The sequence below is a fragment of the Pinus tabuliformis genome, chromosome 3_1, assembly GCF_031772625.1.
Source record: "Pinus tabuliformis cultivar Carrire ecotype Pingquan chromosome 3_1, CPIR1, whole genome shotgun sequence".
NCBI classification, from domain to species: domain Eukaryota; kingdom Viridiplantae; phylum Streptophyta; class Pinopsida; order Pinales; family Pinaceae; genus Pinus; species Pinus tabuliformis.
Window position 1 is genome coordinate 922,532,547 of NC_142301.1, and position 144,179 is coordinate 922,676,725.

At 37.6% G+C, this 144,179-nt stretch overlaps 1 protein-coding gene across 1 annotated transcript; it reads right to left on the reverse strand.

The window, feature by feature from the left end:
* Positions 1 to 11,858: 11,858 nt before the first annotated feature.
* Positions 11,859 to 113,426, reverse strand: LOC149190757 (dihydroxy-acid dehydratase, chloroplastic-like). The gene is made up of 14 exons (XM_089412260.1): positions 112,561 to 113,426; positions 75,570 to 75,641; positions 75,061 to 75,108; positions 74,285 to 74,439; positions 73,839 to 74,033; positions 73,585 to 73,696; positions 73,357 to 73,426; positions 73,216 to 73,274; positions 72,995 to 73,118; positions 72,796 to 72,866; positions 14,200 to 14,301; positions 13,899 to 13,979; positions 12,464 to 12,622; positions 11,859 to 12,333 (listed from the first exon to the last, which is right to left on the reverse strand). The coding sequence occupies exons 1-14, from the start codon at positions 113,149 to 113,151 to the stop codon at positions 12,283 to 12,285; spliced, it is 1,890 nt and encodes a 629-aa protein (XP_089268386.1). The 5' UTR covers positions 113,152 to 113,426; the 3' UTR covers positions 11,859 to 12,282.
* Positions 113,427 to 144,179: the final 30,753 nt, after the last annotated feature.

Sequence of the window (144,179 nt, forward strand, 5' to 3'; positions counted from 1 at the left end):
TTGCACTCCTACATAATGACTCTATGATCCTATGATGACATTGATAACAATGGAGAAGCCAAAGAATGAAGAAGCCACGCTGTCCCAAACATTCCTCATGTTGTCCCAAACTTTTTATGCATAAAATTTAAAGACAATCACAAAGAAAAATTATTTTGGACACCTTGGAGGCATCCTTTGAAAATGGATCCTAGACCATCTTAAAGAGGATTTTTTCCTCTTTCTAACGAGCCTTTATTTGCCCCAAAACTCCCAATAGTTTGTGAGATATTGAATTTTTAAGTTAAGGAAATTATTCCTAACAGTGAGCCGACCTACACTCAGTCATACAAGTCGGCCTCACTTCAAATAGATGTGTCCCTTCAGTTATAAACGAAATCTCTATAAATAGACGTCTAAACACTTCATTTTGATCAGCAATTCAGGCAAGAATTCAAAGATACGAAGTACAAGAGAAGACAGAAGGCCGAGGAGAACAAGGAGACTATTGTTTAGGACGAAAAAAAGGATAATTCTGTTTGGGCATAAAATCTTGGTCGAAGCTGCCGTATTTTCCGTGGTCGAAGCTGCCGTAGTTGCCGTGGTCAAAGCTGTCGTAGTTGCCATGGTCGAAACTGCCATAGTTTCCATGGTCGAAGCTGTCGTAGTTGTCGTGGTCGAAGCTGTCGTAGTTGTCGTGGTCGAAGCTGTCGTAGTTGCCATGGTTGAAGCTATCGTAGTTGTTGCGGTTGAAGCTGTCATAGTTGACGTGGCTAACGTTGTCGTGGTCGAAGTGTTGACTTATTGGGATTGGACAAATACAGCTTGTCGAAGTCTTCTCTTGAGAAGAGAATAGGGCAGAGTTGGAGAACTTTGCGAAGCAACATATTGAAGATTTGTGGAGATCATTGAAGACCATGATGCATTGAAGCCACTATGAGGTGACCTTGAAGAAGTTTTGTTTGGGTAACATGAAGAGCAGTGGTGACACCTTCATGTGAAGAACAAGGTTGTCATTCATGATGTGACGTGGAGACTAAATGAAGGCGTAGATGAAGATTGATAGGGCTTGTTGAAGAAAACATTGGGAGGCGTGAAGTATAACCAAACATACCTTGACACAAAGTGAAGCTATAGGGTTGAAGCCCTTGGGGTTGGTGCCTCAAAATTGACAAGGTTGGTGCCTTGGAAAGTCCAATTTAGTGCTTGGAAAATATAGGATTGGTGTCCTTGGAGTTGGTGCTCCTAAGCTCAAGGTTGGTGCCTTGGATAAGATAGGGTTGGAGCCCTAGAGGATTGGAGTCCTCAAGAAACCAGGTCGGAGCCTGAACCAAATATAGGGCTGGAGCCCTTGAGGTTGGTGCCTCAAAATTGACAAGGTTGGAGCCTTGGAAGTCCAAGTCGATGCTTGGAAAATACAGGTTGGAGCCTAGGAGATTGAAGATCATTGTCTTCACCTAGGGTTGGAGCCCTACATATATTGTACTTGATTTATTGAAGAAATTAATAAAAGTAACAATTGAAAAGAAATATTGATTCACCCCCCTCTCAGTATTTCCAACATAAACACTACAGTGGCATTTCCCATACTCTGTAGTTCTGTTTATAACTCTTATATTCTTGTGGTTCATATGGCTCACTTTCGTTCATTTATATAGCTCATGGATCGTTCTCTATTGCACTGACTAGTTCAATGTGACTATGATCTATATGATCATAAGTCATGACAATGATTTGCATTATATGTTATCTCTGTGACATCAAATTTGGTATACATATGATACCCCTATAGTGACTAATTCAACAAGGACATGATCTCTCTGTGGTGATAGATATCTTTCCTACTTGACGGAAATGTATAAATGACAAGACATACTAGAGATAATATAATGATGCTTGACAATTAGGGCGGTGGCCCTTGTGCCTATGTCTTATGATGTCCATATTACCTATGATAGTTATCAGATTGTATTATGAAGATGACAGTTGGAATGCGACTATGATGACTATGATATGATGATAGTTGCTTTGTAATCATAGTGATATGATGTGATCAGTTGCCATGAGATACTGATAACAGTTATACCATGGAAACCCGAAGCGACTGAGATATGACAGCCATTGTAAACGTCATCATATCTCCCTATCTCGCATAATGAGTCTATGATAGCAGTGACTGGAAGTTAAGTACCAGTGTTCTCAGTGTTGTGTTGAAGGCCTTAGTTTCCTTCATGTATATGTTGTTGATATATATAATGTTGGCCTTGGTGTCATAATGTATTGTACTATGTATCTCTTTGTTGAACATTTGATGACAATCTAATAGAAGAAGAATTTGGAAAGGGTTTTCCCCCTTGTGGGGTTTTACCTAGTCTCTAACCAAAATCATGGTGTCTCCATTGTGTATACTTTTCTTTTATTGATCCATATTGTTTTACTGCATTATTGATGTTAATGTTCTTTCTATATTGTTTTTAATAATGTTATGGTGTAAATGCAATATGAAAACGTTTGATAATGTGAAAAATGCAACAATCTTTAGCATAGAACTCTAGCCCTAAGAAAAATTAACAACATCTAGCGAAAGAAGGTTGCAAATACTTACATTGAGGGTTGCAAACATTACCACAGATAACCTGCAACAAATATCACAATTTGGCCACAGACATTACCACAGGAAAGGTTGCATGCCATAGGAGATAGGCCACATCAGGCCGTAGAGATTACCATAATTAGGTTGCATGACTTGCCATATTTAGGTCGCATATAACACAGAGAGGTCGCAAACGCCTGACTTGCCATATTTAGGTCACATATAACATATAGAGAGGTCGCAGATGCTACAAATATTAGGCCACAAATTCCACGGGATTAGGCCATAGATGCATAAGGATTAGACCATAGATGCATAGGTGAATAGGCCACATATGCATAGGTGACTAGGTCGCAGATGTCACAGAAATTAGGCCATGTATGAATGCCTCATTAGGTCACAGATAGATGCCCCTCTAAGCCGCAAGAGATTCCCTAATTAAACCACGGATGGATATCTCATATGTCTTAATTTCATGTGAAAAATGGATAGGCGTTTATTTATAATTGTTTCCACATATTAATAGTCATGTCTCTTAGGCAGGTTGAGTTGACTATTTTAAGGGTTGACTTGAGCATAATAAAAATAATAATTTCCTTTAAGCAAAATTCAAATTCTCTTACCCAAGTAAATTTGTCACATCAAATAATAAGGAGAGGAGTGACATCAACATCAATAATAATATTTCTTTCTTCGATTTGAATTCTCCTTGGGGCTAGATGGGCTTCCCTTTGGGGTAGATGGGTTCCTATGGGGTAATTCATCTCATAGTTGCACCAATGTTCAATAGAAACTATGGATGGAAAAAATGTGCACTTTAGAATTACAACGAGAGGAAGTAATTAAATGGAAGGAATTTGTACATAGATTGCAACACAATACTACTAGGCTCAAGAATGAAGAGGAAGAGATTATATTGTAAAAATAACTTCATAGGAAGATACACGACATAGGTAGAATATAAGGTTGATCTTTGGGAAGGTGAACAAAATTGGAGTATGATTCCATATGGAAAATTAAAGCACCATTCAAAACAAGAGTATTTTTTTTTGTTTGCATCATCAAACAGGATTTCGACTTGGGACGATTGTAAAAAAAATGTCTTAGCAAGGCCAAGAAAATGTATCCTTCATTAAAAAATATTAAGAAACAATTAATCGTTTATTAATGCATTGTCCCGTTAATAAAGAAGATTGGGAGGATGTTATGAAATTGCTAGATAAGAAAGGGCGTTGGGTAAAGGACTCTATGGTTGTATGCATGGAAAGCTAGCTAAGCTCTTCTTGGTATTGTTGCATGGGCCCTTTACGGGCCCTCAAGTTGACCAAGACTGAAATGACATTCCAAAATAAAGAGATTATTCCTATTCAACGATTTTATCAAATTGACCATGCAAATGGAGGGATGTGGAAACTCAATAAAGAGAAGGCTCCAAGAATTCTAAAAAATTAATACGTAGATGAATCTTATGCTCAGGGATTTTCAATGATGCATGTCACGAGACCCCTAGAACCTATGGAGTTGGAATTGTCTTACACCTAAAGGAAAATCAAGTATCTCTTTCAAAGTTTCTGTGGGGTAGAATTAAAAAAATAAGATCGAGATGTTTGCACTTTAATTTTTTTATTTTTTTTCTAAGTCAGGCTATGCTATTATATTACAAAAAGTCAAAAATTACAGCAGTTTTACAACAGGGCCGTGGCCCTGCGTCTCTAGAGAGATTGGCATTTTCTCATATTTGGACATATCCAGAGTGGAACAGGTACAAAAATTGGATTGTATGACGAACATTACTAACATTGCGACCCTTGACTTTGCATATTTCCGACACAGAGAACATATGGACCAGCATAAAGACGAACAGACACAGAGAACAGAAAAGACGAACAGACACAGAGAGAAGCTTTCCTTGCCAGGCAGCGAAGAGCGAACTGTTGGCGGAGTTATTCATCGTCTGTGGTGTATGGCTCATCCTCCACTTTGCATTTGAATTTCTGAGATTCTTCCGAGTCGGAGAGCAGAGTCCTCTGAGCCGGTTCACTGGGGCCTGCGCAGGCAGCCTGAGTAGCTGGGGGGATGCTTTCTCTTGTAGGGCGCTGCATATCAACCACTGGCACCTGCATATCTACTATGGGTGCCGTCCTTTGAACCTGAGGAGGGTTACCATGCGTGTCTTCCAACTGTCCTCTGAAATTGCTACAATGTTCAACAGAAACAGAAACGATGAGAGTAGTATTCGCCATAGTGCAAGGAATTCTGTATCTGACTGTAGGATGCTCTGTATGGCCGCAGTCCATTATTTCTCCCCGCCCATGCACATTGCCACGGCCTGCTGGTCTGCCTTGGCTCCGGTTCTGGTCGGAGGTTGCTTCCACTGAGGAGGAGGGCGAGATGGCGGGCCGGTGAGTTGAGGCACGACCCCGTGAACTTCCTCGGCGGCTACTCATTCTGAGCCGTTCACGCTGCATTGTCCAATTTACGACCAAGCAGGAATTCCTCTGAGAAATCCGCCACAGAACCAGAGAATGTTCCTTCTCTGCCAGCGTTTGCCCCGACACTTCGAGGGAATACCGGAAAGCGGCAGGGGTATCGAGCTTATGAAGCGCCATCACTCCAAGTTGCAGGTAAACAATGAAAGCAGACAAGACTTGCATCAAACCTCGCTTGAGTTCACCTTCCGGCGTCTTAATGAAACCAACGGCCAGGTACTGCTTGGCTCGTCCGGGCTGACACCTGCCCATGTGACGAGCCACTGGTCTTCTACGCGTGAAGAGCACCCACATCTGGGAGTTTGCACTTTAATTATTAATGACAATAGATTTTGTAAAATTTATATTTCAACTTCAAGACCCAGTTGACTATAAACTAGTTGTTGATAGGGAAACAATGAAAACAACATGGAAAACTTACTTCTGATCTCAATAATAGAAAGAATTAGAGTTAAAAGTAACTTTCTCATAAATTTCTTTTCAATAAAGTAAATGAATTATCAAAACAAGTTGTAACTATTTAATCATGGATTTTTGTGTAGACTGATAACAAAGGACTACATTATGCATCTACATTCTAGAAGTATATTTATGACTAACCTCCATATTTCAAAAAGCTCAGTTCAAAATCATGAACAAGGAGATAAATATCTTATTTAAAATTAGATGTTTTATGTTCAAACCCATATACTACTTTTTAATTTTTTTTATCAAAGATGCCTAAATGGCAAGGGGTAGTAGACCAGTGTATTAAATAGGACATAATATTTCTCAGCAAATGAAAGGCAAAGTTTCCCCAAAGTATTGAAAAAGTATGTCTTGACATATATTTCGATTTTTAGTCTAAATAATAAATTTACGGTTTTTATAAAAAAATATCATTATTAGTTTTTAATTCAAATATATGTTATTATATATTATATCATCATATAGCTTATAATAGTTGCTATTCCTTATTTAATATTATACAAGTATGTAAGATCAAGGAGTGAGTTCAATCCATCATCACCATTGTTGTTGAATATTTGTTTAGTTTTGTGTTAATTTGAATCTAGGTTTGGCACATTGGACTATATTAATGGCTTTACTAAGGATGACATCCACATTGTGAGGAAGCATCTCTTGACTTCCCTTATAAGGTGTTAAATATTATAGAATTTATTAATAAAATAATTTATTAATAGCTTCTTATTAGAAGATTGGACTTTCCGATTTAATGAGATTTATTAGAAAATAAATGTAATATAAAATTGGGGTATTTCAATAATAGATAATATTAATACAATTGTCATATCATAAATACATTATAGTATTTCAAAGTGACTTTACACAATTTACAAAAAATTTCTTGTGAGATGTTTTATAAATAGATACATTATGTTTAATCATGGTTAATTGTTATTCAATTTGAGGGTGACGCTTGAATATGAGTTGTCTAATTTGTTTTTTATTTTGCCTTAACTCATAGGGTTAACATGCCCTAGATTAACATCATCATCTTAAATCTCATTGGTTGAAACTAAGTGTCTTTTTCAGTTTAAAAAAATAATAATAATTATCGAAATCCATTCTTGAGCTCAAATCCCTCTTAATGACAACAAGATATAACAAACATCCATAGGAATAATATCACACAACACATTTTCTTTGTGACCTCCAACATGGAAGTCAATGTCACATGCATACTAAATTTGTAGTACTGCCCAACCTTTCCCTTGGTTTTGAAAATGCTCTTTTTCTACTCGAATTCTTTGGCAACTTCCTTCTCTAGTTATAACAACATTCTCCTCATCATCTAGGTGACAGTTCAATATATGAGTCATCTAATTTGTTCCCAATTTTCCCTATCAACCCATAGGGATGACATCCCATGAGTTAACATCATCACCTTAATTCTTATTGGTTGAAATTAGGCATCTTTTTTAGTTTAAAAAAAATCATTGAAATTCACTCTTGTTCTAAAATTTCCCTTAATGGCAACAAGATATGACAAACATCTATAGGAATAACATCACACCACATTTCGTTTGTGACCTCCAATATCAAAGGCAATGTCATGTTGTTCATGCATAGTGACTATGCCCTTTCTACAAGGATATTTTGTATGCATTTGGGTGAAGCACGCAATTTAAATTCAACTTTTGCATTATTGTAGATACTAAAATTTTAGTACCACCCTTGTCAATAATTAAGGTGCAACATTTACCTCCTATCTTTCACAACGGTCTCCTCATCATCCAAGTGGCACTTCAATATATGAGTCTTCTAGTTTGCTTCTCTCTCCTTACTCAGAATGAACTAAAATGACCTTTGCCTATGTTATTCATTCCTCTACTTCAACAATGTGTTTCCTCATCTTCTCCCCTCATTATTCAAATCAAAGCATTCATTGGCTCTATGTCCATAAAATTCACATTTGAAACGGATTACATCAAATCCTTTCACTGACCCTCTACCTTTTTTAGCGCCACTTTTTCTTCCAATACATTGTTTTACAACGCTGGCACCTACTTCATCTTCACCTCTACTCTTTCGATTGTCCTTCACCCACTCATGGCAAGGGTCAAGAGTCTCTCTTGCCTTTACCATGTGGGCATCTTACTCCACCCTCCATCCCTACCTTTCACTAACTTAAACACAAAGGACTTTAAACCATGACCTTGAGGTTCACTACATAACTTGTACCAAAAAGCTACAAAATTTGAGACGAATCAACCTCTCTTGCCATTACCATGTGGGCATCTTACTCCACCCTCCACCCCTACCTTTCACTAACTTAAACACATATAGGACTTTAGACTAAGTCCTTGAGGCGAACTACATATCTTGTACCAAAATGCTACAAAATTTCAAACGAAACAACCTCCAAACATGTGAAGAACTTTGACAGAGTTTATTCTGATTAAAGTTCCACCATTAGCGACAAAACTAGCATTAATAGAAAACTAACCAATTGAGTTCTATTTACAAATAAAAACTTGTGCAGGACAGCGTTTGTGGCCAAGGATACCCATGCATCACATTACAAGAGTGCAACCATATTCATTACCTGTCTGGGATAATCCACACCCAATTACTCATCTAGAGAATACCACTTCAAGACATTGATATTGAGATACTCAAAAACTCATGATCATAATGTAAGTAGGTTTTTAAAAAATAAATGTGTTCTCAGCGTCACCTCTTCTTTGAACCCCCACATCCTCTCCTAGTATAATTTCAATAATCAAGTGTGTTTTAAAAGCTTATCAAGTTTCTCCTTATTAAGTTCATAATTTTTTGGCATTTCAATTAATAGTTTCCATCACTATAGAAACCAATAAAGATGGTTGATTACCTTTTTCTACTCACAAAAATCAATGTTTCTATGGCAATCTCTCTTTTGGAGTGGTGGGCTTCAGAGTTAAGAATGTGTTTCCTTGTCAAAGATCAAAGGTTCAAAACCAAATGGCAATAGAGTAAATACACCTTCGTAGACTAAACAATCAAATCATTGCAAGGAGAGGGTCCCTTGCCCCACAAACAAGAGGGTCTCATACATTAATATGGTATCTAGCTAGACAATGACCTTAAACATAGACTTATTATTATTATTATTGACTTGACTAACCAATATATAGAGCTTTTACTAAAGTGTACATGTTGCATACAAGTGAAAACATAACCTCAAGGTATAAAATATGGGCATTTGTTGATTAAGCTTGTAATTGTGTGGGCAAAGACACCTTAACAATGGACACCCTTAGTCATCCTTTGAAAGACATGTTGACACAATAAAATAAGAAACATAGATATGTTTATTTAATGACACAAACAAACTAATGCAATCACAACTCCTACCATATGACTATATACATTAATTACAATAATTTAAATCTTGTGTGTCCAACTGTATTTGTCCTTCCTTCACTTTATTATCATCAAACCATTCTATCCTTTCTCTCACTTTATAAACATCAAACCATCATATCTTACACTTCTATTCATCGGGCCATTCTATGCAATTGAAATAACGCTTTAACCATTTTCTCTTTGCCCTAATTTACCAAATGCTAATTAAAATGTACTATTACGAACCTCCCCTCTAATTCCTTTTTAAATCCGTTTCTTACGTTTATCCTCTTTCTTTCTAGTAATACAAAAAGGTTGCATTTATATTTTGAAGAATTTGTCATCAAACATGCCATTCGATTTGAATTTGACTAGAAACTCTTACATTAGTTGGTATAGACCTATGGTTGGTCTTACTAGGTTGACTCCTTGATGTAACTACATGGGTTGGTCCTTGGTCCTTACACATACCCTTTCTTCATAGTAATATGAAGAGCCTATTCAATTCAAATGTCATCAAACATGCCATTCGATTCAAATTTGACTAGAAACTCTTACATTAGTTGATATAGACATTAACTTTGATAATTTTTGCAATTGCGGTAAAAGTCCACCTTGGACAACTCAAATGACCAAGATAATGATTTCATTAGATTCCTCTTTTTGAGATGACCAAAATCGACCTAAATATCACCCAATTTGGTTACGCAGAAGTTGAGTTATGAATTATTTTATTCATCCATGTATTATGGAATGGGTTGGCCCTAACCAAATGAGTAACTGCTTGGGTCAGTCTTAACTCCAAGTGACCCATCAGGAAATCCTACAAATAGAAAAGGCCTCAAGATCATTTGGACAAATCTTATCTTTTATTTTGTCTTGTCTTTCATAGGTTCAACAAAAGGAGTTCACTCAAGGGTCCGAAATCATAGGCGAACGGTTCGCTCTGGGTTAGGGTCTTCTGGATCTTGGTCATTACCACAAAACAGGGCATTCTAGTCCCTGGTCATTGTCACACAAGCCTATGAGAGCGACTATGGACCCTTGGACGCTTGCATAGAGGCTTATGGGAGCGACTCTGGGTTCAGAGGCAAATCGGAAGGCTCTAGTCCCCAACCGCTTGCACCAGGAAACCTTGGGAGCGACTCTGTCATCTCGGTCACTCGCACAACTCGGCAAGGGAGCAACTTTGGGTCTTTGCAGTTCAATTGTAGAGTCGCACGCATAGAGACCTCCTTGGAGAGACTCTACAGTCATAGTCACTCACATATTGTATTCGTGAAAGCGACCCAAAAGTTTCAGTTGCTCACAGACAGTGTTGATGAGGGCGACCCAGTTCAGATCTAGGGTTTTAACATCTTGGCATCAATGAGTATGTAGATCTAGGTTTCTTTCCACTGTTATACAGATCTGTAGATCTGATTTGTTAGTTTCCCCTAAAAACATATGTATTGGGCTCATTGACAATGACAACAATACTCAGCAGTGTTCAGCACAATGACAGCAATATACAACAGTGACATTAGTTTGTGACAACACATTATAGCCATCAATATGAGGGTTATGATTCCTATCATGATTAGATCTGTTTTATGGATATCATTATTGTTTTACTGCATAGATAAAGTTATGGGTCATTGTACTCTCTTTTGTTGCATCATTTGATGACGATCTAAGAAGAAGAAGATTTGCAAGGGTTTACCCCATAGTGGGTTTTGCCCTGGTCTCAAACCAATCTTGGTGTCTCTATGCGTGCGCATGCTTTCTTCTAGTGTCCCTTTTATATTCCATTGCGTTGATGATGATGGTGATGTTGTTTCTTCCTATGTAATTGCATATATTGATGTATAATGCCGTAGATCAGAATAATGTAATGATGAAATGAGGTGAACTTAATGTATTAATGATGAAATGCAACTATCCTGCAAAGAACAATGTCACCAAGAAAATTTAACAAACTTTAGGGTTGCTCTTACTAGGTTGACTCCTTGATGTAACTACATGGGTTGGTCCTTAGTCCTTACACATATCCTTTCTTCATAGTAATATAAAGAGAATAGTCAATTCAAATTTGACTAGAAAACCCTTCATAGTTGATATAGACCTTAACATTAAGATTGATCTTACCAGGTTGGTTCCTTGATGTAACTACAAGGGTTGGTCCTTGGTACTTTTAAACTTTCTCATGTTACTGCACAACATGAAGTTCGGGTGTGAAATAGATTTGACCTTGATATGTTAGATGAGTTTATGGCATAACAATATTGATGTTGATACTTACAACATTTTCGTACTTAAAATTAATATATTCAGAACGTTGGTATAAAATGTTCAAAAGAATCAAGCAGATAAGAAACAAAAGTTGGCACAGAAGATTTTCACAACAGAACGTCTATATTTCTTATTGAACAAACTCTTACACTGGAAATAAGGAAATATATGTATGACACAACGAAAGTTCTTCAAGGGGTTTATCATTTATTATTGGCCCTATTCTAGTATCACATAGACAAGGAACTATCACTATACAATTACAAAGAGATCCCACCTGAAGATGCATGACAAAGCAGAAACAGGCAATATGGTTGCTCGACTAATCATATCACCTGAGGTGAACCTTAATTAATTAATAGCAATACTGGTTGAATCAACATAATCTTAGATATAGATATCGCCCTGGCATAAATCCTGCCAGAGGAAATGCCATAACTCAGCAAATGCCTGAAATGTTCAAAGTGAGATCCAATAGCTGCCTGTGTTTTCGCATGGAAAAGCTTCTGTCTTCCCCACCTGCTCAAGGGGGCTAGGAAACAGAATTTCCTCAAAAGCCTGAATCATCGTCCAGCTACAATTGGTAGAATCTACTCATAAACTTATCCGATTTACAGATGCATCAATATGTTTCTTATGCATTATATGAATCTGTATATGAATCTTCCAAAAATTAAAAAGATTGAAGGATGGAATAAAAAGGGAAAATAATGGGTATTGGTTCATTTTCCTCACATGTTAAAATTCGTCTTCCAAATACTGCAAAATAAATAGCATTATAGAGTTCACTATTTGATGATCTACTAGAAAGTGGTTCGTATTGCTCTTGCTCTATGAAGTAATTAGGATATACATGGATTTCAAAATTGATAAAGGACAAACATTACCCTTGACAAGAAAAGCTCAGCAACTTCTGGGTTGCATTATAAGAACTCAAGTTGAATTAGATACTTGGAAAATTCCCCTTAAGCACTGTATCCCTCAATAAATGTCTTAACAATAATGACACCTCCAGAACAACTTCAGTGGAGAAAATTTAGCCATAAAAATAGAAGTTCATTCTGCATGAGACACACCTTAATACCTGAAACTTGTTGAACATTTAAATCACCTAACATTTTATTCGTCCGTCACACAGCCCTCAAAGGCCGACTTTACATTCTTGATATACTGCAAATATAATAAGAGGATCTCGAATGAGAATAAACCATGCAAGCAAATAAAAGAAACCATCAAAGCAAGGAAAAAAGGGGCAGGTGGAAATCTAACCAAAAAGCATGTCCATAAAATGGGAAAATACCTTGAACAATGTTCCTTTATTAACTCTGTATGGTGGAGGAGACCACTTTGCCTGCCTCTCGGCAAATTCTTTTTCCGTTAAGGCCACATCTATTCTCCTTTTACTCACATCAATAGTGATTGTATCTCCATTTTGGATCAAAGCAATAGGGCCTCCAACCTAAAGTTGTAAGGACAGATAATGGAAAAAACAATTACTGAATAATTTATTGTACTTGTAAGACTCGATAAGATGTAAACAAATTTAAAGCGAAGTAACACAGAAATGAGGGAACATGGGTAAAACAAGTATAGCCTATCTTAATTCAACCCTCCATATACTCATATAAGGCCAGGAGATAACTCCACAATGTGAATTGTATTTTGCATTAAGATTGCTCATGGATATATACACGGAGGGAGAGACTCTTGGGCTTCACCTCCCAATGTCTCTTCATATACCTATTCTCCTTATTTATTATTTACACTATTTTACATATATTCACCCAATTCCAATGATTAGGTGTCAACGGACTGAATATATATGGATTCATCACCCTGAAAAACCACTGATGCACTCAAAATGTGGACTTCACAAACTTATGAATCCAACAAATCACTACCGAATTCTGGGAAAATTCCACTGGAAAATATGCCCGGAAAAGCTCCAAAATGTATAACAGGTAGACTATGGCTCTTAGAATTGCTTGGAGTTTTTGCATGTTTCCCCTTGTAAAGGCTCATACATGCACAATCTTATGCATATCTGACACTTCTATTGATGTTTATTTTCCTTATACACTCTCTTCAAAGTTTGTACTATTGTAGTTGAGGAATAGAGATCTTTCCAATAAATGCTAAATACAAAATATCATCCATCACCAGAATATTTATCATGCTCTTCCATTCTGTCTAAAAAAGTGCTTTAATAATACTAAATATATCAACTTGCATAAAATTCATGAGGAATTTCATTCTATTTTTTGGTCATTTCACTTGTAGATGACTAAGACAGGGAGGCATTCAATAATAGCTTTGAATATGTTCAGGATAGAGATTATTTTTCTTTTTTTTCCCAAGGAAAACCTTGCTGGATCACTTCCTCCAAATATCTGGATGGAGGGCAGCTCAACTGCCAGCCACAATAGTGGCTGGTAATCCAGGACTCAGACAGGCTAGAACTGGAGACATTATGACAAACTCCACCTTGTAACAGTCCATTCAAACAGATTGAGCTAAACACAGAGAATGGCTGGGTACGTCCCATGCTGTATCGGGTAATTCAGGTGCACAATTGGGTGACCAACACAGGGACATGCCAAATACGGTACCCCTACAGGACTGTACTCATGTAACACTGCTTAAAAGCTAAAGATTGATCAAAAAACAAACATAAAGCTCAATTTTGGACAGAAGTATAAAGGTATTGTTTTAGACAAAATTATCCAAAGGCATACCTGTGCCTCAGGGCATACATGACCAACAACAAATCCATGTGAGCCACCAGAAAACCTTCCATCTGTTAACAAAGCAACTTCCTGTTCCATAAACAGGCAAGTTAGCAGCCAACTGATACCTAAGAATACAGAAGCATTGATCAAAACAACTATTCTCTTAGCAATCATGTGGGTACCAGATCCAACATACGCTTAAGCCACACAAAAACGAATTCAAGCACCTGAAAGTCTGATAAAAGAACAATACCATTAACTTTATTGCTAAATAAACATAATCACCAATAATGGCTCACTGAATTACCTTGCCAAGACCGGCACCCATAATGGCACTAGTAGGAGTTAGCATCTCTGGCATTCCAGGCCCACCCTTTGGGCCCTCTCCCCTTATAACAACAACTGAACCCTGAAGTGACAAATAATTGCAACATTCAGTGACCTTGCAAGAACTTCTAACAAGCTAACATAAGAAAGTTCAAATTTTTTAAACTTATACATCACATAAATGATACCAAGCTAGGGTTTCAATAGAATGTTCTAAAAAAAGTTCAATTTTTTTTAATTTAGGCACCACATAAATGATACACTCATCAGTATCACTGTAAGCATAGAAACAGTCAGGGAGCTCAACTCTCTACATATTTAGAAGTAAAAAGGCACATGTTATGTAGAAATTGACCACATGCTGCATCACGGCCTGGAGATTGAGATCCCACATGGCTGCCTCCAACTCAAATGTAAATGTGTCAAGAAGCATTGCGTAGTGGTGGCAAGGGGGGGCATGGTTAATGCTGGCTTTATCAAACATATTCCTAAAGGGGTCAAAACGAATTTTGTGCAAAGTTGGCATCCAATTACTCTTCTTAATGTCTTACAAAATTCTAGCCAAAGCCCTAGCCAGGAGGATAGGTTTTTGGCCACCCAAATAATATGCAAGGAGTAAAACTGGATTGGTTAAAGGCAGATTTATTCTTGATAATATTTTAACTGTTTGCAAGGAGTGAATAGGAACAAAATTCTAGATAGAGAGTGCTTTTGATAAAACGAATGAATGAATTGAATGAGACTTCATTCTTAACATGCTGGAATCATTGGAGTTTGGCTCTTTTTATCAAAGATAGGTGGTGTTCTTTTTCCGTGGGCATCAGCTAGAATTAGCACGAACAGCTAGTTGGCTGCCCCCTTGCTCCCTATCTTCATGTGATTGCCACCGATCCCCCAATAATTTGTTGGATGTGGCTAGAATGAAAGGGGTAATTAGGGGTATGTAATTAGTAATTACCTAGAGGTAATCATCTTGTTACAGTTCGTTTTGTAGATAATTTGACATTAACCGTGAATTGACTCAACAATCTATGGAGGGTACCATTTTATGCTTGGACACTTTTGCAGAAGCAGCTGGAGTAGTTGTTAGAGAGGAAAAAAATGAGGTATTTCATGTTGGTCAGGATAATCCTTCTCTTTGGTTGAACCAGAAGTGGAAGTTTATTAAACTTGGAGAGATCTTCTGGTACATTGGTATCAATTTTGGTCTGCAGATTTCTCTTGCCAATCTGCAGCATTGGATCACAGACAAGTTTGAGAAGAAACTCCAAGCATGGAGTGACCTTGTGACTTCCTAATCCTGCAGGAAAAGTTTCTGACAGGATTCTAGCATCAGGGCACATTTATTATTCATCATGCATGTTCCATTCGCAGGCAGCTTACAAATGGTTCTAATGCATTCTTAGAAGCTTTATTTCAGGCAAGCAGGGGGAAGAAAAGGGCTCACATTCGTGGCATGGGATATATGCACATTACCAGGAGGACAAGAGGGTTGGGGGCTTCCTGACATACAAGCAGAAGAAGTAGTTCTTGTTGGTAAATGGACTGTGCACACAGTGGAGCAGGAGGCTTCTTGGCAAGTTTTAGTTCTGCGCTACATTCAACAAGATCAACACATCCAAGGTATTAAAGATCCTTTCTAGTTTTGTCACATGATTGAGAATGTTCAAGCTTTCATAATATCAGATTTGAGTATGAGATTCTAGCTTGCAATTTGAGGGTTCTTAAGATACCTAGGATTTGGAGTCGCAGCCAATTTAGACGTTCCCTTCTCCCAATGGTCAGGTTTGGCATTTCTGCTGGGTTGGCTCACAAATGATTAGCAAGGAAAGGTCTCTTTTTGTGGCAGGATATGTGGAACCAAGATCAACAACAATGGAAAATCTAGCATGCTCTTAACTGGACCCAAGAGTTTGGTAGTTCATATAATTTTATTTTAGAGGGCTTTTGTCACATGATTCATGAAAAGTGCCCTTAAAATGTAGTGGCATGGGTCAAGTCATTTCTAGAGGGATTGAAGATGGAAGTGTTGAGAAATCTAGGGCATCATATGGATTAGAATCTTTAGGTAGATTTCTCTTAGACTTTGACATTTTCTTGTGATTGCTCTTTTCTTCTTATTAGTTCTTCTTTCAATTTATTATGTTTCATTCATCAAGACAAATGCCAAACAATGAAGATCACAACAAGGGACACAAGATGTAGGCACTCAGCGAGGGCAAAACCCCTACCTAGGGGAAAACCTAGTCCAACTCTTCCACTAGTATATTCAAATCAATATGAGACAATCCAAGACCCTTTAGACCTAGACAAAGACCTCCTCCAATCACCAAGTCAGCCCTTCCTTCCAGTAGATGATCCATGCCAAAGTCTCCAAGTGTCAGCTTCTCATATGCAACTTCAATCTAGAATTTCGGCCCCCAGCTTCAGAATTCAGACCTGCAGTAAGTTCAGAAATTTTGGTCCCAGCGTCAACCCAAAAATTTCGCACGTGTGAGAGAGAGATGCCCAAGAACTCGATTTCAGTCTTTCCAACTTCTTTCTTCCTTCTCCTGCAACTTCGCTCTTCTTTTTTGCCTCTTCTCTTGTAGATCTAACTTGTTGAGTGTGTACTTCAAAATGAGTTTATATATAGCCTTTCTGCGGGTCGAATATCCTAATCCAGGCCGACCTCATGAGGAAAAGGTCGACTTGGTGTGGAGGTGACAAATGACTCTTTTGACTCAAAAATAATTCTTTTTACATGATACAAAAGCCAAAGAAGGGTCTAATAAAAATGGCAATGACTCTATTGACTCAAGACAAGACCTAGAAGCCTTCAATGGAGGCTTTGACCTAAGAACCATTGACCCGAGCATGAAACCCATGCCTTAATAAGTCAATTTCTTTAACAATAAAATTTTCTTTTGACAAATACAATTATGAAGACCGACACTAGATACATTCTTCAACAGGAAGAATGGGAAGGCCTTCCTCTGTGTGATCCGGGACATTTATGTTATGTTGCAACAAACCCTTGATGTTGTTGGAGAATCTAATAGGGCAAGTATTTAAACAAATCTCCTTATCCTTAATAATTGCTTATGAACTTTAGTTAGCTTCTTATTCTTCTTTATTAGATTCTTTCATCAAATAATTATCAAGAGCATAAACAATAGAGACAATATACATCAGAAATAGGGTCCAAGCCAAGGCAAAACCCATCCAAGGGGAAAACCCAGTAAGAATCTCCTCTTCTTATAGAACCAAGACACCCCTCCAAACGATCTCGTTCAAGACAAGACAAGGTCCACCAAAGTCAATGAAAGTCAACTCCTTCAAGATTTGCTTCAATCAAAGTTTCAGCCCTCAAATCAGGTCTGCAACTTCAGCCTACAATTTTAGGCCCTGCAACAACTGCAAAAACCCTAGACTCTTCGCACGTGTGAGAGAAAATGATTGCAAAATTCAGATTTTTGTTCTCTTCTTGAGATGCTTCCTTCTCTTAGACCTTCGCTTCCTTTTTCTTCTTCTTTCTTGCTTGTGATCAAACTGCAGAAGTGTGTCCAAGTGAATCGAGCTCCCTTCCTTTATATACTCTTTTCATGTGGTCGAATAGGCCTCTTCTAGGCCGACTTGTTCTTGATTGGGCCAACTTGGCCTTGGAGGTCTTTTTGACTTTCTTAGATTCAAAAATAAATTATTTACATGTTACAACTTGCCCAATAGGGTCTTATACAAAAGATAATGACTCTCTTGACTCAATATAAATATTTTCTTGACTTGACAAACCCTAGGAGCATGAAATGCATGCTTGACCTAGATGACTATTTAAATGGAGCATTAAACCCATGCTAGAAAATAATATTTTTCTTTCTTCTTTTTCTTGTAACATAAGATATACATAATGACATGAGTACAGTGACAATTATGAACACTGAAACTAGTTACATTTTCCAACAGATGTTGCCCTTTGCTTGAACAAAAGGATTAGGGGTGAAGGATCATGTGGCACACTAGTTGAGGAGGTGTCAGTGCATCTGGAAATCAGATTTTTATTTTAAGCACAAAATTTGGGGGTGGCTTCTACTCTAACAAGAGTTCACCATCAAGAATAAGCTCCATAAAGCAGATGTGACAAAGGTTGCTTGTGCTTTGTGTGGCAAGAAATAAATAGTTCCATGTTTTATGGAGATGTTAGGTTGTGAAAATGTTATAGATGTGGTTCCAAGTTGAGTTTCATTTCTTTGTTTGGGTGAACCTTGGATGGTTTGGGACAGCTGCAAAGCCTCTTTGTATTCAATGTATTGATTGCTATCAGCTTTATGAGAAAGCATCATTTTAAATTTACTTTTTCTGATGACCCATCATCATTTAGCCTAGGAGATTGAGGAGCTTTAAGCATTAGTTGGCTCTGCATGTGAGAGTCAAACTCAATATTTTTTGTCATGATGTTGAGTCTTGCATTTTTGGCCTTTTCATAGTGGACTTTTCCTGGGACCCCTATTGTTCGTGTGACGTAATTTTTTGTTTCATGATGTGCTGATTTGAACTTTTAAGTAATATGTGCAATATTTCAAAAAATGGTGTAGAAATAAAGCTATCACTGATCAAGATTAGAGTCTTGTGACCAGTATTAAAGCATGGACATCACTACAAATCAACAATATCCTACTGTGACATGAACATAGGAAGACAATGCCAGTCAAAAACGGGTCAAAGCACATGATAAAAAAAGACTAGAAGCCTTGTGACCAATATCAAAGTAAAGCATGGCTATCACTACAAATCAACAATATCCTACTGTGCCATGAACAAAGAAAGATGATGCCACAATCATGATAAGAACTAAGTACATGATAAAGAAGCCCCAAAGAGTATATATCATACATGCAAATATGATTGTCGGTTGGCTAAAGGAAACTCTCATGTGGGGCTGGAACTAAGGACTTTTTGTCTAAGATCAATTTTGTTTTTTTGAAAAAAGAACAAGAAACTACAGACAACCATTTCTTCTCAGGATACAGACCCCAGCAATACCCAATTTTCAGATGCAAATATGTATCAGGTGCAGCCAGACATCAACAACAATCTGCGCTGAAATTAAATTACCATGCAGGTACAACCCTAACATGCTATATAGGTTTGTCTTTCTTTTGAAACTTTAGGGCATCCTAAATACTAAAGAAAGCTCCATTATTAAATAACAAACAAGAATGAATTTTAATATTATCTAACAATTTAATTAGGAACCATGAGATCTTGACTCTCCCATTGATAGAGTGGGGTTAAACGCAGCAGCCTTACCTAATCAGTACACAGTGGGATGAATCCAAACTAATCCACAGTGAAAAGAATCTAAATTTTTAACCACAGCATATGATAAGTGTATGACTGTATTGACAATACAATAAATCTAACCCTCACAAACAAATGTCACTGGTATATCATACAAAGGAGTAGATTCACTTTTACTTTCACATCTTTTCTACTCTGCCTACAGTCACCTAGATGAATAGACCATAACAATGAATTTTGGCACTTCCAGCAAATCTATTTTATTGAATTAAAAGCAATAAGTAACTACATAGTATCTATGTCTCGAAACATCTTCATCTTCTTTCCTCTATGAAGGTCAAAAAATGAAAGCAGAAAGAAAAATATGCATATCATATAGCCCAAGCACAAGGCTTCTTTGGAGATTATGCTCAAAATTGTCCAGTATGTGCACGAAGTGGGAACGTTCTTTGGAATCGAAGCGTCGAAAGCGTCATTTTCCAAAAATCTAGGAAGTGAAGCGTTTGGTGTATATATATATATATATATATGCATTTATATTCAAAAAAAAACATCCAAAATACCAAATTATTTGTAGAATATATGAAAACATGCATATTTGTACATAAAACAAGAGAGATATGGCATCCATTGTACATCAATGATTAATTATTCGAGCATCAACCATCTCAAATCTAGATTCCTCTTCTCTTGTCTAGCCTTTGCCTCTACTTCGATTTTCTAGGGATATCAGTCAACATTGCCCAATTTTGATCAAACGGCGTAATCCAAGCCTTATAATGTAGTAGAGAAAGCTTAACATGTTTGATCAATGATTTTGACTTGAGTGAAGGGTACATTTTTGTTAAGGCCATGACAAAGGAGTTCAACAATCAACACCACCAACGCTGGGATACATATAGGACTTGGTGCTCTTGATTAAATGCCAATCACATACCCTCATACCAGTGTTATCGGAACTGAACCGGTTCCGGAAAAACCGGTCGGTCTGACCAGTTTGGAGGCAAAACCGGTCCAAACCAGCCCTCCGAACTGGAAATGACCGGTTCAGTACCAAACCGGCCTGTTTCGGTATAAAACCGGTCCGGACTGGTTCCAAACCGTTTATGCCAGCTCGTGGGCCCCACATCCGTGCATCCAAGCAGGCCAAAAAATTGATTTTTTTCATTTTTTTTGTTTTTTTTAAATTATTTTTCCTAAATTCTAAACCTATTCTAGCGCCCCCCCCCCCCCCCCCCCCCCTAAAGCTATTTAAACACCCCACCCCCTCTATTCTACTCACACTATTCATTCGAGTCTCTTGCATTTCTTGAGCTAAGTTCGGTGAGGAGAATTCGAAGAGTTTTTTGCAAGGTTGTTCTAAGGGAGATTTTTTGCAGATTTGAAGAGTTGATTGGAGTCTTGGAGAGCTATTGGGTTGGAATATTTTTGAGCTACTTCATAGATTTATTTTTTCCCAGAGGAACCATTTGGAGCAAAAGTGGTTGAATGACATGGTTTTTGTTCAGTACAACCTTAGGTTGAGGCGCAATCCATTGTTGAATAAAACCCCTGAAACAAGCAACATTGTCTTGGGTGACTTTGATCCAACATTAGAATGGGTTGTGGAGAGTCAACCAGCAACATTTGACAATGAAGACCTTTCTTGGTTGGACTTGGACCCACCTCCACAGGATGCAGAGGCAGATATATCAGAAGCACCAGTAGCAGCTTCAGGACCAGGGGAATCAAGCCGTAATCCCATTGCAGATGAAGATGAGGAGGATGATGATTGATGATTTGATCATTGATTTTCTATAGTTGTAGCTTGTAGCAATGTAGGATGTAGTATAATACTATGATCTAGCATGTTATTTTGGACTATAAAGGCCTTTTAGAGCCTGCTTCTTGATGTTTATAACATTTTTGCTTTAGCGATGTTTTGCACTAAGTGCTATTTTGGTTATATGCACTATTACTTGCTATATAAGTGAGAACTTTTGCATATTTGTGTATAAATGGTTTGGATTCATATGGATGTACATGAATATATCTGTTTTTTCTTTAAAATATGAATATTTTATGTATTTTGGGTAAACTGGTTTTCTTCCGGTTTTTTTCCAGTTCCGACCAGTTCCCGGTCACAAAGGTTTTTCGGTTCGATGACCGGTTCGGTTCCGATAACATTGTCTCATACAAGATCTAATCTAATGAAATGCCACAATCCCATTGATCCTAAAACCATGAAAATTGTTAAACCTACTGAATTTTGAATGAGATATAAAATTTTATTTTCTCCATATGAAGTTAAAGGAGGTTGGAACCACTCTCAAACATACTGAGACATTTCATGGTAATATTAAAAATTTAAGTAAAAGGATGAAAATGAAAGATAATTTTCATCATTTTCCTTTAATAATTTAACATTACCATTAGGGAGCATCTAGGAAGCCTGTAAGGAGCATCAAGCCTATTTTCCATAACTCACCTAAACCCAAGTCAAGTCAAAAAAATAAATAAACAAGTCCGCAGAATTGCCTGCATCTCTCTCGGATCCGAGATCACGATCTGTGGTGGAACCACACGGGATCCGTGTCGGAACCGCATGGGATCCATGTCGGAACCACGTTGGATTCATGTCAGAACCACGAATTGGGCCGATGAAACCGTAGTGGTTCTGTTTTTCCAAGAACTGCGGAAATTTGGCAAAAATACGGTTCCAATTTTCAGAACCGCAGTTCTGCGGTAGACTCGGTGGCAGATCCGTCCGGGACGCGAATCCGCCTCCTGATCCGAGGGGGGACGGATCTTGCAACATTGATGTCAATCATAGTTTAACTCAAATTGACTCCTTTAAAAAGTGGTCATGTTGTTGTCGCCTTCCACACACACCTAAGTTAGTGAGAAAAGCCCTTAACCCCACAAGGTGTGGTTGGTGGCAAAATCAAGAGATGGGGTTGTCACCTATTCCCAAATCTCTCTGTTTAAGCTCTCTCCTAGGTAAGCTAAGGAGGCTGGTCTCTAAATGAAAAGCTCAGCTAAAAGGTAATGTGAGGTTTCTAGGAGATGTCAACATTAATTTGGATTACTTGAGATTATGAGCAAATATAATGAGCAATATGAAACGAAATAACTATCAACACATAAATCAAAGAAAAACATAGAAGACCAACACTTTCAATATTGCTTCAAAATAAATAACACTTGCTCTAAAAATGAAATGTTTCAAAGTGAAACACAAGTAACCCTGTCAATCAAATAGATGTTAGAAAAAGATGATATCACTTGCAAGATTTAAAATTGCTCTCAAAGAAATGCTTTCAAAGTATAACCATTCACAATTCTAAAGCATGTAAAGAAGCAATATAAAATAACTTGCAAATGAAACAAGCTAAAACTTCACTTGCAAAATGAAAGATATGGTACTTGCCTAATGAGATATTACAAAATAATCAATTCAAGGCATTTTCATCATGACAAGCATATAAATAAATTGCAAGTAAAATAGCTTGAAAAGTAAAGTGAATTAATATGAAATGCACTTAACTAAGGTTAGATGCAATTATCTTGGTTAATTTTAAGCTAAATGCCTACTCTAAGTGAGAGATCTTCCTTTTGAACTCTTGTCAAAGGGTAAAAATTGGGGTGACTGTAAGAAAGAGGGGTTGAGGACACGATGGTGTCATTAACGATACCCTTCCCTTCAGTCTTACGAGCCAACATGTGCCTTCATTCCTACAAGGGGACAAGCCACCTTCATAACTGCAGGGTCACACACTCTTTACCTTACTTCGTACCAGTTGGAAGAATTTTCCAAGAAAATATTTTCCCTATGATGTCTATCAACCAAGCTTATGCTTGGAGGTTAATTGAATTAAAATGCAAACTATGCTAAAAATGCCTAAATGTAATGCAAGTAAGTTTTCCCAAGAGATATTTGCAATGATTCAAAATAATGGAAATGAAATAATGCTCCAAGTAAATTTCAAATGTCACTTTAATTGGAAAAGGAAATTAGCTTGAAAGTGAATTAAACTGATGCAAGTGTATTCATGCTTCGCAAAAGGAAATATCCTCAAGTAATGAAAGTGCTCACAATGATACAACTTGAAAAATTTCTCTCCTTGTACAAGACATATAAACATAAGCTTCATAAATAAATGGAATTGTAAATTGCTCCAAGTAAATGCCACAAACCATAAACTTATAGCAATTGAAAACGAGATAAAGGTTAAAAAATGAAATGTTTGCTTGTAAAGTATGCTTGGAAAATAAGTGGTAAAGCAAAATAGCAAATGAGCCTACATTGAGGCAATTGTATCCCAAAAAAAACAAATTGTTAAGCAACTAAATTAAACTTGTCACATAACTCCAAATACTTGCATGTAAGAAGTGAGTTGCTCTAAAGCAAGATACCAACTTGTACTTCAAAGCAAAATGAAATGCAAAGCATCAAATGAACTTGTAGTAAGATCTAACTGAGATATCAAAATATGATGGTGAGGTTGTGTTAATTTTAAGGCATGCAAAAGGAGCTAAAAGGAAAGTTAGAGAAAATGAAATGCAAAATTAATCCACCCACACAAAATCCTCCTTCTAAATAAGGAGAAAGGATGCCTTGGGAAAAAACCCAAGCTCCCACAAGAAAAAAGAGATCTTTTATTATGATATTACAATGGATTTAAATCCTCTTAGAGGATTGCCCAAAAGGTGAAGGGAAGTTTTACAAGATTTAGAGCTAGAAATAGCTATAATATCCCTCCAAACATTAGCAACCTCAAAGGCCAAAGAAGTATTTCTAAAATCTGAAAATTACAATCTCACATGTTGAAGAATGTAACTAGGTTCGGTCTTCATAATTGTATTTGAGTAATAATGAAATGAATTTATCAAAAGAAAGAAAAAGATTTTTTTATTATTATCATTATGATTTATTAAAGCATGGGTTTCATTCTTGGGTCATCATTTTATAGGTCAAAGTCCCCATTAGGGACTTCTAGGTTTTATATTGAGTCATTAGAGTCATTGCCCATTTTATGAGACCCTTCTTGGGCTTTTGAATCATGTAAAAAGAATTTTATTTAGTCAAATAAGTCATTTGTCACCTCCACACCAAGTCGGCCCTCATCTGATCAAGTCAGCCTACATTAGGGTAATTCAACCCACATAAGAGCCAATGAATAAGGGCATTTCGATTCGTTTGGAGAATCATCCATCACAAGTTCGATATACAAGCAGAAGAATATGAAATTGCAGGAGAAGGACAAGGATTGCAAAATCGAAGTTTCTGGGTCATCTCTCTCTCACACGTGTGAATTTACTGGGCTACTGTTGGAAGGTCAAAGTGTTGCATCAAGGTCGAGTTTCTGTTGTTGCATCAAGGTCGAAATTTTTGTTGTCTCTAGGTCGAAGTTTTGTTGTTGCTTCTAGGTCAAAGTGCTGTTGCTTCAAGATCGAAGTTCTACTGCATCAAGGTCAAAGATTTGTTGTTGCATCTAGGTCGAAGTTGTTGCTAGAAGGTTATCATCTGCAGAAGAAGGGAAAGGCTAACTTGGTGATTGGAGGAAGTCTGTGTCTAGGTCAAGGAGTCTTAGATCATCTCATGAAACTATTGAAGGAAGAGTTGTTGACTGGGTTTTCCCCTAGATAGGGGTTTTTCCCTGGCTAGGTTTTTGATCAGACAGACAAACTTCTTAGGAATTGTTCGGAGAATTTCTCTGTGAAAGAGGTCTGATTCTTCAGTTTTTCTCTTCTGAGTATAGGAGACTACTATAAATTCTGATAAAGATTTGACTGATTGTTCATCAGACAAGAAGAGTTGGCGATTATCATCACACATCTATAGATTAACGCGGAGAAATGTCAGTGGCTTCCACACACTGGTCCAACTCTCCATGTTCATTTGGCTCAAGTTCTCCTTCCCGTCTGTACTAGGAAAGTGTTGGCGAACGTCCGTGAGAAGTCCTTGGATGTAATGCAATGAGAGTGGTTATGGATAGTCAGGAATGATTTCCCATCCAATGTATTCATTGCCCATGACACATTGGAAGTGTTGTCTCATCTCTGCTCAGAGAGAAGTGTTGGGAGTTATATTAGTGGCAGCGAAAGGTTGTCGGGTCTGAGGGATGGTTGCATTCCGTGGATTCTTTTCAATCCACGTCTTCACAGTGTTCTGATCGTAGAGGAACCTGGTGGGAGCTATATTCACCGTATCGTAAACCATGGAGAAACTCACACTGCATAGATATTCATCTTTCTCAATTTCCATGTTCTTTATTTGGATGTGATCTGGATAATATATCGGTATGGACATACTAATTTGTATGCTTATTGCTCTTTGGACTGCTTTGGTCATCCTCTCTTCAACTTCCCTATAAAGAGACGTTTCAGTTGATTTTTTATCAACCTCTTCACAAAGTAGTGGTTAGTGACCTAACCCCTTGCATTGGATGCATGAAACTTTTAAAAACTTAGGGTTTGGATAGTCTAGAACTTGTGCACACTTGTCTATTTCATATGGAATGCTACAAAATGGGCAATAAATTAAATTCTCAATTTTGGCTTCAGCTAAAGCGTCTTGGGCCTGGCGATATTCATATCTTTCAACAACATCATTTGGAATAACTTTCCTAATCTCTGAAAAATAAATTGATTCCTTGCAGTGACCAATACTGATGCAAGATAAAGAGCCATGTGCCCTCAGACCTCCATAAAGGATTTCATTAACCTGCTTCTCTATACATTCAAAACAAATCCGATGCCCATCCCCACACTGTACCATATTTTCAGATTGATATTCTCAATAGCAACAACTACATTCTATCCAAAATACACCTCGAGAATTCAATGTACACAGTGATCAATAAGGTTCTGCAACAATTTGATATAATGGCAGATCAGGGAATAAATGAAACAAAGCCAATGTTGCAACTCCACTCTGTGCATCATCAACAGATTCCAAATCATCTTCATCGACATCATTTTCATCTGGATCATCATCTTGATCTACATAATCTTCATCGACATCATTTTCATCCGGATCATCATCCTGATCTATATCATTATCATCCACATCAAGATCAACTTCATTTGAATTTTCAACATTATAATCTTCTCCATCTATATGAGCTTCATCGAAATCATTATCTAGATCATTTTCCTTGTTATCAATTTCCTTTCGACATGCTTTAACTTCTGCACATGATTTTTCTAATCGTTGAAATGCTTCTTGAATTTTAGTAAACCATTCAACACATTTAGGACACGAACGTAATGGCACATTATGCAGTGAACAACGCTCAAAGACTTGCATCATTATATTGTGCGCCATGGCTCTGACACCACTGAAGCATAAAAATTGATAGCCTGTAGACTTGAATGTTAAAAATACACAAGAGGCATTTAATAATAATTTATTATATATATAAAATGTACAAGTGATGAATGTTTACAATGAGGACCCGCCTATATATACCTAAGTAGGTATCCTTTCATGACTGAGCATGTCTTTTAGACATGCCTTTTCACTTAGTTTAATGACTATTTAACCTGATTAAATTTGATTATTTAATATTTATATTTATTTTATTTATTTACTTGTTATGAATTATATTCATAACATAATATCTAGAGTAAGCTCTTAGGAATGAAACCCTAGGTGTATGTTTCTCTGTCTTATCAAAACCCTAGCCCAGTCAAGTTTGTTATATGTCTAACTTTATTTGATATTTGAGAATGTATATTGGGGTGTTGCTCAAAGAAGTAAAGCAGGATCCGATTGTAGAATGGTGATGCATGTGAAATAGGAAAGGAAGTTGAATGGTTGAGGAAACTTCTATCAAGATTCATTTGGGAAGCCTCTAAGTCCTACTGGGATAAATTGTGAAGCAGCATTAGGATGTTTGAAGACCCTGAAGGTTTGTGTTTACTTATGTGTATTTGAAAGGTTCTTACTAATTGGGGTTGTGTTTGTACAGGTAAATCTCTCAAAGTTTTGGAAGCATATTTTACATGCTTGATCTAATTGATCGAGAGAGATTTGTTACTGATTTGAATAATCTGGAGCATTGAGGCATTGTGTATGCCTGGGAGGACATCTGGTCAGCCTGTGTGTTGATGTCTAGTTCCCGAAGTAGGGAGTGTGGCATTGGTCATAGAGCTCTGACCTTGCATCACGCACCTAATTCCCTAGTTTGATGGTTAGCAAGTAAGCATGATGGTACCTAGAGAGGCTGAAAGCTTTAGTCCATCTTAGTCCCACCCGGATAGATTGCCCTGGTCAAGTTTTTAGTCCGTGGCACAGTATGTGTCTAAACCCTTTGTGGTTCATGTGTTTTGAGATGTTCCATGTACTTGTATATATATGTATAATTATGAATACCTCCCTAGTTAAGAGGGAGTGTTGAAGAATGTAACTAGGTTCGGTCTTCATAATTGTATTTGAGTCATAATGAAATGTATTTATCAAAAGAAAGAAAAAGAATTTTTTATTATTATCATTATGACTTATTAAAGCATGGGTTTCATGCTTGGGTCATCATTTTATAGGTCAAAGTCCCCATTGAAGACTTCTAGGTTTTATATTGAGTCATTAGAGTCATTGTCCATTTTATGAGACCTTTCTTGGGCTTTTGAATCATGTAAAAAAAATAAAAATTATTGAGTCAAATAAGTCATTTGTCACTTCCACACCAAGTCGGCCCTTACCTGATCAAGTCGGCCTACATTAGGGTAATTCGACCCACAGAAGAGGCTATAAATAAGGGCAGTTCGATTCATTTGGAGAATCATCCATCACAAGTTCGATATGCAAGCAGAAGAATACAAAATTGCAGGAGAAGGAGAAGGATTGCAAAATCGAAGTTTCTGGGTCATCTCTCTCTCTCAAATGTGAATTTACTAGGCTACTGCTGGAAGGTCAAAGTGTTGCATCAAGGTCGAGTTTATGTTGCTACATCAAGGTCGAAATTTCTACTCTCGAGGTTGAAGTTTTGTTGTTGCTTCTAGGTTGAAGTGTTGTTGCTTCAAGATCGAAGTTCTACTTTATCAAGGTCGAAGATCTGTTGCTGCATCTAGGTCAAAGTTGTTGCTGCAAGGTTATCATCTGCAGAAGAAGGGAAAGGTTGACTTGGTGATTAGAGGAAGTTTGAGTCTAGGAAAAGGAGTCTTGGATCATCTCGTGAAACTATTGAAGGAAGAGTTGTTAACAGGGTTTTCCCCTAGATAGGCATTTTGCCCTGGTTGTCCGCCTACATCTAGTGTCTTTGACCTTCATGTTATGGTTTTGGTAATTGCTTGATGAACCAAGTTAAAAGAAGAACATAAGAATATCACAAGTAATTATCAACATAAAAAAAATATTTCTACCTTTTTGATTTTCCAACTCCACCAAGGCCCACGGCCTAGCCTTCTTTGTAGCTGTTTCTAGTGTCCACAGCCTCCTTAGAATGGATATTGAATACTTGAGAGGTCCTACAAAAGAGTTAGTTAGAGTCTCAATGGTCTTTCTTTAAGGCACTTGTGTCAAAACTCCAACTATGGGCTGCAAAACTAAGACAAGATTAGAGTAAAAAGAGCATGTAAGTATGATACAAAATAATATACAAAACCAAATCAAGTTATGGGAGTGAACCCCATCACTTGCATAGTTCGGGAAGTGCTCTTAAATAGCTAAATATTTTAAAGAGATTTAAAGCAAAATATTTTAAAGAGATTTAAATTATGAAGTATTTACTTATATACAAGTTATGTTAAAGAAAATCACTTCGTAAGATGAACTATGGAATTCAAAGAACCAATGAGAGATCCTTAGAGAATATGTCAAGAGTGGATTGGTCTCTCCAAAGACTTCTCCTCATACTTGATATTTGATCCAACAAGATTTTTTTGTACAAAACTTCAATCAAACATTAGTCCCATATAGATATAGCAAATAAGCAATGATAAGAAAACTCTAGAAATTTATTGGAAAATAACTAGAGATTTTCTACACCTAGAGCATACTTCTAAATCAATTGCCAATGCAAGATAGTTTTACATTAACAAATCTACAAGAGCATATGGAAATAAAATCGATCAAAGCATGAGCCAAGGAAATTATACCAATAATGAGTCAATCATCATACTCCAATGGAACAACAACTCATGAATGAACCCCAAAGTCTTTTATTGCAATTGAGAACAAGTGTACATAAGAGCAGAGCTTCCCCAAGCACAATAGCTCGTAACAATGGATTAAAATGAGAGCACAAAGCTCTATTATATAGAGAAATGGGAGCAAATCCCAACATAGCAACCAAGTGACAAATGGCCATGGAGAAGATCCCAAGGGAGGAAATTGAACTCCAAGTGTGAGGTCTCCAAGAAATTGAATTCCATAGGTGGCATCAAGATCTTCTCAAGCAAAATTGAATTCTCCAAGTGTGCATACAAGCAAATCCAAGTGTGAACCAATCAAGGAGTTAACTCATGTCAAACTCCATGATCAAACCATGTGATGACACCTCATCCTCAAGAAATGTGTTGATCCTCCTCTAGCAATTGCATGGGCCTCTTGAGCAAACTCGTGTTTCATGATGGAATGACAAGTGTAGATGGGTGGGAACCCATGTGGGGACAAATTTCCACAAAAATCTCTACCAAATATTCTCCCAAATGAGCATTAACTCCACAAATTCGAATTTTCCAAGTAAGCAGCTTCCTCATTTATTGCTAGAAATTCGATTTCCTTGAGTGGGCCATGTATTTATGATGCAAGATGCCAAATCATCCTCCACTTGTCCTTTGACTTGATAATTTCCATGTCATTTTGTCACATGGAGCTATTTATTTTTCTCCATTTAATTTATTTCTAGTTTAATTTATTGCCAGATTTCCCACTAAACTTAGGAAAAGTGGGTTTTTAGGGTCTAGAACTTATTTTTTACCCCTCAAAGTGTGTCATAGTAAGAAAGTTGAGGGTGAGAGGTGTAATTTTGAGCACACATTCCCCATACAACTTCTCTATACACCACTTATTACATTCTACATTCAGATTTTATTCAACTTTCTGCCCTGCGAAAATTTAAAAAGTTTTAAAATGACCCCTAAACCTAACCAAATTTCACAAAAAATTACAAGTGATCTAGTACGTTAATTTTAGGTATGTTCTATGCTTGGAGCAATTTATTTCAATTTTCACAGTAAGCTCAATATCTTTTCCAAGTTAGCAATCACATCAACATTAAAGTAAACTACAGACAGAACATAAACATAAACCGCAGAAGACAAGCCAAGACAAGAGGACACAAGATGTGGCGCTAGCCAGGGACAAACCCCAATGTGGGGAAACCCTTAATCAATTATTCTTATATGTTCTTCAATAGTTCAGCATAAAGAGAGAGAGATAGTACGTTTACAACAGAAGTCAACACTTTGACTTATTTATATAAGAGCATAGATCATCTCTAAGAAGATGATACATGAGATCAGTTGAAGACATGTTGCTTCAACTGATTCTCCAAGGTGACTCCTTCACCTATCGATGTGCTTTATTTTGTCATCATGTTGCACCTCACCATGCTGCACCATGTTGCACCCATCATCACTATGCTGCATCTCATCATGCTTCATTAATCATGACTGTACCCATCCCTGTACTGTATTATGTGCCATTGTTGCACCATATTGCCATACTGACCTATGTGTTGGCTGCATCTTGCTTGCTTGTTGTCCCTAGCTTGCTTGTGGTCCTTTGCATGCTCGTTGTTGCATGCTAGTTGTCCCTTGCATGCTAGCTGTAACATTGCATGCTTGGTGTATTTGCTGCTAAGTACCATACAACTATCCCAATGTTAGTTAGTTGTCCCTTGCATGCTGCTCTCCTTCGGAGACAGATGCTTCAACTGTTCCGGCAATTTCCGTTGTTCCCCGCAGTTTCAGCAGTTCTGGCAATTCCGGCTAGTTCCGACAGTTCCGACTTCTGCCCTCTGCGCAGCATTCCCAGCTGTTCCGACAGTTCTGGCAATTCCAGCTATTCTCGGCAATTCTAGCGATTCTCGGCAATTCCAGCAGTTCCGGCAATTCCAGCTATTCCCGGCAATTCCAGCAGTTCCAGCAATTCCAGCTATCCCTGGCAGTTCCGGTAGTTCCCAGCAGTTCCAGCTTCTGCCCTCTGCGTCAGCCCAACAGTTCCAGCAATTTTGGCTATTCCCGGCAGTTCCCCGCAGTTCCGGCTATTCCAACTATTCCCCGCAGTTCCGGCAATTCCGACTATTCCCGGCAGTTCTGGTAATTCCAACTTTTCCCGACAGTTCCGGCAGTTCCAGCTTTTTTCGACAGTTCCGGCAGTTCCCGACAGTTCCGGCTTCTACCCTCTGGATTAGGGCAGCGTTATCCCTTAGGATCTCTCCTCCTACTAAAACCCAAAGACAAGTAGAGAGGAAGAGATCCCAAGTGTGTTGAAATGACTTGAAGGCCACCTCTATTTATACTAAAACATTGAGCACAAGTGGGATTTATTTGGTTGTTAGCCGACCTTGACGAATTGTCCCATAACACAAATAAATTCATATCTCCATGAATATTTATCGGAATCAAATGATCTTTAGATCAATCCTACACCTCTCGATGAGAGGGATCCAAGAAAAATATCAGCTTCCATTAATAAAATGACCCACATGGAGTTTGGCCCTAGTTGCCAATTTTAACAAAGTTGAGGGTGAGAGGTGTAATTTTGAGCACACATACCCCATACAACTTCTCTATACACCACTTATTACATTATACATTCAAATTTTATTCAACTTTCTACCTTGCGGAAAATTTAAAAAAATTTAAAATGACCCTTAAACCTAACCAAATTTCACAAAAAATTACAAGTGATCTAGTATGGTGATATACAATGACTCTAAACACTAGGACCCACCCAAGGCCTCGCCTTCAAGCCGTACTCTAGCTTTGGGGTTATGGTTGGAGGAGAAAACTCAATTAATTATTTAGACCCCATAAAGAAATAATAATTAACCACGTGAAAAAAACCTCCCAGAGTAAACTCACTTGATGACAAGGTCCCAAGTTACCTAGGCATGTTACATGACTCAACTCATCATACTCGCATCACTTTACATCATTCCCGCAGGGTTTGTGGAATCTGAGTACAACAGAAGAAGAAGAGAAGAAGAAAAAGAGTTGAAAAACTCTGGTGATATGATGATCTCTGATGGTAACATGAAACCTCTGATACATCCTTGGGCATGGAGTCTTCATAAATCTTTGTGTACACTTCAATGGTCAATAGGTCTAATACTTGGGGCACATACTTTGACAAAGACATTGTAGTGGAGCTTGGAAAAACGAAAATCATAACAGAATCAAGGTCATGAATCAACATACATCAGGTCTTCCATGACTTGGTTAGTCTTCAAAGAAAATTTGTTGTCTTTCTAATATGTAACCACTAGGCCTGAGGCTAAGGCAATTCTCCCACATGGACCTTGGTCCTTAATTAATTGTTGTGGAAATAAAATGTTTCTCTATGTTTGCTATTATGATGATGATGATTGTTACCATCCACTAAGACCAACTTTGGTCTATTGTATCTAAAGAAAAATGGTAAGGAATTAATTGGTTTACTATGTTACCATCCACTAAGACCAACTTTGGTCTATTAGATCTAAAGAAAAATGGTAAAGAATTAATTGGTTGACTTTAGAATTTCATTTCTATGCTCAAAATTATTGGAAAGAAATGTTCCTAAATCTATGTAGTTTTCATGACTTAACAAGTTAGGGAAGTTAGTATTGTTACAAATATTTTGAAATTGAGATTTAATGTGGGCATATGCGGTACATTCTAAGAGAAATTGTTTTTCATCCTCCACCTTAGTATCACAAAGATGACAAATTCTTCATCTCACAACATTTTAGGAATGGTCCAATGCCATATTTCATCTTTATGATAGCTATAATAGAAAGATACTTCTAATCTTCTAGAATAGGGTTAAGACCTCTGCATGGCATCTTAATTTCCTCTTATTCTCTAATTCTTTATCGCACTAGAATTTATCCTTGAATTTAGTTGTGATAATATTTATAATGGTATCAAATTTGGCACTGTAACCTCCAAACGTTTTAGGAATGGTCCAATGCCATATTTCATTATGGAGCTCGTGAAAGTTCATTCTTATTTCAGCAATGATGATTTTCTTCTTTATGCAAGCTATAATAGAAATATGCTTATAATCTTCTAGAATAAGGTTATCAACCTCTTTATAGCATCTTAATATCCTCTTATCCTCTAATTCTTTATTGCACTAGAATTTATTCTTGAATTTAATTGTGATAGTATTTTTGGAAGTTTAACCTCCTCTATTCTTCAAAGATTGAGGCAAGAATTAACATTTTTATGCCAACTCCTCTTGAGCTCACAAGTAGCCTTCTATGGAGTTTGAAGCAATCCACAAAAGCCTCTTCTCTTTCATGTTAATCATCTTATGCTTGTACAATAGCTACCTAGTCATAGCCACACACTCACTGGAGGAAAGACTAGCTTCTATGAGGAGGATAGGATTGGGCATTCACTATGCATTAATTCTAATTATGTAATATTTGTGAGCTATAATTTAAAAGAAAACATAGTGTTAAAGAAATCAACCAAAAGTATGGTAGTGATGCAAAGATTTTACCCTACAAACCCATTTGGAAAACCAACAAGAAATGGCCTCTCTTTGAAAGCTTTTAATGCTCTTAAATCATTATAGATAGGAGTTATACACTCTTCGACATTTTGTGTATTCTTACTCCTTGGTTGTGTTTTACAAATTGCAATTTCGCTCGAAGAAAATCTTCCCTCACCATGGATAGGCCCATATACACCTCTATGTCCTATCCATTTAGAAACAGACTTCTCATACTAAGTCTTCACTCTTTCTGCTTCTTTGCCATTAACTTCCTAAGCTATAACTCTCAATGCCCAACTCACCTCCCTTCTTCATCCTCCAATATGCCTCTCTAGTGCATCCTTCTATTGGCTTGTTTCTCCTCAAGACCCTATTACCACAAAATCTAGCAGGCCTAGTGCAGAGCCACACCAGGCAACCTAAGTCTTATGGCAACAAAGATCAGCCACCATTGTCACCTCAGTGGCCTCTCTCCAACTATTTAGTGGTGGATTTTATCCCCACAAGGGAGGCCTCCCTAACAATATCACCCAACAAAGTCTTCAAATATAACAGCTCGATGGTGCTAAATGTCTAATGGATATGGAGGAAGGCATTGACAAGGCCTTTAAGGCCATGATAAGAGATACAAGTAATCAAGCATACTTTCCACCAACCCTAATGGACTAGAAGAGGGCCATTATAAACTAGGGTTTTTAACTATTTATGATATGTAGGTTTACAGCATGCAAAAGCATATAACAACCAAGAATTAGCCTCTAAGGGCTAGATTCAATAAATTATCAAAGGCTCTCATGGGGTAAGCCAGGGAAGAAGAAACTTTTGTAGTTTTTAATGGTTTAATATGGAGAAAGTAGCAATAGAAGCCTAGACGTCAATCCTAATTTGGGGACAAAAATGCAATTAATGATAGATTTTGTCTTTTCAATTTATTAAATGCAATTTTTATGAATGCAATAATAACATACAAATACAAAATTACCACAACATGAAAACTAACCCAAACCCTAACCCTAGCTACGAAGAAATTAGAAAAAGTAGAAATTTAAGATTACGACAACTAGACTAATGCCTTCTCTCAATTGGGTAATGAAGTCAATTAGGACAAGGTCTATGATAGAAAGCTTTGGATGAAGACGGTGGAAGAATAATTTCTTCTCTTAGAAACCTTAGCAACTTCTTGATATGGGAAATTTGAAGTCAAAGGATGCATGAGCTAAGTTCATTTGATGGATTCTTCCAAGACAAATTTTACATACCATAAAGAATCAAGATTTCAAAAAAGATATTGCACTTTTCAATATGGCACAAATAGAAACCCTAATTTCAGAAAATAACATGCAAAATGAAAGAAAATGGTAAGAAGCTTACACAATTCCAACAAGAATTATCAATCCCAAACAATTTTCTCCATTCCAAATAATCTCCCTCCCAAGACAATTTGTTCCCTTAAATGTCCATTGCATCCAAGAGAAAAGTATAAGAGAATAATGTGAACACCTTTAGAGTGAGAAGAGTAAATGAAATGTGATGATGATAAATGATAGTGACTTACCTCTATTTATATGTCGGAAACCAAGTAACTTTTCATAATTTTACAAAAAAAGCTCTAAGACTTTGCTCGGAGAGTTCAACTAGGCCTAATAGTCACAAGCCAACCTTAAGATAGTTTAAAATTTAAGAAATACATCAAAATCTCCCACACATGTGGGAATATATGCTCTCTAGCATGACAACATCCTCCTAGAATGGACAAGCTCCATCAAGTAAATGATAAAGTGGGTCTAGGAGTGCTCCTCACTCCAAGGTACAACATCAAAGTGCATGGGCACATCTCCAAGTAACATCTCCTCCACCATGACATCATCATAAACGAGACTCATGTCACCTTCCTAGGGCATGTAGGCATGACATGGCGACCTTAGCAGCAAGTGTTGGCATCTAGGCATGGTGTGCTAAACCTCCCAAACCATCTTAATGATCTCCATCATCATCTAGGCTCTTGAACAAGGCAATGTCCATCAAACTAGATTAGGGCCGACCTAGGGATGTCCTAAGTATATCTAGCTTCTTGGCTCAACATTTCAACATCTAGAGGTGTAGCAAGGGTTATACAAACATGTTGAGGCTCCTGAAAGCCCAACGTTCATTTCAAGAGGGCAATGTTTGGGTTGCAAAGTCATAATTTCCCTCAAGATTAGGCAAGACATCCTCTGAATGGTGCTAGAGAGGTGTCAAGCCATCCCTCAAAGGATCTCTATTGCATGTGTAATAAACCACCTAAAACATACCCTCTAAATCAAATGAGATCAACATCATTATAGACAAAAACCATTTAAGTATCATAATGGACCATATTTAATGTTAAGGGCATAAAAATAGTTCACACAAACCTTGCCTTCCAATGTCTTTCTAGCTCAAGATTTGTAAGCAAGTTACCACACTTGTCTTAGGGATGATTATACCATTAGCACTATTAGATGTTTCCAGCCCCCAAGGGAAAGGACATTTCATAGGTAGACCCATCAATCCATAGGTGCATGTAATAAAGGTGGTATTGGAATGGCTAAAACTTAAAGGAAGATGGGCATAGCCATGATACCAGCTAAAGGAGGTCCAACATCTCTAAGTGCTATAATGAAAAGAGGGAGAAATCGTGGAGGCATGAGTTACCCCTTTCTTCGATCTGTTTAACTTTTTTCCACCCCTCTAATGAGCCTTTTACTTTAATGGTTCATCTTTCTTTCTTGCATAGCTTAGGAGGCCCAACTTGCTTTATACTTTTCCAATACCCCTTAAAGATGTAGCAGTTTCTCGCTCATCAAGGTTGGGACATTCAAGAGATCCTTTTTGATAGAGCATGAGATGATGTGGAACTAGGGAATGGCTAATGCGGAGGGATGAACTAATGCTAGGATTTTTCCCACATGCTACTATGTCCCAGCCATTTTTTGCATTTTTCTTTTTCTTTTATTTGTGACTTCATATGCTTTTATCTTTCTTTTAGTTGCATCAACCTCCTAGGGAAAATTTCAGCACCTTAACTCAGAGATGAGGACATAGGGTGTCAGTCCTAATGATGAATGGCAATCAACCCCAAGAATGGAAGTTGGTAATAAGGGGAAAATGGAAGGAGTCAAGTATGGATTACCTTGGGCACACTACTTCAATCAGTGCCTCCTGTTAGTGCCCCTCCTAAAGGAAAGGCCTCATGGGAGATCACGTTGGACTAGGTGCAAAGGATAACCTCCTAGGGGAAACATGGGAACAAAGGCACAATCAAGAGCGGTCAATCATCTATCTTGGTCTGTGATCCATATTAGTATGCCCCAAAACATTAAATGAAAGCACATGAGTACAAAAACGGTTAGTGTACCCTCTGATAGATGACCCACCTTCCTTAAAGAAGCATGTCAAATAAAGAAAGCATTCACTGGAGCATAGGTGTAGAGCTCTGATGTAAAGCTATATGTGGGACATCATGGGGCTACTGGTTGGCTAGTTGATCAATGGGTATAAAAATTCCTCCTATAGGTTGCCCACTTTTGGTGGGTAACATCTAGCTCCAACTTGGGGACATGCACTAATTTTAAAGCACATGATCCATGTGCTCCAATGAAGAGAGCATTAGAAACCCAACAATCCTGGTACTCACAAACCTTTTACCTGTACACTCACAACAACTTGTTCATAGCACCTGAGAAAGTGCATTTCATGAAAATCTCAAGGAGCCATTTCCTTGAACTTTGCACAACAACAAACTATAGTCACTAGGGTGAACTTAAATGCCTTAAAAGATGCTTGCTTCACACTAAAAGAATGCAATCTTTGAAGATCAATGAAGAACTAGGGCTTTGCTCTTCCAATGGAATCACAAAATAAGCAGATTTGTCATTGGGTTTGGGATAAGCTCATTCAAAATTATTGAAGCATAGACTTCGGATCATGAGGAGGACTCAACTCCTACCTGGCAACAACACCAAAAATGTTACTGCAAAATATAGCAAGCATGGAGCAAAGCCACACTAGGAATCCTAGATCTTATAGCAACAAAGAGATTAGCCACCATTGTCACCTGAGCGGCCTCTCTCCATCTATTTAGCGGCGGATGTTATCCCCACAATGAAGGCTTCCCTAACGATATCACCCAACAAGGTCTTAAACAATAAGGGCCCAAGGATGGTCTAAGGGTTATGGAGGAAGGTATTGGCAAGGCCTTAATGGTTGTGATAAGAGATACAAGTAATCAAGCACACTTTCCACCACCCCAATTGACTAGATGAAGGAATTTTATAAAGTAGGCTTTTCATGATATGCAAGTTTACAACATGCCAAAGCATATAGCAACAAAAAAATAGCCTTTGAGGGATAGATTCAACAAATTATCAAAGGTTATCAGGGAAACTGAAACTTTTGTAGTTTTTAATGGTTTAATATGGATAAAATAGTAATAAAGCCTAGACACCAATCCTAATTTGGTGACAAAAATGCAATTAATGCTAGATTTTTCCATTTAAATTTATTAAATGCAAATTTTATCAATAGAATAATGACATACAGATGCAGAATTACCATAACTTGCAAACTAAACCAAACCCTAACACTAGCTACCAAGAAATTAGGAAATGAAGTAGAAATTTAACATGATCACCACAACTAGACGAGTGTCATCTCTCAATTAGGCAATGGAGTCAATTAGGACAAGGTCTATGATAGAGGGTCGGGAATGAAGAGAGTGGAAAACTAAATTTCTTCTCTTAGAAACCCTAGTGACTTCTTGATGGGATATTTAAGGTCAAAGGATGCATGAACCAAGTTCCTTTGATAGAGTCTTGCAAGACAAATTTTACATACCATAAAGAATCAAGATTCATGAAATCTATTGCACTTTTTAATATGGCACAAATAGAAACCCTAATTTCATGAAATGTCATGCAAAATGGAAGAAAATGACAATAAACTTACACAATTGCAATGAAAATCACTTCATCAATCTCATACAAGTCTCTCCATGCAAAAATCCCCCTCCCAATTTAATTCGCTCCATTAAATGTTCATTGTGTCCAAAAGAGAACTACAAGAGAACTAGTGCGCACTCCTTTTGAGAGAGAAGAGTGAATGAAATGTGATGATGTTAAAATTGGCAACTAGGGCCAAACTCCACATGGGTCATCTTATTTATGACAATTGATATTTTTCTTGGATTCCTCTCTCTGAGAGGTGTAGGATTGATCTAAAGATCATCCGATTCCAACATGTATAAATGAAATTATGAATTTATTTTGATTATGGACAAATTGTCAAGGTCGGCCAGCAAACTTATGTAGGCTCAAAAGCCCAACAGTCACGTCTATTCATCCTCAACGTTTGCTATAAATACATGATGCCTTAGCCTCATTTGGACACACTCATCTTCACACTTGTCTCTCTCTCTTCTCATTGATTGGGTACGGATTTTTGGGCCTCTCTCTCTCCACACGTCTGAAATTTCAGGAGAGCGAAATTTCAGGGGGCTAAAATTTCAGGAGACCGAATATCTAGACAGTTTGACCAAGTGTTGACCAGTATGCATTGACCTCCTTTGACTGCATTTTTGTGAGGGCTATCTCTATTTGGGCAGGCCGCATTTCTGGGCACATAAATCGAGGCTAAACGTTGATTGTTAACCAGTGTTGACTGCAGCTAGGACTGACCGTAGGTGGGCTGTTTGACTAGACTTTGACTGAGCTGAATTTGACTGTTTTGAGGGTTGTTTTATCTTGTTGTTTAGAGAACAAAGTTGACTGAAGTTGACCGATTTGCTGAGGGTCAAATCTGCCATGTTGACCAGCGTTGACTTTTTTGATTAGGGCTCTTTCGCTGCTGTTATAAATTATCAGATTTGTAAATTGTACTCTCTCTGCTGAACTATTGAAGACTAAAAGAAGAATTAATCAAGGGTTTCCCCACATTGGGGTTTGTCCCTGGCTGGTGCCACATCTTGTGTCCTCTTGTCTTAGCTTGTCTTCTATTGTTTATGTTTATGTTCTATCTGCATTTTACTATCATGTTGATGTGATTGCGAATCTGAATATGGATACTGGGCTAATAAAGAAATTGAATCAAAATTGCTCTAAAGCATAGAACATACCATTGTTGCCTGAAGTTAACAGATGATGACAAATGAAAGTGAACTCCCTCTATTTATATGTGGAAAACCAAGTCACCTTTCATAATTTTACAACAAAAACTCTAAAACTTTGCTTGGAGCACTCATCTAGGCCTAGAGGTCACAATCTAACCTCAAGATAGCTTTAAAATATAAGAAATAAATCAAAAACTCCCACACATGTGGGAATAAATGCTCTCCAACATGACGTCTTCCTCATAGAATAAACAATCTCCATCAAGCAAGTGACAAATTCGGTCCACAAGTGCTCCTCACTCCAAGGTACATCATCAAAGTGCATGGGCACATGTCCAAGTAACATCTCCTCCACCATGACATCATCAAAGAGGCTCACGTCACCCTTCTAGGGCATGTAGGGTTGACGTGGCAACCTTAGAGGCAAGCGTTGGCATCTAGGCATGAAGCAATGTCACAAGGTTCACTAGACTTGAACCTTGAGGTTCGAAGTTCGGCAAACCTCAACAAAATATTCAAGTCCGGGTAAAGTTCGACCTAGGTTCACCTTTATCTGTTTGGTCAAGGAAAGTTTGTTGATGCCATTACCTTCCATCGGCACCTAGGCTTCTTCACGAGCACTATCAATAAAAAACCCATCTATGTTGTGGCTAATTTGAGTGCCTTTCTCCACTGGTTCAAGGAGAACACCTATTTGTTTCAATTCAATTGGGTATCAAGGTCATTTTGCATCAATTAATGAATGGGAATGTGAGAAGCTTGTCTGAACTAGAATTCATGCTCTTGTTGTCCTTGAGCTGACAATAGAGCTTGACGACACGACGCTTGAGCCTCAATCTATCCATTGATGCTCTTGATCATAGGGAGCACTTGACACAAGGATTCCATCTGTTCGATAGCCTATCCAACTCGATTGTTCGATAGCCTGCCCATCTCAGCACGACAGTTTGGTTGATCGCAAATATGGTTTTTGCTGCGAACCCGTGAAATAACGTGGTTTGGGAAAAGTGCACTTTTTAAAGCCACAGATACAATATAAATTAGATATTTTAAAACTTGTAGTATAATAGTATATCATATACTTTTTATTAGATATGGCTCAAATCCATTTTTTATGATTTATAAAGATTTTAAAAATTATAATTATTAAATTCTAGAAAAAAAAAATTAATCTAAGTTTTATAATTAAATAAATATACATGCATACATAATTTATTATTTTATGGTATATTTTATTTTAAAGAAAATATATATGTCTCTGTGTGTGTGTATAGTCAAATTTAATGGCAAACCTTATCGAAAAAGTCAAGTTTGAATGGAACTTAATCATTGTGACATAGAACTCGACCCAGAACCATGTGACAAAGGCATGAAGTACCAGCCCTCCAAATCATCTCAAAGATCTCCATTGTCATTTGGGCTCTAGAACAAGGCAACATCCATCAAACAGGATCGTGGCTAGTCTAGGGGCATCTTGGATCTATCTAGGCACATCATCAAACAAGCCAATACCTTGGCTTCCAGGCTCATCATTTCAACATCTCGAGGTTTAGCAAGGAGTATACAACCATGTTGAGGCTCCTCAAAGCCAAACGATCTTCTTAGGAGGGGAACATTGGAGCTGCAAAGTCATATTTTCTCTCAAGATTGGCAAGACATCCTTTGAATGGTGTTGGTGAGATGTCAAGCCATCCCTCAAGGGATCTCCATTTCATGTGTAATAAACCACCTGAAACATATTCTCAAGATCAAGTGAAATCAACATCATTAGGGACAAAAACCATTAAAGTATCATAGTGGACCATATTCAATGTTAGGGGCATAAAAATAATTCACACAAACCTTGCCTTCCAATGCCTTTCTAGCTCAAGATTTGTAAGCAAGTTACCATACTTGTGTTAGGGATGATTATGACATTAGCCTTATTAGGTGCTTCCAACCCCTGAGGGGAAGGACATTTCACAAGTAGACCCATCAATCCATAGGTGCATGTGATAAAGGTGGTAATCATCCCATCAATCATCCTATCTTCCCTTATTTTGTTGCTACCACGAATATTATTCTTCTCCATTTGTGTGCTTTGATGAGTTAGGATTTACCACCTATGACGAAGAAATATTTGTTTCCTTTACTATAGAAGGTTGCATATGTATCCCATAATAGGGACTACCAATCATCACTTCACATGCATAAAGAGGTTCTACAACATATTTTACTTCAGCAACATAATCAGCATTAATAACAAACTTGGCTTCACATCTTCTAGAAACTCTTATTGGAGATTTCTCTAGTAATAATTCCAATGAACATGGTTGTATTAAATCATAAAGTTTATAGACCAAGCTTATCAGTGAAGATTTCAAAAATCAAATTGCATGAGAACCAATATCAAAAGAGAGCATTTACCTTTTAGTTATTCACTTGAACTTTTAATTGGAGTAGTGTGCTTTTATCTCCACTTACCCTTGGTTGTTGCAATAACGTGTAGGCTATGGTTTCATCCACATTAGAGGCACTTTTTACCACTATTTCTTTTGTCTTGGTCATTGTCTTTTCTCCTTTCTAAGATTTGTGCCATTTTGGGTGTAGTTCCTAATGAAGCTTCCAACATCTTTATGATTGTAATCTTCGTGACTTTATTCATTGTTCCTCTTCTTGGCCCTTTTGTTGTTTCCCTTTCTTGAAGTCCAATTCAATGCAAAATTCTTTCTCGCTTGCCTCATTTGTTCTTTTCACACTCAATAGTCACAATTGCCTTTGGATATGGCTAATTAGGCCTATTGCCGCAAAATCTAGCAAACCTAGTGTAAAGCACCACTAGGGAGATCCAGACGTCAAGGCAACAAGAGATCGGCTACCACTGTCACCTTAGCAGCCTTTCTCCAACTATTTAGTAGTATTTAAACCACAGCAGAGGCTTCCCTATAAAGAGAAAGAGTTCAAAGTGATGGATGACGTCTAATGATTGGGATAGGGTATCAACAAAGTCTAGAGGGATAAGATAATCTTCACCAAAGTTCAAGCACTTTATTCTAAGAACAATTAAGTAAATTATAGGGTTGTTACAAGTTAGGGTTTTACATATTTTCAATAATAGGGTGTGCGATGGCATATAACCAGAAGAAATAGCCTTCCAATGATAAAACAAAAAAGGATCAAGACTATCAATTAGACACGTAGACTTCAGAGTTTGCAATGGAGTTTTTTATGGCTAGAATATGCAAAACAACAATAAAATGATGATGTTGGCCCTAGAAATAGGGCTTTAAGATGCAATAAATGCTAGATTTTGCTTTTAGACAATTATTTAATGTAATTCTACTTAGATAGCAATGACACATTAAACAAAATTACTTTTTAGCAATATTTAATAAAAACCCTAACCCTAACCCGAGATATTTAGAATTTAAGAGAGAAGAGAGAGAATTTAGTAAAAGTAGGGGGTTTGATCACCACCGCCTAGACTAGTGCCTTGATCTAAATAAGCAAAGGAGCCATCTACGGCAAATTCAATGACGACGACCTTGTTGAAGAGGATGAGATGGAAACCGCATCAACTTACAAACTCTAGCAGATTCCTTTTTAGGGAGATTTTAAATTTAAGAGATGCAAGGATTCAAGGAAAACACTTTTGCATTACCATAAAGGAGCAAAATTTCTAGATAAATTTAACAATTTTGACCATAGCACATATAGAAACCCTACTTCAAACAATAAAACATGCAAAATATAAAAGATATGAAATAAACTTACAAAAATTCCAAAAGAATCTCTTCAATCAAACCCAAGCAACCAACTTCAAACAAAAGAACCACCTTCAAAGCAACTCGCACCATAGAAATCACATTGCAACCAAGTAGAAGAAACAAAGAGCTAGTCTGCATTTCCAAAGATAGTGAAATGAGACTCCCCTCTATATATATGGGGCAACCAAGTCTCATTTTCATAATTTTACAAGTAAAACCCCCTAAAAGTTCACTTGAGTGTACAACAAGGTCAATAAGCCACAAGCCAACCTTAAAATAGCTCTAAAACATAACAAATGCCAAAAATAGCACACACATGTGGGAAATAAATGTACCCACCATGACATCATCCTCTGGAAATGATCAAGATCTATCAAGCAAGTGATTATTTGTCCATTTATGCTCTTCACTCCAAGCAATCCTTAAAATACAAGCTATATCTCCAAAAAGTGCCTCCTCAACCATGACATCATCCATAAAGAGGCCTACGTCACCCTTCTAGGGTTGTGGGCATTGAATTTGTAACTATGGTCGATCTTCATAATGCATATTTGGTCACTTGATGTACTTGTATTTATCATTGCAAAGCATATTTATAAATGCTAGAGTCAAAGGAAAATTGGTTCTGAGTCAAAGTCCCATTGTGACTTTTTAAAGATGAAAATCTGAATTTTTGAAATGTAAGTTTTGGCTCCACAAGTGACAAATCGACTTCCCTCCAACTCAAGTCGGCCCTGGCTCCAAAAGACACCCATTTGACCTAGACAGATCACTATATAAAGTAGCACCTCCTCCACTTGGACATTCAATCTCTCTCACACAAGATAATTTATGGGCAAGCAAGCCAAGGATAAGAAGGACGAATTCTCTCTTTCTTCTCTCTCTTGCAACTTGCAAGTATGGATTGGCTATTCTCTTTGTGGTTCGCATTCTTCTGGGGCAATAGTTGCAGGAGGCCAAAATTTCTAAGTAATTGTTGCAGGGCCGAAATTTCCAAGTAACTGGGACCACTGTTGTAGGGCCAGAATTTCTAGGTAACTAGGGCAACTGTTGTAGGGCCGAATTTCTGGGGAAAATTGGCAATTGCAAGAGGGCCGAAATTCTGGGTCAAACAAGTAGAACAAATTGTTGGATCAGATTGGGTGACTTGACTTGGAAGAGAAGACCAGGATTGACCATAGGTCTAGGTGTGTCTCTCATTGAATAAAAAGAATTTCTCTATTGAAAAAGGTTGTTGGGGTTTTCCCCTTGGTGGGTTTTCCCAGGGTAAATCTTGTCTTCTCTTGTGTATTGTGATCTCTATTGTTCTATTGTTCTTTATGGTTGAATTTTTGAAGTATAATTGTTGGATGATATATTGGAATAAGTTAAAAAATATCTACTTCAAAAGTAATTACCAGAATTTTAGAAATATTGTGGTAACCCTAATTGCACTAAGAAAATCAACAGCGGGGGTGGCATGGTATCATGCAAGGCAAGTGTTAGGGTCCAAGGAGAATGTGCAAGCGCTCCCAAGTCAAATCATCCTCATATGGGCTCCAGAATAAGCAATGTCCATCAAACAAAATCAAGGCCAACCTAGGGGTGTCTTGGGTCCATCCGAGCACATCATCAAGTAATTCAACGCCCAAGCTCTATGGCTTAGCATTTCAACAATTGGAGGTACAAGAGGGAATGTCGTACCATGTGGAATTATCTCAAAGCCCAATGCTCATCTCTAGAGGGGCAACACTGAAGCATCAATGTCATTTTTGCTCTCAAAATGGGGCAAAATGTCCTCTGGAGTGGTATTAAAGAGGGTCAAGCCCATCCCTCAAGGGATCTTTGTACACCACTTGAAACAAACCTCTCAATATCAAGTGAGATGAACAATCATTACGGGCAAAAGCCATTAAAGTGTCATAGTGGACCATATCTAATGCCAAGGGAATAAGAATACTTCACACAAAACTCACCTTCAAATGTCTAAATTCATCAAGACCTGTAAACAAGTTAACTCAATTATATTAAAGATGATTAGGTCAACATTAGGTTCATCCAACCCCCAAGGGGAGTGACATGTCAAAAGGTTAAACCATCAATCCATGGGTGTGTGTGATGATAATGGTGAGTTCTTCCAAACCCCGAGGGGAGTGATATGTCAAAGGTTAAACCATCAATCCATGTGTGTGTGTGATGATAATGGTGGGTTCTTCCAACCCCCAAGGGAAGTGATATGTCAAAGGTTAAACCATCAATCCATGGGTGTGTGTGATGATAATGGTCATGGAGTGGGAGAGGCTTCAAGACAAGTGCCATAGCCATGAGAGCAAGGGGTCCAACATCCAAAGTGTATTGAAGTAAGGAGGAAGCAATCGTGGTGGCATGAGTTGCCCCTTTCCTTGGCCTACTTTTTCCACCCCTCTAATGCGCCTTTTATTTTAATGATTTGCCTTTATTTGGTGCATAGCCTAGGAACCCAAGCTTGCTTTTATATTTTTCCAATACCCCTTTAAGATGTAGCAGTTTCTTGCTCATCAAGGCTTGGATTTTCAAGAGTTCCTTTCTTTAGATGAAGCATTAATGCTTGACGAACTAGGTGATGGCTAATAAGGCGGGTAGAGCTCATGCTAGGCTTTTGCCAACATTCTAAATAATAAATATTGTCCCAGCCATCTTTTGCATTTTATATTTTCTTGCATTGTGGATTCATATGCTCTTAACTTTATTTCAACTTGGAGGGCAAATCGTTGAGTCGTGCCTCAAGGATGTGGATAAAGGGTGCCAATCCCAATGACCAATGGCTACCAACCCAAACAATGCAGATGGATAACTAGGAGAGATGGAAAGTGGTAAGTATGGATTACCTTAGATACGCTATATCAATTAGTGCCCTTCCTAAACCCTAAGGCCTTAAAGGAGGTCCCACTGACAAGAGTCAAAGACTAACCTCCAAAGTGAAGTGCGGGAACAAGAATACAATCGAAATTAGTCAATCATCTAATTTCACCTGTGATGAATATTAATATGCCCGTAACATTAAATGAAAGCATATGATTGCAAGAATGGTTAGAGTACCTATCAACAAAAGCCCCACCTTCCTTCAATAAGAAATGCCAAATGGGAGAGAGATCTAACCAGAGCAATAGATGGAGAATCCTAGCATAGTGTTATGTGCTAACTATCATGGGGCTACTAGCTAGTTGGTTGTCAAATGAGGAGAAAAATTTTCTCCTAGGGGTTACCCACTTTTTGGTGGGTAACAAGGCCTTCAATTTATTTCACTACTACCCCAAATTCTTCCAAAGAGATACCCAACATGATGACTTGCTTCTGAATTCATACTTGTATTCTTGAAAACTTTGTCCTTGTTCTTGCCAGAGGCGTTACCACTTCATGACTTGTTCCACCACATAACCTATGGGATAGAACTGTGATTTCAACAATTCCTTGAAATTTTCTCTTTTTTCTAAACCATTCGCTTCTTGTGTAGCCTCAAGGCATCTATAAAGCTCTTCCACCATAATAGAGCATGTCTAGAAATTTTCAACCAAGCAAAAGAAATCATTTAGGTTTTTTTTATTCACTAAAGACCAAAATGGACCTCTAATTATTTCAACCAACCATTGAGTTTCTCAACAATAACTTGACCATTTTATGTTGGTATTTCAAGTTTTGCTTCAACCTTGAATGGAATATTTGAATATAAAGGAAAAGAGTAAGTATTATCAAAATCTGAAGTATACTTGAAGAATTGAAGACTCAATGCCCAAGGATATGTTAGAGGATTCAAGTACCATCAGAGTTCAAAGATCACCAGAGCTTCTAAGCTCTATCTTCTTCTTCTCATATTCTTCTATGTTGTACTTAGATTTCGCAAGCCCTACGGGGATGATGTAAAGTGAAGCTAGTGTGATGAATCGAGTCATGTAGCAGGCCTAGGTAACTTGGGATATTGTCATCAAGTGAGTTTACTCTGGGAAGTTCTTTTTACTTGGTTAATTATTAGTACTTTTTAGCACTTAATAATTAATTGAGTTTTTTCTTCCAAGCTATAACCCCAAAGTCGGAGTGCTGCTTGACGGCAAGGTCTTATATGAGTCCTAATGTCTAGAGTCATTGTATATCACCATACTAGATCACTCAAAAAAAATCGCGGAATTTGATTAGGTCTAGGGGTTAGTTTTTTAATTTTTAAAATTTCCTGTAAAGCGGAAATTTTGATAAATTATGAATGTAAATTGTAATAACTGATGTCTAGCAAAGTTGTATGGAGTATGTGTGCTCAAGAGTCAAAATCACACCTCTACTCAACTTTCTACTAAGACACACTTTGAGGGGTGAAAAATAAGTTATGGACCCTCAAAACCCATTTTTCCTAAGCCTATGGCAAAATGTGGCAATAAATTGAGCTAACAATTAAATAAATTGGCAAAAATAAATATCCACACATGCCAAATGATGTGGAAATGAGGTGGACATTCACCAAAGGTCAAAGTCAAGTTAGAAGATGATGTGCACTCCACCACAGACCAAGAATCAAGGAGAAACATGTGACAAAAAGGGAAATCGAATTTCTTGAGGGACCACGAGTTCCAAGAGACAAATCACATTTTTGTGGAGATAGCTCAAGTTTCAAGGGTGAGTCACCCACTTGGTGGGATTTGACTTGCGTTACACTAGAGAGGAGTGGAGAGTGGTCTACTACCACTCCACTCCCACATCCACTTGTCTCTCTCATACTTCGAGCTCCCTCTTCTTGGATTGTGCGGAGCCTCTTGAGGGCTTCGATTTGCATGAGGAGTTTGCATTGGGATTGCCATCATTCCACATGTCATGTGGCTCTTTTCTTGGGATCTTCTCCCACTCTCCTATTTAGAAGAGATTTGGACTCTCACATTGTATCTTTGGAACAAGCTATTGGGCTTAAAGAAACTCTGTTGGATTGTGTATTCATTTTCATGCAATAAAAGGACTTTGGGGTACTATATTGATGGTGTTCTCCTTCTCTCTTTGAGGTGATGTTATTTTGATTTATGTGCTTGGAAGTGGGGGAACTCTCTAATAGACTAACTCTCAAGCTCAAGGATTGAAGGACCCAATCTATTTGCCTCAAGGATCTCATCAAATGAATTTGAAAAGGGGAGTTTATTTTCCTCTAGCCTACTAAGATCACTAAGATTAAATTCAATATTTTTCTTGATCAATATCTTGTGCTTTCAGGGACTTTATTTGCTATCTAGAACATGATTTTAACTAAACAAGTATGGGGTTCTACTTGCATGTCTTGATCTAATTCTTGTATGCTAATTGTACATTATCATTTTGACTCTTTCATCTCTTCTTTCCACTCATTTTGGATCTGTTTTGCAAGCCTTTTTGAGCAGATTTACTAGTTCAATTTTTGTGGCAGCTTGAGGGAGTTATCATTTGAGACATTTAACTAGTTATTTGCGGGACCCTTGGACCATTTTTAAAAGAAATTTCAAGGAGGTCTTGAGCACTTGAGTCATCATCTTTTGCAGGGCCAAGTTCTTCTTTGAGGGCATATTCCTTCTCTCATTAGGTCATGGCTAGAGGAGGCCTAGCCTCTCTCCCTAGCACTAAATACAACTCTTCATGTGACTGATTTGATTGCTGCAAATTTGTATTTTGTATTTTCAGATTTGGTCAAAAACTCTCTTGTAGTTGTTACTTGAAGAGATCTAGCCCTTGGAAGTGGCATGTTGTAAAAGACTTCTCTTGTTTCTTTAAGGAGTCTTCTCAAAGAGCTTTCTCCTTTCTCTTGTAACCAATCACTAATAAAAGAATCAACTTTCTTGTGAGGGAGCTTGGAAGTTTTCCCATGGTATCACTTCTCCCCATTTGGAGGGAGGGTTCTTGCTTGTCAGTGGATTAATCTCTTAGTTTTGTTTCTTTAATTTCCTTGTTAATCTCATTTCTAAGTTCACTCATGCTTGATTAGTTTTCTAACATAGCACTCATACCCATTTATTCTCGCATAAATTTGGGATTGGTTTATGTTTGTTATTTCAATTTCCTGAGTACTTGCATTAGGAAATCTATTTCAACACATGCAAATGTTATTTTGATGCAAACAAGTATTCTTTCTTTCAATTGGCAAGCTTAAACTAGTTTGATTTATCCATCCATTTTGGTTTCACAAGTCTCTTGAGCACATTGCTTTATCATTGTCAATTTATGTGGCATCTTGGTTATTATTAGGCATTCTTGTTTCAATTTCATTGAAGCAATTTGGTATTGGTTTTATTTCTTGCAAAGCAATTTGGAACTTGTGGAGCTACATTGGGTTAATTGTTTCATTTTCATTTCCATTTGAAGATATTGGTATTGTTTACTTCAGCATTGTACATTATACTCAAGTACCAATACCTTTTTTTGGAAGCAACAACATTCACTCAAACATCTCATTTAGACACATTTTTATGTTAATTGGCATTTTTTAAAATTAACCTCCAACTTAAATTGGTTGTATAGACATTAGGGACCCTCCATCTCTATTGACTCTTCAATGTGAGATCCAGATTTCCGTGTGAGGCTGAGTTCTGGGGATAGGAGTTGAATTGAAACTTGCTTTAGGATGTTATTAATAAAATAAACCAAGAGCACCTTCACATCACAATTTTACTTTACTTGCAATACATTCTCATGCAAAGCTATCTTGAGTTTATTAAATCTCATTTGTAAGCATTATCTTTCTTTCAAGTAGCATTTTCTCTATTTTGCAAGTATTGTGGATCTTTTATTTTTTTGCAATCTTTAATTTACTTGCAATATTGTTTATCTCATGTACTTGTTATTTTAATGATGAATTGTTCATGATTATTTAATGTCATTATCTTTGGTTACTTGAGCACTACCTTTACAAGTACTATTTCTTTTATAAGTACAAGTGATGTTTACATTCTTATCTTGGTCTAACATTTGCTTTGGAGGATTGTTCATCATTGTACCTTGAATTTCATTTTGGGCAAGCACTTGTCATTTACTTTGAAGCATTGATCTATTCTTTGAATATATTATTGAATTTTGCTCATATATTTATGTGATTGTTTACATCTTGGAATTAAGTTATCTTTGATAAGCCTTCCAGTAATTTTAGTATCCTCGAACTTCACATTTACTTCACTAACCTTCTCAGGGACCACCCCCCTTAGCTTAATTAGGAGAGAGATTTAACGGAGAGAATTGGGATTAGGTGACAGCCCCATCTCTTGGTTTGCCACCAAGATCACACCTTGTGGGGTTGAGGATTTTTCCCACACTAACCTAGGATTGCAAACGGGTCAGCAACAATTCCCTTGCCCCAACTTGGTGGTTAATCATGTATCCTACTCCCGTGGGATCTCCTCTATTGGCTACTAGCTTTAAGAATGGCACCACATGGGAAACTGTGATTTTGGTTGTGTGGTCTCACTTCCTGACACCACATATCTCACTTCCCTCCACTCATTATAATAACCCCTTTTCACACTTTTCCCATTTGGGTCCACATTGTCCATTGGGTCCGCAAGAAGTTAGCCTCCCCTTGTCCACACTTTGGGTCGAGCCTGGAATGATGCCCCAGAAGTTGATGTAGCTAAAAAGAATGTTAAAAGCATAATTTGGCCACTTATAACAGTAAATGTATCATAAAATGCAAAAGATGGCCGAGACATAAAAATTTAGTGCATGGGCAAAATCCAAACATGAGCTCTACCCCCTTATCGCTATGGCCATCACCCTGGTTCCTAGGGCCCCTATGAGTGCCCCCTGCATCATTAAGGAACCCATGATTGTCCCAACCCCTAGTGGGCGATGAACTACCCAACCTTAAGGGGGTAATCACTGCTTTATCATACACATCATACTCTCATCCTCTGGAGCCTCGAACAGTTAAAGACAGAAAAATCAATAAAAGGCAAAAGGCATATGAAGAAGGGTGAAAAACCAAAGGTCGGGGTAACTCATGTACCATGATTGCTTCCTCCTACATCCATACACCCAAAGTGTGGGCTTCCCTCATTATAGATACCCTTGTACCATGGCATGTGGCCTGGAGCCTTCCCTATTGCACCACTCCATTCCACCATCATTTCACATGACACCGGTGATTTGACAGATGTACAATGGGCATGTCACTCCCTTAGAGTATTGAAACCACCTAATAGGGTCCTTTATTGACTTCTCTTGTTCAACTTGGCAACACTTGTACATTCTAAAGCCCATATGGAAGGGCATGCCACTATGAAATGTCCACTTTTGCCCCTGATTAGCAAGCTTATTTACTCAATTGCACTAATGGATTGTTGTACTGGAAGGTGAGGAGGCACATTGAATCTTACACAGGATTGTAGGTGGGTCTCCATTTGGACTTGGCCTCCCTATGCAAGGTCCAAGCCCTCCAAAGGGTCATAATGGCACATATAGGGTGAGCGTCAAGAGCCATGGCCCCCCACCACAACAGAGCATTGATTGCCACACCATAGGCTTCTTCACTACCACAATTGCTTGTTCGTGCCCCTATTATACAAGGAAGATGATGCACTTGGACCATGTTGCCCAGTCAGCCACACATTTTCACCTAACACTTGGTAGTTGATCTAGGGCCCAGCCAGGCTTTTGTCTCAATGGAGACATGAGAGAGCTTGTATCATTTTTCTGGCACACATTTATGGAGCATCGACATGATATTTAGCCAATGGAGGCCCATGAGACCATTAACAGTGCCCCAAAGCCACTTGGGAGCACCACATGATGTTTTGCTTGTAAATCAAGGGGCCACCCCCTTGATCATCATTTTGGAGCCCTTCTCTACATCATGGCACATTGGGGACTCAATTTTCGCCTTCCAACGGTCCTTTGCACCATTGTTTTAACATTTTGGCCTCGTTAGGAAGGCTTATTTTACACATTTGAGCTATTTGTTGGGCTTGTCACCAAAGTTGTTATTTTGCACATTAAAATATTATTAGGGGCTCAATTAGTCCAATTAGGCTAAATCGAACTTCTAAAGGCTCATATAAATAAAAGTGAGCCTCATTTGTATTGGATCATCACACTTGGGATTTTCAACCTCTCTATTAGAGAATTTCGGCCTGCACTTTGTGGAGTGATTTGGATGATTAAATGCATTTTGATGTATGGAAAATTTTCGCTATCTCTTTTGGAGCTTCTTGTTGGCAAGATTGTGGATGGATATATTCTTACTTCTCTTGTAAGTGCAATATAATGTTATATTTTTGTTTTAATGAATGTCTAATGCATGGAATTATTTTCTTATGGTGAAATAATGTGCCCTAATTAATGTGAATTAGTGGAATCATTGAAACTATTGGAGATTTTTGCATGTGTTACTCATTGGACAAAGAATGAATGAATGTTCCTAGGGGATAATTTGCATTTGCATCCTTGAAACTCCATAATAATTGTCATCGAAGTGTAAAAGTCTAAAGTTGTCGTGTAGTTGCATCCATAGATAGTGAAGTTGCTTCTTTAGGCCTCCTTGAAGAGCAAAGTTTGCCAAGTCGAGATCATTTTGACTCCAATCTTCCCAATGGCTAGGCACTGGTCCTAGATCCTTGGTGATCACATTAACTCAACGGAATATCATTCTTTCACCTACTTTCTTCCTCTTTTCTTCGTCCCTCTAAGGATAAGGAGATTGTCTAGGGCTTGATGTGAAATTTTGAGGAAGAATTTTGGGATTCCGTCCAGACAAATTTCTTCATTTGTGTCTCTTGTAGGCACCCTCTTGTTTTGAACGAATCCTGACAATGGAATTTCAAATAAATTGATGCCCTAGCTATCACACCAAGTGGGAACCCTTGACGTTGTTTTTGAATTGGAAATTTCTTGAACATTTTCACTTTGTAGTTCATCATCCAAAACCTTTTCTCTTAACTATGGTTGACCATTGGATGAGCCTTTACCTCAGTGTATCTCTCAACCCTAGGTCTCTTATAGTATTTCTCTAAGGGGTTTTTCATGGAAAGTCATCCTAGCTTTCCCCAAAGCTCATACTTTGATCGAATCTTTCAACTGAATGAACCATCATTGCCTCATTTTGAACCCTAGTATAGACGTATTAATCACGAGTGAGGAATAATGGAAGTCTTGACCTTAGGCACGCATCATCGAACATTCCCGAGCCCAAGGTCTAGTCATCCTTCATAGGTCTTTCTTGGAGAGCCTTTCAGCTTCTCGTGAAGCATTTGAACCATTAATTGAGCCTCTCCTTGAATGGGCCTTGGAAATCATTTTACATCTCATCATTGATCCTATCATCCTAAGTGATTTCCTCCATATTGGGACTCCTCCTGTCGGTGAAAATCCAAAAGATAAGGGGGCATAGGCTGTGGTGACAGTGGGCCTTTGTCCCAAATTATTGTTGTGCCCTCTAGATTTAGCCTATTAACTAGGCCTGCTAGTTGTGCAGCAGAAGGAACCACTATCAACTCTTCCTAGCCTATCTGAAAATTATAGATGCTACTGGCATATCCTTTGGGTCAATTTTATCACAAAATGATAACCTATGAAAGTGGTAAGATAGGTAAGATTGAGCAAAGGTACTCCATTTGCTACCAAGAATTTTGCTTGTAATTGATGAAGCAATTAAAACATGGAAATATCATTTTCATCAAAAGTTGTTACTAGTAATAAACCTTGGTTCTTTTGTCCTCCTAAGGAAAGAAAAGCATCACAAAGCGACTAGGAACCATCATGCATTATGAGTTTATATTAAGAATATCTTACATAGTTAAAACTTGAAGGCAAAAGGTGGTTGGAGATGATTTATAACAAGCCCCTTATGGTATTGCAATCTCACCCACATCTAAGGAGCTCTCAAGGAAGAAGACAAGCTTAAGAGCAAGATGGTGGTGCCAACAAAGAATAGCGTCTTTGCAACCAATTCACTTTCTTCACAATTTTGGGAGAGAAGAACATGTTTTATAGTATAAATATAGAATTCTTACTCCAAATGAAGTTAGGTTGCAAAGTAGGATCTTGCAAGAGTTTCTTGAAACCCCCCTAGCTAGCCACATTGCATGAGACAAGACATAGGAAACTCCAAAGCTTTATGTCAATTTGAAAACCACAAAGAATGGAACATATGTACTCCAGACAAGAGTACATGCAAGTGACTAAAGCAAATGGAGGTTGCAACACACCATTACATATAGAAATAGAAGGATAGACGTTAGACTGCAAACAAGCCTACTTAGACTTAAGATATAACTAATGATAGATCCATATCATTAGGTAACTAAATGAGAGTCGAGTTGCCTATTTATAGTGTCTTGTCCGTCAAATAAGCCGACTTGAGTTGCGGGTGAGCTGACATGTCCTTTGGTGTAGTTCCATTATTTCATTTAAGGTCGACTTGTTGGAGGTGCTTTTGCTTGGTCTCGGAGGGCCTTTTTACTCTTTTAATAACTCATACAAATATGTAACATGCCCAAGAAGGGTCCTTCATATATGACATTGATTCAATTTGACTTTATGACCAAGCCTAGTTACATTAAATACATAAAATCACAACTACACATGTCATTATGAAGACCGAACCTAGTTACACTTTTTCAACACTCCCTCTTAACTAGGGAGGTATTCCTAATCCATACAAGGTGCTTGGACATTCTCAAACTAAACAATTCTCATAAGAAGACTCAAATTGGTAACCCATTTGTATAGCATCATATCAACCAGCATTGTCACATAGCAAGGCCTCGACTAATAGCTCTATCTCTCCACAAAACCATAGCACAATGTTGGCAAGACCAATGATGTATAGACACCCTCATCATTGTCTCTCTCGGAACATACCCCACCCGAGTTCTCAAGACTATTCTTATCTTGGATTCCCAATCCTCAAAGAATATCGATCCTCTACGACTACTCTTATCTTGGATGCCCTAACTCATCCTCAAAGAGTATCGGATGCCAGATGTTTACCCAATCCTCCATTCTGTCTTCCCAAGTGAAGACAAGAATGATGTGTCTATCTCTCTCCTCATGGCCTTCACTAAGACTTACGGTTGTTAGTCCTGGTCTAGTGCATGACACATGAGATAGAGAACCACAATTGTCACTCCCTCTTAACCAGGGATGACCAACCCATTCCATAAAGGAATGTACCCAAGCTCCCTCTTAAATAGGGACTTGACCAAGCAACTCTCCAAGTGGAGATCATGGGACAACCAGCTGCTTGTAGAACTCCTTCCTTTGATGTCATGAATTTTTCTTCTTTGTCAAGGAGTCTACATTTTACGGGACTTCTTCATAGGGCACAGACCATCCATCACTTTCATCATGAGTTAGTCATGTCTTTATTCCTTTCATCGAAAAGTGATCCATCAATTCATATTTGGCCTTCCTTCATGCCATGTTGCCTTCTTCATGCCATGTTTCCTTAAGGATCTTTCATCCTACTACATGGACATCAGTGGTGGAAGATATCCATAGCTCTTCCATGGGCAGCCCTACATCACCCATCCAAATATTATCCAAAAATAAGAAATGAATCATTAAATTACCTTTGTGATGGCTTTTCATCATCACACATCCTGCATACATATTGACACATCTCCAAAAGATATATATATATATTGTCAAGGATCTCTTTCTTTTTCAGACTTCATCAGAGTCTTCATATCTTTCATGGAGATATCCTATTCAAATCTTTCATTCCTCGGATGTTGATTGCCTTTCTCCATAGTTGCATATTTCACGATCTCTTCCTTTCTTTCTTCACACATTTTTCATTCCCAAGAACTTCCAATCAGAGTTCCTCCAATCATTGTCAACCACCTCATATTTCATATGAGGACATATTATGTTGATTTAAATGTGTGACCCATGCCTTCCTGCTTCCTTTCAAAGGAGGAGATCCTTTCTTTTGATCATGCTCTCGAGATAGAACATTTATCCATGTTACCTACGACCATATGACATGACACTAAAATATTGAATACAAGCATACATACCTCATTTTTCTTCAGGTCATCTTAGACTTCCTTTCAGCAGTTTCCTTGATTGAAAGAACTTCAATCCCTTGATCTGCTTCACCTCTTTTGATATCATACAACCATCCCATGAATTCCACAAGTTGAAATTCCTAATGAAACACTTGCTTCCCCTCTAGATCAGTGAACCTTCCGATGAAGATTCCATCAAAGAATTTTGAGGATCTTGAGTATCCCCATCCAGCAGATGTTTCCTTTTGATGTATGATGAGCCTTGTCCCAGACGACTTTTTCCCTTTTTCCCATAAGTGCCACTTATGCTTTTAATGAGGTCACCAAGAGTTATATCCTTCCATAGTTGACTGCCATGGACTTCAATTTCAACCATCTTTCATGCTTCTCTATGATGATTTCACGAGCTCTTGCTTTCAATGCTTCTATGATGCCATGATGCATCCCATCATTTTTCTTAGTGAATCATGATAGCCATATCTTACAACAGAAAACTTGAGAACAGGAACTTGAAAAGAACTTAGGTGAGGAAGACTATCTCAGTCATAGTAGAGATCTCTTACTTCCTCTTTCTTGGATTTCTTCATTTCAGCTTCCTCCACTTCTTCGATGATATGGGATTCTTCTCTTCCTCTTTTGTTATTGTCCTTTTTGAACTTAGGACAATCTCTCTTATAATGCCATATATTCTTGACAACCATAGCATTGAATCTTAGCCATGTTCTTCTTCTTTTTCGGGGAACCAAACTTTCCAAATTTTCCTTTTCCTTTTGTCATTGTGACATATGCTCGATTTTTCTCACCTGATCCCACATCAGTCTTTGCCTTCAATCTGGTTTCTTCAATTTTGCATAGAGACCATAGACACTGGTTCCTTTGAAGGGAGAACAATGTTTAGAGACTTCCAGTTTAGGGAGTCAACCTTCAGGTGGGGAGGAGTTAGTAACTCCTTCCAGTTATGCCAAGAGACCTAGGTGATTTAAGCAAACATTAAAGGATGCTCAGGAACATGTTGAGGTTCCTAGGAGCACATTTATGGAGAGCAAGCCTCCAAAGAATTTTCTAAACTACATAGCACTGATGACTAACATCATTGTTGAGGTAACAAACTAGGAGAATTGGAGGAAAGCCATGGTGAAGGATGATGAATGGGACCAATGTTGCGAACATCACAATCGGGATTAAATCTGCGAGGGTACGAAATCGGAAAAAATCGTAAAAATCGAGAAAAAAAATCGGTAAAAATCGGCGAAAAATCGAAAAATACAAAAATATTCAATTTCTTTCAATTCTTTTAGTATCTAAAGCACCCACAACATAAAATAAATGCATTGACACATTAATAGGAAAAGAGAACTAATATATAAGATGTGTAATATCATGCCTAGTGCTATATCACACATAACAGTGAATCGTGTCCTGAATACTAAGTCCTGAGTCCCAACTCAGCCTCAAAATATCAACAAAAAATATAACAATGTATCTCATATCATGAGTCATAATGTCATATACAATGAAATAAACCAAATAACTAATATTATTGATTTCCTTTGCCCCTCTTGCGAGAAAATGTAATGGCTTTCCCTCTAGATGAAGAAGGCAGTGAAGCTGGCAGTGGACTCTGTTGTGCTCTAGAATCTGATGAACTAGGAGCTATAGGAGGTAGACCACGACCTCTACTGGTGATAGGGGTAGGTGGTGTCACCTCCTCCTCCTCCTCCTCCTCTACCCCCTCCACTACCTCCTACTCTAACCAATCAGGGGCCAACACCATGATAGGCCTCTCGGCCTCAACCCTCCATGTAGCAGTGGTGTCAATCCCATCCAATGAGATGGCCTCCACATCAGGTGTCCTCTCAAGTTACCTCTCCTACAATCATAGATAGCCATGTCAAAGCTAAATGGGACACCTGCCATCCTGTATATCTCCATTTCTTTGGAAATTTCTGCACATTCTACTAGAGATGGCACCATCTTCTGAACACAAGTGAAGAATCCATCCATGACCTCAGCATCAAATAAGAAACCACAGGAGTAAGAAAATGCGGGGTTCAGGTAGATCTCTGCAGCATGAATGAGATGATGGAGTGTATTGTTCCACCGCTCATCAATCACTTCCCAGAGGAGTTGTTGTTTCTCAAACCCCTCATCCCCCCTATCATCATAGTAGCTCCAAATGGATTCTTTGGCCCTATCCATGGCCTCATACAAGTAGCTCATTGCGGCATTATCTCCATCAACTAATTGAAGAACCTTTACCAAAGGTTCAGTAATGCTACACACCTCCTGCACTCCCACCCAAAAGCTTTCCTAGTATGAAACTAACCTGCATATGGCCTCTCCCTCTGGTTTGCGGCTATATGACAAAGCACGCCACTCCTCTGAAAGAAACATTCTCTTCACATCCCACATAGAATTCAGGAAGGATTGAAGAGATATGAAACTAGTGGCAAATTGTGTAATGGCAGGGCGCACCAACTCGTTGTTGGTGAATGTTCACATCAAATAAAGCACAGATGCATGATTGTATATAAATTTTGTAATTTTTTTTATGATTCAACAATATCCTTGACAAAAGGAATTTTTCCTATGTCCTCCAACATCAAATCAATGCAGTGTGCAACACAAGGTATCCAAAATAAGTTAGGATGCCTCTCCATAAGCATCTTTCCAGCAGCAACATAATTTGCAACATTGTCCATTATGACTTGGACAACATGTTGTGGACCCACCTCTTGAATGAACACGTCCAACAAATCACATAATAATCACGCATCTTTGATATGTGCAGATGCATCAACAGATTTCATAAACATTGTTCCCTTGAGACAAATAACCAAGAACTTAATAAGGCTTTTACCATTTTAAACGGTCCAACCATATGACATCACAGTGTATCTTGTGTGTGCCAATAATCCCCTAAACTCCTCCAATCTCTTAGTGCAGTCAACCTTTTCATTTTGAAGAATCTGCCCTCTAAAGTCATCATATGAAAGGGCTTTGTACCCTAGGCCAACAATAGCAATAGCATCAATCGCGAGCTGCAAAAATGGATTGTTCATGGCAATGCTGAAAGGAATATCACTCCAAAGAAGAAACTTGCCCAACAACTTGTCAACGTCTTCCTTCTCCCTTTTTTTATAACTAACGAGATAGATGGTTGCGCACCAGTTGTGGTTCTAGAAACAAAAAATGACGAGGTAGCTATGGGGTTGGCTGTAGTTACTAATGGTGAAGTAGAACTAGTACCACTCTCACGGTCACCTCCCAATCCTGACACTCCACCCCCTGCTATTTGACTCTTCAGAGTTGCCTTAGACAGTTTGGTTGTTTCTATTTCTTCCAATGATTTGAGGGCTCTTCGAATGATATCTGGATTTGTATTTGAGCAAGGCTCTACCTCATGGTCAGGAATTTGTGCAAGGTGGTACTTCAATTTGTATACGACCTGTCATATGATGCCCACATAACTTGCAAGTCAAATTTGATCTGTCAAACCCTCCATTAGGCTCACCAAATTCCCACAAGGGATCCAATTTCCTTGGCATTGAATCTTGAATTTTAATGTAAGATTGAAGTTCGAAATTTGAACCTAGGGTACAAGAAGAATTGCAAGTTAAACAAATGAAATTAAAATTTACATACAACATTTTGAATTTGATACCAAAAAAACCCTCAACTCAATGCAACAATAATGGAAAAAAATACACATTCAAACCCAAGCAAAAGTGACGAAAAAAACTAGGGCACAAGAAGAAATTAAACAAATCAAACTAACAATCAAGATTTTGCATTTTTTACCCAAAAAAACCTCTCCACTAAATGCAACAAAAATGACAAAAAAAACACACTCAAATCCAAACAAAAATCATGAAAAATAAATGGGTGATAGAAACCCAAGGAAAAACAAAAAAGGGGCCAAATTTGATGCCCATACCTAAAAACCACACTCTATTGAAGAAACTTGGTAAAAACTTGACTTTTTTTCTTGGGATGCTAAATTCCTTCACTTTTCTCATCTCTTGCCCTTGTAGATGAGCTCTCCTCCTCCTTAGCTCTAACTCTTGCCCGCTGTCTGCAAAATGAATCAAAAAAAAACTGAAAATTGCCTTTAAAAGCTCGTTGTTTCTGTGCCCCGGGATTTTTTCCCGATTTTTTCAACTTGAAAAAAACGTCGATGTTATTGGCCGATAAAATCGTTAGCTCGAAAAAAGCGCGATAAAATCACGATGTTCACAACACTGCATGGGACATTATGCCAAGACTGGAGGGAAAACCAATACCAAGTGGCCCTTCAAGAAGTAACTTCCTCAGTAAGTGGGAGTGTTGATGATAATAGCATCGAACAAGTACTTCCGCACAAGTCTAACTGTCTAAATGTGTGGAAGTTGTCCAAAGGACCTTTACCCTTATGAAATTACTTTATTAAAGGAATAATTAAAGTAATTTCTTTTTATAAATAAAAAAAGCAAGTTAATATAATGAGATGCAAAGGTTATTTGTGTTAGCGAATTAGATGAATTTCAACCATTGATCTCAAGTGGAGTTGAGATCTAATCTCAATCGTCAATCACCTTGGAGATTTGGTTTGTGGATTCAGACAATAACTCAAACTTTAAAAGGAAGGCTAGGTTAAGGTAGAATACACATTAGTTAGCACAAGACACAGTGAGATAGTAAGATCTTAGTGATTGGTTGGAAAAGGGCATTCATCCAAGTGTGCAAGATTGAAAGGAAGAAGAACAAGGGGCAGCAAGGGAGAAGGATCCAGCCAACAACAATATCGAAGGACGGGTTTGACTCTGCCACGCAACAACCATCGCGACTCTGCCACATGTTAATCGGCCACGTTCTTGAATAAGGCAGAGTCCCTGACCAACTGTCTGAGAGCCACCACACACAATTCACTGCCACCTCCCACGCTGTCGACATTTCCCTAGTTCAGCGTCACACACTAGTGTTACGGTCGTCAGCCCTTTCAAAATTATCCACTGCATTACATTCGTGCAACCGGTGGTAACTCTTTTTCCCTGTCTTTGCTCTGTTCCACCTGTTTTGTCTCTCAACCACTGCACCGTCATCACTGACCAAATCTTCCAACCTGTTTTTTCGCCACCATGGTGCCACCACAACTTTCTGCCTCCCTCGAATTCTGTTGTCGTCTCTTTTCCGACACATCGGCATCCACCGCTGCAAAAATCCTCTGCCACCGATCGATTGCACTTCCATCAACAACCAAACATATTTAATCCGTTGTCAAGGTTTCGTCTACCATTGCTATTGTTGCATTGCCCCACATCGTTTGCAACTACATTCCACCGCCACTGCCAACATCTCGTAACTTTACAAATCGCCACCGTCACCAAACTGTGCAAAACGCCACCCATGTATAACATTGCCACCGTTCAGCTTCTGCATTGTAAAACCACCAACCCATCAGTCGCCTTTGTCTATAATCGTGACCATAGAGTTATCAAAAGTCGTGACTTAAGGAGAGGACACATTTATGAGCTTCAAAAAAGAAATTAAGGTAACACAAAGTTTTATTTAGAAAAAGTCAATAATTAAGGTAAAACAAATTTAAAAAATATATATATATATAGGAAGAGGTCGAATTTAATAAAAATTCCAACTGAGGTATTACAAACCTTTATTTAATATATCAAAGGTGTAAAGTGAAAGGAATTAGTTGATATAAAATAAAAATAAAACTAAAAATAATAATAATAGAGGGTTATAAAGAATAATATATATATATATATATATAAAGGGCCATTTATCGTGGACGTCAAAGTATTGTTTGACGAAAAATTATTGATAACTATAAGGGTATTTTAATCACACATCACAAGTTAATTACATTAAGAGGGACCATCCAAGAGAAAAAAGTTAATATCGTTATTAGTACAAGCAACAACAAAAATTACATAAATATTTAGGCAAAACAATAGATTATTTTGGAAAAAAGTATGAAATTAATGATTTACATGATTTACAAATAAGAGTAGATCATTATGAGTATGTATCGCAATTTCATGTTGTAAAAATGCATGACATAGAGGTTGACATAATTCTTGGTCAACCTTAGTTTAGAAAATTGGGTGCATTCATGTTAAACATAAAGAAAAAGAAAAAATTGATGTTTTCTTATAAGGGAAAGATGATCACATTTCGAGACATGACACTGAAGTCAAAATCGATAATATCCTCATCAAAAAACTTTAAGGATGTTATGAAATTGATACTTCAAATGAATCAAAACTCAATATCGGAGAAGCAAAAAGAGCTTGAGGATGCCATATCCAATAAAAACAAAAAAAACTTTCATTTAAAACATCATATACAAAAACTACTTACACAAATCAAAAATTCTAAAACTAATAAGCACAGGTTAGGACAAGAAAAAGGAAGTTTGGACAAGAAATTCAACAAAATTCTGTCAGAGACAGATGAGGAAAATTTACGCTTAAAGGACCTTAACAAAAAATTATTAGAACAAATCAAGTGTTTAAAAGACGAGAAGCTTGAATGCCAAAATAAAATTGACTCAAAAAATGAGGAACTCTTATGTCTCAAAAATCATAATCAAAGTCTACTCACTCAAATTAAGAAACTTAAAAATGATAAGAAATCATTGAACAACAAATTAGAAGAATTTATCATGAAAGAAGTGTCGAAGTCTTCAATCCAAGTTGAAGAAAAAGATACGAACTCCGACCCAGTAAATATCACAACTCAAGAAGAAGAGAAACCTATAGAAGTTAAAACCAATTCAGATATTGTAGTTCAAACAATGGAAATTCCAAGTGATGATTCAGTAACCAACTCAACAACAACAATACCTGAAGTAAATGAGGAAAATTACCACACATATAATAAGGGGAAATCCAACCAACAGAACTCTTATCGACATCTGAGCCATAAGAGTAGACAACTAAGTCAGTCTATATATTTGAACCATTCAGAACGGAAAATTAATGTTCCAAGGAATACTAAAGCTTGCAAAATCCAGTCCTATGATAACGATTCATTACAAATCTCCAATGATCGGAAGATTCCACAGAAGAATAAACTAGGATGGTCAGATCCATTCTCAATCCAACAATTTTGTTTATCACTTAGAGCATCATATCGTCTAGTATCAACGAAGATGAAAGTTTAGAGGCGAGAATATACTTGAAACGGGAAAAGAGATCAAGCCCTTTAATCAGTAAGCTTTGAGGACAAAGATTTTTGAAGTGGAAGGCAATGTTATGAATAAAATATATATAAAATAATATAAATAATGTAAACAATAAATGACCGTTGGTGAAGAAGTACCTACTTAGGGTATATAAGCAAGCCCTCATACTCATTTTTAATCATCCCATCTATCTCATCAATTCTTTATATAATATTCAATATACACTTACTTGTCGTACAATGGATGTCTTTGTCTTCGAAGTATTCTTAAGATTATTGCAAGTATACGAACTATGTTCGTTACAGATATGAGACTTTATATTTCTTTCTATAGTTCTCATGGTATCTGTCAAACCAGGAGGTAACTCATCAAATGAGATTATGTATATTCATTTAGGTTGTTCATAGTTATATACATGAGGGAGTGACTGTTGAGTTTCATCTCCCAATGACTCTCCATTTTCTCTTATTATTTATTTACACTATTTACAATTGTTCACCCAATCCCTATGATTAGGTGTCAACATTCCCCCCTTAATCTGAAGGGATGTTGGTGAGTCCAAGCATCGTTCTGAATCTTTCAAGCTTTTCTCTTCCAAGCGCTTTGGTGAAGATGTCTGCAATCTGCTCATTAGTGGAACAATGGTGAAGATGGATTGTTTTGGCCTCAACATGATGTCGAATCAGATGATATTTTGTATTGATGTGCTTCGTTCGATCATGGAACTTTGGGTTCTTGACCAACTTTATTGCCGAGGTATTGTCAATCATGAGTGGAGTCGAATGTACTTGTTTTACCTGCAAATCTTCTAGAATTTTCCTGAGCCACACAATTTCTTTTGTTGCCTCAGCTACTGCCACATATTCTACCTCTGTTGTGGAATCTGTTGGAACTGATTGTTTGCGTGATCTCCAGGAGACAGCTCCTGATCCAAGACTCATAGCATAACTAGAAGTAGATACCTCAGTTTCTTTGTCTCCATCGAAGTCTGAATCAGAGTATCCAATCAAGCTAAAGTCGCCCACCTGTGTATACTTGAGTCCAAAGTCTTGAGTTCCCTTCAAGTACTTTAGAACTCTTTTTGCAGCAGACCAATGTCCCTCACAAGGCTTTTGCATAAACCTGGAGAGGATTCCAACAACAAATGAACTGTTTCGTCTGGTAGTAGTCAGGTAGTTGAGACTTCCTACAAGTTGTCTATACTTTGTTGCATCCTCAAATTCTTTTCCTTCAATGGATGTGAGTTTTAAGTTTTGTTCCATTGGAGTAGTCAAAAAATTGCATTCAACCATGCCAAACCTGTTCAACATATCTCCAATGTACTTCTTTTGAGAAAGGAATATGGACTTCGGATGTTGAGTTACTTCAATACCAAGATAGTAATGAACATAGCCCAAATCAATCATTTCAAACCCTTTCCTCAATTCCTTCTTTATGGATGCAATGTAACTCTCATTGTTCCCTGTCATCAAAAGATCATCTACATATACCACAAGATATACAACTATTTTGCCAACTTTCTTAACAAACGAAGTTGCATCATCAAGATCATAATGTTTGAAATTGAGTTTCAAAAGATGCTCAGTTAGTTTTTCATACCAGGCTCACGGTGCTTGTTTGAGGCCACACAAGGATTTCACAAATTTGCATACTTTATGTTCATGTCCTTTCACAGCAAATCCATTAGGCTGAGATATAAAAACATTCTCTTTTAGATCTCCATTCAAGAAAGCAGTTTTTACATCCATTTGATGGACTTTACAACCGTTTTGAGCTGCTAAGGCAAAGAGTGTCTGAATGGTAGCCCATTTTGCTGTGGGCGCAAAAGTCTCCTCATAATCGACCCCTTCCTTCTATGCCAAAACCTTTTCCCACAAGCCTAGCTTTGTGCTTGTCAGGTGAGCCATCAGCTTTATATTTGTTCTTGTAGACCCACTTGCAACCAATTGGTTTGGTTCCCAATGGAGGATCAACCAGCTTCCAAGTGCCATTATTTATCAAGGCAACATACTCCTTTTGCATCGCTTCTTTCCATTCATCATGAGAAACAGCTTCTTTGAAGGAAGTTGGTTCAAAATCTGTAGACAAATTCAATTCACAATCATAAGAAACATCCATATCAACAGGTGAATCAGAGTTATCTACATCACCTCCATTTTGTCGGGTTGAATTTCTAGTTCCTGCCTTTCCAACCTCATCAGGATGAACACTTTCAAATGTTTTTGTCAGCCACTTTGGGGGACCTTTCTGAGATGGTCCACGCTGCTCAATTGATTAAGTTGGGACTGAATCAAGATTGAGTCTCCCAATTCTGTCAATCACATCACTCAAAGTATCATTCGTTGTTGGAGTTTCATGCGAGGAGAGAGTGCTTCAGAAAAAGATTCCACAGGTTGATCTAGTATAGGAATCCCCCCTTCAAGATGTGGAATCTAATTATCAAATTCTTGAATTGATTTTTCATTTGTGAATCTATCCAAGCGATCAAGTTGTCGCTCAACAACAATGTCAGTTTTGCATGATTCAAGAAAGATTACATCTCTAGATACAACAAACTTTTTATTGACTTCATCATAAAGACGGTATTCTTTGGAGGTGTTTGAATACCCCAAGAAGATACACTTACGACTCCTTGCACCAAGCTTGTTTCTATGTACCTTTGGTATCAAGGCATAACATGTAGAACCAAAGACCCTGAGATGCTTTACCGAAGGAATGTGCCCATATCACATTTCGTAAGGAGTCTTGTTTCTAATAGCATTCGATGGACATCTATTCTTTACATATACAGCACATAGAATTGCATCAGCCCAAAACATCAATTTTACATTCTTGAAAAACATCATGGAGCACACCATATTTAAGATTATCCTATTCATTCCTTCAGCTACTTCGTTCTGTTGGGGATTATAAGGCAAAGTTGTTTGATGTTTGATCCCATGTTGGCGAAGATAGTTTTCAAATTTATTTGAAGTGTATTCTTTTCCATTATCAACGCGAATAGAGCCAATATGAGATTGTGCATCATTTTCAATCCATATATGAAAGTTCTTAAATGTTTGAAAAGCATTAGATTTGTTCTTCAATAAATAAACCCAACACATTCTGGTGTAATCATCAATAAATGTCATCATATATTTATTTCCATTTGCAGAAGGAACAGGCATTGGACCACATAAATGTACATGAATGAGTTCAAGTTTTCTATGTGCTCTGGAATGTGAATCATGAAAAGACTGTTCGCTATGCTTTCCTAGAATGCAAGCATCACATTACTTAAGTTTCCTAGGAATTGTAGGCAAACCAGTAACACCATTTTTCTTCAACAAGCGGAGGTTGTCATAGTTCAAGTGTCCAAATCAAGCATGCCATAATAAACTTGACGGAAATGTACCTTCTTCATAATGAGAATTGTATGAGAAATTTTGTGCACGAGCAAATGTACCTTGCAGCTTGAGAAGCCTTTCTTCTTCTATCCCCGTCATGACAAGTGAGTGATCTGATGCTTTTCTCACCTCAACCTTGCCATCAAACATATGAATGGAGTGTCCTTGCTGGCGAATGTGGACCAAGGATAGCAAGTTTCTCCTCAGCTATGGGAGATATAAAACATGATGCAGAAGAAAGTCTGGAAGACCAGGCAATTTAAGCCTGATTGTGCCAAGCCCTGATGGCTTGAGTTTTGATTTGTCTACAAAGTATACTGCTCCATCAACATTGTCAGCAAATTCTTCAAAAAATTCTCTTCTAAAGGTCATGTGGCAAGTTGCTCCTGAATCAAGCAACCAATCATTTTTCCAAGAAGTAAGTGAAGCATTTAATAAGTCTTCATTTACTCCAATATTACAGTGTGCCACAACATAGTGAGCAGATTCAGGTGCTTTACCTTTCTCTTTCTCATTAGTTTTATGGTTTACCTTTGGGTTGGTTTCTTTCCTGCTCAATTCTGTCCCAAGGCAACTTTCATGTTGATGCATCATGTGATCCATCTCTTTTGCAACGTATGCAATGCAAATCTGACTTTTCTCCTTGAGAGTGTTTGCCCCCCCTACCTCTGAAATTTCTTCTTCCTCTTCCTCTTCCACCACCTCTTCCTCTGGAAGAATCTTGAGCTAGATTCTTCTCTCTATGTACAAGACACAGTGTCTTCAGAAGACTGAGGAGTTGTCTTCTTCCCAAAAGCTTTCTCTCTTTTAGCGATTTTTTTCACAAGGGAGTAAAAGGTAATTTCTTTGAGGTTTCCATTTGCTTGCAATGACTCAAGATAATTTGAGTAAGTGGGATAAATTGCCTTGAAAAAGAGGAATGTCTAGTTCAACATTAGTGACTTTGATATCATGCATAATAGATTTTACTTCTGATGCAAGAGCAAGAGAATCATCATTTTGTAATTCAAGGCTGAACAATTTAATCCTGAGTTTAATCATGAGTTGAACAACTTCAAGTGCAGAGTGTGAGTCATAGAGTTCCTTCAATTTTTGTAAGGATTCGAAAGCATTTGAAAATGGCAAAATATGGCGACTCAACTCTTCATTTACTGATGCTGCAATTAAGGCATAAGCCTTGCTGTTCTTATTTTCCCAAATGGCGAATTCCTTGTCTGAGGTAGGTTGTTCTGGTTCTTTGTCTCCGTCTCCAACACACACTCCTTTCCACAGCTCATTAAAAATGAGAGTGTGTTTGATTTTCCGTGACCATTCTGGATAGTTCTCCTTGCCGGTGAGAACCACTCCCACAATAGATATCAATGAATGCATTTTTTTTTAAACTATGCACTGTAAAAAAATACTTTTGCTGCCAATATATAAAATATTTTCACTTTTGGTGTTAAAGAAAAAAAATTTGCACTGTAATAGCAATATTCTGAAAAAAATGCAATTCTGGTCAAAAATGCAGTATGGAGGGAGCAGCGTCTAGAGGGAGCAGCTTACTGGAGGGAGCAGCAACAGCGTGGGAGGAAGAGCAGCAAAAACTACCTCTATCAAGTTTTGTATCGATATTTGATTAGGTTCTAATAACATCTGTGGAATATAATGGCGAGCATGCCAGTGATTATTGCTGAGACAATTGCATTGACTGAGAAAAAGATGGATATGACACTAGATGAAGCAGCAAAGATGTCCAAAAAAAACCAGTCAAAAGACAAGGAAGCAACAAAGACAAGGAAGCCTGGAATGAGCAGCATACATGGAGAAGGTGTTGGAATTCAGCATTAGAAATCTAATGGTGGAGGATAGAAAAGTAGCGTATACACTGAGTCACATTCAAAATGCTGCAAGAATGCTTTTATGGGCCAGATAGCGCACCAGGACTGTTGGCGGCCTCATAAAACAATGCGCTTCGAAGTATGGGAGCTGCAAGGGGAGGTACACCAAGCGTTACACTAGTTATCACGCAGAGGGCAGAGAACTGAAGAATATGGCAAACTGCACGGCAAATTTCTGAAAAATGGCAGAAGGGAGTTACAATGGCAGACTGCAATGCCAAAAATGGAGCTGACTCTGATACCATGTTAGGCCAGGAGGTAACTCCTCAAATGAGATTATGTATATTCATTTAGGTTGTTCATAGTTATATACATGAGGGAGTGACTGCTGAGTTTTATCTCCCGATGACTCCATTTCCTCTTATTATTTATTTACACTATTTACAATTGTTCACCCAATCCCTATGATTAGGTGTCAACAGTGTCTTATGGATTTCATGAAACCCATCCAACATTTTTCATTAGAACACATTTATTTAGTTCTCAATTACACCAACACAATGTTTTATATCATCATTCCCTCTCTATACAATCTAAAACAAGCTTTCACATGTGACTTACCATTTGGACACCACATCTCCTGCTTGCTTTTGTTGGCTCACAAAATTATTGGTGATTTCTTGTTTGGTCTTATTAGGTCAAAGGATTTTGATACCACTTGTTATGTTCAAAATATAACAATAACAAAATAGCAAAGGAAACTTCTAAGTTCTCCACAAAAAATGACAACTTCCACAATTACTCAAACAAGTATATTAATAACCATAGAACCACTAGGACGTTCTAAATTACAGTCCTATTATATTCAGTAGCCTTAACGAAATGTATTAAATACCAACCTAGATCCATCATAACTCCGTATCTACCAAGCGTCAAGAGAGATCAAATCCCTTTTCACTCTAAAAGAGGTTTGCATCTCAAGAGATTTGATCCCTCTCAGTGCTTGGTAGATCTAGAGTTATGATTGATCTAGGCTGGTTTAATTTCACACTTTAAATAAGTTATATTCCACGTGAATACCATGGGTTCTCAATATGATGGGCTAATACCATGGGCCATTTTTATTTTTATTTTTATTTTATTTTTATAGGGTTATTTTTGTTTTTATTTTTTTATTTTATTTTGATAGTGTTAAAATCTTTACATTATGTTGTACTAATCTTTTAATTTAATTTTATTTCCTTTTAGTTTTATGTAATTTGACTTGGTCAAAATGTTAAACATTACATTACAACATCTCCACCATACTAGGATGGAGAGCACCTCTCGGTGCAAAGAAGCAAGAGTTTGGGCAACACCCTACTCGCCATAAGACAAGGAAGGAAGACTAAGAGAATACGCATGAAAAAACATGATGTTTAAGGCTATGTTACTGGATCCATGGGGGTCAGATGGCAGAAACATGGATCCACCGATCTGAAATGGATACGGATCCAGATCCGGCTGGATCAGTGGAAGATCCGACAGCCATATGGTTCTGGAATGTATCTGGAATTTTCAAACCATTTTGGCTAGCCCAAGTTTGGATCTCGTGGTTCTAGAGGCGGATCCGACAACAACGAACGCATGAAATAAGCATCGCTCAATTTACTGTGATGTATATGAAACTGCTATCGAACGAAAGGTCTTTGGAAAGACCCCGGCACATGTCGAACAACAACGCATACTTGGGATCTTAAGAACAGATTGGTTTCCAGGTCCCTGCTAATCGATCGAAAGTGATGGACCTTAATCTAATATCTTAAACCCAATCTTTGTGAATTTTTATTAACCTACTTTGTGCTTTTACGTTGCAGCTATCGGGGTCCCCTTAACTAAACCCCTATGCTTTTTGTGTTGAAATCGCCAGCCAGTCAATTCTATGATTTTAAGGTGGATAGATAGCATAATTTGAGTAGTTATAGTGACGCCGAGTTAAGATGTAGAAGGTAAATCTAGCCATTATGACACGCTTCTTTTTCTAAGGTTGCATGTTGAAAAATAAATTGTATGTTTTAAATTTTAGGCTTTGAATTATAATTATTTTAGAATGTAGTTTATAAACATTAGATAGTTTAAATAAGTTGAAATTATGATTAATAATATTTTAAAATATTACTAATATTAAATATAGTTATATTAACATTTTTAATATTTAAATATACTTATAATATTAAATATTAGATTTAATAAATATAGTAACAAATATTAAATATTTAAAATTATTTAATAGTTAACTTATATTTAAATATTTAATAATTATAACTTAAACTATCATATATTATGTTAAATAATTATATCTTAAAATAATATAAACTATAAATTATAAAAGCTATTCTATATTAGTTTTAATGTTTTTTATATTAAGTGTTAATGTTGTGATTTATGAATGGTTTTGATTTTGAACTTCGAATATGTTTTTTTAAATTAAAAAAAATATATATTATTATATATTTTTGTACTTGTCGTATCCTTGCCATATCCAGATTCTGACTTTTCAAAATCTTGACGGATCTGTATCCGGATCCATTTCCGTATCTTGGTGACTTAGGTTTAAGGGAAGTAAAGAAGTCCAATTTGTTGGGTATGCGATATGTTCTTTTCATGACTAGTCCCGCATGCAATTCATATGTGCCAAGCGCAACAAGGAGGTACCCCCTTTTTTGTCTGGTTTTGGCAGTTTTGAGCACATGGTTTTCCTTTTAGCAGTTTTGTGGCACATAATGGTTCAGCCTATGGTTTTGTAATTCCAGTTATAGAACTACAGTTGTATTCTAATCCAGGTTTAATGGATTGGGGGTTTATGGATGCTGCATGATATACATGTTGTATTGTAACATTGTAAAGATATAATATACTGAAAAAACTTTCTGGTTTTCCCAGGTTTGGGTTTCCAGGGTAAAATTTCTATGTTAAATGTGTGTAAGTGCCATTGCATCTGTTCTGTTTTGATTAAGCATTTGTATGCATCAATTAATTGTACAAGGTTAAAACCAAGACAATTATATGCCATGTTAGGTTCCCCATAAAACTATTCAAAGAGTAGTGTTTTAACTTAATTATCCTTTAAGCAACCTTAAAACCATAACACCTAGGAATTAAGCTTGATTTGAACCTACTTAGAACTTTTTGGACTTATTTAAGGCTCTAATATTAGAGTGTCTTCAATTTTTGGATTTTGACCAAACTAAGGCCTATTTAAGGTTATTTGAAGCTTTTATGTATATTAATCCAGAGTCCAGCATAATTAAGAATAGACAATCATTATCAAGGCTAATCTCGATCATATGTACAGGAGTACCATGCCCCATGGTGATAACTGGCACCTTTGAAATGTTATAATAGTGACTTTCCTCTTATTGGCATTACACTAAAAAAACAGACTACCAAATAGGATGAAAATAGAATACCTTGAAGCTTTGCGGATTTTCTGAAATAGCTGCTAACATGGACTCTTCTCCTTCGAACACAAGAGCAGGACCTGGAAGCCTTGTATACTTGAGAAAATGCTAAAAATAAAATCCAGGAAATTCACTATGAAACTACACTGCCATGTCTCCATACATATACTCTAGAAGTTAACGCAACAGATCCATCCAAAACTTGCACCTGAAAAATACAGGCCTTCCTTCCCTGTAATCTTCGCAACAGAACCCTCCGGTGCTAAGTTGCCATACAATATCTGAATGTGTCCAGTTGATTTAATTGGATTTTCGAATGGCCTTATTATTTTCTGCACCAGCACCCATGAAATAGACTGAAATTTGAAATTTTGATTCATCAAAAATTCAAACACAAAAAACTGCTTTCACTTATAATCTTTGTCTCACCTGACCCTCTGTTAAAGGGGGACAATTCTTTACATTTTCTCCAAGTGTCTTTCCTGTAACTGCAATCATTCGAAGTGTGTTTTTAAGCAAACACTATAATAGTGATATCAGCCTCAGCTAAAGTTAAGACGGGAATCTCACCTGTTATACAATCACCATCTATGAGTCCCAACTCTAATAGATATCGAATTACCGCCGGTGTTCCTCCAACCTGATAAAAAATGAAGCTCTAACCAGTTATAAGAAATGAAATATGAATATTTCACTGGCAGTATTGCAATGTATTATATAGCTTCCTTTGATGGAAGAATAAATTAGATATGTAATGCAAAAGAAAATGCCACATCAATATGGAAAAATCTGACATACCTTATGAAGGTCTTCCATTACATATTTCCCACTGGGCTTGAGATCTGCAAGAAAAGGTACCTCATCACTGATTTTCTGAAAATCGTCCAGTGTCAGATCTAAACCGACTGATCTGCCATTGAAGAACCAATGTAAAATAATCAGAATAAACTCCAGGGAAAAGGACACTAATAAATTCTGGATAGCTTCCACCATACAAAAATTGAATGCCGTGATTCTTTGAACTTTCAATTTAAGCACAAGGGTCTATTAACCTGGCAATGGCAATCAAATGCAAGACGGCATTGGTGGAGCCACCAAGAGCCATTGTAATCACCATTGCATTTCGTAGGGATTTCATAGTGATGATATCCCTTGGTTTCAAATCCAATTTTATCAGTTCCAAAAGATATTTGCCTGCCAAACGACATTCATCCAGCTTCAATGGGTCCTCTGCAGGTGTTGAAGAACTGTAAAAGATCCAGTTAGTCCAGAAAAAGCACATAAGACAAACATGGCATGAACTCAGGTTTCCTGGAAAATGATCAATTCACTCCATATTCTCTGATCAAAAGTAAAGTTTTGGATGCTTCAATTCTTCATTAATTCAGGTATGATACATTGTGAAATTTAAGGAAGGTGAAGTAATTCAAAAGAAAATTTGCAATGACGACTACTTCAACAGTGTTCACTGAATATCAATTAAGCCAACCAGTGATACCTGTAAGGAATTGTCATGCCCATGGTCTCAATTGCACTTGCCATGGTATTGGCTGTATACATGCCACCACATGCTCCTGCACCAGGACAAGAATTGCGCACCACATCCATCCGCTGCTCATCAGTGATTGACCCATTGACATATTCCCCATAGCACTGCCAAATAGAAAAGGAAATAATGCTGTTAAAAAAGGGAAAAGTAAAGTTATCCCAAATTTAAAAGCAACTGTTGTGACCCACGTCCCAATGTGATCAAGACCCTCGTTCTTCTTTGGATCCCATTGTGGCATTTGGTCATATGCAGTTGTAGAAGTAGATTTCAAAATAACAGTTTAACTCAGAACCACTAGAAGGCACTAAGTAGTAAAGTACTGCCCAAAAGCAGAAGCAACTTTGACTTTATCAATGACTGAATTTTGAAACAAGACCACAGCTTCAAATCTGGTATGCACCATCCCTGCATGCTATAGGAGTGACGCAGTACACAGGACAAACAAGAAGACAGCAAACAAGAGCCAAATTCATAACTATCAACTTTTTTATCACCATATGCATAGGTTCCAAGAAGCAACCAGTACATTCCTTTCACTTGGTAAACAAATCCTATCAACCCACTTTATGTATAACTAAGTTGTCAGATTTCAAAACTTACATTCCACATGAAAATAATTTATTTCAATAATGAGACTGCAAAACAAGGGTATTAAGTGCAAAAAGCTTGAATAGATCAGACATAACAAATGCCAAAATGATGTGTAACAACGTAGCAAAATATACCTGAAAGGCTGATATTATGTCATAGGTGTGACCTTGGAAATGCCCAGGCTGCAATAATATAAAGCCATAAGAATGCATATCAGATAGAAATTGCACTTAATCCTTCAGTTCTGATTCCTTTTTACGACACCGACATTATCACCATTTATTTAACTTTGGTAATCCTCAACTTAACAAAAATAATTCTGAATATTTTTGACACAAAGTTGTAAATCTTTCCAGGGTAGCAAGCAGAAGATAAATCAATAATTTTGTTGAGCTGAATTTGTTCAGCATTATTGCACATATCAAAATGAAAACAACAATGTCCACATTGGTTAAACCATTAGGCAATTTTATACATCATGATACACACACACACACACTACATTACATAAAAGGTCTTTCAAGACTTCTGTGCATTACACCTTATGCTTAAGCTTTCCTGTTCTTATAAAAGCTTTCTATACTTTCCAATAATAACAAGTAACCTTACAAGAGTGATGCAACCATTGTAAGAAACACCTAACCTTAATGGTCCCACCATAAACCATAATGCTAGGTCGATTGAGGCGTCCCATTGCCATAAGGGTACCAGGCATCTGCATAAAGAATAATGTCCGATTACAATCTCAAAAAACTGAGCTTAATGTACATCATCTTCTCCAGAACTCTGAAAGGAGAGAAAAATAATTGAGCTGTGACTATTTTTGTTTTCAAAGACATTCAGGATACTACATTTAGTACATTAGAAAATGTATTTCAAGCCAAGTAGCAGGAACCATATCCCCACTGTTTCCAGCAAACAAAGACTCTTTTTTGAAATATACTTCTAAATCTCTATTAACAACAAAATTATTACAATGCATATGAGAAAATATAATGGACTTTGAGTGTTGTGGGAGAAGGTTTTTCGCATGGAATTGGCTTAGCTACATATGAGAAAATATAATGGACTTTGAGTGTTGTGGGAGAAGGTTTTTCGCATGGAATTGGCTTAGCTAACCTGCCAGGCTACAGCTGTTGGGTCATAAATCTGGTAAGGGTGATATGGGTTTCTCACTGCCCTTAAACACCGTTAACCTGTTTCGAGCTGCAACTGGTGTGGAGAGTGGTCATGGTGCCAAAGACTGTTGATGTTTGTAGCTTGGGCAGGTACTTCTACATAGGCCTAAGTGTCTAGGCATATTGAAATCATCTAGTAGACCCTTAACCTTAGTAATTACTTTAGTTATTAAAGTAATTCATTTTTTATAAAATAAAGTCCGTTAATCTAATGAAATGCAAAATCTATTTGAATTAGTGAATTAGATGAATCTCAATCGTCAATCTCAAATGAGGTGAGATCTGTTGAGAAATTAATGCATGTCGTTATTAAGGTTTTGATTCATCTTTTCTCGATAATTACTTGTGATATGTGTTGGCTTCTTTATTTCTTTATTATGTTATCTTTCATCAAGCAATTACCAAATCAAAAATGCGTGAAGATCACAACAACACGAGACACAAGATGTAGGCACTCAGCCAGGGCAAAACCCCCCTCCTAGGGGAAAACCCAATCAAATTCTTCTTCTATAATAGAACCAAGTCAAAGTGAGACAATCCAAGCCCTTTTGACCAAGACAAAGACATCCTCCAATCACCAAGTCAGCCCTCCTTCTAAGTAGACAAACTCTACCAAAGTCAACAAGAGTCAATTCCTTCAAAACTGCTTCAATGTGAAATTTCGGCCCCCTGCAACTCAGAATTTCGGACCTACAGTCACTATAGAAATTTCGGCCCCCTGCAACTCAGAATTTCGGACCTGCAATCACTGCAGAAATTTTGGCCCCTGAAACTTGCCCAAAAACCCTAGAAATCTCGCACTTGTGAGAGAGAAGATGCCCCAAAAACTTTGACTCTTGTTCTTCTTTTCATTTCACCTTCTTGTCCTTGACTTCGCACTTCTTTTTCTCTTCCTTCACTGCAGATCAAACTGGTTGATGGATTGATGCCAAATAGGTCGAATTCTCCCTCTATTTATAATGCTTCCACAGAGTCGAATTGCCCCAAACAGGGACGACTTCATCAAGGCAGGGCCGACTTAGTGAGGAGGTAAAATATCACTGTTTTGACTCAAAATAATTTTTCTTTACATGATACAAAAGCCCAAGAAGGGTCTAATAAATATGACAATGACTCTTATGACTCAAGAAAACCCTACAATGGAAGCTTTGACCTAATAAATAAGTAAAAGGAGCATGAAACCCATGCTTCAAAATATTTTTCTTTTTCTTTTCAATTTTACAATAAATACATAATGATAAAGTACAATAGCAATTATAAATACCAACCATATTTACGTTTTCAACACTCCCTCTTAACTAGGGAGGTATTCATAATTGTACAAACAAGTACAAGGATGAACTCAAATTGACATGTTCTCAAAAGAGTATCAACATACGCAATGCTAGGGATCTAGATACCATAATTGTCAAGGTATCCTCCCAACAGGGACTAAGGTGTCAACAAGGCAACTTGCTACTATAGGTACCATCAAGCTATAGCCCTGGTATCAATCCAACGGGATATAGATACCATCTAGGCCTCCATGCCAAGACACAAGGTATCATCAAGGTCAAATCACTAAAACAAAGCTCCATATCAAGACCAAGATACCCTCCCACACAAGGATCTAGACGTCATCAAGGCCAAACTATAACTGAGAACTCAATACCAAGTAGGCCAAGATGTCCTCACAAGTACCATCATACAACACGTAGCCTAAGGTACTCATCTGTCCCTCTCAACCAAATTAGAGATATCCACCAATCCAAGCATGCTTCTAAAATATACAAACTTCTTGTTGGGGAGAGATTTTTTCAACACATCAGCTACTTCTTCATCTGTCGAAACATATTGTGGCTTCACGACCCCATCCTGTAACAAACTTCTAATATAGTGGTACTTATTATTAATATGTTTAGTCCTAGCATGGAACAAGGGGTCTTCAGACATTTTGATGCTACTTTGGTTATCACAATTTATAATTGTGGGATCCAAAGGCCCTCCAAACAAATCTGACAAAAGCTTCCTTAGCCAAACCGATTCTTTTCAAACTTCACAAGCAACAACATATTCAACCTCTACACTACTCAAAGCAATCGAAACTTGTTTACAACTCATCCAAGAAATCATCGCGGATCCCAGACTAAAACAACCACCAGAAGTGCTTCTTCCATCTATCTCACTGCCACCCCAATCAAAATCAGTGAAACTTGTCAATTGGATTTCCTTTCCATCATACTTTAGGCGGTGATGAATATGTTGATTTCTGGTAGCATCAGATGTGCTCTAAGTCTCAAATTTTGCAGGGAGGCTTAGACACATGTATTCTCCAATACCCAGAAATCGTTTTGGGAAATTCCACCTGGAGATAGTTTTATTAAAATAATTAATTATTTTTAATGGGACCCTAAGTCTAAACTTAGGAAATTAAAATAATTAAAGGGTATTAATCTAAATTGTGGGTGAAACTTCTAGAAGAAGGCGGAGATCAAGTCAATATGATCCTAGCCATTGATTAGAATCTAATCTGGGTCGTTGATTGATCAATGAGAGGATTATAAGAGAAGGCTTGATGGGCACTTGGAGAACACACAGAGAGGAGATCAGAAGTTCGATTTTCTGAAGCAGAGCAACTGCCGAAGAGATTTTCGATAGTGATCTTTTGCAGAGAGGGGCAGGGATAATATCTGGTGAGGAGTCTTTTCCTGGGCCAAAGAGGACAGAACGACGTCCAGAGAGAGGCTAACGCTGGCCCACACAGTGGCAACAAAGAGCCTAGAGTGAGATCGAATTTCCTGCTGGGGAAATCGAGTTTCAGAAGCTGGGAGCCAGGGTGTGAGACCAGGAGGCTGGAAATCGAAGTTTTTACGCAACAAAGGATCCAAAGGAGGAGTGCAGTCCCCAACAAAGGTGATGCAGAGACTGCGTAAGGATGACGCAGTTTTGCGCAGAGGCTAACGCAGAAGGGAAGCAGAGCCTCTTTCTAGCGATATCCAGGTCAGATTCTTCTAGTGACAGGGTGAGAACATCTCGCTACTTGTTTTGTCTAGTTTTTCTCTGTATCGAATAGCCAGTTGGGCATCCAACAAATTGTACTCAGAAATTATTACTGCTTAATAATAAACCCTCAGCTGCTGCACCGGTTTTCCCGCATTGGGTTTTTTCAGGGACATTTGTCCAAAAATAATTGTGTAAATGTGTTGTATCTTTTTCCTATTCAGTTTCTTGTTTCCGCTTATAATTTAAATGGTGTAGACTGCAGCGTATTAGTTTCGATATTTACTATAGAAAACAGTAAGTAACTTGATTCAGAAATTAACAAGTAGGAGAAACTTAATCAGTTGTTGCAATAGTGATTCGGGATTCCGAATTTTCACAGAATAGTCCCACACAAATACCTCAAAATTTGCTTGGAAGCTATCCAATGATCATGATGTGGCTCCAACTGAAATTGACTTAGAACACTCACTACATAACATATATCGAGTATAGTGTTCACCAAATACATCAATGAGCCAACCAACTGACGATAACATGTGGGATCAACGAGGCTAGAATCTGAACTTCTCAATTTCTTTAAGTTGGTGATCATTGGAGTTGTCATAGGCTTGGAATCCATCATACCAAACTTTTGTAGAATCTTGATGATATATTTTCTTTGACCAAGATATATTTCTTTGGGTTTCTACCAAACTTCCAAGCCCAAATAGTAATGCATAAGTCCTAGCTATTTCATTTCAAATTGTGCTGCCAACATCTTCTTACATTCTTGAATTCTATGCTACACACTTGTAAGAATTAAATTATCCACATATAACAGAATAATGACTAGTTCATTCTTTTCTACTTTGATGAAGAGGCTTGAGTTTGCAAAGCTTTTAACAAATCCAATGTTTAGAAGATATGCATCCATTCTAGCATACCAAGCTCTAGGTGCTTGTTTCAAGCCATATAGAGCTTTCTTCAATCTGCAGATGTGAGATTCCTTACTATGTATCTCAAAACCTTTCAATCGTTCAATGTACACTTCTTCATCTATGGTTCCATTCAAGAAAGTTGTTTTGACATCCATCTGGTGGATGTTCCATCCCATAGTAGCTACTAAAGAAATCAAGGATCTAATGGTATTGTACCTAGTTGTAAGGGCGAATGTTTCTTCATAGTCCACACCTTCCTTTTGAGAGAAAACTCTTGCTACAAATATTGCCTTGTATTTATCTATGCTCCCATCAACAGCATGTTTGATTGTGTAAATCCATTTGGAGGTGACAACAGATTTGTCACTGACTCACTAGGTCTAGTAACAATTTCCCAAACCCATCCTTCACGACTGATTGACATTCTTCTTGCATTGCTTTCTTCCATTCATCGTGATGAGAGGCTTGTTCAAATGTGGTTGGTTCTAAACTTCTACTTCAATTAGTTTTGTCGTATATGCTACATATATGAAGTACCTCCTTGGTCTTTTGCTTTCTTGAAAAGTACCTTTTGTTGCTCCATGTCCTTCGACATCTTCAAGTGTAGCTCTTAACCAAGCTGGACTTTTCTTCTCTTCGGGAATGATTGTAGGTTGAATGGGTTCACTTGGTCCTTCTTCTTCTTGATTTGTAAGTGATTTGTCATGTTGCTATTCTTCTTCAAAGAGTGGTATATCTTCTTCATCAGATTAAATGGGGATATCCTTGGACTTTTTGTATGCAAAGCTTTCATTAAATATGACATCCCTACTAACAATTTGTTGCTCTTCTTTGATGTAGATCCTATAAGCCTTTGATGAAAGGTTATAACCAACAAAGATACCCTTTATCCTAGTAGAACCTAACTTCTTTCTTTTATCCTTAGGGATATGAATGTAGGCAGGACATCCAAAGATTCGGAGATGATCTACATATGGCTTCTTCCCTGAAAATGCTTCTTCCAATGTCATATTTTCAAGAATTCTATGAGGACTTCTATTTTGTATATATATTGTCATCATAGTTGCTTCTCCCCATAAGAATTTTGGAAATTCATGGTCATATATCATGGTTCTTATGCATTCTTCAATGGTCCTATTATTTATCTCTGCTACTCCATTTTGTTGAGGATTATGGGGAACTATGAGCTCCCTCTTAATACTTGCTTCCTTGCAAAAGGTTGTGAGATCCTTAGATGTATACTCACCACCATTTTCGGATCTAAGGGTCTTTATCTTCATTTCTAGCAAGATCTCCACTTTTTATTTGAATTCTTTGAACTTTTCAAAGATTTCATCCTTAGATTTGAGAAGACAAATCCAAGTTTTTCTAAAGTGATCATCAATGAAGGTCACATAATATAGATGGCCTCCAAGAGTTTTATCTGCCATTGGTCCATACACATCGGAATGAATGAGGTCTAATATTTCTTTAGACCTTGTGTCACTGCTTGTAAATGGCTTCCTTGTATTCTTTCCCAAAGCACATCCCTTACATACTCCTTCATGGTCCTCCTTTAAGTTGGGGATGCCTTTCACCATTTGACTTAGGGAGGGCAATATTTTATAATGAAGGTGCCCATATCTTCTATGCCAAAGATCAGAGGAACTAATATCCATGTGAACAAGAGCTTGAGGAGAAGGTGTTAGAAGTCTATACAATCTTCCTTCATGAATCCCAATAACCCTTGGTTTTTCAATACTAGAGTCCCTTCCCCAAACAAGAACTTTTCCATCTACAAAGGTAATCTTATCTCCTTTATCTTCTAGACAAGAAATAGAAAGAATATTCTTTTTCAAACCTAAGACATAGAGAATGTTGTTGAGATGAAGCTTTCCACCATCTTCTAGTTTCAATGAAGTAGGTCCAATACCTTTGACTGCATAGCTATTGTTATCTCCAAGCTTTATTGAATTAGATGATGATTCTTTTGATAAGGTTTGAAGTTGTCCATTTTCTCTTGTCATGTGTCTTGAAGCTCCACTATCAATGATCCAAGCATTTTCATCATCAAATGTACCTGTAAGTGCAGCCAAGAATCCTCCATTTTTTACTCTCCTAGATAGATTGTAAATGATCTTGATACCAAAGCTTCTTGCAACTTTCAAGAGATCTTTAAGGGTCTTGAGTCCCATCTTCAAATAGCTTGCCATTAATGAGAGAGATCTTCCTTCCAAGAGTGCTTTCCTTCCTTCAAATGATAGCCAACAAAGTGATCTTCAAATAGTCCTTCCTTCAAATGATAGCCAACAAAGTGATCTTCCTTCACCTTAGCTTTGATACCATGTTGAGAAATCAATGCATGTAGTTATTAGGGTTTTGATTCCTCTTTTCTTGATAATTACTTGTGATATGTGTTGGCTTCTTTACTTATTTATTATGTTATCTTTCATCAAGCAATTACCAAATCAAAAATGCATGAAGATCACAAGAAAAAGAGACACAAGATGTAGGCACTCAACCAGGGCAAAACCCCTCTCCTAGGGGAAAACCCAGTCAAACTCTTCTTCTATAATAGAACCAAGTCAAAGTGAGACAATCCAAGACCTTTTGACCAAGACAAAGACCTCCTCCAATCACCAAGTCAGCCCTCCTTCCAAGTAGACAAACTCTACCAAAGTCAACAAGAGTTAATTCCTTCAAAACCGCTTCAATCTGAAATTTCAGCCACCTGCAACTCAGAATTTCAGACCTGCAGTCACTACCGAAATTTCAGCCCCCTGCAACTCAGAATTTCGGACATGCAATCACTACAGAAATTTTGGCCCTTGTAACTTGCCCAGAAACCCTATAAATCTTGCAAGTGTAAGAGAGAAGATGCCCCAAAAACGTTGACTCTTGTTCTTCCTTTTTTGACCTTCTTGTCCTTGACTTTGCACTTTTTTTTCTCTTCCTTCACTGCAAATTGAACTTGTTGATGGATTGATGCCAAATAGGTCAAATTCTCCTTCTATTTATACTGCTTCCATAGAGTCGAATTGCCCCAAACAAGGCCGACTTGGTGAGGAGGTGAAATATGATTGGTTTGACACAAAATATTTTTTCTTTACATGATACAAAGGCCCAAGAAGGGTCTAATAAATATGACAATGACTCTTATGACTCAAGAAAACCCTAGAAGCCTACAATGGAGGCTTTGACCTAATAAATAAGTAAAAGGAGCACAAAACCATGCTTCAAAATAATTTTATTTTTCTTCTTCTTCAATTTTGCAATAAATACATAATGATAAAGTACAATAGCAATTATGAAGACCGACCATAGTTACATTTTACAAAGATCTAATCTCAACCAACAATCACTTTGGAGATTAGGATTGCGGATTCGGTAATAACTCAAACTTATAAAAGAAAGGCTAGGCTAAGGGAGAATACACAAGACACTAAGCACAAGACATTGAGAGGAGGACATCTCAATGATTGGGTGGAAAGGACTTCCATTCAAGTATGCCAGGTTTGAGGAAGAGTGCAAGGGGCAACACAGGAGACAAATCTAGATCAACCAGCAAGATCAAAGGACAGATCTATAAAGGAGTTTGATCACCTAGATCATATCCAGGTCCTTGTTGTATGTATTTTCCTCAGTGGGCCATTAACCTAGGGAAGGAGCCCTTGTAAGTTCTGAAGTTATTTGAATGAAGAATTTATTTGAAGGGCAGAAATCTTGTGTGCATGTGATTGTCAAAATGAGATTTAATTTGCTTCCATTGATTATAATTGTCAAAGTTCTAGCTGTGTTTTTTATTCAATAGATCTGATCTGCTTGGAGTAATTAACCAGGTGCTAGGATTAGCGAAAATTAACATGGCGTAAGAGCTTATACTTTGAGAAACTGACCTTTGAATCACACAGAAGCAAGATTTGTACATGTGTCACAAGGGCCAGATTCAACGGACGACCATACGAGGCAGAGACAAATTTTTGGAGGTAGCAAGGATACATAAGGATCGAGTCTGTTCATTGTGTAATGTCCCAAGGGAAATTTTTGCCCTTGGGTTATTATGTTCGAATAGGGCTTTCAATATACTAGAAAGAATTATACAACAGCGATGCACATTCATCTATTCATATAACAGTAAGTACGCACGAATAATATAAAAGACTTCCAATAGCAATATGATTCTTTACAAATCATAATAAGTTAGGGTTGATTGCCCAATGAACAGTAGGTCTACTCAACCAATAATCCATGAGTATAATTCTGATTGCGAGTCAACATTTAGTAAACCAACACTTCAACTACTTATCTAATTCTATTGTTACTATACAATTGACAACTCACTGTCTAATGTCTAGTAGCAATTAGTGTATTATTGACAACTCACTGTCCTGCGATAATATTTGTTGTTCCAAGGGTCTGACTTCATTGTTACAGAGATTCAAGCTTCCTGATCTCTTCAATGATTCACAACTTGCCTCTGTAATGGATTCACTTCCAGAATTAGGGCTAACTGCAGACAATGTATGCCTTAGTGAAGGAGGATCCAGTCTGCTGTAGGAAGCCATAGCTTTCCCTTGAATTCATCCTGGATATTTTGTTGTCTAGGCCCAAGTTAAGGAGGATCCGGCCTGTTGTAGGGAACTGCAACCCTACCCTTGAATTCATCCTGGGTATTTTGTTGATTTTTATAGTGAAATTTAAACAAGCACAAATTTTCTGCCAAATTATTACTTCCAATGATACAATTTTTCTTCTTAGCACATTCAGATCATTAAGCAATTACACTTCAGAATATTTCAACCATAAATACAGTCAGGTAGTAGAGATCTCAGTAAAATAAAGATGCACAAGAGACAAAATTTACCCTCGGAAAATCCTAAACTAGGGGAAAAACCCAGAAACCTTTTCTTAGGAGAATTGTCCATTTCAATCAATTTGTACATCTGAATTCCAAGTAAAACATAGTCAAAATAACAATACCACTTGCCAAGTCAAACCTGGTCAAAGAAGAGAGATTCAAACTTCTGATCAACAGGTCAAACTTGGTCAACAGGCCGAATTTCAGCCTTCTTCCAATCCTGGTCAACTGCAGTCAAAGGGGTTGAATTTCGGCCCTGCAACTCCTCTGACATTTTTGGTCAAACTAATACAATTGAGCAGCAGTCAATGTTAGTCAAAGCAAGCTTGGTCAACTCAGAAGCTCTGCCTAAAAATTTGGTCAACATCTAGTCAAAGATTCCCAAAATATTCGACCTTCTATCCAGTCAAAGATTTGGTCAACATCAGCTCCACAAGGTCAGGTTCAACATTGGTCAAATAGAGAAAAGACTTGGTCAAACTTCATTGGTCAACTCTCTCCCCTCCTTCACACGTGTGAATAGAAGACACTTAGAACAAGTCTGAATTGTTGTTGTGATGGATGCCAAATGAGGAGGATCACTTGTCAATATATACATGTCCAAACAAGTGGGTTTTAACCAAGGGTCAAGCCCCTTCATGAGGTGGGGCCAACCTGTCAAACTGGGGCCAACTTGAACAACATAATAATAATAATTTTTCCTTTGACTTTGTTGACAAAAATACCGATCGCAGCTACATATTTTCAACACTCACTCTTAGACAGGAAGGTATTTCTCCTTCACTTCCACAAATGTACATATGATGAATAAATTTGCTACATTCCAAAGGTTGAAAGATTGAAAGCATCAACATCCAATAGAGGAGCTAGTCACCCACTAGTCCTAGGGTCACCAACTCAACAAGTTGTCACTTGGAGACATGTCAAGAACCCCACCTGACCCAAGGTGAACCCGAGGCCCATTACCATTCCCACATGTCGTCACATGTCATGAATGGTAAATACCTGCCCGATGCTATGAGGCACAAGCTCAACCCACTAGCCAAACCCCATGGCAATATGGTCAAAAATCCATGACTGAGGGAGCAATCTAGGCCTTGATGCTTATTAAGCCAATCTCCCCAACCAAATTCCATGGCTTCCAAGTCAAACCCCATGACCAAGGGAGCAATCTAGGCTTTGATGCTTATAGGGCCAATCTCCCCAACCATAAACCATGGTTTCTCAGTCAAACCCCATGACCTAAGGGAGCAATCCAGGGCCATAGATGTTACAACATCAACACTCCCTTTCACCAAGGGAGGGATTCTCAACAACTCCAAGCCTATCCCTGAAGTAAATGAACTTCATCTGGGGCAAAGGCTTTGTGAGAATATCAACAACCTACTCATTAGTAGAGATGTGTTGGAGCCTCACTGCTCCTTTTTGAATAATGCTCCGGATGTAGTGGTACTTGATCTCGATGTGCTTCGACCTGTCATGGAAAACTAGGTTCTCAAAAAGCTTCATACAACTTTGATTGTCACAATATATCACAGTCAGTTCCAACATAAGATCAAACAATCCCGTAACTTTTGAAGCCACACCGCTTCACAACTCGCCAAACAAGCAGCAATATATTCAGCTTCAACAGTACTAAGTGCAACAAACATTTGCTTCCTACTCATCCAAGATATCATAGTGGAGCCCAAACTAAAACAACATCTTGAAGTGCTCTTTCTAGCTTCAGTACTTAGAGACAAATCCGAGTAAATGAATCCATGCAACTATAGTTTCCCATTCGATACATATCTCAATCCATAACTAATAGTGCCACAGAAATATCTCAATATATGTTTCATTGCAATCCAATGTACATGCCTAGGTTCCACCAAGAACTAACTCAGAGTGTTCACTGCATAGCAAATATCAAGTTCGATGTTAACTAGAGACTTTAATGAGCCAATCAGCTGACAATACATAGAGGGATCAACCAAGTCAAAATTAGAGTCTCACAGCTTCTTCAAATTAGTCACAATGGGAGTATCTGTGGACTTGCAATCCATCATCCCAATTCTCTGAAGGATCTTAACAATATACTTTCCTTAACAAAGGAAAATTTCACCCGGCTTTTGCCACACTTCTAATCCTAAGCAATGTTTTAAAAACCGGAACTGGTGACCGGACCGGTCCACCTAATGAATTGGGTTCCGAACCGGGACGGGTCAGGTCTAATGAACCGGTTTTAAAAAAATACATTAAATAATTAATTTTTAATGAAAAAAACTATTTTTAAGATTTAAAACCATGATTCCAAGCCAATAGAGACAAAATATGCAAAGTTTGCTCATTTATATACCATGTAAAGGTGAATATATCAAAATGGCACCGAGTGCAATACATATCATCGACAAAATACATAAGCAATGAGGCTCTAAATGGCCTATAAAGTCCAAAAACAATGCTACAAGCTATGAGGCCATTGGCCTACTACAAGAGTACAAGTCTAGACTCTAGACTCTAGAGTCTACACATGATCAATCATCAAATTCATCACCACTACTAGACACATTATCATCATCATCAGCAAGAGCTACATAGACATCATTTGGATCAGAGTTTGAGGATGCCTCAGCGTCATCTGCAACCTTAGTAGCAATGCCACCAATAATAATAGAAGTGGACCTAATGGAAACACGAGTTGGTCGAGTTGCACGACTAGTGCCTTCCATTGGTTGTTTGCCTTTCCTTGATGCAGCTATTGATCTTGGTTCTAATGGCGCCACCAAACCTACTTCATCCCCCGCTAATGCCATGTCAATATCAAAATCAGCATCAAACAAGGGATCTTCAGTCTCCTCCACCCATTCTGATGTTGGATCAATATCGTCCAACACAATGGGATCTACAACAGGTGTTTTATTCATCATTTGGTTCCTCCTTAGTTGAAGGTTGTATTGCACGAAGACAAGATCATTTAACTGTTTTTGTTCAAAACGATTTCTCTTCTTCGTGGGAATGTGCTCAAAAACAGACCAATTGTGCTCACAACCTAAAGCACTGCAAGTTTTGCTGAGGACTCTAATTGCAAACTTTTGCAATTGAGGACACTGGCCGCCAAATGACTCCCACCAATGTGCTGCAAAAAAAAAGACATTAGTTAGTAACTTAGTTCATTTCATTACTTATTTACAAATTACAAGTATTTATAGATAATTTGAATTGTAAAATTGTAAACAATTTAACTTGAAAGGAAAAACAAATTGAAAACTGGAATTGCTTACCTAGTTGATCCACATGTCTTGCCATCTTTGCCAAGTTTTTGCCAAAGGTACCCACTGCCATACTAAAAAGAGTAAGCTGTCTATGTATTTCTCGCTGGTATGCATGGCTAGGGACCACGCGCTCCAAGCAATCAATCAATCTAGCTCTGACCTCCCCATCCTACAGATCTCCTAGCCGAGCTTTATAATGATACTTTGGGTTCAAAAAATACCCAGTTGCATGTATAGGACGATGGAGTTGATTATTCCATCTTTTATCAATGATCTCCCATATACGGCCATATTTAGCTAACCTGTCCTTGTAAGATGCACGTATCTGCTCCTTTGCCTAATCCATAGCCTCACAAGTGTAGCCCATGGCCAATTTTTCTCCATCCACCATCCTTAACACCTTAACAAGGGGCTCGGTAATTTTCACAAGCTCTACAAACCTTTTCCAAAAATAATTGTCAAACACTTTCTTTTTGGTGTCTTTGGGATCTTGTCTACGAACCCACCGAGATTGAGTCCAATCATCATAAGAAAACAATTTCTGTAAGGTTTTATGTTGAGCATTGAAACATTGCAACGTGAGGAAGTGAGTTGCAAATCTCTTAATTGCGGGCCTAACAAGCTCTTTGCCCCCAGTGTTTTTCCTCATTAGGTTCAATACCCATGAGTGGTTGTAAATGTATTTTGTAATGCACTTGGCATGCTCTACAGTGTTTTTTACCCACTCCACTTTGCATATGTCCTCAAGCATGAGGTCCATGCAACGTGCAGCACGTGGAGTCCAAAACATGGTCCTATATTTGGACTCAAGCATCTTTCCAGTAAGAACATAGTTTGAGGCATTATTGGTGATGACCTGTACAACATTCTGCTCCCCAACTTCCTGAATAATGTCATCCAAAAGCTCAAATAGAAGGGTTGCATCCTTCACCTTATCAAATGCATCAACTGATCTCAAAAACATGGTTCCTTAACGGCAAGAAATAAGGAAATTAATGATAGCGTGGTTCTTTCTGTCGGTCCATCCATCTGACATGATGGAACAACCTGTTTTGAGCTATGAATCTTTATACTTAGCCAAATACTCATCAATGGAAGAAATCTCAATTTGCAAAAGAGCTCCCCTCAAGTCATGCATACTAGGGCCTTTGATGCCCTTTCCTGCAGCTATAACAAAGTCCCATATAGCTTGGTAGTAAGGTGAGCGAGTAGCATTAAATGGGATATCTGCATCATACCAAGATCTAGCAATGTATTGATGAGAAGTTTCTTTGCATTGTTTTTTCCAATGTTGATCCAAAGTGGGTTGACGACTTGGCTGGGAGGAAGTGGGATTAGAAGAGGCAATGTTGGCAAGAGGATGAGAAATACCTATGGATGTTTGCTCTCTTTGTTCCTTTTGATAGTTGAACAAAAGAAGGATGAACATAGTGAAAGGGGTCATTGGTGGAAGGGATAAAAGAGGGATCTTGAATCTCATAATCATCATACCCACTCTCTTTCATGGCTTCTAATAATTCCCTCTTCCTTGCAATGTCATCTTGGACGGCCTTCTCCCTAGCCTTATCCTCATGAAACTTTTCAAGCTTGGAAAGGTATTCTGCCCTAATAGGACCTAACACTTCATTTGGTGCATCACATGGCTTTACTTGGCCTCTTACCCCAGCCAAGTGTTGTTTCAATCTGAGAATACCCCCACCTCCAATAGGTTTATGGCATAATTTGCATATCATTTTTCCATCAATCACATCATAATGAGCCCATGCACTGTCCTTGCCTTTTGGAGCCATGTTGGCTTGAAATAATTAAAATTTGCAAAGAAATCTGCCATTTAAAAAAAAATTGCAGCTAAGAAACATGGAAAACCAAAGCTAAATTTAGGAAAACAAATGCACATGTAGCCTACAAAATTTGATAGCATAGAACTAGAGATTTGATAGCATAGATGATAGAAGTTAGAAGTTAGAAGTTTAGAACACATAAAAAAAATTAATACATGGACAGCTGTCAAATGAGGAATTTTCAAGTGAAAACCCTTACCTGGAAATGCAAACTAGCTTCCTTAGCCTCCTCTTGAAGATGCCAACTCCACTGACAACTCCAAACTATCTCCAAAATAGCTCCAACTCCAACTCCAAGCCTCCAAGATGACTACTCCAACAAAAACTCAACACTCTCCAAGCTCCCAATCAAACTCACAAATACTCCAAATGAGATGTGTGAGACAAATGAGAGGGAGAAGGGCCTTTTAAAGGCTTGGAGAGGGTGTTTTTGGAGGGAAAGAACCCTTACTTTCCCTCCAAAACACCCTACAAACTTGGAAAACAGCACTGCGTGGATCCTCCGCGGTCGTGGCTGCTAACCGACCGATTTAGGACGGAAACGGACGGTTTGACCACGAACCGGCCGGTTCCGTCCTAAACTGGCCAATTAGGACCGATTTGTCCCTTTTTTGGGCGAAATGAAGGGTCAAACCAGGTTTTTCTGTCGGTTTGACCGGTTACTGATTCAAACTGGTCAGTTTTTAAAACACTGATCCTAAGTAATAATGCATTAAACCAAGATCACTTCAAATTCAAAAATCAACTCCCTCTTACATTGAACAGTGAGGTCCTCTGCTCCTATCAAAAAAAATCATCAACGTATAGTAGCAAAATCACAAGCTCATCTTTAACAATTCTAAAGTATAAGTTTGGATCAACATCACTTTTAGTAAAACCAAGACTTATCAAATATCCATCAATCTGACAGTACCAACCCTGAGGTACTTGCTTGAGTCCATACAAAGCTTTCTTCAATTTGCAAACATGAGTCTCCCTCCCATGAACCTCAAACCTTTGAGGTTGTTCTATGTACACTTCCTCCTCAATCACTCCATTGAGGAAAGCAGTTTTGACATCCATTTGATGTAATTCCCAACCTGCAATAGAAGCAATAGAAATAATCGATCTAATGGAAGTGTACCTGGCAACTAGAGCAAATGTTTCTTCATAATCCTCTCCCCCTTTCTATGAGAACCCTCTAACCACAAATCTTATTTTTTACTTGTCTATGCTAGCATCAATTGCATGCTTGACTTGTATATCTACTTGGAAGTCACTATTGACTTCCCTTCAGGTCTTGGCACGATTTCCCATACATCATTCTTCATAATAGATTGATACTCTTCTAACATAGCATCTTTCCAAACTTGCTGACTTGCTGCTTCTTCATAGTTGGATGGCTCGGACTCAATTATCTTACTCATCAATGTTGCATATCCTGAGTATTTCTTAACACGTTTGGATTTCCTAAAAATCCCACGAGGGGGCTATATGTCCCTCTATTTCTTACAATGTTGTTTCAAGCCATGTCGGCCTCTTCCTGGTTTCTGGTACAATGGCCCTTGGTGGGTCCACAGGTTCATTTGGTCCTTCAGGTTCTTCTCGTTGATCTAGAGGATGATCCACAAGTCCTAAACCCACATCCTTGGGAGCTTCTTGCTCCTCATCATCAGTATCCAAGTGTGATCCTTTGGACTTCCATAAGGCAGCATCCTCATCAAAAGTAACATCCTTGCTAATCTCAATTGTTTGTTGTCTTGGAACATAAATTTTGTAGGCCTTCGATGTCTCACTATATCCAACAAATGTTCCCTTCTTCCCAGAAGGTTCCAACTTGGTCCTCTTCTCCTTGGGCACATGAACGTAGACAAGACAACCAAAGATTCTCAAATGTCCAACTTTCGGCTTCTTACCTGTGAAGACTTCTTCAGGAGTCTTATTCCCCAATACTTGGTGAGGACTTCTATTTTAGGCATAAACAGTTGCCTTGGAGGCTGCTCCCCATAAAAACATAAGTAGAACCTGGTCATGAGTCATGGGTTTAGCAGCTTCCATAATGGTTTTGTTCTTTCTCTAAGCAATCCCATTTTGTTGAGGGTTATAGGGGACTATCAACTCCCTCTTAATTCTAACATCCTTGTAAAAAGCAATAAATTCCTTGGAGGTATATTCTCCATCATTATCAGATCTCAAAATTTTGATCCTTCTTCTTGTAAAATTTTCCACCTAAGCCTTGAATTCCTGACACTTGTCGAAGACTTCATCCTTGGTCTTCAAGAAATAAAATCATGTCTTCCGAGAGAAATCATCAATCAAAAGTTACATAGTACAGAAAACCACCCAAGGATTTTACAGACATGGGTCCACACACATCAGAATGTATAAGATCTAAAAGTCCTTTGGACCTACTATCACTGTTTGGAAATGGTCCTTTGGTATTCTTCCCAAGTGCACATCCTTTGCAAACTCCTTCATGTTCAACCTTGATTTCTAGCAAACCTGTAACAATTTCTTTCATTCTAGGCAAGGCTTTATAGTGAATGTGTGCATATCTTCGGTGCCATAATTCACAAAGATCAGTGTCATTATGTATCAATGCTTGAATTGATCGTCCCAGGAGTCTATACAAGCCTCCTTCTCGCACACCAATTACTTTGGCAAAATCTATGCTAGAGCCTTTCTTCCATACTAGAACTTGACCATCAACAAAAGCAACTCTATATCCTTTATCTTCCAAGCATGAAGTAGAGACCAAATTCTTTTTCAAACCAAGTACATATAATATATCATTTAAGAAAATGTTACCTCTTGATTCCAGCTGAAAGGATGTTGAACCAATGCCTTTGACTGCATATTTGCCATCGTCACCAAGCTCCACCTTTTGTGTAGTCTTCTTTTCCACCAACTCTATGAGGCTTTCACAATTTCCAGTCATATGCCTAGAAGCACCACTATCTACCAGCCAAACATCATTGTTATCAGCAATAGAACCTATAAGAGTAGTATAAAAGAAGAAGTTATCATCATCATTCTTTGTCTTCTTCATATGTGCTTGGTTATCATCAAGATCTATAGTTGAGGCATGTTGTTTGCCCTTCTCTTCCTATTATTGTTCCTTTTAGGACACTTGTCTTGATAGTGGCCATACTTTTGACAATGAAAACATTGAACTCTTGACATATCCTTCCTTCCTTGAGAGGGAGGAGGTCTTCTTCCTAGAGCAAGCCTTCTTCCTATATTCTTTTGAAACATTCCAAATTCCTTCTTCCTCTACCATTCCTAGATTGAGTTGCAAATGCTTGATCACCATCTTGAGGTCTTTGAATCCTCCCTCTTGAGACAAGTCTAGATTCCTCTTGAGTGCAAGAGGCCCATAATTCATCAAAACTTGGAACATCCTTTCTTCCACAAGCATTGGATGCAAATGGATCCCATGAAAAAGGCAAACCATTGAGTGTTGTAGTTATTGTAAAAATTTTATGTTTTCCCACCCCGGTTTTCAGTTTCACCTTATTTCTCCCATGTAGTTAAATGCCCATTCCCATAGCCATACATTTAACAGACTGAAAAAATAAATATTGCTGAAAACACAAATTCTGGAAATTTTTCAGAGTGCTGGAAATTGCAGAAATAAAAAATCAGCAATTAAAACAGCCATTAAAACACATTTAAACTCAGTGATTTTTGGTCAACTTGACCCTGGAAAAACCCCCTACAACTCTTGGGGAAAACCAGTTTGCGAGCTCTTCTTTATTTCTGGAAAATGCCTTTTTACAGAGAAAATTTTCAGCAAAAACAAAAATTTCCAGCAAGCAAAACTTATCTGTTTTCAGCCCAAACGACAATCTGAAAAATGCTGTAAGAGCTGTACGGACCGTACGGATGTACGGACGTACGGACCGTACGGAATGTACGGACAGCCGTACGGACTTGTACGGACAGCCTTCGGAAAAAGTGCAGAAAATTGCCTCCTCGATATTCGTGCTGAAAATTAATTTTTTCCACTATTTTGCTCACAAAAACTACCTTTTTCTGCTTGTTCTTTATGCTGTTCGGATTTGCTGAAGTGCTGCCTTGGTGTGTGTGCCAAACTGCTGCCTCTTTCTCCTCCTTGTCCAGAAATCTCCCTTGCTCTCTTGCTCTCCTTCTCCCAATCTGCTCATGAAAGAATGAATGATCTTTTTCCTCCTTTTCCTCCCTTAACCCAACCCTAAATGACTTTTGGGTGATCCCTAAATCCAATGGCTGAAATAGATTTAGATCAATGGCTGAGATTAAATGCTCATTTAAATCTCACTTTCTATTTTTTAATTCACCCCACTTTAATAAAGACCCACTTAGTCATTTATTTCCAAAGTCACTTTTCCTTTCTAATTTTTCATTGACTTTATAAAGTCACTTTAAAATTAGACTTAGTAACTTTATCACTTAAAGTCACTTTCAAATTAGATTTAACTTTATAAAAATTATAAAGTTACTTTAGGAGAAAAATTAAATTCTTTTGGACACTTTTCCCTAGGCCAAAGATCAAAGCCTTAGGGAACCACCTGTCCTCCGGTACCAAATTTCAACACTCCCTCTTACCGAGAAAGGTGTTCCTCACCACACCCATCTTGTCTCTGAAGTAGACATGCTTGCCCCGTGGTAAGGCTTTGGTAAGAATATCTGCAACCTGCTCATCAGTGGAAATATACTCAAGCTTCACAGCTCCCTTCTGAACATAGTCTCTGATGAAATGATATCTGATCCCGATATGCTTTGACCTGTCATGAAATACTGGATTCTCCGTGAGTTTAATGCAACTCTGATTATCACAGTAAATCACTGAAGGTCTCAAAGGCTGACCAAATAAGCCAAACAACATCTTGCGAAGCCAGATGGCCTCACAACTAGCTAGACTGGCTGCCATATACTCTGCTTCCGCTGAACTCAGTGCTACTGACTGCTGCTTCCGGCTGAACCATGACACTACTGCTAAACCCAACCCAAAACAACACCCTGAAGTGCTCTTCCTATCAGAAGCACAACCTGCCCAATCAGAATCAGTGTATCCTGCCAATCTCACTCCATCTCCCTGCCTGTAGTCCAGACCATAATCCACTGTCCCCTGCAATTACCGCAAAATGTGTTTTGCAGCCACCCAGTGAACCTTCCTAGGCTCACACATAAACTGACTCATCGTGTTGACTGCAAAACAGATATCTGGTCTGGTGTTGACCAAATACATCAAGGAACCAATCAGCTGCCTGTACAATGTGGGATCCACCAACTCGGAATCCGAAGCATGAAGCTTCTTCCAGTTGGTGATCATCGGTGTCGACATGGGTCTACAATCCTCCATGTGGAATCTGCTAAGGATGTCCACAATATACTTCCCCTGCCCCAGGAAGAAATGCCCCTCCTCCTGCCACACCTCCAAACCCAAAAAGTAATGCATCAAGCCGATGTCCTTCATCTCAAACTCCGCCGCAAGATCTCTCTTGCAGTGCTCTATGAGTCTCTCTGCACCTGTAATGATCAAGTCATCCACATACAGCACCAGAATGAGGGGCTCCTCACCAATCACAATAAAGTAAAGGTTCGGATCTGCCTCACTCTTTGTGAAACCCATCCCCTGCAAGTATGCATCTATCCTGGAGTACCAAGCTCTGCGAGCTTGCTTCAGGCCATAAAGGGCCTTCTTCAATCTGCACACATGGGACTCCTTCCCATGCACCTCAAAGCCCTGTGGCTGCTCAATGTACACCTCCTCCTGTATGAAGCCATTGAGAAATGCGGTCTTCACATCCATCTGGTGGATCTTCCAACCCATCTCTGCTGCTATCGATATAATGGAGCGGATCGAAGTATATCGAGCCACGGGAGCGAAGGTCTCCTCATAATCAACTCCCTCTACCTGGGAGAACCCTCTAGCCACAAACCTTGCTTTGAATTTCTCAATGCTGCCATCTGCAGCATGCTTTACCTTGTAAAGCCATCTAGAAGTAACCACGGATTTGCCCTCAGGCCTCGGCACCACCTCCCAAACATCATTCTTCATGATAGAAGAATACTCCTCCTGCATGGCCTCTCTCCAGACCTGCTGGCTAGCTGCCTCCTCATAGCTAGAAGGCTCAGAGTCAAGGATGCTGGTAACCATCGCCATATAGCTACAAAATCTCTCAGGTGGTCTACTCTCTCTGACCGGCCTCTTCGGCTCAGCAACAGATGTGGCATCTCTCAAGGTGTCTTGAAGCCACTTGGGCTTCCTCTTCCCTGAGCATGCTTCTCCCATAGGAGAATGAAACTCCTCCTCCTCATCCCCATCAGTAGCCTGAACTCCTGACTGTCTGTCTGCTGTCCTCCTGCCTGCACCTGAACCTGTAGAAGCTGAGGTACCGTGTGAATTGTCCATCAGTGGACTCCCTAGTGAACTGCTCTGCATGCTGCCCGGAGCACCACCCCTCTGGCTCGGCGAGCCACTGCTCACTGATGGACCTGACATCCTCATAGATGTACCTCCGGATCCTCCTGATCCCTGCCCACTGGATCCTTGCGACTGACTCAACTGCTGCTGAGGGTCTGGCTGATCCAGATACTCTAACTCCCGTGACCTCCTAAAGGCCCTGTCCTCCTCGAACTTCACATCCCGTCTGACAACAACTCTCCTCTGTGCAGGAATGTAAATCCGAAAGGCCTTTGAGGTCTCACTGTAGCCCACAAAGATACCCTTCTCTGCGGTGGGCTCTAGTTTGGTCCTCTCCTCCTTGGGTATATAGGAGTATGTAATGCATCCAAAGATATGAAGATGACCAAGATCAGGCTTCTTCCCAGAGAAAGCCTCCTCAGGAGTCATGTGCCCCAAGGCACGATGCGGACTCCTGTTCTGCAAGTAAACAGCTGTGTTGCAGGCCTCTGCCCACAAGAACAATGGCAACCCCTGATCATGTAACATGGCTTTAGCAGCCCCTATGATGGATCTGTTCTTCCTCTCTGCAACCCCGTTCTGCTGGGGGTTGTAAGGAACAGTGAACTCCCTCCTAATGCCTGCCTCCGCACAATAGTAAACAAACTCTCCAAGGGTGTACTCTCCTCCATTGTCCGACCTCAGGGACTTGATCTTCCGACCTGTCTGTGTCTCCACAAGAGCTCTGAACTCCTGAAACCGCTTGAAGACCTCACTCTTGGTCTTCAAGAAATAAATCCAGGTCCTCCTGGAGTGATCATCAATGAATAACACATAATACTCATATCCACTCAAGGAAACATGAGACATCCGACCGCTCACATCGGAATGAATCAAATCAAGTATCCCCGTCGCTCTGGTGTCACTGCTGGGAAAAGGGGATTTGGCAAACTTGCCCATCGCACAACCTCTGCAAGTATCATGGTGATCAGTACTGAAATCTGGCACACCTGTAGTGATCTCCCGCAATGTCCTCAAGGCTCCATGAGACATGTGCCCCATCCTGCGGTGCCAAATCTCACACAGCTCAGAACTGCTAGCTCTGCTGTCGGTACTACAGCTCAATGCCAAAGGGGGCTGGAATGCAAACTTGTACACCTTTGCATGGCGTACACCTATCACTCTAGCTGAATCAGCTGGAGAGCCCCTGGGATACATCAACACCTGTCCTTCCCTGAACAGTACCTCATATCCTCTGTCCTCCAAAGCTGAGACGGATATGAGGTTCTTCCTCATCCCTGGCACATAAAGAACCTCTGACACCTTCAAGGGAGGTTTGGACTCCCTCTGAAATGTCACTGTCCCCACCCCGACTGCTCTAACAACTCTGTCATCACCGAGTACTACCTCAATATCAGTGCCACTCTCTGAAAGCTCTGAGAAGTACTCCCGGACTCCTGTCATGTGACGTGAAGCCCCACTGTCAACATACCAGATACCTGTAGATGCTCCGCTAATCGAGGGAAAAGCATGCTCCCTCTGAACCTGTGTGGCAGGTGATCCTGAACTAGAGGACTCACATGTAGTGAACGCAAACTCCCGGTCAAAACGACCTGCAAAGTCCTCAATCTCAGCTGACGCTGCCACATCCTGGGTCTTCCCCTTCTTCTTCTTCTTCTCCGGACACACAACTGCATAGTGTCCCATCTTCTGACAATTCCAACACTTCACTTTGGAATAGTCCTTTTGTGAGTTACCCTGTTTACCTTTACCTTTGCCTTTGCCTCCACCACCGCTTGTGGAAGCCTGCTTCTTCCCTTTGCCTTTCTTGCCTCCTGCCACCAGTGCTACGTCCTCATCCTGCTCAACTGGCTTGGCTGCCCCAAGCTGTCCTTTCCTGATCTCTGTCTGAATACAATCATCCCAAAACCTCTCCCATGTGGGAAGGGTCTCACGTGCACAAACCCCATCAGCAAAGTTCAACCATGAACGGGGGAGGCCATTCACTGCAATCCGCACCAACTCAGTGGGTGGAATGGCCTCTCCAATCGCTGCCAACTCATCTCTCACATTGGTAATCTTTGTGAGATATCCAGCTGCACTATCATTCCCCATCTTAATATTCTTCAGCTTCTCCTTCAGGACCATCTTCCGGTTCTCATTGGTACTCTGGTAGAGATTGGACAATGCTGTCCACATCTCATGGGCATTGCTCTTTCCTCTCACATGAGGAATGCAATGGTCTTTGATTCCGTCTAGAATCAGCCTTTTACCCTTGTTGTTCTTTCTATTATAAGCTGCCAACTGAGTAGCATCAGTAGGCACAACAACAGAGTGTTGTGCTGTATGCACCATGATATCCCAGACTTCTGCCTCCTCAAAGATACTCTGCATTCTCTCCTTCCAAACGCTGTAATTTGTATGCCCATCCAACCTATCCTCCACCCTCAATCCCAATGACATCTTGCTGTCCTAAAACTGAAAAATAGCACTGCTGTGGTAAAGATAAACCTGCTGTTTATGAAAAATCAGCTTGCTGGAATTTTCTGAGTGAAAAAATCAGCAGCTGTATTTTTTCTCTTTTGTTGTCCCAAACTGCCCTTCAGCACTCAAGCTCTGATACCATGTAAAAATTTTCTGTTTTCCCACCCCGGTTTTCAGTTTCACCTTATTTCTCCCATGTAGTTAAATGCCCATTCCCATAGCCATACATTTAACAGACTGAAAAAATAAATATTGCTGAAAACACAAATTCTGGAAATTTTTCAGAGTGCTGGAAATTGCAGAAATAAAAAATCAGCAATTAAAACAGCCATTAAAACACATTTAAACTCAGTGATTTTTTGTCAACTTGACCCTGGAAAAACCCCCTACAACTCTTGGGGAAAACCAGTTTGAGAGCTCTTCTTTATTTCTGGAAAATGCCTTTTTACAGAGAAAATTTTCAGCAAATAAATTTCAACAAAAACAGAAATTTCCAGCAAGCAAAACTTATCTGTTTTCAGCCCAAACGACAATCTGAAAAATGCTGTAAGAGCTGTACGGACCGTACGGACGTACGGACCGTACGGAATGTACGGACAGCCGTACGGACTTGTATGGACAGCCTTCGGAAAAAGTGCAAAAAATCGCCTCCTCGATATTCGTGCTGAAAATTAATTTTTTCCACTATTTTGCTCACAAAAACTGCCTTTTTCTGCTTGTTCTTTATGCTGTTCGGATTTGCTGAAGTGCTGCCTTGGTGTGTGTGCCAAACTGCTGCCTCTTTCTCCTCCTTGTCCAGAAATCTCCCTTGCTCTCTTGCTCTCCTTCTCCCAATCTGCTCATGAAAGAATGAATGATCTTTTTCCTCCTTTTCCTCCCTTAACCCAACCCTAAATGACTTTTGGGTGATCCCTAAATCCAATGGCTGAAATAGATTTAGATCAATGGCTGAGATTAAATGCTCATTTAAATCTCACTTTCTATTTTTTAATTCACCCCACTTTAATAAAGACCCACTTAGTCATTTATTTCCAAAGTCACTTTTCTTTTCTAATTTTTCATTGACTTTATAAAGTCACTTTAAAATTAGACTTAGTAACTTTATCACTTAAAGTCACTTTCAAATTAGATTTAACTTTATAAAAATTATAAAGTTACTTTAGGAGAAAAATTAAATTCTTTTGGACACTTTTCCCTAGGCCAAAGATCAAAGCCTTAGGGAACCACCTGTCCTCCGGTACCAAATTTCAATAGTTATAAGCTCTGTATCAAAACTCGGTTCATCAATAGCTTTAAGTTAATCTCTCAATTGGGAGATCCTTATAAAATAAGAAGCCACAGTATCATCCTTTGTCATTCAAACATCACGAAGTTGATTCTTCAAACTCATTTTCTGACCAATGTTATTGATGGAGTACAATCCTACTAGAGCATCATACATAGCTTTTGGAGTTTCCAAATGTGAAATATATGGGATCAAGTGATCTCTAATGGACTCAACAATGATCCTCATGGCTATGATCTCATTCTTCTTGAATCTTGCCTTTCCTTCATTGTCTTGAGGTTCAGTCACATTGCCCTTCACATAATCCAAGACATCATTCTTTGCAAGAATAAGATCAATCCTTTTCTTCCAAGCCCTAAAATTTATAGCACCTTCCAACTTGTTCTTTGCCTTAGAGTAGGAACCCATTGTCATAGATCTGGACAATAATCAAATTGTAGAAGTAGGTCTCTTAAGAGTGATCTCAATGCCCTTTCCTTCACCAAAGCTTTGATTCCATGTTGATTTTTATAGTGCAATTAAAACAAGCACAAATTTTCTGCCAGCTAATTACTTCCAATGATACAATTTATCTTCTTAGCACATTTAGATCATTAAGCAATTACACTTCAAAAAATTTCAACCATAAATACAGTAGGGTAGTAGAGATCACAATAAAATAAAGATGCACAAGAGACACAAAATTTACCCTGGGAAAACCCCAAACTAGGGGAAAACCCAGCAACCTTTTCTTAGGAGAAATTGTCCAATTCAATCAATTTGTACATTTGAATTCCCAATCAAACATAGTCAAAATAACCATACCACTTTCCAAGTCAAATTTGGTCAAAGAAGAGAGAAATTCAAACTTCTGATCATCAAGTCAAACTTGGTCAACAAGTCGAATTTTGCCTTCTTCTGATCCTGGTCAACTGCAGTCAAAGGGGTCAAATTTCGGCCCTACAACTCTGAAATTTTCTCAAATTGATACAATTGACTTGCGGTCAACACTAGTTAAAGCAGGCTCAATCAACTCAGAAAATCTTGTTGGGAATCACGATTGTCGTTAGACCAAAACCCACAGGTGTTAGTCAACGATCGCATCACCAGAGATAAGGATCCACGAGAGGCGGTTAGTCCATGTCGTGAAACACATGGGGAGCATTGGTTTATCGAATGTCCAACAATCTCCCCCCCAACACGAGTTAGGTGTGTACCGAACTCTTGACCTACGCTCTGATACCACTTGTTGGAAATCATGATTGTCATTAGACCAAAACCCGCAAGTGTTAATCAACAATCGCATCGTCGGAGATAAGGATCCACGAGAGGTGGTTAGTCCATGTCGCGAATCACACAAGGAGCGTTGGTTTATCCAATGTCCAACAAATCTACCCAAAAATTCAATCAAATATTCAGTCAACAACAACTCCACAAGGTCAAGGTCAACATTGGTCAAACAGAGAAAAGACTTGGTCAAACTTCGTTGGTCAACTTTTGTCTCTCCTCCTTCGCACGTGTGAATAGAAGTTAGTTATAACAGGTCTGAACTGTTGTTGTGATGGATGTCAAATGAGGAGGATCACTTGTCAATATTTACATGTCCAAATAAGTGGGTTTTGAGTCTTGACCAAGGGTCAAACCCCTTCATGAGGTGGGGCCGACTTGCATAGCATAATAATAATAATAATTTTTCCTTTGACTTTGTTGACAAAAATATTGACCACAACTACATATTTTCAACATATTGCGTTGTTCTTAACAGTGCCTTCAAAGGAGCAAGCTTCTCTTAGGACGTCTATAATCTTGCAACGTTACTTCGCTACTCCAAATAACCTATGGAGTATGACCTTATATGGAGAGTCACCAAATCCTTCAAACTGATCGAATGTGCCAAATCAACAGCAAAAAAATTGCCCTAGATGATTAATAACATATGAAGAGAAATGTCTGACTAGGGTGGAATCTTTCACCACCAAAATCAGTAGAGAGAAGTGGTCTTGAAACCCTCATAGCCTCAACTCACAAAAAATAGAAGTATTCAATCCAAACATGATGATGCTCAATTGATTCTATCTTCATGGGCCTCTTTCTTCCTTAATTTGATGTGAGGGGTTACAAGTGCAACCCCCAATTTGGGCCTTTTGCTCCAACTACCCCAAAATTCACCCAATGTTGCCCCAAAAGTTAAAACATTGGATAATGGGCTTCCCCATTTATCAATGACTATAGTCTATGGGGTTGGATAGGCTAATTCGTCCTCCATTGGGCAATTAATTGAAAGAGGACATTACATGATGTCGGCACACTCTGAAGAATTTTGGTCTTACATTGTACGGAAGTAAAGTGGTAGAGTAGGCACATGATAAGTCGGAAGAAAATAACATAAAATAAAGGAAGTTAGTCGTAGGGTCCATAATAGTAGACAAGTTGTCAAAAGTGGGATAGTTGAGTGGAGAGTAGTTGTAGCTACAACAATTTCCAGAGGAGACATCCAACGTTTGAGTCGTTGAGCCGCAGCCGGCCATCATCATTCAACAACTGCAAGAGGTCAAGATCGCCATGTATAAGGAGAGTCATCGGGAAAAAGAAAAATAGAGGTTGTATGCATGGAGACATAATGGTTGATAGGTCCAACTAGCATTTAGTCGTGGGGGGCTCGTGTAGGGGACAATAGCGCAGCCCATCCCAGCGACAGGGTCAAAGTCCAGCCACGCAAGAGTGAACACAGAAGCGAGACAAGTTGTCAGCCATAGGTCAGAACACGAGGGGCAGTGTAGCTATGTCTAGATAAAGGTACACAGAGCAGATGTGGGATCGTACAATTGAGTTGCTAGGGTGCCCAATTGCACAGATAGTCATACACGATTGTATGTGTTGGGGCCCCAGAGTCACACTAAATTGTGTTGTAGTGGAAAGTCGGGGAACATCTAAGTGCGATCTTAGTTTGTTGTTATGTTAATGATCTTCTATTTAAATCTGCACGTAGAGCCATCTATCATTGTTTCAAATATCGTAAGTGTATTTTTGTGGTTTCTAGGTTTAATGTTCTAGTTTCGTTCATTCTTGGCATAAGACTCCAACAAGAAAACATAGATGAGTTGTAGCAAATAAGATCGTATGTTAATATTGTCCCTGTGAATGCATTGTTATGAAATGACTGTGTAATTCTACCTTGAATCTAACTGTTGTTTCAGAGGTTGAGTTTAAGTTCAAATATCATGCACTTTATTTTCCCCTATAAAATGTCACAAGAAAGCAAAGTAGCATGAAGAACTATTGCAACCATTGAATTAGTATCTAAATCCTTTTGAATATGTATCCATTTCTATGTTGAATGAAAATAAACTAATTAGAATCTAACTGATATTTATTATGCCTTTGAAAATATGCACATCATCTACATTCAATATTCATCATGAGTTTTTCAGAAAAGTACCAATATCATACATGAATCATATTCAAATTGAGCATTGATTTCTGTTATAATACAAATCTCTTTTGAAAATCAGGGTTAAGGGAAAAACTATCAGCCATTTACATAATTCTGTTGGGTTGAATTTCCACTAGTCATAATTTGTAACATTCATGAACCTTGGGTTTGACATGAAGAGTTGAAACTTTTGGTGAGGGTGAAAAATGGAGAACTAATCATATCAGATTTAAAGGAGCAATTAAGAATTCCTTTGAAATTTGTCATTTCTTTTAAAACCACTGTAAAACCTATCAAAGAAGTCAAGATAATCTTCAAACAACCTTGATAAATTTTGCAAAAACTAAAGTAAACCATCATATTGATGCCAGAATTCACTTCAGTTTAACAATTATATACCATCATCACAACAGATCAAGTTTACAACATAAAATGCCACGGAAATTGCATTCAAATTGTATTTATATGTAGTAAAGTTTCCAAAATGAGATGGGTACATGAACTTTCGTGAAAAGAAGAAAGACAACCGAAGATTCATTGCAGAATTCCTTCTCTAAATAACTTCAAAACCTCCCAGCAATTCCTGAAAAATTTTGATGGAGTTTCCCCACAGCCCAGAATTTATCCCTTAAAAATACAAAATGAGGCTTGTATATAGGCACTCAAGGACCAAGACCTCACCCTAAACCACTAGTGGTATTTGAAAAACCACCAAGATTCTTTACAAAACTGCTAGTTGTATTGTAACTAACTTCTTCTAGAAGTTTCTTGAAGGATTTGCCAGTTGTAGAGTGGGTCCCATTTGATTTGGCTATAATAGATCTTCATTCTCTCTCTTGGTTGTGTGTTGGGCCTTCTCTCTCTTGGTTGGGCACTCCCTAAGCTGGGCGTTACTCTGGTCGCGCTGCCAACAATGTTGATAGTGCTGACACCAGTGCCGAGGCTAGTGTTGATGCCAGTGTTGACTGTTGAAGTTGTGCCTGATGTGATGAAGGCCTTGAGTTGGAACTTGCCTCTGTTGGGACTTCTTGCGAAACTGGTGTAAATCCCTGTTGGATAGCCCATTCATACAGGTCCATCAGAGTCCTCCACTCTCTACCGTATGGGATGTCACATGACCAGGCCTCTATGATAACCCCTTCCAAGCTCGTAATGTCTTCATAATCAATTTTGCCTCGCTCTTTGAAAATATTCTTGAGCAAGAACATAACTTCATAGTGATCATTATATAATTTCATAATCTCCCTCCCGTGGAGAATGTGGTCCGTTCAGTGTTGCAGGAACCCCCCCCAAGGATCTGGAGGCAGAACCGCATCACATACAGACTCGCCACCGATCCTTCGGCGGAACCCCGAATCCGAAAATCGGATCCACGACTTCGCCTTTTTTTGGAAATTCCTGGAAAATTGGATCCATGGGGGCTCACACACTGAAGCCAAACGCAGAAATTAGGTCAGGCAGGAGATTGAATAATACTTGGATCAATTTAGATAGATCGCTACCAAGGGATACCTTGAAGTGAACAAGCAGACTATGCAGAAGTACATTGGTGGCCCTACCCAATCCACGGATCCGAAAAGGATCGAGTGCAGATCTATGGAGGTTCAAGTGTGTATCCGCCGCGGATAGCGAGTGGATCCGAGAGAAGGTGGACGGTTCACACAGTTACGCGAGGCTTTTTTTTTTCTTTAATTTCGAACTATTATGTGAGGAACTACACTTTCTGAATACTCCCAAGGTACCCCTTGATGCTTCCTAGATGCTCCCTAATGGTAATATTAAATTCTTACAGTAAAAGTAACATTCTCCTTTATATTTCATTTCCATCCTTTTACTTAAATTTTTAACATTACCATGAAATGACTTAAGATGTTTGAGAGTGGTTCCAACCTCATCAAAGTTCATATGGAGAAAATAGAATTTCATATCCCATTCAAAATTCAGCAAACTTAACAGTTTTTAGGATCAATGGGATTGTGGCATTTCATTGGATTATATCATGTATGAGGGCATGTGATTGGCATTTAATCAAGAGCACCAAGCCCTATATGTACCCCAGTGTTGGTGTTGTTGATTGTTGAACTCCTTTGTCATGGCCTTAGCAATTATGTACCCTTCACTCAAGTCAAAATCATTGATCAGGCATGTTAAGCTTTCTCTACCATATTATAAGGCTTGGATTAAGTTGTTTGATCAAAATTAGGCAATGTTGACTAATATCCCTATAGAATTGAAGTAGAGGCAAAGGCTAGACAAGAGAAGAGGAATCTAGATTCTAGATGGTTGATGTTGGAATAATTAATCATTGATGTACAATGGATGCCATATCTATCTTGATTTATGTAAAAATATGCATGTTTTCATGTCTTCTACAACTAATTTGGTATTTTGGATGTTTTTCTTAATATAAATGCAAAAAAATATAAATATATATATATATAGTAGACGCTTCTGAGACACTTCACTTCCTAGATTTTTGGGAAATGACGCTTCCGCATCCCCACTTCATGCAATGTTGGGTCCTTTCCTCCCAGATCCTTGTGGTCTTCTTTAATTCCAGCAAGGGTTTTCACGAAGGACTCTTTGGGGAGCAAGTTCCCATCATCGTCAAAGAAGGTTGGAAAATTCTTTCGATGGGGCATCTCACATTTCTTTTTAAAACCTTCTATTTCTTCCGTCAGCGCTTTCGCTTCTTCTCTGGCCATCATCACTAATTCATTTTTCCTTATTATTTGGTTGGCCCTTGTCACCCATTCAAACCTATTGAGATTCACCTTTGTCACTTCTTCCTTAGGCACTTGGTTAAGGAAGTCTATAATTACTTCAGCCTTGGAGGGAGAATATCCAATAGTATTCTCAATGTCTTCTATTTCTTTGTCTGCTCTCCTCATGGTCTCGGTCATTTTTTAAATAAATTCCAAATGATTCCAGTGGTTACCCACCATCTTTATTATTTGCCCCCATACTTTCTTCCTAATTGCCTTGAGAGAAGGCTTGTTAGAGTTCTCTTTTCTTAGAAGCTCTAGCTCAGTTTCCATTCTCCTAATGTGTTCCCTTGCCCAGAGGAGTTTTGTCTTAGCGATTTCTAACTCTCGTTTGTGATTTGGAAGTGGAAATTGTGGCTCTTCAATGATCTCTGACAACGTTAACGAGTCCACTCGCTTAGCTAAAACACGAATAGACTTTCTTAATTCAAATGCTGCCATGAGCGAGTCCTGGGTGCTGACATCACCATCATAATAGCATATTTCTTTGTTTTTTCCTTTTATATCTACAAAGCTTCCTATGGATAAAGAGGCCATTTGATAAGGCAATGTGTCGGAGATAACTAATTGATTAACGGACAGAATAAGGACAAAAGAGAGATTCCGAGAATCAAAAGCAGCAAATAAAGGGATGCCACGTGTTGCAAAATGAGAGTGACTAGTTAGTGGGAGAACCTTTTAAAACTTCGAGCTTGGGAATGACAGTGCGCACAAGAAAGGCAGGGTTAGGATTTTTGAGTTAAAGGAACTCGAATTTAGCAAATAAGGAGGTTGTTCCAACTTAAGAATGCATCTATAAGGCTAATTTCACGAATGTCCAAGTTTATGCTTGTCCAAATAAGGGATTTCTTTGCAAGACATGGCTAGGGTTTAAACTTGGCCCAAATTCTCGTAAATTCTAAAGTATAGATACCTTGGCAAGAAGAATTCATGAAAAGAAACATCTTACTAGCTTGATTTGAAGGATTTGCACTCAAACTTTACTAAATTTGGCAATTAAGTGCTACAGAAGCACAGGGGTCGAGAAGGACTACAATCGTGACAAATGTCAAAAATGGGACGCCATACTCCCTTTATACCAATTCAAGTGTGACACGTGTGAGGATTCGATTTGGCGGGAAAACGTGAACGACGTCAGGCGATCATGGAGCGAGCCACGTGGCAAGCTGACTATGTAGGGTGGGTCGACTATGCTAATGATTGGGCGAACGTCAGACTGATGTCAGTAGGAGGTGGGATCGGCCACGTGGATGGCTAACTGGGTGTGACTAGGTTTGATGAGGGGTCACACGACAAATCACTGATTAGCAGGGCGAAGCAGAGGTGGTGTGTGGAGGTGATGCTTAAATCAGCTTGTAGCCATTGGAGAGATATTGGACGTCGAGCTCTTAAATGTGGCACTGAATGGTTTTTCCAAGTCATGGGAACCATTTGCCAAGGGGATCTGCACTCGAGAGAACCTTCCCAATTGGGAGATGCTTTGAGATTACTACATCCAGGAAGAGACTCGGAAGCAATCTAAGGCCAATAAGCAAGGATATGGAGAGAAGAACCTGGCCCCGGTTAGTATGGCCAAGAAGGGAAAAGGGAAGGGTTCCAAAGGTAACAGTGAGGGCGTAACCTCTCAGCCAGGGAAGAAGAAGGACTTAAGCAAACTCAAGTGCTTCATTTGCCACAAGAGTGGGCATTATGCATCGCAGTGTCCGGAGAAGAAGAAGGGGAAAGGGAAGCCACAACAAATAGTAGCATCGACAAAGGTTCAGCTTATGAGTTTGCAGGGAAGTTCAAGAAGAACTTCTCATTTGTCTCCTGTCTATATACCAGCACCATCAAAAGGAGTGTTTGGTACTTGGATAGTGGTGCATCACATCACATGACAGAGGCATGGGAGCTATTTCACAATCTAACGAAGAGAGATTCGTATTTACATGTGGAGCTTGGTAATGATGTCGAGTATGCCATGATGAGGTTTGGAACCATTAAGTTCCAACTACAGTCAGAAGGGACGTTGGAAGCCAAGGAAATGTTATTTGTACTAGGACTAAATAAGAATTTGCTCTCAGTCTCAGTGACTGAGGACAAAGGATATGAGATCGTGTTCAAGAATGGGCAAGTGCTCATTCATTTGAAGGAGTCTAACCCAAACATAGCAGTGGCCATCGGGGTTAGTGACAGCAACTTGTACAATTTGACAAGCAAACCTATTCAGCTATTGGTACACGAGAATGACAACTTGTGTGAGCTACGGCACAAGAGGTTAGGACACTTCCACTATAGGGTGTTGTCGATTATGAAGGAGATTGTCACTAGTCTTCCATATTTTAGCATTGAGCAACAAGGCATGTGTAGAAGGTGTGCACTTAGCAAGAATGCCAAGGATACTTTTCCAAGAAGAAAGAGTAGGTTCAGAGGGATCTTGGATCACATTCACTCAGATGTTTGTGGGTCAATTTCAGTGTCATAAGTAAAGGGAGCATAGTAGTATGCCACATTCATTGATGACAATTCTTGGAAAACCTGGATCTTCTTCACGAAGACCAATGATGAGGTCTTTAGTGGGTTTCGAGAGTTCAAGCTTCAAAAGAACCAAACATGTAACAAGATCAAGGTTTCGAAGTCAGATAATGGGGGAGAGTACACCTCCGATTTCTAAAAGGAGGCGGGTGTCATGAGGGAGATGTCAGTCTCATACAACCCTCAACAAAATGGGGCTGCAAAGAGAAAGAATCAGTCCATCATCAATTCTACAAAGGTAATGATACATGACCGGGAGTTACCTATGTTCCTCTGGGTAGAGGTGTGTAACATGGCAATGTATGTGTAGAACAAGAGTCCTCATAAGATATTGGGGGACAAGCCTCCTGAGGAAGCATTCACAAGGGTGAAGACAAAGATAAGACACTTGCACATCTTTGGTTGTCTGGTATACATCCATGTTCCTATGGAGAAGAGGAGGAAGTTGGAGCCTTGAGGACAGAAGGGCATTTTTGTGGGCTATAGTGGGACCTCAAAGGCTTATAGGATCTTCATACCGGCATAGAGGAAGACAGATGTGAGTGGAGATCTTAATTTCAAGGAAAGCTTGGCATCCAGGAGGTCTCATGAGTTACCACTAGCAATGGCAGAGAATTGGTTTACCAATACAATAATGACCCACCTCTTGATATTGATCTTTCTGAATGTGAATATAATTGTTTATGAAATCACTTTCATGCACACTGCATTCGAGGCTATTTTGTCATAGGATGCCTCATAAGGCAGTTATCTAAGGATGGATCAGGGAAGTATGAGAGGCACTAGGTTGCCACTATGGCCATACCTCCAATGTGACAAAAGGCTTTTTTGTTTAAGATCAATGATTCAACCCATGTGATGGAAATCAAGCTTTGAGGCACATGGGTCAAATGCCCTAGTTGTCTTTTCTACCTAATCTCATGATTTTTTCACTGATAAAGCTACGTAGTTGTCCTACCTAGTCTAGGTTTTTCCAACCTCTCAATGAAAAAATTATATCCAATTCTAAAGCACAATTCTACCCACTTAAGGGATCCATTTGTCATGACCCCAAACAGTTCTTTAACCCTAGACCCCGAAGTTGAGTTTGCATTAAGGTGAACCTTTCAAAGGACCTTAAGGAATTCACACTCATCAAAGTTGAGGATAGTTATTTGACAACAATCCACCTAGGCTATTTTGTCATAGGATGCCTCCTAAGGCAGTTATCTAAGGATGGATTAGGGAAGTAGGAGAGGCACTAGGTTGCCACTATACCCAAAACCACAATGTGACAAAAGGATTTTTTTGTTTAAGATCAATGATTCAACCCAAATCCAATCAGTCACAAACCTTAAACGAAGAAAGAGAGTGAAGTGGAACATAAGCCAAACTATATCAATGGTCACATCAAGGAGGTCCAACGTATCCATGAAAAATAAGGTTCCAACCACCATGAGGTCCAAAGATGGAAGAGGTCGAGAGAGCCCTCTCACTTTGAGGTTCAATTCCCATGCTCGCCTAGTATATTCCTCCATTAGTTTGGCTTGTACCACCTCCTCAACTACTACTAGAGAGGGGGTGTGGGGGAATATCCCTTCCTCTAGCTACCTATGTCCATGAGTTGATATGCGATTGTGTTTCATGTTTAAAGGTAGCCTACTCAAATCTGATCTCTTCTTGCTTGTTTTTAAGATCAAGAATTTTTGCATGTAATGCATCGCTAGGGGAGTGGTGAAACACATCATGCTCATTATTTTCATTTAATTGTTTCTTCGGTGATAAATTCTCCAATTCAATTTTGGCCACCCTATTTTTGAGTTCAACAACCTTTGTTTGTAGTACAAGGTTTGATGGTTCCAGGAGTTCTAACTACATAATTAATCACTGAATAATCTTGATGTTGCCCCCATCTCCAAAATCCTATATATTTGAGTTTGGGATCCCTATGATTACCTTAGTTTTGGTGTCATCCCCAATGAAGGGGTCTTCCATCCATTCCTCTGGACTAGCTACAGACAAGGAGGAAACTACACCCCCAAATGGCATGTATTGGGGTCATCATGATGAGCTCGAGTGGGGAATCACCTAGAGGCATTGGGCAAGGCCCTATGAAGAGCAAAATCAACACCGGCCACTGAGCTTCAAAACCCTTTATCATCATGTGCATAAACCCTTGAATTTTGTGGATTGGTTGTGGACTATGGCCATCATTCTGGTCACGAACTATGGAAGAAATGGCCATCGATGGACGAGGAGAGGAGGTTGATAAAGCCCTCAAAACACAAGAATGTCAGGGAAATCATAAGCAAAGTCATGGACAGATCTAAGTCAAGGAGTGTCAAGCTAGGACATGCAGACAAATCATAAGCTCAAACATTGTTGAGTACGGCACATATAGCAACAACGGGGCACATAGTTGGACAACTGGCTGTGGATGGGAGCAAGCAAAGTTGGGTTGAGGATGAGTGGCAGTCATGGATGTGTTGGCCATGAATGGATGCAAACCAAGCAGGGTCGAACACAGGTGCTGACTCGAGAACAACAGCTAGATTGCGGTCAAGCTATGGGGCGGAGCTAGACACGAAAGCTAGTTGGACAGTTGAGCAAGTTGAGTGACTAAGCAAGAGAAAGAGAACAAATCAATTTGGGAAGGAGGATTGGCCATATAGCAGCAAGCGTACAGGAAAGATCTGTACAAATCCATAAAATCATATGGATCCTACAGTTTCGTACAGTGATATGAACCATGTCATAAAATGGATACTTTCTCAACAGGTAAATACAGCTCAGCTCAAGGTGTTTTATTGATCATGTGGCTGCTGGTTTTAGCGAACTGTTGAGGTTTCCTTGTATTTGGAAGGAATAAAAAGCTGATTTAAGGAGAAATTACCTGTCTATGTGTGAAACTGTTTTTATACTTTCCCTATTCAATTTCCATCTATTGTGTGAATGATGCTATGGAATGAAATTTAAATTCTGCAGTAATTAACTTGAACAATTTACTTATTTAATTGAATCACAAGGACATTAGTCTCTAGGGTAGGAATTTTAATAAGAATCGCTCTAAGTAAAATGGTAAGCAAATAGACTGTGATGATTGAAATTTCCAAGTGGCCAGTGTATACCTCTTGAGTTATGGGGAGAACATAGGTGCTTAATAAGGATGGAATTATGTTTGAACCCTAAGCTTTGTTGACTCAATTCAGCAAACACAGCAAAAGTTGTCATTAAAAAAACATCCCTGAAACACTAAGATTATCTTTTTTAAGCAGATAAAAATACAGAAGACCCTCACATAGAGAATGCTAAAACTGGCATCATAAACCATGTAATAGGGAACATGTTGAAATCAACGGTGCCTTCATTAAAACTTTTGAATATGATTTGATGAATGTACATGTAAGGTCAGCCCTTCCCTTTGGTTACACACAGGTGGACTGATGGTCTTCACCATTCAGTCCCCCTCATTTAGGTCCTCATCATTCAAAGGATTTTGTCAAATCCTTTCAGGAAGGTTATTTGGATAGTGCTACAAGTGACTAGCACTGCTATGAATGAAATTATAAGTGGGTAGAATCTGAGATCACAAACCATAAGCATTTGTTTTAGACCTCCACAGACAGAGATGTGGGTGTAGCACAGAGTTACATTTGAGCCCTGAGCTTCAACTGCTCAAAATCAAATAAGAATCAAAACCAATATAACACTACCAATAGTAATTGTGCCCTTAACAAGTAGGGAAATCTAATAACAGCGATCTTATATTAAAAAGCCTCACTGGATAACTATTGCATAGCAGTAGAGCATTGAACTTACATTTTTGTCACAGCCAGGTAGGGAGATATTGGCATCGTACCACTGTGCGCCCATGACGGTCTCAATGCTATCAGCAATGAGGTCTCTGGACTGCAAGCTGTAGCTCATGCCTCTGGTGCCCATGGAGATGGCATCGCTCACACCCACAGTGTTGAAACGGAAGCCCACCATGCCTGCTTCTGTAACGCCCTCTTTGACGGCCTCCGCCAGCTGGAGCAAATGCATATTGCATGTATTCCCCTCATACCAAACGGAAGATATACCCACCTGGGGCTTGCTCATGTCTTCTTCAGACAGCCCCACACCATAGAGGACAGCCTGCGATCCTCCCTGTGACTTGGGTTGGGTCACTCTGCTGCTGTATTTGTTCAGCTTGCGACTCGGACCCCCATCCTCCACAGTTGCTGGAGGCGCCTCCGGTTGAGCAACAGATGAACACGAAGAAGCAGCAGAGCAGATGAAACTGCGCTGACGGTTCCATGTAGTTCTATTAGGACTGGGACTCAGTCTGGCGAGGAGTATATCTCGTCGGCCATAACAATGCAGAGGCGATCCCAAATCAAGTTGGCTTCCAAAGGAGGATGTATACATGGCTATCTGCTAGAATGTACAGAGATTTCAGAGGTTCGGTGGTAATTTGAAACGGATCAGGGAGAGAGCAAAATGTGACAACTGCTTTTTCCTGAGATTGAATGGGTTTAGGACTTTAGGCCGCCAACGATATATTAAAGGGTTTATGGCACACTAGGAGTAATGAGGCTAGAGCAAAATGTTACATAGGCTTTTTCCTGAGATTAAATGGGTTTAGGACTTTAGGCCCCATGGATATATTTTAGTCTTTATGGCACGCCAGGAGTTCTGAGGCTTTTTCCTAGATTGAATGGGTTTAGGACTTTAGGCTGCCAGCGTTATATTAAATGGCTACACTAAAACGACTTTTCCTAAAATGGACGAGGCATTTTCAAAAATTCGTTTTATTTGGCATTGTGGATGGTTTTCAGTGTGGTGCTTCAGCCTCGGTAATCTTCATCAGACTTTGTTAAACCTAAAATCATGGACTTAATCGATTGGATCATTATCGTGTCAAAACCCACTTGAAGCAGTGACGTTTTAATTGATGCTTATCTCACACCTTTTTTTATTTTACAAATGGGTAAATTAAGAGAATTGGTTTGGTGGGTATCTCATTTTATAATTATATTTTATTATTGTTTTGAAAAAATATCTCATTATGAAAGGCAATTGTCTTTTAATTGAAACTTTTTAATTTAATGGTAAAAAAATATAATAATTTTAAAAAAAATGTTGTTTTCAATGGTAATTAATTTTTTTCATTTAATAATAAAATATAGTGTAAACTTGTTTTAGTTAATTAATTAGAATTTGATATGTAACATTAATGTTTATATGTATAGATGGGGTGACAGGTGAAGGAATAGAATTTCAAGATGGGTGTAGTTATCAAATCACATCTCTAACCACATTCTAAAGAGATAGTTATTCAACTTATCTCATGTGAATAATGATGAGGTGTTATGTGAAATGGAAGGAGCATCGAACTTTTATGGTGTTGTGCAAAGGAGAAAATACCTTTGTGATGATAATTTGGATAGAAATATTGAACCCATTGAAGGAATGGAGGCAATGAGCAAGTGGTTGAAGCATTAAGACTCCTTCGATTGTTATCTTCATTAGTCTCACTCAATTTGCACTAAAATTGAACAAGAATGAGGTATAGTGGGTGTACCACCATCTGTCACTAACAGGAGTTGACACCATGGATGCTAACTTATAGAAGGTATCAATCCAATTTGCAGCAAGAGGAGCCATGCCCCAAGGCAAATGTGAGTATAGGGGAAGACAAAGCCAAGGATGTCAAGCTTACTCTCAAGCATGACAGGAGGCCATGGACTTTGCAAATAGGTATTGGGAGTAGACTCTGCCACTAATTCGGGAGAAAGTTCACCTAGAGCAAAGGATCACTCATAATAGTACAATTGATGAGGAGTTGAGCAATTGGATTCCGAAGAAAGGGAGTACTAGTGCCAAAGATACCAAGTACCATAGGACCTTGGATGTACATTAGCAAATGAAGATTATAATGGGGAGATTGTTGCTGGAATGAAATGAAGCATATAAGGAAATTTTGACTCGAGTAGATGAACTTTGGCAGCAAGTCAAGATTGTATATATTACTACCTTAGCACAGCAAGCACGTGGGATGGAGTTTGAAGAACCTGAGTATATCCCGAGCGAGACTTCTAGTTCTTTGATTAACACCCCTTGAAAAAATCTCAATACACACAAGTTCTCTAGTTCCCTAATTTTTTATCTGTTTTTTAAACTTCTAATTATCTTATTAAACTCCATAAAACTTATCAATATCTATTAAACATTGTTTTGTGTCTCATTTTTAAAAAACAATTTATCACATACAAGATGATTAAAAGATCTATTTTTTTTTTTTTTACATATGGCATGTAAAAAATTTAATTTGCCCTATATAATATAAATATTATATTATAATTTTAAAAACCTTAAAAATAAATAAATAATAAATTGATATATATAATATAAATCTTATATTATAATTTTAAAAATCTTAAAAATAAATCAATAATAAATTGATATACATTTGCATGGTAATGTTATTAAAAATCTTAAAAATAAATCAATAATAAATTGATATACATTTGCATGGTAATGTTATTGTTTAGTTATTATTTAGGTTGTACATTATAGAATGAGTAACTAAACTTTTGAGTAAATGAAGGTTAGAAGATGATTTGAGAGCATGTAGTTGTAAATTAGAAAATGGTTTTCATATAGTAATTTTAATGGTGTTGATTAAATAGGTTAGGTTTTGGAGTTTTTGTCGGAATTTGAAGAAGTTTTTATTGTCAAATCTTATTTTTTATAGTTCAAAATGTGTTTTTGATTGCATATTTGGATTCAACACTTTGAAAACTTCTATGGCAGTAAGATTGTGGAGAGTTTACAACTCAAACTTGTAGTTCCAAAAAATTCTTCTGAATTTTGAACAATTTAGACCCAAAATTTTCCAAAAAACCCTCCAAAACAAAAACCAAATAAACTAAGACATTTTGATTTTGTGTAAAACATTTAAAATAAAAAATATTGTCCATGGGGTCTTCAATAGACAGTGATCGGATGCTTTGTTAAGACACTCTTACATGTGAAGTCACCAGTTCAATTCCCTACCCTAATCAAGGTGATATATTGGACATGTTGAAGATGTATTCCTACCAAGTTTATATATATATATAGTATAAAGCAGCTTTATGGTACATGACCATAAAGAAGAAAATAATAGAATATAAGGACTATATAATTGTATAAAGCAACTTTATGGTAATGACTATAAAGAAGAAAATAATAGAATATAAGGACATGTGATATTATAGCATAAGATGTGATAACTATATAAGATTAGATTGGATAGTGAAAGTTTTAAAATTATAATCTTTAAATTTGTTTTTTATGTGTTTAAAATACAATAGAATTTTAAAATTTAATTTGTGTGGAAAGAGACATATTATATCTAATTATTGGAAAAATAAATAAAGCATTTCTCATTTGATTTTGGCCTGACATTTTTAGAGAATTTGAAATTGAAAAAAAAAAAAAAAATCTATAAATATTTTATAATTTAAATTTTAAAGCAAAAAGTAATACATCTCATTAATTTTTGTTCAAAAAAAATTCTGCCTATGAAGAAAATGAGTTGTGATTAGGTACTTGTTGAGGTAAAACACAACCCCCCCATTTTTGACTTGTTCACTTCAAATAATGGGGATTCTTTCTATAAAAATTTTGGCTAAACACCTTTTAGGATTTTTATTTAGTTGATTATCCTACATTTTTATTAATTTTTCATTTTCTTTGGATTCTTGTTTTGATTGCTTTGTTAAAATCGATTTTTTATAAGCTTTCCATTGACGCTTGCTTCGCCTCATTTGATCAACTGGTTTGTAAACGGCACTCCTTTGAAATCTAATCATTTATGTCGCCTAGGTTAAAAATGCATAAAATGTACAATATTCCATTTTTTGTAAATAAATTAGTTCAATAATGCATTTGTTTTAAATATTAACCCCTAGTTAGTTATTACTAACATTTTTCATTATTTTACTTATACAGCCAAATCATGAAGCATAGAGATTTCAATAATTTACTCCAATTTTCAAATAAATTACTAATCTCGAAAAATCAAAATGGCAAAGTGGCTATAGTTTATTTTTATTTTTTTAATGATTGTAATTTAGATAATTTCATAACTTAATTAAAACTTCATTTCAAAAAATATATATATATATATATATTTAATATTAAATTTTAAATTAATTAATATATTAAATATAATTAAATTAAAATATAAAATATAAAATAATAATAATAATAAAATTTCGATTGCATCAGGAGTTTTATCATATCGGAGATTTTAATCGCAACCTCTTTAAAAAAAATCCCTGTCATCTCCCCGATGCCGATCGCCGATCACTAAAAGGGAAATAGCATAAGTTTCATAAAACTTTGGTTTTTGATTTTAAAGTTTCAAAAACTCACTAATACGTGAATGAATGAAGGTAGTGTCAGTTAGTTTTTTTTTATTATTAGTTTAAAATATTTAATATTTAAATAATAAATTTTAAATTAATGATTTAATTAATATATAAAATTTAATTATTATTTAAATTAATTAGTTTATAAATATTTAATTATATAATTAGTTAGATTAATTAATAACAGTTTATTAGATAATTAGTTTAGTTTATAAATAACAATTTAATTAGAATTAATTATTAGATAATTATAGTCTAATTTAGGATTAGATTTTTAATTAAAAACTCTGATTTTTTAGCTCAGAAACAGAAATTCCAGAATTGTGCCAAATTTGACTCATCAACTTTGGAGGCTCATAGATTGAGTTATACTTGGCCAAATTTGGTCCAGAATGGCTCATTGGAAAAATAAAATCAAGGATAACATTTCTGAGGAGGTTTCACTAACAGATTTGGTCATTTATTGGGTCGAAAATCAGGCTTCAAAAAATAAATAAATAATTTTTGAATTTTATTTTCTTCATTTTTATTTGCCCAAACCTCTTCTAATTGCAGATCCATTCATCAATGATATCCTTGGCCAATTAAACCATCCCAGACATCAATAAAAAGCTTATATTTTATTTTCAATTATTTATTTAAATTGAATTTGATTGGATTTGTTTTAATGCCAAAAATGATATTTTGATTTTGTTGTTGCATCTTAATTTATTTTGATTTCTTTTTGCAGGAAAACAGTAGAAGAGATATGGAGAAAAAAATATTAATCAATGAGAATGCTCCAGCGATTAAAAGATTGGAATTTTGAGCAAATAAAATTGGATTGGTAGATTTACCTTCAACGAACTTTCCTCTAAAAAATAACTTTGAAAATATTATAAATAACAGATTGCAGAATGTAATAAGGGGCTACTCTCCTCTGCAATTTTGGACTTCTAAAAGCACTTCTGTAATAGGAATTTAGAGTTGTAGGAGGGAGGAGAGAAAATCTCAGATCTGAGGATTAGTGAGGATTTTTCCTTTGTATCTTGAATTATGTATGAGGGGCAAAGTTTGCACTATTGTGGCTCTAGTTTTCAAAGCAGAAGTTCAAGCAATGTAAAAGACTGTTGGAGACCAAGGTCAGAGAAATGGATGCAATAAATTGGTATTTCTAATACTATTGTTTCAAATATCAGTTTCATTTTTATGATAACAAGAATGTGTCATTTTATTCAGGTTTGTGCACTTGTGTTGGTTTGGGTAATTTGTCTCAATATTGTTATTATGTATCTCTGTTCTTGTGGATTAAATTCTAATTTTTGAGTAACTATTTACTCAAAAATCTGTCTTATAAAACTGATTTATTAAATAGTGATGTGTTGCGAACTATTTCTGCATATTATTGTTTAATTATTGGATTTATTGATTTGACAATCAATATCATTTTTGTGAATTATTTCCTGAATGTTGTTGGTTTATTATTTCAGTTAAAAGGTCTCAATAGGTTGTGTTTCGGTATTCACAAATGTCAGTTAATTGAAGTAATTCGTTAATTTGACATTAATTAAAAGCCAGACATATTTAAATCTTTATCATTTAATTATCTTGCTCTTAGTTGGGTTAGATTTATATCTACCTAATTAAGATAGGATTAAGATAGTTTATTTTGCTTGTATCTTAGAATAAGCTTGCATTTAGATTAAGTTCTGCATTATTTTAAGTCATTTTTTCAAAGAGGCAAAATTTTAGTTGTGGCTTGGCTGAACCCAAATCAACTTAAGGGTCATTCTCTTGCCTGATCAGCAAGAAAAAGTGATCTGATATCCATGTCTATTGGTAATTAAAGATACATCATAAACCAATAGCAATAGGGAGAAAGTAACTGGATGTAGTTAAACCAGTGGGAGCCACCACTCCAAACGAAAAAGGAGTTGCTTTAAGGTCCAGATCTGGTGGTTATCCCCCAATGTTGAGGCAGACATTTTGGGCCCTCAACACTTTTGGCGCTAGAAGGAGGGCCTGAAACTTGTTGTCTATTGGAGTCTTTTCAATTTTAACATTTATTTAAATCACGATGGCTTCTCTTAAGCTTCCAATTTGGAGTTGTATCCATGGACGTGCATCTTCCAATACTCCATCCGAAATGGTAAGACTCTTGTCTCAGGTAAAATTTAATGGTAAGAAAAATTCTTCTGCTTTTGATCACGTCTTTCAATTTATTCAAAATGTTTCGAATTATGATTTTCAAGGAATTGATGAAGACATTTTATGCAGAATTTTTACTCTCACATTTGCGGTAAAAGCCCGAAACTGGTGTAGAACTCTTCCAGTTGCCTCAATTCACAGCTGGGATCAATTTGTTACAATTTTTATTTGTAAATTTGACGGCTATGATTATGAACAGGTATGTAATGAAATTGAATATCTACGAAAGTTTGAAAATGAGTCTGTTATTGATTTTAATATTCGATTTCATTTGAACTGTTTAAGATTCAAAATCGAAGATAAACCTACAGAAGAAGAATCACTAGATTGGTTTGAATGTATTTTTTCTCTTCCTCCCATTCCTAATCCATATGAAATTAGTTCAAGTTTTGTTTTATTCCCTTCCAACATAAATGAAAATTCCAATATAGATGTGCAAATAAATTATGATGAAGTGGTTTCACAAAGCTTGGAAAATATTTCTAATCAAATGCAAGAAGACAACAGCAGCAATTTTGAAGAAAGAGTTGTATTGGAATCTGAAAGTTACTATGTATTAAATTCCGAAAATCGGATCACAAATCAACAAGTGCAAGCAGCAATCAAAGTAAATAATAAAATGCAAATTGTTGTACAAATTTCTGAATTTTTCCATGATGAACAAATACCGAAATCAGAGCAGCAAAGCAACCTTCTTCAAGAAAGCATGAGTATACAAATGAATGATCTAAAATCTGAAATTTATAGTGAACAGAACGCACAAGAATTCTCAAACAGAGACACTTTTAAATGCATTGTTTCAGATTCACATTTTTCCCTTTACCCTGATATTTTTAATGATGGTAATTTTTCCCCTTGGTATAAATGATATTTCAGAAAATAAAAAGGTTGATCTAAATGAAATACCAATTAATTTTTATCAAGATAGAGAAACAATTATTGATCATTCTTTGGCCTCTAATGAACATGAAATTTTTATTCCTCCTTGTTTTGATATATTGGACAAAATCAAAGGAAATTCTAGAGAATATTGTGAAGTCACTTTTTTTTTTTCAGAACGAAAAAGCGAAATTTTTATAAGATATATAAAAAACTCCATATACATGATGTAGAACAGAGCATATGATCCCGGAAAGAGTTCTGGATCAGCAAATAAAACCATAGACATATACTGGGGAGACAGGGCTATAAAAACTGGAGCTCCCACCAACTGAAAAAGACTGTAGAGATTGTGGACAGAAAACAAAGAAAAGGACCCGCATAAGCAGATCAGCCACATATGGAGATATACCGCTTCAAAAAAAACACTGCGGACAGCCAAAGCATATCGGACACAGAGAAATATGAAACTATAAAATGTGTTCCTGTGGAAAAACCGCATCATAAGACTTACAGACCTGAGGAAATATAAGGTTGTAGCAACAAAACACAAAAAAGATTTAAAGACCTGATGATACAGAGTTCATAGTCATTCATCACTATTTTGTTGCTCGCGATTTACTGTCTTCTTCCTGATAGACTACAAGAGAGCCACTTCAACCCACTTTCTACTAATCGGGCTTCCCGATGTTCTTGAACACAGAGATTGACATCATCAAAATCCACCAGTTAGTTCCTGTCATCCATGAAATTTTAAGGCACAGGGGAGCACATGATCTTCAGAATCAGAAAAATATAAGCACTGGATCTTCCTGACGATCAGCAGTCAAGCGATAGGAGGATGGAGAGCTAAGACAGAAGATAGCACATAATTGGAAGAAAGATTAGAATTCTCGAATATTATTAAATTTCTCCATTTCCACAGGCACCAGATTGTTGAAGGGAGGATTGGGCGCTTTTTTGGATCTTGACGTCCCCACCATTTGAAGGCTGCATCCACAGAAGAGAAGTTAGGGTGCTGAAAAGAATAGAACATGGCGAGTTCATACCAGATTTGTAGGGATGTTCTACAGGAGAAGAACATATGGAAGTTGGACTCCTCCTCCATCTTGCAAAGAACACATCTGCTGGGGCCGTGCCAAGATCGTTTCCTTAAATTTTCCCAAGTTAAATTCTTATTGTAGAAGACAAGCCAAGAGAAAATGATCACTTTTAGGGGGCATGCAAGCTTCCACCATAACGATGGGAAAATCTTTCTAGCTGGAATAATTTTCTTTGAAATGAGATCCGAGTAAATTTCCTTTACTGCTGCTGTTGAGGAGGAAGATGGCCATACCATATGATCGTCATTTCCAGCACGTTTCAAACCCGCTTGAACGATGGATAATCTGAGATTTTCCCATTCAGAAGACAGTGCCTGTGGGATACCGAGATCATCTGCACTCTTAATGATAGGATAGAGGCCATTCCATTGTTCAATAATCCTATCCCATGTAAACAAACCGGACCTGTGAAGATGAAAAAGAAGAGGATCTGGAAACTGAAGAAGTCCTTTGAAATCTGCAAGCGGGTCGAGGCCAATATAGATCTTACAACCTGAAAAAATCCTCCATTTAAGATTGTTTAAGAAGTAAAGTTCTATTCTCCTGAAACTTTTCCATATTGCAGACCCCTGTTTGATACCGATGGCGCCATACCTGTACCAGAATTCTACACTTCTCCCTTTTTGGTATTTTTGGCGGATAATAGCACTCCATGTATTTGATTCAAAAAAGCCCCTTCCATAAGGATTTGCAGAGAAGGGTTTTCCCAAAAATCCTTATATCCTTCAAACCCCAGCCTCCTAGATTTTTTGGCAGTGTGATGAGATCCCATTTTGATAGATGAATTTTGCTCCTTGCCGCTTTAGCCCCCTAGATAAAATTGGCAGTGATCCTATTCATGGCCTGGAAGATGCTAGCCGGAAGAAGAAAAAGGTGGCCCCAGTAGACTGATAGTTGCATCAATACTGCTTGGGCAAGTACAACCCTTCCTCCCTGAGATAAAGATCTGAACTCCCATGATGATATCTTACTGTGAAATCTATCGATGATCCATCTCCAATCCTCCTTTGAATATGCCTTCGCCTTAAGTCGGAATCCAAGGTATTTTAATCCTTCGGATAGAGACCTGGAGGAGATCCCAAAGAGCTGGGAAATCCAGCTTGTAAGAGCCTCATCAGTGTCATTGTGGAACAGGATGGATTTTGATTTGTTTATGGCAAGTCCCGATGCTTTCTGAAACCGGTCAAGAATGGACTTGATGCATATCCATGTGACTTTAGTGAGCATGGAAAAAAGTAGAACATCATCTACGAAGAGGTTGTGAGATATGCTAATGTTTTTGCAGATTCTGATCGGAGCATAACGTTTTAACTTCACTGCATGGTTTATATGCAAACTCAGAGTATTGATGGCTAAAATGAAAAGGAGTGGCGATAGCGGGCACCCCTGACGCAAGCCCCTTTCCGCCTGAAAGAAAGGAGAGGGAATCCCATTAATTAGAACAGCATAATTAACATTTTCATAACAGGCCATAATCCATCGAATCGGACCCTGTTCTAAGCCTATTTTCACCAGGAGACTTTGTAGGAATCCCCAGTCCAGGACATCGTATGCTTTCATAATATCAATTTTCATGATAGCTGCATTTGACTTATGCAAGGCCATGGAATGTATACATTCTTGTGTGCTGGCAACAGCATTAAGAATATTTCGGCCCTTTAAAAACGCATGCTGGTTTGGGGACAGAGAAGCTTCCAATGTCCCCTTAATTCTTTCTGCAATAATCTTTGAAATAATCTTATAGGTTATATTGCACAGAGATATGGGCCTAAAGTCCAGAAAAGATACTGGCTCTTCCTTCTTAGGTATAAGAGCAATGTAAGTAGAAGATGTATATGAGTGAATACTGCCCGAGAGTCTGGATGCTTCCACCATGCTGAGCAGGTCCCTTTTGAATAGGTCAAAGAAATGAATAAAGAAGTCAATTGACCATCCGTCAGGGCCAGGGGACTTGTCCTGTTTAAATGATTTCATTATCTTCAAGAGTTCCTTCTCTGTTACTGGAGAGAACAGGGCTTCATTTTTCGCTTGATCAAACATCTGTGGCACCAGATCTAAGGCCCATCTAATGTCGTTGAAGGCAATCTCATTATTCCTGCTATATAGATTTTTAAAAAAATTCACGGCCTGACTAGTAATGTCCTCCTGAGAGAAAGCTGAGTTGCCTTGGTCGTCCTTGATTTCCCATATGAAGTTCCTTGCTCTCCTTGCGTTAGCATATTTGTGAAAGAATTTCGTATTTTTATCTCCATTCTTCATCCACAGAGCTCTGCTTTTAAGCCTCCATCTGGCTTCCTCTTGTTGCAGCAAACGGTGTTTTTCTTTCTCCAAGATCCTGATGCGACTTTTCATCTCTAGGGAACATGTTGTGTAGTCAGTAGATGCCAATAGCTGATCTATATCCTGTTGGACCATTTGAAGGTCTTTTTTATCCTTCTGGTGTTTTTGAGATTGCCATTTTTTTATCAGACCCCTTAACTCTGTCAATTTTTCTCTGAAAGAGGAGAAGATAAAATCTTTGTCTCTGTCCTTTATGCTTTTCCATACTTTCTGGATATATTCGTTGAAGGAGGAATCATGTAAGAGGCCCCGGTCAAACTTAAAGGAATAACCTCTTTTAAAGAGATTTTCAGGCCACGATAGGAGGATGGGATTATGATCCGATATTTGGATATTTTCCACAGAAAGGTGGGGCATGCCAAATTTATCAATAATACCGAAGTGAATGAAGACACGATCAAGTCTTTTTGCTATGTAGGCATCGCCTACTCTACCGTTTGACCATGATGGTTTCTTTACCGCAGGGATTATGTCAATCACATTTCTGTTGAGCATCTCAGCATTTATAAAGTCCGCGAGTCCATTGTTTAACTTCCCTTGACCCCATACTTCATTAGATTTCAAGACCACATTCATGTCCCCCGCTATGAGGAGATTATTGATATCAAGCAGCTCAGAATCAAAAATTCTCTTCCAGAAAGCATTGCGAGATTTGTATGGTGCATAAAGATTGAGAATATTTACTGGAAAGTCATATCCCCTGATGGAGGCCGAAATAATAATCCCCGCGTAGCATCTATATGCCTTGGCCTTTACCCGGGAAGGATCCCACAGAGTAGCCATACCACCCGACAATCCATTAGCTTCTGTAGCAACGATGAACCAATTAGGAAGCATTTTCCTGAAATATGAGATTGAGTCCTCCTTCTTATGCATTGTTTCTTGAATTAGAATGATCGCAGCCTTGGAATGAAAGAAAAAGTCTTTTAGCGTTATGAATTTGGGATCAACGCCAAGACCCCGGATATTAAAAGAGATGATCGGGATCATTTAGATGCTTCTGCAGCCAGACTCGCTCTAAGGGGCTGTTGTTCAGAGATTTCAAGAACAGGAATCTCGACCAATGACAAATTCCTGATGCCTTCATTAGAAACTATAGTCCTACCTCTAAAATGTCTGCTTCCTCCTCTGACTTTTTTCCGTACCGTGATATTTCTGGCCGAGTCCGGGCTTATGGAGGGCATGTAGGCAGGGCCAGGCTTGTGGATCGTAAGCGGTTCTAATTCAAGAGATTCTCTGTCAAGCAAATGGTCCAAGTCGCTGTCAAAGAGGTTTACCGGGGACGACGGGGACTTTAAAGGGGTCGGGTCGCCTTCTTTGTTTTTCCCCTTTTGGATATTATGACCATTAAATTCCGGAGAAGAGGAGGAAATGGGAATGGGAATCGAGCCCACCGAAAAATTAGCCTCCTTCGACGGTCCAGGCATAGTGTCCAGAATGAGGTCTTGCTTTTGCATGGGAGGCGGGGAGGGGATAGGGCTATCCTCCTTTGGCTCTGTGAAGGGAGACCTTTCGAACCCCGAGTTCTTTCCAGGATTTGACTTTTCAGCTGAACGTGAGCGATCAGAAACAGGCTCCCTGTTCGGAGAAAGATCTTTCATGTGGGAGTGATATTCTGAATGGAGCTTTGGACTACAAGGACTATGAGGTTGAAATGAGGACGAGATTGGAGAGGATTGGGTTCCATTTATGAATGATTTTTTGATATACCTTCTGTTTTCAAAAATATTCCCACTCGGACAGTTTTTGACCAGATGACCAGTTTTCCTACAAGCAATGCATCTGAAAGGAATACCCCAAAAATCCAGTCTTTGGTTGATGGACTGATTTTTCCAGCTGATCTCGATATGATCAAGATAGCCTCCCCTAAAAGGCCTTTGTATAAGAATCCAAGCTATTCGTTTATCTCTTTCTCCCAGACACCATGGATCCACATAGACAAAGCGACCAATAGCATTTCCTATCATCTCCAAGGATTCATTTGACCAAAGTTCTAAGGGCAGATTTGGACACTTAACCCAAATTAAATTGTTTGCAGGAGTGTTTTTCAGTGGGTTGAAACCTATGTACCATCTATACAGAGCTAGAAAGCTCCTCTTGTAAACCCATGGCCGACTCTGAATGGCCTCAGCATCCGCTTCGTTTAAGAAATTGAAACAATACCAGTCCTTCATAAGGCTGGATATTACCGGAACATAACCAATAACTTGTTTCCAGAAACTTGCCAGCCAGTTCCTCATATCACTGTCAGACATTTCTGGGAAATGCCATTTCCCAATCAAGGCCTTTTTCTGTAAACTTTCTATTGTTTCATCGAGCTGTGCTATGTCTATCCTCAATGGCCGAGGCGGAAGGGATGTTTTGGCGGGTTTTTGCTGTTTCTTGAATTTTCGATCCCTTTCTTTTATAGATGGGTCCCCCCTTGACGTGGACGGCTTGATGACCAGCTCTTCCAGCGTGGCCAGGTTAGCTGCTGACCAAGCATGTTCCGCAGTCTCAGCAGCGTTTACAAGGTTTGTCGTTTCAATGGAATCATATACCCCTTCCATACTCTCCAAAGATAACTTCCCCTAGGACTTGTGAAATCTCGAAATATCCCAGACACTAGTTCGTTCAGGATTTCAAACAGACCTACCACCTTTCACATCATCTTATGCACCATTAATAGAAAGACAGATGGTTGAGATATCGAGAGGCATGTTTCCAGGAAGTTCTACAGGGATATAAATGGTCACGGCATATGAGGATATAAAAAAGGATTTTGGACCGGGAAAATATGTACGAGTGGTGACAGAAGCTTCTGCAGATGAGCGAAAATGGCCGCGGCTATCCCTTCCCCAATCCCAAAACAGATATGTTTCTGGATCCAGATTAAGGCTTCGTACCGAATTTGAACCGATTTCGATCCCTCCTTTGAGCCCGCTAGAAAACAGAGTGAACGGAAAATGACGAAAATCGGAAACTGAATCCCAGAATTACCGGAATTTGAAGAGGGGACCTCTGTGAGGAAAAATCTAAGGTTGGACAGTGGACTCGTCACATAACAGACAGCAACAGTAAACCTCAAAAAGTTATGAGGTTCGAAGTCGAGACTTTAGAGAGGCCGAAATTAGATAGAAGGAGATTCACTACATGCAATGCAGCAGCAGTAAAACTCAAAAATACACCACCATTGGCCAATTCCAAACCTGATGTCCTTACACGGTTTATAGAGTACAAAAAACTTCCTGAGATTTAGAAGGATGTCCTTTAGCATCTTTACAGAAATGCACCAGTGGAGAGACAAAACAGTAAGGACACTCTAGGAGAATAGGGGGTAATGTTCAGCTAACCGGAAAGAGAAGATTTAGGAAGCTGGAGACAAAATTGGAAAACAGAAACAAAAACAAAGTAGGATAATGATGAACTGACCAGCCCAGAGGATGCATGCATGCATGTATCTCAGGCCATGAAAGGTGGCGCCTAACGCAAATGACTTTGAGATACCAAGGCTGGGTGGCGGGGATCGACCCGAGGCTGCGTGGACACTCACTGGTCGCTCCACTGGTCACTGGTCACTGGTCGTTTGGTTACTGGTCACTGGTCGCTCCACTGGTCGTTCCACTCACATGAGAGTTGCCAGCTGGTCACTGGTCGCTCCACTGGTCACTGGTCACTGGTCGCTTCTCTGGTCACTCCCAAATATTGTGAAGTCACTTATGATAATTACTCTGACATTGAGGATGCTTATTTCTATTCTTCTCAAGGGAATCCTCATGAGAAAATTCAAATAACATCTGAGAATGAGGAACATTTCAATTAAAAAAAAATTCCAACCAATCCTCATTTTAGAACAGCGAATTATCTTCATGATTTCACTATTCAAGAAAACATTCCAATTTATGATTCATATCAAGCTCTCATTCCTACTCATAATCATAATTCTCTTTCTAATTCACAAGTTGGAATTGGCAATTATTTAAATTCCATAATTCTGGCCAATCCTTGAAAAATATATATATATATATATATATATATATATATATATATATCAAAACAATCTCAATTGTGCTGTAACATTAATTGTACAAATAGTAATTTCATTTTATTTTTTCTTTTACACTTATTTTGTTTAAATTTAGATTTATTTTCTGATTTTATTTATCATATATTTTTTGATACTTTACGCTAACATATTGAGCACTTTAATAGTAAACACTCAATTGATGCATTGTCCGATTGGGAAATTGAAGTTTCATATTATAATCATGAACATCAAAAGCTATTAATATTTCAATTTCAATCGATGTTCATCTCTTATCAATTGTTTCTACCTTCTCAAAGGCAATATCAACAAGAGAGTGTATTTTTACAATCTGGCCAGTAATCCAATTCAATTAATAAACTTTCATTATATCTAACAGACTTCCATCCATTTTTCATTAACTCATTTGAAAAATATTTGGAAAATTTTCCTTCATGGAAGATTATTAATAGCTTAACATTTGTACATAGCACTAACAATTTTTTTCAGGCCTTCGAATTTAAAAGCTCATACCTACAATCTGGCCCGTGATCTCCTCTTTTGAACATTTTCCAATCCTTAATGGAAACCCATTCAAATTTTTATGATCCAATTGGAATTTAATTGGAAAAGAAATTTCAAGAGAAGGAGATTTTAATTAAGTTTCTAGCAATAACTGTAAATTCTATTTACAGATTTATCTTCCTAAGTTTAGTTATATTTTTATTTTTATTACTAACATTTGAACTATATATATATGTAGGAATAAAAATGAGAGAACGGTTACACTGGAAATATGACTATACCTAGTCATTTTCATGTATAGGGTTTGAATACGAGTAGAATTAATATAGTTAATTTATTTTCAATAGTTCTGCAGATATAAATAAAGCAAAGCAATTAGCGCTTCTCATGCATGTTCAGTGAAACATTTTTTTCTCATCAGAAAATTTCTAGTCTTGCTTCCCATTTTAAAATCAAAGTTTATTGCAGCGATATCTCTTTTGAATACTGTCTTGACTTTAATTGAGTTTGCACTTGGCACCAATCACCTCGAAGCCACTTTTCTTCATTTCGAGATTTCCTTTTAATATTTTCTTTTGAAATTTACATATTGAAGATTTTGATGATATAAAGCTTCTTGGCATCATTATCCCGTGGAAAATATGATTGTTTATTATAAACTTAATTTCAATTCAATTATTATTAGTCGTCTAACTTTTCACTATAATCACATGAAGTTTATGTTATTCGAAATTGGTTAAAATGACCTTAAGGGTGTCCATACTATTATGTGCACACATTTGAATCTGTAATTATATTATTTCATGATGAGTGGCTTTATCCTATTCTGATCTTTAATTTATTATCTGATGCTGCAATATGCATCCTATTTATTTACTAAAATAATTATTGAACAGGCACTATAACAATACATATTTTTCTCAAGTTAATTCGGAATGAGCAGAGATAATAAATTGTTGTTGCAATTCAAAAGGGAAGCATATTTTCGTATTTATTTTTGGTGAATTTTATGAATTTCAGATTTCTTGAACATGAATAATTGATTTCCTTCAGCTTGATTGCCCACTCTAATTTAGAATAAATAATGAGATGATTTTGAAAGAAGTCAGAATTTTGATAAATCCAAGGAAGGATTGGAAGATTCACGAGGTACAATCTACAGACAATTTCCTTCCAGGTACACAATTACAAGTCCATTTTCATTTATTATTAGTTTCTCTTTTCCTTAGTTTATTTTTGTTCTGTTTCATTTGCAGGTTTTCATTTGTTTTCAAAATTCAAAGTAAGCAGCAAACCCATTTCAAATTTGCAACAGGTTCAAGGAAATTTTATTTGTGATTCATTAGAATTTGAACATTCACCACTTTGCTTTCATTCATTAGAGAACCCAATTGAAATCTAAAACAGTGTCACAAGATTCATATCAGAGACATTTCAACTTGATTTTCATATTGTTGATACTACAGTGAATATATATTCGCAATATTCCCATCCCGCTCATCTTCGTCAATTATTTCATTCCGATATTGCATCATCCATATCACAATCATTTGGTCAACAATGCAAGACCTCTGATGTGTTACCTCACTCATTCTTTCATAAAATGCCATATCGCGTTTCACATATTAGAGTTTTTCAGTTGAATATACTTCCATTATCTTGAATCACCGATCTCCGATAATCGACTTTACCAATATTGTGATGTACACATAATTCTGGACCCGATATGAAAGTTAAATCAAGTTCATAAGAAATATCGCGTCCGGCCAATCGCAATAATGGTAGGGGCATAATTTTAAAAGTATCGATGTCTCGGATCCGATATGATATTAAATGGTCATAATAAATCTATCGGGTCCATTCTTCATTGCATATCGGCGTCGCAAGAATCATATTGTATTACATCCTGTACTTAAAGTTGCCGATCACCGAGAGTCACGTCATCCATCGCAGTCTCTTTATCGCAAGAGTCATATTGGCATTTCCGACATGACTACTTTCTGATATCCCGATATGCCAATAACACAATCGCTTCATCGCATTTTAGTTTATGCTCACATCAGAATTTCGAATCTGCAATGTGCGATGTATGATGTGCGATGTGTGAAGTACAAAGCATAACATGACTGTGCCTGATCCTCAATATAACATTTCTTCAATGGTGTGATCGCTCCATCTCATCGCACATATTTTCATCACATGTTCTTATATCGGTAATTTGCCATTGCAATTTCTGATGTGATAGACTCCAACGCATGCCTCTATGCCATTAACATTTAATCGATATATGGCATATCAGCAAAAGATGAAATTTTGGCAGATCGAATTTTAAGCATAGTGAAGAAACATGCAATGTGAATCATCCGATAAGGTATTGCGTTGTATGGAATATTTTAAAGCAATCTTGGGAAACTACTATGGTAAGAAAGCGATTGATGACAAATTTGCAGCATATTCAAATCATTTCGATTTGTCATACATTTCAGTTTTAAATATATAATTCCATAATTTAAATATGAAATTCAAGACCTTTCTATCTTCATAATTAAATTTCATTATCTTGGATTTGGTCTTAATTCTAGACAATTTATAAAATCATGGAGTTTATATGAAACTTATAATATTTTGAGAAACATTCATTACTACAAATTCTCATTCTCATTTCTAATGCATTTGTTTTAATTTCGATTCTCTTGAACACAAAGCAGTCCCTTTTTAAATTTCACTGCTTTCTTTAGTTTAAATAAATAAATAATGATTTTGGGTTATAATATTTTGGCTAGTTTGACTTCTTCATGTTCTTAATGTTGATTAAAATAAGAAGTCAGCTAGTTTGGAGAAACTCATACCCTTCAGGTGAGATCAAAATCAATTATCCAATGGTAAGATTCATATACCCACTTTCATTAATTTCCATTTCGTTACTTTAGTTTCATTTTTGTTTTTAGATTATGATGATATAAAAATCTGTTTTGCAGCTCTTCATAAAAGCTTCCAATTCTCCGCTAGATCGTATTTTCGAAGTCCTATACTCTTCTTCTGGTTTTATTTTAATAAGCAGCGATAATCTTCATTGAAACAACTACACTAGGAAGTTTTTGAACCTTTAATCTATTTTTTTAAGCATTCCTTTTTTTAAAAACGATTAAGATGATGCTTTGAAACAAGAAGATTGAAATGAGACAGAAAATTTTCATTGTGGTTGAATTTTATCATCACTGTTATCTAAAGCCTAAAACATTTACAACCCTGCAAGGTATGATTTTTCTAAATCTTGACATAAGAAGGAATAATTACATGATTATTTTCCTTTACCTCATTTCGTTGAGACATTGGTATCTTTCAAAACTTGGTTTTTTCTTTCCATTTTAATTTTTTTTTCCTTTTTATTTTTGTTTGTTGATTTCTTTTCTCACTTTGGCTTAAGAATTCTTTTCCCTTGGTTTTCAGTTTTGATTTTGGTGACTTTGCCATGATTTATATGGAAGGCCTTCTTGTTACCTAACAATGGTCGGCATACATAGAAAAAAATTGTTAATAGTCACCTATTAGCTTTTTCTTAAATCTCTTAATAAAATTTGTTTTTCTTATTATAAAAGTAGACATACTTAAGGAAGAGATTACAAAACCAGAGAAGTTGACAAAGTATCATAAAATCTGCAAAAAAAAATAAAAATAAATAAATAAATAAATAAATAAAATAAAAAAATTTCATCAAAATTGTAATTTTTCATAAAAATTGTAATTATTTTGAGATTTCAATATTTTATTAAGATCTTTCAAACTTCTATTATCAGTCAAGAAAAGTTATTTTTAACCAAGTAAAGACACTTTACAGCGAAGCACCTTTAACTTTGAAATTGTCATTCTTAACTCTTGAGGAGTCAATGATTCTCCCTGTCCAAAAAGTCTTATTTTTCTATAGTGTGATCCAGAAATATATTTAAACTTAAAAGATAAGAGGTCTCATCATGAGCCTACTTACCATGATCACAGGGGAAAAATAGGCTCACATTACCAACACTGCTAAACAAACCAGAATAATGGCTTATGATTGCAAACAATTATAAGACAAGGGGTCTCATCACGAGCCAGCTTGTTCAGTCCAATTATAACTAGTGAATGGCGTTGTCAACTATCTGGCTACAAAATCAGGGCAATAGCTTTTAAGAATAAAAAATATAAATAAAAAAGAAAACAAATACAAAAAAATAAACATATATAAATGGATTGATCTCTAGGTCAATAATTCTTAAAAAGAAGAGATTTTGGATTATTGATGATTAAAAGGTAACTCTATCGAGATTATAGATGTTTGCTAGCAGCAGTGGCTCTACCTGTGACAAATGAGTATATTTTAAAAGCTAAGTTGTAAAGTGACCCCTCCTTTATCTCTACAACTAATTAAGGACTGATATAAAGTTTTGAAATATTTTAATTTATGAGGAATTTTAAGAAAAATTACAGTTAGATGATTCTGGCTTTTATTCAAATTAATGAATCTAGTCGAACATAATTCTCTCTTCTTTAATTATTGTTACTTGAATTTTGGGGAAACCTCATTCATATTAAACAGAGATAACTGGTTCTTCTCCCGTGTGTCGCCATTGTTAAAGTAAAACACAACCCCCCCATTTTTGACTTGTTCACTTCAAATAATGGGGACCCTTTCTATAAAAATTTTGGCTAAACACGTTTTAGGATTTTTATTTAGTTGATTATCCTACGTTTTTATTAATTTTTCATTTTTTTTGGATTCTTGTTTTGATTGTTTTGTTAAAATCGAATTTTTATAAGCTTCCAATTGATGCTTGTTTCACCTCATTTGGTCAACTGGTTTGTAAACGACACTCCTTTGAAATCTAATCATTTATGTCGTTCGGGTTAAAAATGCATAAAATGTACAATATTGCATTTTTTGTAAATAATTTAGTTCAATAATGCATTTGTTTTAAATATTAACCCCTAGTTAGTTATTACTAACATTTTTCATTCTTTTACTTATACGGCCAAATATGAAGCATTTACTCCAATTTTCAAATAAATTACTAATCTCGAAAAATCAAAATCGTTGTAGTCGCTATAGTTTAGATAATTTCATAACTTAATTAAAACTTCATTAAAAATAAAACAAAAAAAATAAAAATTGATGTTTAATATTAAATTTTAAATTAATTAATATATTAAATATAATTAATTAAATTAAAATTTAAAATATAAAATATAAAATATACAATATATATAAAAAATAATAATAATAATAAAATTTCAATTACATCGGGGCTTTTGATTGGATCGGAGGTTTTAATCGCAACCTCTTAAAAAAAGCCCCGACACCTCCCCGATGTCGATCGCCGATCACTAAAAGGCAAATAGCATAAGTTTCATAAAACTTTGGTTTTTTGTTTTAAAGTTTCAAAAACTCACCAATACATGAGTGAATGAAGGTAGTGTAAGTTAGTTTTTTTTTATTAGTTTAAAATATCTAATATTTAAATAATAAATTTTAAATTAATTGATTTAATTAATATATAAAATTTAATTAAGTTAATTAAGTTAAAATTTAATTATTATTTAGATTAATTAGTTTATAAATAGTTAATTATATTAGTTAGTTAGATTAATTAATAATAATTTATTAAAAAATTAGTTTAGTTCATAATTAATAATTTAATTAGAATTAATTATTAGATAATTAGAGTCTAATTTATGATTAGATTTTTAATTAAAAATTCTGATTTTTTAGCCTAACAACAGAAATTCCAGAATTGTGTTAGATTTGACTTATCAACTTTGGAGACCCATAGATTGAGTTATACTTGGCCAAATGAGGCCTAGGACGGCTCATTGGAAAGATAAAATCAAGGAGAACATTTCTGAGGAGGTTTCACTAATAGATTTGGTAATTTATTGGGTCGAAAATCAAGCAGAAGATCAAGCTCCGATTTTAAAAAACAAAATCAATTTTCTGAGTTTTATTTTCTTCATTTTCATTTGCCCAAGCCTCTTCTAATTGCAGATCCATTCGTCAATGATATCCTTCGCCAATTAAACCATCTCAGGCATCAATAAAGAGCTTATATTTTATTTTCAATTATTTATTTAAATTGAATTTGATTGGATTTGTTTTAATCCTAGAAATGATATTTTGATTTTATTGATGCATCTTAATTTATTTTGATTTCTTTTTGAAGGAAAACAGTAGAAGAAATATGGAGAAAAAGATCTTAATCAATGAGAATGCTCCAGCAATTAAAAAATTGGAATTTTGAGCAAATAAAATTGGATTTGGAAAATTTACCTTCAACAGACTTTCCTCTCAAAAATAACTTTGAAAATATTATAAATAACAGATTGCAGAATGTAATAAGGTGCTGCTCTCTTCTGCAATTTTGGACTTCTAAAAGCACTTCTGTAATAGAAATTTAGAGTTGTAGGAGGGAGGAGAGAAAATCTCAGATCTAAGGATTAGTGAGGATTTTTCCTTTATATATTGAATTATGTATGAGGGGCAGAGTTTGCACTATTGTGGCTCTAGTTTTGAAAGCAGAAGTTCAAGCAATGTAAAGGACTGTTGGAGACCAAAGTCAGAGAAATGGATGCAATAAATTGGTATTTCTAATACTATTGTTTCAAATATTAGTTTCATTTTTATGATAACAAGAATGTGTCATTTTATTCAGGTTTGTGCACTTGTGTTGATTTGGGTAATTTGTCTCAATATTGTTATTATGTATCTCTGTTTTTATGGATTAAATTCTGATTTCTGAGTAACTATTTACTTAGAAATCTGTCTTATAAAACTGATTTATTAAATAGTGATGTGCTGCGAACTATTTCTGCATATTATTGTTTAATTATTGGATTTACTGATTTGACAATCAATATCATTTTTGTGAATTATTTCCTAAGTGTTGTTGGTTTATTATTTCAGTTAAAAGGTCTCAATAGGTTGTGTTTCGGTTTCACAAATGTCAGTTAATTGAAGTAATTCGTTAACTTGACATTAACTAAAATCCAGACATATTTAAATCCTTATCATTTAATTATCTTGCTCTTAGTTGGGTTAGATTTATATCTACCTAATTAAGATAGGATTAATATAGTTTATTTTGCTTGCATCTTAGAATAAGCTTGCATTTAAATTAAGTTCTGCATTCTTTTAAGTCCTCTTCTCAAAGAGGCAAAATTTTAGTTATGGCTTGGCTGAACCCAAATCAACTTAAGGGTCATTTTCTTGCCTGGTCAACAAGAAGAAGTGATCTGATATCCCAGTCTATTGGTAGTTAAAGATACGTCATAAACCAATAACAATAGGGAGAAGCTAACTGGACCTAGTTAAACTAGTCAGAGCCACCACTCCAAACGGAAAAGGAACTGCTTTAAGATCCGGACCAGGTGGTTATCCCCCAATGTTGAGGCAGACATTTTTGGCCCTCAACAGTACTTAATGTATAAGTATACGATAGCCCATGGGGCATAGAACATACGGTGAGAGGGTGTTCTATTAAGGCACTTCGTGGTGTAAAGGTCATCAATTTGAAACTCCATCAGCAAAAATCCAACCATGCTAAGAGTTGGTGTGGCCTAGGCCAAGTGAAATTCTCGAGTGATTTTGATGGTTTAGATACCCTGGGTCGCGACTACTCAAGCCACAGCTTAGCCATGCGAGTCATATCAAGACTCACATAAACTAGCAAGAAAAAAAAAAGTATAGGTACAAGATAATGTATATGAAAAATAGGAGGATTTCCTGCATTACTTTAAATTCCAACAAATTTGCTTGCAACTTAAAAGAGAGGGGCATGAAGATGTCATTTTTTTGGCTAAACCAGTGGAGAACAAAAAGGAGATCACTTCGCAAAATATTGATACCTCTCAAATTACTATCACATATGAATTTAAAGAGAAATTGTGGTGTGATAATGAAATAGAAAATAATATAAAATTAATGCATTATTAAAAATTTCATTAACCCTAAACTAAAAGTTCAAAAGTATCTTTTAATGTGATTAGCTTTAAGAATAAAATCTACATTACTTAAATAAGAATGAATTCTCATGAATTTCATAGTACATTCAATGTTTGATAAATCCTAAAAGAAGGTGGCATAAAGATGTTAATTATCGGCTAAACCATTAAAGTGTTGGAATATTCAACAATACTAAGGGGGGATGAATCCGTATTAGCAAATTTAACTTCAAAAAATTGCAAATGCATCCACACATATAAAACAAAGCACATAAATATACAAAACATAGATTTTTTTACGTGAAAACCATGAAATGTTTTCATATATATATATATATATATATATATATATATATATATATATATATATATATATATATCAACACCAACTCCCTAGTTTATCAGCACCAATTGAAAGGAAGCATCAACTCCCTGGTTTATCAACGCCAACTGAAAGGAATCACTAATCCCCTGATTTATCAACACTAATTGAAATGAAGCACCAACTCCATGATTTATCAACACCAATTGAAAGGAAGCACCAACTACCTGATTTATTAACACCAAAGCTTGTACAAGAGAATATTAGACAAAAAATGTTTGTCCTTCTAACAATTGTTTCTCTATCCTTCACATAAACATTGGGCTTCCTAAACGTGGCCTTCTTAACAATAGAACTGCCCTCAACAAATGATCCTTGAACTCAGCCTTCTTATTAATAGAACTCTTCCTCCTCCACAGGGTTCAACCTCCTCAATAAAAAACAATGTTGGATCTTCAAAACAAACTTGAAACTCACCTTCAAATAGACTAGGATTTAGCCCTCAAAACATGCCTTATTTCGGCCTTCTTTGTACCAAAACTTTGTCCCGAAATCCGACCTCAACAAGGACAGGTCACTGCTCTCAGGACAAGCCTAAAATTCATCCTACCACACTGGATTTGGCCCTCTACGCATATCTGAAATTGGGCCTTCAAAAGGGACAAAATTAAGCCCTTAATAATAGGTCTGCAATCAGTCTTCTAACCAAAGCTAGAAACCTTCAAAAGGTGTCAAAAAATCCTTCCAAAATAAGCCAAAGCTCGTTCAAAAATGTGCCAAAAACCCTTCCCAAAAATTTCCTCCAAATCAACTCCTCTTAACTTCTAGTTCATGAGGTATGTACCTCATAAATCCTTTTATTCTTCACTTGTTTGAATAGATCTGAACTGGCTTGAGAGAATGGTTTGAAATGCTCCTTCTTGTGCCTATTTATAGTGCATTCGGGGTCTAAACTTGGCCAACTTGTCCACTAGGTCGTCTAGCTTGTGCAACTGGCAAAATGTATATTGAATATTCGAAAAATCATTTCTCCTCAACCGTGGGGAGTTACAAGGAGCATTGGAAAGGTCTTGGAATAAGGATTCCAACCATATATGTTATGCTTTCATTTGAGTTAGGTAAATGGAGTAAAAATGTATTCAAAGATAGGGTATCCAAATGGGGCATCAAAAATCCCAAAACATATTTCAAAATATTTTACTTGAATATGTAACTTTCTCTTTCATTTGGACGACTTTTGACACCAATGACAACTTTTTTCAATTGCATAAAGAATAAAAGATGAGACCACTTTGCAAAATATTAATAACATTCATAATATTGTCACATCTAAATTTAAAGATAATTATTTTAAAGTAAATAAATAAAGAATAGAACAAATATTGATGTGTTATAAAGAATTTATTAACATTGAGTTTGAAGATCCCCATATGGGGGTGGACAAAAGATTAGAAACTAGGCATCGAGGTTGGCCCCCCATCCCATGCGGCAAGCATGCTAGGTCTTAAGTGCAGCTTAAGGTGGTAGTACTTCTACCATGCAAACTCTCCAGAAGCCAGGTCTTGGATGTTAAATGTCACTATGGGAAAAAACCCAACGTTTGTAACATGGGTGATGAGTTTTGGGCGTAGGGAGAGCAGTAAGGATAATGAAGGAGACCACGTGTGCTCGCCTGGGTGTTGGCTCAGCTGGCACAACACAGTGGTCAGTCGGCTTGCAGAAGTCTAGATCAATATTGATTTTCAAATCATCATTTGGGACCTGGGAACGACTCTAAGAGGCGGGATTCTCCTCTGCGTGAGCTTGGTTGGGAAATCAGATGAATTTTCATCAATCTTGAATGTGGGTTTAAGACGGACCGTATTCTCTGTCTCATGAAGGTAACCACTCTATATTATTTTTTGATCTCTAGCTGATTTTTCATTTGCTCGGTGGATGAATTCTAGGACCATTCAAGATGGAGTTACCTGGAGGGGAAAAGGGACTAGGAGGGTGGCCTCGGTAATTCTCTCATAGGGATTTCAGGGATCTAAGTTTGGGGGTATCAATTGCACATCCCCTCGACGTTGTCATAACTTCTAGCTCGTGTTTGTCTCTGCTCAGATTTTTTCACCTCCTTTGTTTTGATTTGGCTCTCGTGACCTCCTTCTCCATTATCCTGAGTTTGTGGTTGTTAAATTATCTCTTTCACCCCTTATTTTATCTGTGTTGTTTTTGGCATGGAGTCAGTTCTTTGTGGGTAGGCCCTTTGGCTAAGTGGGTGAATGCAGCAAGCATCTAGAAGGTCATATGTTTAGTTGTCGAGGGTATCCCTGTCAAATGCTTAGCTTGGTGTGAGTCCACCTCTTCTCATTCCAGGGTTTCTCCACATTGGGTGTTTAGCACTTTGAGGCAAAGCAAGCTCCTTTGTTCCTCCGGTTAGTGCTCTTACCTCTGTTCCAACATGGGTATTGGGGTTTCCTCTCAATTCCATTTCGAAAATATTCCCAGTTCGTTGGTAATCTCGTGCCATCAAGGGAAGCCACGCCATGGGGGTGGCCATCATATCTTTGCAAGTCATCTAACCAACAGTCATAGTTCTCCTTTAGGCAATTTAAAAGGTGTGGAACGTGAAGGTGAGGTGGCTCACACTCTGGATCACTCTCCATGATGTGTGGACACTCCAACTTCATTATGTTGAAGAATCTACATAAATTATATGTAATGTGATTATTCTTTAATTGATAACACTTTGTGGAGTCTTTTTACTTTTTCCTGTTAACTTAATCTTCTTCTACTTATTATTAATGCATGTGTGTGTACTTCATCAAACTGCTACCAAAAACATAAGAACAAGAACACAAGATGTTGGCTCTTTGCTAGGTCCAAAGCCTTCTTCTCTTGAGAGGAAAACCCTTTAGTAAGTTTCTCTTATTGAAGTTTCTCGTTGATCAATGCCAAACCCTAGACCCTTGACAAGAATATCCTCCAAGCATAAGTCAAATCCTTCCTTCTTCCTGCTCTCTATTTCTCATCACTTCGTCCTCCTTCCGACACTTCGTCCTTCTACTTCTTTCGGCAACTTGTGATAGACCTTCTTATGCTTAGTTCTAGAAGGAATATTTCTCCTTGATCCTTAGTGAACTCTTTTACATAAGATGATTCCTTCCTTTTCTTAACCAACCGAGCTCCTTCTTGATGTGAAGTTGCAGACTTGATGTGACAGCATTGTAGCACTAGTTTTTCGCACGTGTGGGAATTTAAACTTAGGTTTCGACTCTTTCCTTCTTCGCTTCAGAGAGATTCTTCTTCGTTATAGTGGGATGCCTTATAGGCCTTAGTTTCTAGCCCAAACAATGAGAGATATGGGACTAATATGTTGTTGTTGGTATGACCATAGAGAGGCCTCTTTTCTTTGCATGTGTGACTGTGTTTGACCCTTAGAACAACCCCTTAACCTTCGGTCTTGTCTTCTCCTTCTTCGTTGCACTAGAGGCTCCTTATACTCGACTTATTTCACTCTTTTCTCAAATTCTCTTGTTGGTTGATTTAAGAGGTGAGTTCGTTGTCTTTGGAGGGGTGGACAACCTCTATATATAGAGGATTGTCCCTCCTTTAGGCCGGCTTGAGGACAGTAGGCCGACTTGTTTATTTCTTCATCATTTTGCTGCTTGAAGGATGTCATTGCAAGGAGGAGACTTTGACTTTGCTTGGAGCTATTCCTTTTGACTCTAATACAATTGTATACATGGTGTAACATGCCCTTAATGTCTTCAATATTTTATTTTTACTCCTTGACTCACCTATAGCACTTAACATGTGGTAGACCTATTTCAATGAGCAAGAAACTCATTGACATATATTACAAAAATAATATTTCTTTTCTTGAATAAGTTTAAATATAAAAAGTACATTTATGAATACCGAACCTAGTTACATTTCCTTCAACACTCCCTCTTAACTAGGGAGGTATTCATACAATATTATAAGGTGTTTGGTTATGTTTCAATATTGAAGAATTCACATAAGAGAAACCTAATTGGCAATCCATCTGTTATAGCATCATATCAATCACCAGTGTCATAGTACAAGGCCTTGACTAATAGCTCCATCCCTTCATGAGACCATGAGCTACAATATTGGCAAAACCAATGATTTATAGACACCTTCATCATTGTCTCTCAAGGTACATACCCACCCGGGTGTTCACTGAGTATGACCTTCTAGGACTATTCTTGTCTTGGGTTCCCAACCCTCAAAGAATATCGGTCCTCTTGCCTACCCTTGTCTTTGATGCCCTACACATCCTCAAAGAGTATTGAAGGCCAGATGATTATCTAATCCTCCCATTCTTTCTTCCCAAGTGAAGACAATAATGTTGTGTCTATCACTTCCTTTCAATTGAGGAAGTCATGCCCAAGTATCCTCTGACAAGGTACTTATCCAAGTTCCTTTGTAATTGGGAACTTGTTATAACTCCCTCTTAGCTAGGGACTTATCCGTTCATCAACAACTTCTTCTCCATGGGTCCTTCAACTGCTTGATCTTATTCTTTCATTTGATGTCATGAAGTCTAGGTTCGAACTTTCTTTTGGTAGGGCACCATCCATCGATCACTTTTCCTTCTTGGTTTGTCATGTCATTTCTTCCTTTGTGGAAAGTGGTCTTCTTGTCATATATCAGGATCTCTTGTCATCTAGATACTCCTTTGTCATCTTGTTCGTGCTTCATAATGCTCTTCTCATGGATGCTTTGTTGAAGTTGCTTGTTTCCATCATTTGGTTGAGAAGCCCTTCATGACTTCATCCTGTTATTGCTTCAACATTAAGTTTTACTAGATGGATTTCTTCATCATGACATCTTTGTAGTAGAATCAGTTATCTGCACCTTTTGTATCTCTGAGGTCTTCATAGGTGTCAAGGGTATTTCCTTCCTTTGTTAGAGTTGTCCTGCCTTCTTTCGGGAGATATATTCAAAGTATCTTGTCAGATAGTAATTCTTAGTAATCATGGTGTTCCTCACATGCTTGATCTCTTTCTTCATTTTTTTCTTCTTGGATAGATTAGTCAAACACCTTATGCTCCTTGTGGGAGCGCTTCTTCATTTCTTGCTTCTAGGACTAGTCAAGATTTTCTTCTTTACTTTCTTTTTAATCAACAATTTGATACTCCTTATATGAGTATTTCCTTTTGTTGACCTTCATTGCATTGTATAACATGACTTCGAGCATGTCATTGGTGAAAGAGATTCTTTCATACTTGATCATGTCATAGAAATATTCCCATGACTCAATAATATACATATAATAACATGACTAAAATTTGATGCATACATACCTCATATTGATTCTTGTTTGATCATCTTAGCTTCATTTGGTTGACATTGGTATGGCCCTTCTTGCTTCATCTTAGCTTGCTTGTGTATCATCCTTTTCTTGAATCCCATGAATGGGATTCCCAATGAGACATCTGCTTTGGTTTATGAACCTTCTTTTGAAGATTTTATCATAGCATCTTAAATACCCTTGCCTTGCAAATGTTTCTTTCCTTTTGATGATGGAGGTCTTCTAAGATTCTTAATCACGATCAATTTTATTTTATTGTGGATGAGGTCCTATTCTAGGTATGCTCCTTCTGCATCAATATCTTGAGCTATGTCCATCATGCTCCTATATTCTAGAAGATATTTCTAACCATGCATGTTGTTCTCATTTATAAATGTTATTTCTATATGAGTATCTGGAACTCTATGTACTTCATGCTTCTAGATTCTAGAAGATGTTTCTAGCCATGCAATTTTATTTTATTCCTACATGCTTCTATCCTACTCAAAACTTTGAAAGAAGAATTTAAGTAAAGAGTTTGACTTCGACATAGTAGAGATCCGAAGGATCTTCCTTCTTTTGCTTTTTTTCTTCTTCTTTCACCTCTTGAGTCATGTGAGCTTCTTCCCTCTTTCTTTTGTTGTTGTTGTCCTTCTTAATCTTAGGACAATTCCTTTTGTAGTGTCCATATTCTTGGCATCCATAGCATTGTATTTTGGACATATCATTGTTGTTTGTTCTTCGTGGACCAAATTTTCCCTTTCTCTTTGCCATGGTTTCAAATGCTTGCTCCTTTGATCCCACATCTTCCTTGGCTTTGAGTTTGATTTCCTCTGTTTTGCATAGAGACCATATTTCACTTAGTGTAATAATTTCCTTCTTGGTATATATTCTAGATGTGAGGTTACCCCAGTCGTCAAGTAGAGAATTAAGTACTACAACTGTCATTTCTTTGTCGGACGTGACTTCCCCTAGCTCTTGAAGTTGATCTCTCATATCAGAGATCTTCATGAAATAGGGAGCTATTCCTTCCTTTCACATCTTCATCTTGTACAATTCATTTCATAGAGATATCACTTCTCCAGCAGTTGTTACTTAGAATAACTCTACTAGTTTATCATAGATTTCTTTTGATGTTTCAAATTTGGAGACACAAGGAATGAGAAAGTCCTTGATAAATGCTATTAGAATCCTTTGAGTTATTGTCTCATCCTTATTGTAGTTGGCTAAGGCTTGGGTTTGCTTCTTAGCAGGGATAGTGATATTCCCTTTGACATGTTCTAATTGTTCATTCTCCATGAGAAGTAAATCAATCCTCTTCTTCCATGCAAGAAAGTTATTGGTACCTACCAATTTGTTGATTTCCTTGCAAAAAGACATTGATGTATATTCAGAAGGGGACATATACTTACTTGATAGATTTTTAGATGTTGTGGATTTTCTTTCTCCTTGAAAACTTGATGGCTTGCCTTCCTAGGATCTTCATGTTCTTCAAGTTTCCTTCTCCAAGTGGACTTGCTAGATGATGAGATTTGCTTGGTGACTTGTAGATGATGTAGGGCCGTCTTTGATATGCTCTTCTTTGTAGGTGACTTTATGTAAGGCTCTTCTTCTAGCTTTGTAGTCTTTATTGATTAAAGATAGATGGTAGTCCTTCTTATCCTTGAAGTGATTAATACTTCTTGTCTTGGTGCTTCAACTTTGTCGATGTCCTTCCTTGATGTGTCACCTTATGAGTGTTATTGAGATGCCCTTTCCCTTATGTGTCATGTTAGTTCTGATACCATGTTGAAGAGTCTAGGGCAATTCTATGTAATGTGATTCTTCTTGACTTGATAACAATTTGTCGAGTCTTTTTACTTTTTATTTTTAGTGTAATCTTCATGTGTGTGTGCTTCATCAAATTGCTACCAAAAACATAAGAACAAGAACACAAGGTGTTGGCTCTCTGCCAGGGCCAAAACCTCTCTTCTCTTAAGAGGAAAACCCTTTAGTAAGTTTCTCTTATTAAAGCTTCTTATTGATCAATGCCAAACCCTAGACGCTTAACAAGAATATCCTACAAGCACAAGTCAAACCCTTCCTTCTTCCTGCTCTTTGTTTCTCGACACTTCATCCTCCTTCTTTTGGCACTTCTTTCCCCGGCACTTCGTCCTCCTACTTCTTTCGAAAACTGGTGATACACCTTCTTATGCTTAGTTCTAGAAGAGATATTTTTCCTTGATCCTTAGTGAAATCTTTTACATAAGATGATGTCTTCCTTCTCTTAACCAACTGAGCTCCTTCTTGATGTGAAGTTGTAAACTTGATGTGACAACACTGCAGCCCTAATTTTTTCACATGTGTGGGAGGTTTCCCTTAGGTTTTGACCCTTTCCTTCTTCGCTTAAAAGTGTTTCTTATTC

Bases quoted from the DNA above. Each gene is read 5' to 3' on its own strand.
- LOC149190757 (XM_089412260.1), bottom strand. From the start codon at position 113,151: ATGTATACATCCTCCTTTGGAAGCCAACTTGATTTGGGATCGCCTCTG. The intron at 75,642-112,560 runs GTAAGTTCAATG...TTCTTTATGCAG, and splicing joins TACCTGGCTGTGACAAAAAT to ATGCCTGGTACCCTTATGGC. The intron at 73,119-73,215 runs GTGAGACAAAGA...GTGCTGGTGCAG, and splicing joins CCCCTTTAACAGAGGGTCAG to AAAATAATAAGGCCATTCGA.